We start from the raw sequence: 121,896 nt of genomic DNA, 5'->3' as shown, positions 1-121,896 counted from the left end.
AAACATACTAAAAAGTCTTTAAAATATCTTTAAGAGCGTTCATATCATCTAAAATAATTTAGCTTTTAAAAATATTTTCAACATCTTTTATTGTTCTCAGTCTTTAGGCTAATTTAACTCAACTGGTTCTGATGGTAACTTTTAATGTTAGTTTAGGGGGCAGTTTAAATAATATTCACAGATGACAAAGAATTGTGGCAAGATATTTACTGATAATTTTATGTTGGGTTTTAAAACTTTATAAGTATAAAAAAAACAACCCAACAATGAATTAATAAATAACTAAAGAAGCAAACTCACAGTCCATCGTTTCGGGAAGTCAGATCGCAGGGGTTGCATCTGGGGTCAGCTTTAGGTCACTCTGGGCATCCATTAGTGGCCTTATTTAGAGTCTTATTCCTTTAAGAGGAGTGATTGGCCAGCAAAGACAAAGAATCATTACCTTTGCCCGCCCCCTCCCTGCCAGCAGTCAATAATGAGGGATCATTAAAATGAATAGATGGACATTCCCCTTTTCTCCGGATCCTTATTGCAAAATCAGTGTCAGGGGAAATGAAGATTGAGCTTGGAGAAGGCGTCTAAAAGCCTCACAGTGATTGTCGTGAACTCATCTCCAGTGCCAGGCTCCTTTATCTACTGTAAGAGTCTGCACCTGCCTGAACTCCTGACTAGCAAGGGCTTTTACTGTAGCCCATTAAGAGCATCCCTAATGCGCGCTACAGCGTACTTCAACATAAACATTCTGCATATGTACCGAAACATTTACAGCAAACAACACAAGAATGATTGCTTTGGATGTCTTCAGGCCTTTCTTTTTTTTTCGTCCACGAAGAAAACAGAGCGCTCAGAGTGAACTACAAATGTGATATTAAACGCTTCGACTTTGATGTGGAGGATAAAGTGCTCACGTAATGCGATCGTATAAACAGACACTTAAAGACAATTCTCACTTTTCACATGTCTTAAACTCAAGCATCTGTCCCGCCGCTGAATTTTATAAATCCTTGCACAACACTTCACGCATCACAAGAGTGAGCGCAAATCAAGCTGAATGATTACAGATGGAATATAAAAGAAGGCACAGGATTTTTCCAGGCCCCATCTGGTTGCCTTTCTGGGCAACCTCTTAAAATGTCTTTTAAAAAGGTGATTTGTCTGTGGATCCGCAATAATGTGACCGTGTCAGCGTGTCTTCTGCTGATCCTGTCACATGTTGAAACGATCCCATAAAAACTGGGTTTGTGTACACCTGTGGAGCTGGGCGGCCCCGCCTCATTCACATGTAAACATGTGCCGAAATCCACGCACACACATGGCGCTTATCTTCCTCCTTTATCATCCCAAAGGTAACTGATAAGAAGGTCTGTTTATAGTCATCTGACATATGTTTCAAACGAATAAAAGCGGAAAAAAAAGTCACAGAAAGTGACTCAAGAGACCAACAGAGATCAAATGCTGGACTGGCTTATGGGACAGAGTTATCAAAGATCCCTCAATGTGGTCAAGCAGTTATCTCTTAAAGCATCTCTTAAAGTCACCCCCGTGGCTCTCTCAACATGCCCTTCATAACAGAAGTATACTGAGGATTTACTGCTTGCAGATGGCTCATGAGAGACAAGGGCAGGCGCTCCACCACCATGCCTTTGCACTTGCTTTATAAAAGCCCAAATCAAGGGCTCTCTGGGAATACAATAGGGGAGGAAGTGGGGCCAAAAAGGCACTATAAATCTGTATAGTCAAACTTCGAAGTCTGAGCCCTCTGCCAGGCTGTGTGGACATGTGAACCTTTTGGGGAGGGAGGCACGCGCTGCAATCATTATGATCAGGGATTGACATTTTCCTTGTCTGGACTCTTGACTTCACAGCAGAGATGCTGTGGCCGTCAAATGACAGACTGTGCCGCGCGTCTGCTGCTCACTGGGGCTGTCTGTCAGCACATCAGCCTGTCAGTACCAATAGCAGTTGATGAAATTGTGATCGTTTGGTAAGGCAGTTGGTCGAATGTTAATCTCAGGTGGGTTGTGTCCTGCATACACAAGAGGCAGCCATGATGTTTTTTATACAAATACATACAATACAATACATGTATTTGATATATTTCGTAAATATAGGATGGAAATCTCCTTGCAGCTAGTAAAAATATGCGGTTGCAACGATGTTCTTTTTGCATTTGGTGAACAACTGCAAGCAGTTTTAATGACTAACAGGTTACACCCTTAACCTCTGGATCATCACTTTCTGCTGCAGCGCAATCGCCTGGTAAAAACCAACCGGTCTCCAAACAATTGTAATCTGACTCAGACTGACTCACTCTTGGCAAAGGTTTGGAAATAACTGCAGTCTAGTTAGTAGTTTGTGGCACGTATACAGATTTGCAATAGATGGAGATGGATTTGCCATTTTTGCAGATTATTCACTGTATTATCACAACCTTATTCAATTTCAAATTGATAATCGACTGATAGCAGATTCTGTTTTATTGCCCTTTTATTGTCACTTTGAAAAAGTCACTTTGAAGACGGCAAAGTGACTCTTGTGCTTTAAGACTACTGACTGCGAGTGGTGGCAGACTTTGAAGCAACCATTTCAAATGCAACCAAGTTTGCAATGAATTTGTTCGTGCCACAGCCTCCAACCACTCTTTTCCATAGTGTGACCGTCGCATAAAACTTTGACCTTTGAGGTCATCGAATTGACATGAATGCACATGAATGCTTTATGTGCCTGGCAGGAGAGATAGCAGTTTTCTTGCAAGAAATCAGATCAGAGGAGATCAGATCAAGAGCTAAACCCAAGGAAGCCTTTTAACTACCTACAAAAGTGTCTACCAGCTCTTCTAAGAGTGATGAACAAACACATTGTGAAATAAACTGTGTTCAACACACACACTCTCTTTCCCCACCACATTTATCAGTTACACATGCTGACAAATTAGATTTGTTTGCCCTTGGGATGATTGTGTCTCCTTGCTTTTGGTCTTTTCGCCAAGCTATGCCATGCAAAGCAGAGAAATATAGGCTTATATGTACAGTGTTTATTAAAAACGAAACAACTTTTGAGTAACTGTGTAAGTTAATTAGGTGCTTATTTCAGCTGTAAATTCTTTATGCTGTGAATTGTTGATTTCCACATCATACATTCAAACTTTTCGTGTTTCTGTACTTCTAAACAAAAATATAACCAATAAGAAAAGATTCTAAAGCTGCGTTTGTCCTTGCGCCATTGATATTTCACTCTTATGGACCACTGCTTCGGCATTGGAAACCATAGCCCGGAGTCATCTCGCCACTGTGTCAAAGGGTATGGCGCTGGGAGAGGAAGACTAAGGTAAGAAGGACAGGGTGCCAGGAAAAAGGGGCGTGACTGTATCTGTAAATAGTGGCTCTATTTTGGGCTTACCTCGGTCAAACAGGGGAGCACCGCCTAGGCCTGCCTTCTGTTACTATGGGGATGGGCGCTTCATAACTTTGCTGAACGGAAAAAGTCTGGAGGACTGGCAGGTGGTACACAGGAGCGTGGCACAGATCCCATGACGAGGAGCTGGTTCGCTTCTAACTACCCACCACTAACAATACTCACCGGAAAACACGCATGTCGCTGCTTGTACTTGGCATATCCACAGCTTGTTGCATTTTATCCTGCAGTGTCGTTCTGTGCAGTGTGGCTGGCAAAGAGAAAACTTGCAAGATCTGAATTTAAAAATCAGTGTTAGAATGCACAGTTTTTCCTCTCATTGACGTCCAGTGATTTAATTGCTGGGCTGGTGCTTTGCTAGTATTCCTGACCGCTCTAAGTGATTTAAAATGCATGCTTCAAAATTTATTTATTTATTTTAGTTTTAATTACTTTTTTATTCAATTCAAACAAGTTAAAGGAAATAGGGACACTACTCCTCAGCACAATACTTTTCTTTTTTTTACTTTATTATCAAATATTTGTTAACTTTTTTTTCACCAATCGACTTACTCACTTACAAATATGACACCGGGACATTTGTTACTTATGGTCACCAATATGCCATTTATTAGGTCATTTTTGAGAACACATTAAATGCACTTAAAACACATTTCATTTTTTTTCATAAATATTTAATATTAAAGAGAAATATATTTCACCTTGTGCCTACACAGAAAAGCATTAGAGAGTTGCAACAATTTTGTAGCCAAGAAAGGTAGTAAGGCACAAAATAGAAACCTTATTGATAGAGTTTAGTCATGCTATTATAATTATGTTGAAAAATGTATTAGGAAAGCTATCCTGGAAGCTACTATCAGCTAAATGATCCCCAACATCAGTACAGTGTGCATGCTCCAAAAGACAGACAACATGGAAAAGACTGCGTTTATGTGAAGAGTTGACAGAAGCGCGTTTATGACACTACAGTGGAAATCAGTCTACAATATTTGGTCTGGAGGCAAGAATATCAGCTCTGTGTTTATGGTAAAGTGCATGTCTTTTTTTTTTTTTTTTTTGTATGATGGAACCATCCTATGCTAAAGTCTGTGTCAGAAAAAAAAAGAAACTTTGACAATAATTTCACCAAAGATAAAATCCTTTGGTCTACTCAGATCAATTATTGCCAGCTGTAAGTAACAGTCCTGCCAGCTCCTCAGTGAAATCACCCAGATGATGAGGAAAACTGAGCCTGTGCCTATTTACATGCAAACCTGCAGAGCAACAAGTAACAGACAAATCTATAAAAGTATTCCCCTTAAAATCCAGCAGGTACATTTACCTTTGTTCAACCATCTCTCAGCTGGGAAAGAATAAAACTGATACCTGCCTTTATAAGCTCCTGTAAACCAGGAATTTTGATAGGATATGTACTTTTTTTTTTTTAATCCTCTGATTGTCCTTGCATCATTATGTCATGATCTGGGTGGAAAACTGGAAGACCAGGAAAGGATGATAAGGAAATAGGCACTAAGGTGAAAAAATAAAGGTGAAGGGTAGCAGAAATGCTACAAAATCATATCAGGGAAAGACAGGGGAGGGGGTGGGGGGATAACAAACTGCATGATATGAGCATAAGGCATACATATTTTCAAATACATGTTTATACAAAAGAATATCATACATAAAATTCCGTATAAATGAACAAAGATAATAAGGAAGCAGGCAAAACAAAATTTGAATCAGTTGACATGCTTCCTATAGATGTTCCAGCCTTTTTGTTTCCCTGTAAACAAATAATTGAAATAATACAAAAAAATGTCATAGAAAACTTTCAGTCGGGTTTTTACACTGAACTGTTTGCATTTGCCTGACTGCTGCTGCTGCTTGCTGTCAATAGCACTGCTGTAAGGCACCGAGTTGGTTGATGCGGACTGACTGTGCAGACAAATGAACCAAAGTGATGAAGCTTGACACTTATTGTCCCATTAGCTTGTCCATGCATTAACGTACAGATCACACTCGAAATGAAGATTGTCATTTGTTAACGACAGAAAATAACTCAGTCTCTATGAGTTGTTTGGTCCACTAAACATCAGCTGCGAATTAAGGCAAGTGTAATCGTGTACTTTGCCCCTGATATATCACTTCCCTTTTTTCGTTTCTGTAAATATAACATTCACCTGTTTATTCAAATGGAGCTTGCCAGTGATTGTCAATGTGAGCCTGCAGAGAGTCTTAGACTGAAGAGGAGCGGGTGGCATCGGTGGTTAGGTGGGAGATCCTGGTCAAACTTTAATTCTTTATAATCTGGATCTCTGGCTGTTTTTGTCCTCGTTCGTTGATGCTGCTGTTTGGATGTGTATGTGCTGCTGCTGCAGGAGACTCAAATGGTCTATGCGTGAGTGTGCACCGAGATGCTGGAGAGGTCGTTCCTGATGATCTCATTAACTGTGGAAACAAAAGAGAAAGAGGAGATCTTTATTAACTGCTCCCATTTAATGACACGCTAAAGCATTATTACATTTCATGAAAATACTGGCCCTTGATGGGTCGTTTGTTTGAACACTGACAAAGGTTGGAGTCAGATCCCCAGAACCTCAGGGGACCAGATGCTCCAGTCAGATTTAAAGTGACACTCAAGAGCTGTGTTTACTTGTCATGGTTAATACCGATCATCTTTTTAAATGTCTCATATATCTTTGATGGGGCTTTCTAAGTCTGAAGGTAAAACCCTGAAGAAATCACCTAGGCTCTCTAAATAGGTTCATTTTCTAGGGCATGACTCATTTTATAGACTGAAGATCAGGGGATATTGGCTTTTGCGGCTTTTGAAATCGGTCTCTCACCACTTCCCTAAGTGCAGTAGTTGATCACTTTTGTTTTTATTCATTTTTCCCACAAAAAAGAAAAAAGACCCAACAACAACAACTACTACAAAGCTCAATTACAAGACAAGACAGTGACCCACTGGGTGAGCTTGGTTGTATTATTTAACCTCGACAGATCCTAACTCTGGTTTTGAGATCTTTACTATTTCAATTCTGTGCTTGTATATCAATCATTTCCAAATTATTATGTTAAGTACCATGGTTAGGATCAGGTAATGTCTAAGTGTAGAAAGAAAAAAACATATACATTTCACAGAAAATATGGGAGTTCATACTTTCATATTTTTTAAGGTTAGCCTGGTATATAATCTGCTAACGTCTGATTTCAATATCACCTCATGACTCAGCTGCATCCTGCATACAGTTCCCGCTGTTTGTCCTGCAAGCCACTTTGCAACCCCCTCCGCCCCAGATCTGTGACCTGTCTGTTGCCTTGGATACCTGCTCTGTTATGATGGAAGGACAGAGCCATAGTGTCAAATATAAATTACACGTGTTGGCAAGTCCTCTTTTGGCTGAAGTGTTCCTAGCTACTCTGGACTTTTCTTATTAGCGAACTCTTTAAACATGAGAACATCTCAGACAGCACTACACTGCATACTTGACATCAGGACATCATGGACATCTGAAGCCACAGTCCAAACATATCAATGTCATTAGCAACTCATTTCGGCTCCATGCGAATATCCCTGTTTTTAGTCATCGTCTTGTGTTTCCTGCACCAGTTCCTGTGCCCGCGCTTTTCCCACAGTCGGGCAGACAGAGATCAGTCCCCTGCCTTTATCTTCTCTGTGTTCTTTGGCAAAACAGAGGGAAGTGACTGAGAAGATGGCGAGGACCCTGAGACCTGTTGTTCGACAAAAACAAGAAGCCTCATAGTCACAGAGCTCGCCTTGATAAGACAGGCCGATGCAGTCTGAGTCTGCTGAAACCACCATCGGAGCCGAGACAGGAAGTCCACCCACTTTGAAGTTCAGAGTGGGGCTGCGTTTGTTATCACTGCATACTCTTTGGTGAATTATGAAGCATCAGCATAGATCAAGACAAAAACAACACTAAAGAAAAACTTATTTGGAGCTCCTTTTGTACTATATCATTTAACTGCTGCTTGATTTCAGTTAAGTGTGATGTTGATGGCTGAGGTGCTAATAAAAAAATGTTTTGCTGAACTGATCCATGCAGAATAAATGGCAGAACCACCAAGGAAACAAGGCTGAAGACATAAATAATGTTAGATTTAAAAGACACACAGGCTCTACAATAATAGCTGTCCTTGTTTTCTGTATGCAAACACCCACCTTTTCACACACACAAACAAGCATGCACACACACACACACACACACACACAAGTTGGTTGGGACTCCCCTCCCTGAACAGGAGGAACTCCCATTGGAAAAACTCAACCTGTGCCAACAGTGTTGGCTGTTTTCAACCCTGTTCCGCTCCGGGCTAAACAAGCATTTACATGCTGTGGTTATTTTTAGATCCACCATTGCAGGACATGAAGGAAGTGCAAGCCCATGTATGCAAAATGAAATGATCACAGAGAGGTGAGAAAACATCGCCAGCTAGTTCTTAAGAAGAGGTGGGAAAACCCGACAGTTCAGCAGCAGAAAGCCACAAATATATCATTCATATTTCTGAGATTAAAAGTGGTGGCTTCTTTTTCTTCATTTCAGTCACTGTTCAAAAAAAGAAAAAGAAAAAAGAAAAAAGAAAAAAAATCGTGACGTCTCTTCCTCCCACATATTAACTGCAGTGTTATTTTGATGCCCTTTATCAACTAATATTTTCCATTGGCAAGCACAAAGATGTTCCATTCTGAAGAAATAGTGACAGAGAGAAGAAAGGTAAAACACTGGCCCTTGTGTTTCATTTATGTACTCTGTCAGCAACGTGAGAATTTTAGAAGCAGGATGTGGCCAACTGTTGCACCACAAGACAACACCAAGATGCTATTTATAGCGTCTTAATACTCATGTCACTATTTAGTTGTGACAAGTTCTGGGAAACAAAGACCTTTTAAAGAAAACTCACAGGTAATGTTTTTGAGAGAACCGAAGGTCTCGCATGTCACGCATCTTTTAAAAAAATTAGTTGAAATGATCCAGTTTTAGCTAAAGACTTTTTTTTTTACTTTTCTGTCCTGAGCTTATGTATCTTCTTTTTTGAGAAAAAATGAACCAGAAAGAATTATCTCTCTGTTTTTCCTTTACTACATTTTTGACTCTGTCTCACCGTCCTTGAGGTGACTAGATAACCACAAATATGCAGCAGTGGGGAAGGTTGTCAGGCATTCGGAGGAACATTTAGTTCTAAATAAAATTTGGCTTAAAAAATTCGTCCCGTTGCACAACGTGGACCGGCAAGTGAGGATTATAAGATTTCATCAGCAAACCTTGTAAATCTAAGTGTAACCTTTAAAAAAGAGTGCCAGAGGGCTATATTTCCACTTTCGTGATCGCTATATGCTATTGTTAAAAAAAAAGATTCCATGTAATGTTACAATAACGAAAGCAAAGTGGCCTGGCATCCCTCTCAACAGCACTGGAAACTTTTTTTTTCTTTTTTTCAGTTGCCCAGGTTAATAATGGAAAGCTGGGAGGATACCCTCTCGTGAATAAACAAAAACAGTGGAAAACTGAGCTCCAAATATTCCCCTGCTGAAAAAAAAGAACGAGAGAAACAAAAAACACGTGCCCTGCTAGGCTTAGTTAAACAGAGTGGCATCCTTTATTAAGCTTCCCTGCCAACGCAATCGGCAAACCGCAGCCTGGACCTGTCAGGACCTATACTCCAGACTGGGTGGCTGGGAGATCTATTTCAGGCAGGTGTGAGAGTGACACAAAAATATGACTGCGCTTTACTGTGATGCCAGCCAAGGTGAACAGCTCTATGGACAATTCACCTTTGTGAGGGCCTGCCAGTGTTTCTTGGCAGGGAAAGTGGCTAATTGCTAAATCCCTGCCTCCATTGGGTGTGACTCCGGGCTGAATAAACGTTGACCTCGCTAAAATAACCAGTCTGTATCAACTGTCGTGGAAGATGTTTTTCAACCTGCTAGAAGGCGGTAATGGAGGCAGCTCTAGTATACACCCTGAATATACCGGGGTATGCAAATTTAACACGACTGCTGTCGGTACTTGCAGCTTTTAGAATAACAAATTGGCCACGCCTTAAATCATACAAAGGTTCTCTAACTACGAGTATTATTTCCAAAATTCACATTACATTGTATTAAATTAGACTTATTTGGGTAATTTGTGATTAAGACCGTAAACTCATCAGGAGAGTGTTTGCTAAGATGTTTGCTGGACTTCTTTTTGCAACCAGAGAGGTCATTAGAAAGAATACAAGTTTAGGTCACACTGATTTGCTTTACTTTTCAGACCAGAGGCTACATGTACTATTTTATCTACATATAAAGACACAAAAAAATGAAGAAAAAGTAAAGCTGGTCTGTAGTTATGTCTTACTTTTTTCTTTTGAAGAATCCAATCCAATGGCTTAGGTAGCAAAAACATCATATTCACTGTGCTGCTGACATAATTTGGAGGGTACAGTATATACAAGCACTGATATAGCGACAGCATAGTTGCCATACCTCACTGTTACTTACTTACAAATTGGCTTCTTTTTATCCAGTAATACAAGCACGCCTGATATGACTTCATTTGGCTTTTCTAAGAGTTCAGTGTGAACCTGACCTGCACTGGGGATTTAGTTAGCATTGTTACGGGATAGTGCTGTGCACTGGGGTTCGATAACAGCCGGGCTTCCTTAGAGAACAGAGGATGCCCTGTGGTCTGGAGAGATGCGGAGCCTCGAGGCCTGAGAGCCTCTTGGAGGTTCCTGCTGTCGAAACACGATCCCCTGTAGTCAAATCAGGCCTGACTGGCAAACACCCGACAGCGAGAGAGAGCAAGAGACTTCACCTCACCCCGGCCTCCGTACGTGACCTCCGTACTTAAGGTTGCAACAACAGGTTCCTGGCAGTGACTTCTGCTCTGCCGCTCGAAGTCTCTTGATACTGAAGAAGTGGAGGGCACCTTCCTGAACTCCTCTTACTTTCACGACACGTGCTAGCTGCAGCTGTGTTAGGGTCAAGGACCTTCACACTGTAGCGAAGGTGATTGTTTCCTGTGCTTGCTCGTACCTCCTGTAGTACAACATCGGGTTTTGTGAGAGAGAAGAGGAAGTTTCCTTCTATTGTGGCCCCGAGACTCTCGGCAGCACGTGAGGAAGTTTGCCTGAGTCACACAAGTTCTTTCATGTAAACACACAAAAATCGAATCGCCACCCAATCTCTACACTACCTCGGAGTGAGTAAAAGGAGACTGGCTGCGAGGAGGACTCACAGTTAAACCTCATCTGACCTCGTACTTTCATGTGAAATTGATTTGGTGGGGAAGCCGAACTAAAGCTCAAACTTGCCGGAGAGAGACAATTGAATTTCCTGGTACATATTACTTTTGTTTCCCCACTATATCAAATCTTCTCTCGGCCTCAGCAGAAACACTTAATGGACAATTTGCTGCCTCCCACACACAGCTCGAGCGGCTGGACGGAGAGGCTCTGACACAGCGTCACTTATCTTGTGCTAATCACCAGCAGTGTCAAAAATAGGGAGGAGGGGGGTGAAAGGTCGGAACGCACACGCGCATAAAATGACACAGACAGAGAAGTCAGCATGGAGTAAGTGAAAGAGAGCGAGCGAAACCGAGGGAGACGCGATCCTTATTCCCACAGATAAACACAAATGGAAAGAGACAAAGCGTTCCGCTCATGCTTCATCGTGATAAAGTGCTTCATAAATTCATCTGAGCCTTGCAGGTAGACAGCTTCTAATCCATTGCAGGGATCCCTTTGGGCCTAATGATGTGATGATATGTACAGACAGTATATTTCATCCCCACAGTTAGGCTGATCTGTGAAGCCCCAGGCTTTCCCATGTGGAATCGCTCAGTCTCCTCAGCTGACAGAGGAGTTGGAGAGAAGAAAAAGAAGGGGGGGGGGAGAGAGAGACAGGGCCACAGTGAATAGGTTTAAGACAAAGCCGAGTTTACCCTGAGAACTGAGGCTTTTTTACAGCTGCCCTGCAACAGCTGCAGAGTACCGATGTGTGGTGATCTCCTCACACTGCTGAGGTGAACAGCGATCCCACGAAATTCACTTTATTGATTTTGGACTTGGAGTCATGGCTAGAGATAATCATGAGAGAATAATAGATGAGGAGCGTAATGGTAGGTGACACATGCCTAACACTAAAAGTCTTATTTCTGTCTCTCCCACTTTACTATTTTTAGTTTGATTTAATTTTCTCCCCCTCCCCCCAACAAGATTGCCGGGCTATTCAGCTGCCAAAGAGTGGATTAAAAGTAAGCGAGCTACAGACAGACATTTCTGACCAACAGTTCACCTCTCAGTCTGCGAGTGAGTGCTGCCTGCAGAGACGAGGAGCCTTGATGATGTAAAAATAGTGCAAAAGGTCTGCGTCAATTCTTTTGCTGTTAAAAAGCACTATTATCTTAATACGTTGTCAGTGCGTTCCCATTTAGAGAAAAGCTATTCTATTGTTTAAGGGATCAGGTCTCTGCAGTGCATGTTTTTCTGAGACTACAATACATTTAAATAGCCAGATTTACCAATGTTGTCATAGTGTGTTGTATGCTCAAATCATTTAAATACAAAATATTAAATCTTGTGCTGTTTTTTTGTTTGTTTCAGCTTACCCCACGGCTTCATGTGCACCCACTTCCACGTTGTCCCATCCCTGAATGAACCTACTGAATCACAACTGATGAGAATGAATTAGGAGTAAATTAGCTTTCTATTTTTTATTTTTTTTAGTGGCACGAAAAAAAAGAAATAAAGTATAGAGTGTAAACAGTAAGTGCTCTGATGTCGCTGAACAGATTTCCAATCAATATGTCTGCTGCTGTTTTTAGACAAGGACTCCTGGCTCAGTTGGATGAGAGAGCTAGAGCAGCCTTGAGAAATAATGATGACATACTCTCTGCGCCTCATGTGGAGAGACAAAGTGGAGCTGGGCTCTAATCTCCACCTGAGTCTCCGATGCGCCTCTCCCTTCAGAGCGCATGCTTTATGGCTCTCTGTAGTCAGACGAATCGGAAGAGTTCAGGGTTGCCTGCCTCAGCCCACAACCACCGAAAAGTATCCAAAATTTACTAGAGAGGCTGGAGAACAATGAAACAGCAGCATACCAAATTAGAACCCTAAAGACAACAACTTTTACTGAAAGCCCCACCACTGATATGCTTATTTTGGCCGCGGCCGCGCAGAACCTTTGTCTTTGATCTTGCTTGGTGTGCTCTGCCGCTCCCTATCTCACCTCACTCTGTCTCTCTCTTTGTGAGCCTTCCACTTCCCTCCTCCTCCTCTCATTTCCTCCCAGGCCCAGGAGGCCCCGGGTGTGCTCGCTTGAGGTCGGTCTCTGGGGAGGATGAGGGGGAGGTGTTTACATGGTTGGAGCTACTCTCTGGTGCCCTCATCACTGACTTCTCTGAATTTGGCGTGTGAGGCGTTACGAGTGCGTCACGAGCAATAACAGTCTTTGTCTGGCGTTATAGTTCACGAGCATTCTACACTTTTTAAGAAGGATAAAAAAGGATGCTGCAGTACGAGCCGCACTAGTCGACTGACAGGTGATGTCACCGAGTGCGGCGCAGATGCTCGAATGTTTAGCACAAAAAGCGCTTTCTGTTATTTTGATTGCACGGGTCCCCTTGATTGCGTTAAATTGCCTTTAAAAAAAGTTACAGTGGAAGAATACCACAACAAAACACAACAATCAAAGTGTTTATCAAACAAAAGCAAACATAAAAGCAACACGCTAAAGAGCTTCTGTGTGTACAGACCATGTGAAATCAAAAGCTCCGTTTCACGCAACTAGCAGAGCATGAATGCATAAAGCAAACACCAAAGCCTGAAAAAAAATAGCACCGAACTGAGCAAAACTCGCACATCTCAGCAGCTGAGATATGAAAGGAGACAGATTAAAACTCTTTGCATGGCTCATTACCAATGGGTTTATGGTAAAATAACTCGGCCATCTGATAAACTCGCCGTGATTGATTTGGAATTAGAAACGTATGCTCCTGCGGCGGCCGACGCAGACGGCTCGGGATTTCACCGCTTTCTTTCTTTTTTTTGAATTATGGAATGGAGTCTAAAAATATGAGCATATTGAAACAATCATACTTCAAGTAGGCTGCAGTCGTTTGGGTGAGAATTTGGCAGTGCACCTGCATATAATACAATTTACAACTGCATTTGTAGTGGGCTTCTTTAAATCACCTGTTGCCTGTCAGCTGAAATGTGGGATTTCAGACTTGTTTTCTTCTGTTTATATATAAATTATATTCTCTGTGTCCAAAAAGGCTTACATCACTGTGAGCTTTATTGTTTGCTATTCATCATAGACGGATGGCTGGTTTTGGTGTAGCAGCAAGTCATGGTCTTAAGTTAACCCGTCTCTTTAGACATCCATGAAAACGCATTAGCTTTTGGCATGCCAAAGTTGGACATTTGTTGTCAACCCCAGTGTCTCATTGTTTGTTTTGGCTTGAACGCTTTGATGAAAACAACATTTCCACTGATCTAGGACCTTGCCGAGCTGTATGGCGGGTTTGCATAGAGAGATAAGGCACTGAAAAGTATACTAAGCTAACTAAATCTTAAAAAGCTTCTGCTGATCACGGGAACATGGCCTCTCGCTTTCAGCATCCCCATGGCGCTCTAGTGATCTCTACTGAAGCTGAGAGTTATCTGATTAACACCCTGTCTGCTCACCCCAACAATTGCCCCTGTAGCTTTAAAGCCTATACTCAGGAGGACACAGAGGGGGAGGCCCTCCTTGGGGCACATCATGGATTTATTCGCTGGAAGGTAGAGAGAGCCAGTCGTGGCCAAATATTCTCTTATCTCCTTTCCAACACCCTTGACCTCGCTTTGATTTTCATAGACAAGCGTACATCCATCTGGAGACTGTATAGCTGTCAAGAAACCCAGACTGTCTCAGAGCTGAAGGTGAAGACAGCTACACTTTCGCAGACAGCGGGTGAGACGGAGACATTGTTGGCCACCTGTAAATCACAGACGCACATCTTCACCTGCTTCTGTTTGCGGTGTTTAAAATCTTACAAACTCAACAGTTGGTGGTGCTCCGGGAGAGAACCTTCCACTTGAATAACTTAAAAGAAACGAGAGCCTGCTCTGCTACTCCATCCTACAGTAAATCTAACTGATCTAATTAAAGTGTACGTGATGTTTTCATTCACATAGAGCTTAGACACAGAGCTTTCCAAGTCCAGCTCCCCGCAGATTCGTCATGGCTGATTTACTACATGAGCAGAAAGAATTAGTTTGTCCTCTAGTAGTAGGAACTGTGGGGTCTATCAGAAAAGTATGTTCGCAGTTTTTAGGGCTGAAAAATAATAGCATCGCTCTCTAGCAGGAGACTCTTTGTAAAGTATTGTAGATAATGGCTTTAATAGTGGTTAATAAAAAATTTACCACAGAGTTTTTTTTCTTTCGCACACCCCAAAAGTTAAAGATTAATAGCTTATAACCTACAAGACTTTAGTAAATGACCTATAAAGAATTAATGAAGTCATTAGTTACACACTGTATGAAGGGTAAATTATTAAAAAGTCTTACCAATACATTTCTATGGTAGCGCTTCATTTAAACTTTCTCTCTTCGCCATCACTAATGAGCAGATTATGTTTTCAGAGCCCAAAGTGTAACTGTAGGCAGAATTTTTTTTTCTTTGAATCTTGAAAGAATCTTGAATGTCTTCGAAGTGAAATGAAGAATTTGCATGGCTGACAACCAGTGTTGGGTGTAATGTTTTCCAAGCCATAACTACCTTATGTTTTTCAGTAACGAAGCAATATAATGCACAAAGGACATAAAGGACCTTTCTTCTTTTTTCTTCTGGCACTCTAAAATCAGCTGATTTCAATTCATTTGCAGTAGGAGGAACATGTTGGAGTGGTCTGCAACCTTCCAGGACTGGCAATATGGGCATTATTTTTAATTCCCGAAAAGGTAAAATACAAACTGTATCTAGGACAGAAACAACTGCATTATACTGCTAACACAACTTTGGCTTGTTGCAAGCACCTGCACAGACAGCATGCTAACACAAAGCTAGCTAAGAACCCAGAGGGATGATAAAGCTGAGTGTATGCTGACCCCAGCCCGGCAGCCAGAGCCTGACCTTCAACAGGTAACAAAGGCAGTGATGAGCAGTCAGCCTCGCTGCATTATAGCCTCCATTTCTACCTTTTTCTAAAGTCACTGCTTTGAAGTCTCCTTTGGCTGGTTTTCATCTTTGCTTTGTGTGAAAAAACTGAAATAAGACTGTGAGTGTGTTGTGATTAGGATTGGTCACATTATTTACAGTCTTTTCTAGAGATACCATCATTTTTGTCTGGGCCTGTTACATGCATTTACTTTTTTAAATAATTCCATTGAAGCTTGGTTGAAAAGCAATGTCTGACTTTCATTGGTTAACGTTCCTTTTGTCAGATTAAAGTTATTTCTGTGACCACTGTGTGAGTTTTTCTTTCATTGGCTGAAGGGTACCAACAATTTTGTCCACGTGTTCATCAACTAAAGAACTTAATTTCTGTGTCTTTACAGTAGTAATTGTTTTTTGTTATAATGCTTCACTAAAATCCACAGTAAAGGGTTTTCATATGATTTTGGAAATAAGCAATCAAAGGATTTTCCTTTATGTTAGCATGTTGCTTTGGGCTCAGCTGAGTATACTGTCTGAGTACAATCTGAGAATTGGGGGGCCAGTTGAGGTGTAAAACCTCCATGGGTCATATGTCAATAGCAGGACACTCACAGTTCAGCGGTTACGATCATCCCCTCCAATGAAAGAAACCCATTCACCCACTGCTCTCTGCAAGTGGTCGCTGCTGGGGCAGGAAGAAAATGTGATCTTTCACTTTGGTTGTGTTTTTCTTTCTTTGACTTTCAGTGTCTTGGTTATAATAGCTTTAGCTGTGAAAAGAGCTCATAGTGTCCATCTGTTTGCGTGTGTGTGTGTGTGTGTGTGTGTGTGTGTGTGTGTGTGTGTGTGTGTGTGTGTGTGTGTGTGTGTGTGTGTGTGTGTGTGTGTAAAGAACAGGGGTGATGGAAGCCAGGGAAAATCACCAAGATTACATGCTACTTTCTTCCACCTCAGATTTTCCCCTCTTTCTCCTCCATCTCTGTCTGTGTCTGTGTCTCCTTTATTTCTATGGCTGACCTGCTTCTCCACATGCTCGCTGAATATTCCTGGATGTGAGGGGATGATGAGCATCTCCTGGCCTAAAAAATCTGAAACTCCTGATAAACTCCTCATGAGTACAGGAGCGCAAAGACAAAAAAGAAGAAGAAAGAAGAAAAAAGAAATTCTGTGCGTCTGTTCCTGTCAGTTTGGTGATACGAACATTCTGAAAAGAAGGCTTTCACTTTTTTAAGGTTTCATTATGTTCACTGTTACATTTTACACAGGCTGCCTACATTTACAGTGATTTGTCATTAAACTTGGTAAAAGCAAAGGACATGCTCGTTTGGCTTATATTCTTGTATGTGTTACTACTCTCTCCTTTCAAAGTTTAAATCTTTATCTCCCACTCTCTTATACATTCTTTCTTGATGCTCCTTCTCCTTCCTTGTGTTTTGTCTTATTGACTATCTCCCCCACGTTCTGCTTTCTGAAGCATTTGTGCATAGAGGAGACAGTGTACTCTGCCAACTGTTGCAAAACCCAACGGCTTTCCCCATCCCACCCGCCTGGAACAAACCTCTCTGTTGACATCCGTCGCTAAAGGATACTATTTCACTGACATAACAAATTTCAGATGGGAAGCTGTTATTAAGTGGTCTGGGATGGAGACCTGCTCCTGTTTACTGATGCCGCAGGTATTTATATCCCCTAAATACAACTGCTAGGAGCAAGCATCTCACTGTGGTTACTACTGTACGTTCAAATGAAAGATCCTCGGGCAAGACCCTCTCCAAGCTCCTGGGCTGCTGTCCAGGAGTTGTTCCTGACCCCTGACCTCCCTGTTAAAAGACTAAAACAAAAAAATGCTTGCTTTTAAATCAGTTGTGCTTCTTGGGTGTTTGTGTGGATTGTATGAGTTTTCCATGTGCTCATATTATTTAATGCCAGGAGGAAATATCCAAGATTCAGGGCAAATTTATGGTTTCTGTGACTGCACAGCATTTGTGGTGTTCAGAGTAAGACTCACTATCTCCACAGAGGAACAGTGTTTTAAGGTTGGTGCTGAATTATTGTGGACTGGACAAAATGTTTATGTCATAAAAAAACAAAATACCAGTCGAATCACCGAGATCACTGAGGAGGCTTGAGTTGTGCAACTGGCATGAACCCGCCTTTCCACATGGATGATGTATACTGAAACAGCCTTGAGTGTCATAAAATGTCAGCTAGAAAATGAACAGATAAAGGCTTGGATGCAGCTGAATTCACAGTTTAAATGCAGCCTTCAGAGCTTTATGGAGGAAGGAGACCCGCTCGGTAATCATCCAGTCAGAGCCGTCAACCACACTGACATTTGTCATATTACGATTCAGTAATGAGAGTGTCTGGCATGAGGTGGTAGCTCTATGATCACAGATATACACAGGAAGATCCCAAGCCAAGCCACAGGCCCTGTCTCAGTCCTGACCTGCTGTGATCCGTGTGGCTCGGTGGCTTTTCAGCGCGTGTTTCCTAAACCTCAGAATGTGAGCCACATAAACCGAGCCTCTAAACGGCTGTGTCAGGAGAAACTATAAGAAATACATGACATATGATGAACTGGAATAATATAGCCTTAATGGATAGACTCAGATGAGTCTGGAGAAGGATGCATCTACTGCGCCATGTGGCTTTACTCTGCTATATTTGACTGTATGCTTCGCCGAAGTCCGTGCTCCTATTGATGCCAGGTAATGTGCTTCCACAGAAGGCCACACAGTGCGCGACGAGGAAAAAATAAGACACCGTTCTTTACGGTAGCAGTTCTGCGTCACGCACTTCTGATATTTGGCAAAAGAAACACGAAACCCATTCAAAACCAGAATCAAAGTCTTTCATCTAAATGTGTCCGTGTGTAGATCCCAGACACAAAGAAACCCAATTTGTTTAGATAATTTAGCTGCACATTTTCAGCAGACGCATTCTTTCTCGGTGACTGTGGATATTATGACGGAGCGACTGAAACCAGACCAGATCCTCTGGCTCAGCTGCAAGGGTTTGGGGTGCACACACACACACACACACACAGGCATTAAAGCCAACCTGTTGCGGTAATAAATGGATCGAATTTGTCCAGATTCATCTTGCTGCGTTTATCAGAACTATAATAATATTCCCAATGGTTTTACAAAGAGCTTAAAATCAAAGCACAAATAAGGTAACCCCATTGCCACTGTCATATGTAACCACTTGGATCCAATCATTCGCTAAACTGCGAGCAATCTTGGGCAATAGGGTCTGTAATTGAGTGGGTTTCAAAATGTGTTACAAAAAATATATTATGATCACAACCAGGAATCTACATGCTCTTATGTTCAGCCAGCGGGACAGACATAAAAGAGATGTAAAAGGAAACAGAGCTAAGGTAATCTAGAGGACTTCCACTCAAGTGCAAATGTATTTCTCTTCAGCAAGGACACCACTGAATTCCCTGGGTCCCATTAATGTACCTCCACTTTAACTCCTACACATCAGATTGTAAACTATCAGCATGTTCAACCACACTGTTATGTGCTTTATGAGAATTACTTCATGTATCCAGCTGTGTGTTGCGACAGGATCTGAAGATTGTTATTAGTAGTAGTATTATTACTATTATTTTTATTTTTTATCACCAGCATGCTATCATCTTTTCCAGTGCTATGAAAATAACTACAATTAACAAGCTCATGGGATCAAGCAAAGCATTTACTTACACTTACACAGCTTATACCACAAGTTGATCTTCATATTTACCGAACAGCATATTCTCTAAAGTGCTTAGTAAGGTCTGTAGTATCTGATAATGGGTAATAAGAGCCAAAGCTGCTCAATTCACACAGTAAAAATAATGGTTTTTAATCTTAATGAGAAGAAATTGAAGCTAATCTATTGCTGATCCCAGATGTGTAGTTGTTGATCCATAGCTTTGATGGTCTTAAAGGCCAAGCCAAGAGTGCACCCACCTATTAATTTTTCCCATGACTGTAAAACTTCTGCAGCAAGCCCAAACTTTTACTTATACTTCACCACGTCAAGGGCTGCCAGGAAAACGGGATTCCTAATATGAGAAGGCAGCAATAACAATAACAGTAAAATATCCACATCCTCTTTGTGGCCATAAATAATAAAAAAGCCATCACGCGTTTTCTTGTACCCGTCAATATCACTATGTGTAGAAGGAGACTATGTTCTAGGCATTGCACTTAACCACAAGACAGCCTTTCTTTCTGTATATTATTAGCTGAAGCTTGACCTGCTCCCAAAAGGCCAGCGGGTCAGAGGTGGAGTGGTGTGAAAGCACACGATGTCACTTACAGTGCTTCCACATCTAAGCCGAGTCGACCAACTAATAGCGAAAAAACACGCACGCACGTATACTATACTAATGCTGTCTAAACATACAGGAGTAGCCCTGCTTTAGTGAGTCCCATTAGGCACTTCAACCCCCAAATCTTGCAGTCTTCTGCCCCCCCACCCCAATGAAGCCTTGCGGCACACTCCAATGTTAGCGACTCAGCATGTTTTCAGCGCAGTGAGGACGCACGCTCAATCATCATTAGGGGTTTTGCGGAGTCCTGGGGTCTGGGCACCTTGCCAGGATGTGTAAAAGTTTCCATGAAGAATGCCTTGATTTGCCTTCAGAAGCACTGGCGGTGGACAGAGATCCTCAGGAAGGCTAGAATTCCACTTTTGTTGCTGGGGGTTGGGAGTTGGGCAGCGAAGGAAGGAGGAAAGAAGGATCAACAACAATTCTGTTTTCAGTTAGTAAAAAGCACACTAGCTTTGAATTGAGGAGGAAACAATCACCCCCCCTCCTCCCAACGCTCCCATCTAAAAAAACTACCTTGCAACACAAGGAAATCAGAGCACATATGTCAAATGTCAGAAATCAGCAGAGGCTGGTTTGCACTCTTATTTTAGGGAATAAGGGCCCTCTGTTTCCCAGAGAGGCAGGTGGTAGAAATCTGGCTCTCTGATTAGCAGTAGTTCCTTTGCTGCGTGCTGCATTCAGTTACATTTCATGATATCACCCATCACAGCAGCAGCTAATGAGACAGGACACACGGCAGCAGCCTCATAGGACCCGAATGCCTCACACTGCCAACACATCGCCTCTGCTCTACTCTACTCGCAACCACAGCAAAATACCTATAAACAGCAGGAACAGGTTTCCAAGGCAAGAAAAATAAGTCTCAGAATAGTAGCTTAGGTTTGTCTAACCTGTGTTCTTCATATGTAGAACAACATATATCACAGGAAGCGATGTCACCAGAAGTGTGCCTTCAAATATATGACAAAACATGCTGTCACTTAAGCTTTCTTTTCTTTTTTTTTTCTTTTTTGGCTTAATTAGTTCAGCTAACAAGACAAACGTAATCCTTCAGACCGAGTTATTCATAAAATTCTATTTGTGTACCCACTGATCTCATTTGACTGCCATTTTTCTAGCTCATAAAGTACAGATAGCGGGCTGCGAGTAAGTACGAAATGTCTGAAATCTTTGCTTTTACGAGAGCCCCACTATGAGTTGTTTACCACAGTGAGTCAACAATGCAACAAGGCGTAGTCGCCTAGCAGAAGGGTGTTTCAGCCTCTTCTCGCCTCCATTCCCTAAACCACGCTGATATTTGGCCTTAATTCCAGGTAGGAGAAGTGAGGCTGTAAGCAGGTGAGAGCCAACATGCCACTGAGTGAAAATGGGAGCTCCAACGGTGATCTGACTGCCAACTGGAGTCTTCCCATAAAACCTCATTGCAGAAAAAACAAAAAAGAATCATCATATCATGCCTCACACTGAAGTTAGTAAAGCTTCTATCGCAGCAGAGGGAAGAGTTCAGCACTTTACAATGGAGACTGTGTCTACAGCAGTTAGGGGTGTTTACATCTCAGACCCCCTCCCTGCTAACCCAGCTCCTTACGGTACAGTAGCTCACCGTTGATAAGTTGAGTGATTTCTCAGGGGCTGTGTAAAACCTGGGCCCAGCCAGAGAGACACATTTCCTCTGGCTGATGAGAGTCGAGAGGCCTCAGTGTTAGGGCGTGGGAGGTGCACTGCTCTTGGGGAAGATCAAGTGTGCTCCTGCCGACTCCAAATCACGGGCTCCCCAACTGCTTGGGAGGAACGCTTTTTCTTCATGGCCGGTGTTAAATCACTGCTGCCGCGGTGAGGTCATCTGCTAGTCTTCTTTCTTTAATTGAGCTCGCTAACACACGGCTGTAATGCGTGCGGACGGGGGAGTGAGACGCCGGGTTGAGCTGCCTTCCGATCCTATTTATTTTAGCTCAGGGCTCATTTGAGGGGTTTTGGATAGGGCCGGGCCTTGGAGCAGCAGATGCCTTGGCAGTATGCTGTTACCACCGCACACTTACCAGGACTCCAAGAGTTTACCACAGATGCTTGCACAGACGTTAGGTGATGTAAACGGCAGCATGCTGAGGTTTTCAAGGGGCTGCCTCACTGTCCTTGGTCAATCAATACACATTCCTGTGCGTCCCTAATGCAGCTATAATCGCAGGCTGAATACATTTGGCCAGCGGGTCTTAGGAAGACTGAGCTTGCTAAAGTGACAGAGGATGGAGTAGCGGGGAAGAGAAACAAGGTTACTTGGATGAGCACTGCCACGTCGGTTGGTGTAAAAGGACCCGTTTGGCAACCGTAGTAGAAAACTCAAAATAAAGCTATCGTTTTACTTTATTCAATTAATGCCCACGTGAACGCTTCTGCTGCTGTAATTATTGAAAGCAACAAGAAAGGATTCAGCTTACATTTCCAGACAGTCCAGATTTGTATAAATTCAAAGAGGAAAAAGTCTAAAAGATTTATTTATTTTTGTTGCTTTTTTAGAGGAAAGAGAAAGTTTCAAATCAGTTTATAGAGCTGATAAGGGGCAGACATCCCTCCTGTGTCTGTATTGTCTGTTTATGAGATAACGACTAACGGGACTCATCAAGACTGACAGATATGCTGACAACTGCTTTTCAACTCAATTACAGTTCCACAGCAAAACTCCCCAGGTCCCCTCATGCCTATCACCCCTGTACTCCCAGAGCTGTTGAGTGAATGCGTATGAGCTCATACACACACATGCAACAACATTAGTTTACTGAACAAAAGGTGCACAGGAAGGGTGATATTCCTGAGTTCAATGCGGTGGCGCCTCCCTCCCCTCTCCACCACCTCTCGTAGTTTGCAGGCAGATTTTAACAGGTCAAACTGGCTGGATGCCAGGGATGTGCTCTATGGATGTATATCATAACAGCAAGCGGAGCTTCTGCTAACACAGATAACAGGTTGCTGCCCTCAGAGACACAACGTGCGATGGACACAGGAGGCAATAAACCCAACCATATGGTCTCTTGGGTGTGACTGGTTTCATTGCTAGAGGGAGACTGGTGACCCCACAGTCTCCCCTGATGACGACAGCTGCATGGTGCGGACTCCGTGGGGAAATGACGGGAAAACAAAGCCTCTGCCTCCTGCCTCCCAGCATCCCTCCCAGATATTTGGGGGTGGCGATGAGGAGGGGGTGGGCCGGCTCAGGAAACCCCTACCCATTGTTTTGCTTCCTTCATTAGTCGTTGTGTCAACAGTTTGGATCGCTACGCGTGTGCCACTGTTTTTGTTCGGCTGCACCCCGGCTGACCCCAGTGCTGTGATGTTTTGACAGATTGTTTCAAAATCCCATCAAGGCAATTTACCGTTTGAAAGTCAAGCTGCCATTCGGACAACATAAGCTGGCCGGCACATTAAAACCAAAAGCAAATAAATCTGCTGGGCCTAAAATTAAACAAATCTGACGTAAATGTGCTGCCAGAATTTTTTTCAGGAAATACTCTGAGGTGCAGTAGGGCGCGGCCGTGCGTGAGGGCTTGCAGATAAGAAAAAGGTGTTAAATTAATGTGATGTGTTGCGCAAACAGCCAATTTTGGCACGGACAGTGATCTCATAAAGAGAAACTTATAACTTTATTTAGTTATTATTCTGGATAATGTGCATACACTGCAGGAACTCACCGTCATCTAGGTACATCTGGTCCAGTTCCTGGGGCTCCTGCTTGACGGTGATGGCCATCGAAGGGGGGCTGGCATCCTCGGGTAGCAAGCTTGGTGACCTCCCTCCAGCTTGGGCTGAGCCAGCTGCCGCCTGTGCCTGAGTGGGGCTGTAGGCTTGAACGAATGGGCTCTCCGCAGGCCCACCTGGAGTGGAAGGGTGGGACGCTGGGGAAGATGAGGGGCTGCTGTTGGTATAGATAGGGTGGTAGTTATGGCGTCCTGGGCTGTTGAGATGGTTGGGGCTACCCTGGGAGTGGAGCAACCCTATAGAAGAGTTGTGATCTGGCGAAGGTGGGTGGGCGAGATTAGGGTGACCAGGGTTGTCCTGAATAGGGGGTGCTACCATGGGTCCCGGTGGTGCTGCTGCGTGGGTGGGGCTGTTGGGGAGGCACTTGCTGAATGCCACAGGAGACAGGTCATGAAGGGTGGGGCTTGAACTGGGGGGTGACGATGGCATGGCAGCATGGCGAGGTGGGCACGAAGGGTAGCCCCCAACCAGGCAGGCTTCAGGGTCGGCCACAGGCATGATAGGAGCGAGTCTTGGCTGGCTGTAGTAGGGAGTGGAATGCATGGAGAGCCCCACGGTACCCAGAGAATCATATTCATCGTGGGGTTCTGTCTTTATGATCGGCACTGATGGGGGAAAGTAGAAAGAAAGAAAGAAAGGAGAGGTTATAAAACGTGCAGGGAATCCACGTGGCGCAGTGAGCGTATGACTGAGGCTGAGTAAAGCATCGAGCAGGCAGAACTGCGCCTGTGATACCCTTTATAATCCAAACAAACAACCACCAGTGGATCTGGGCTCAGCGTCAACTTGGCAGAGTCCTCTAACAGAGAAATCCTTACGCCTCCTCTTTTGCCACCCATCTTTACCACACCGTGAAAAAAAGCAAAAGAATAGGGAGGAAAGAAAAATGGATGAGTCATCAGTGTGGAAAGCCACAGCTGGCTCTAATAATGAATAGGACCTATTTTCTTTGGACTCTCCTCCAGCTCTGATATCCAATAAAAGTACTTTAAAGCAGTGGAGTGCTGCTGCTGTTGCTGCTGCTGCTGCTCAGGACCCCCAGGTTTCCTCCACACTCCAGAAGTAATTGTTTCTCTCAGGACCAAAAAGATAGTGGTGGGGGGGGCGGGGAGTGAAAAAAAGGAGATGATTTGATTTTGATTAGGCTGCCTGAGCTGCTTAAGAGGTTGCAGAGCTGTGCCTGTGGTTTCAGGAGCTTCAGACCTCGGCTAATGCAGGAGAGTGCAGTGACCCCATTTGATCATCCTGCCTGCTCTCTTCTAACTTCTAATCCAGTGCAGACTGTCTGCATTGTTTCCTGATTACTTCTGACTGACAGGTATCACATACTTCCTCTTCACTGTCAAGAAAGGTTTTCTATTAATTGAAAATTTCAATCACAATCCGAAGCCTTCATAAACAGCGGCGTGTTTATGGACCAGGTTGAGTGACGGAGAGGGATCCATATTAACAAGCTCACTGCTGAGTTATTATATAAGTACATATGCACAGGCTGTGCCAGCACAAAAGTAATAGGCCCGTGTTAAGATACCCAAATGCACAGCAAAGGCTTCTGAGTCACAATGGACATACTGTTTATTCTTAGCAATTGTTAAAATGTGTTAATGGGTGTGGTGACTGTTTGGTGCCAGCCATTAAAAGTTTTTGGCTAAACTTACTTCGTAGTCACATTTCCTTAAAGCTGTCAATATGAATAAGATGTCTGTGTGTATGATTTTTTGTACATAATAGAACCTTTCACTGACAGAAAAAAGGCAAATTGTCCCTTAATGTGTCAAAAAAAAAAAGACATCTAGGTGTGTGAGAGTTCTGAAAAGGCACCAAACGCATATGTAGCCTCCGGGGTGCCGAGCTACGGAGCGGACACGCGGCAGGGAACACATTTACGTCAGCCTTGTCTGCTTTCAGAGCCCAGAGACCAGGCTTGGTGTCTGGGGCAGCACGGTAAGGCGAGTCCCATGATGCACAGGCCTCCTCTCCGTGGCCTGGGGAATAACAAGTGAGTCACATGCTCACATAACATCCACAGTTACTTCCCTCCAGATTGTCTTTGTCTCCTGTGCCTTTTTCTCTGGTGTGAATGGACAGAAGTGTGCCAAGGAGCCGAGGGTGTGATATCAGAGTGGAAATGTCATAAAATGAGACCATTTTCATATTTTAGCTTGGGGTCAGGATCTGCATTGCTGCCTCTAATTTGAAACACATTTAACCTTCTGCCTTATGAAATCAGTCACAAAAAAAAGTCTCGTTAAATATTTAAAGAACATCGAGCTTAACGGATCCTGAAAACTGATATATTGTTTCAAATGTCTACTTGCAGAAGTTAAATGAAAAAAAATAATTACAATATATGCAAGCTGCATACGTCCAGAATAATTTATTGCATGTACAGAAGCCTTTCACCAAAGATTGCTGTCATTATTTAAGTATCTGAGCACATGTGAAATATACAGCAATTGCAACCTCGCTGTCTTCTATTCTTGGACTATGACATTGACAAGCTGCCAGAAAAAGTGTTTTTACAGCTTTGTCTTTTTATCCTATTAGACATTTTTATGAAATTGTGTCATAATTAGTGTATAAAGTCTGGCGTTATAGCCCAACATGTGTTTTGTACGCTCACCGCGACCTTGACCTTTTAAAACCAAGTTCTAATCAGGTTGTCCTTGAATCCACATTTGGGCCTGGTGCAACGCCCTTCCTCATTTCGCATTCAGCATAATGGGGCAGCTGTTTGACTTATGTAGGAAAAGGTTGTTCTTTAAGAGTAAAGGAAATTCTAAGCATTGTTTTTTACATTAAGCAAAACCTCTATCTGCCTTTTCTCCAAAGTTGCAAACATTTTCTCCAAAATTCATACTCCTCCCTCCTCGATTTATAAACAGACGTGTTTCCAGCTTGGTCCATCTCTGTGTCTCCTTTCCACTTTATATGAGAACTGAGAAAACAGATTCACCAGGCCCATCGCAACTTCAGCTGGCTTCTATTTCCTCCCAACCTGTGGGTTACAGCCCACAGACTGTTGATGCTCCGCACATGGTTTTCTCTCCATTTCTGGCAGTTTTCCCTTCTGTCTGCTTGTACTGAACTGATCAGGAATGATCTAGGTATTTTACTGAGCACTTGTTTCCTCTGAAGGGAATAGGGACAGTGATGTGTGTCTGTATCTGTGTATTTCATTAAAAAGAGCAAGCAGGGCTTATGTGAGCTTTATAAAAAACTTTCTAAAGAAGAGCATCTGTACTTCTGGGCAAATTCAAGGGGTATTTTAGGATGCAATAGGTTCTAACACTCTTTTCCACTGGTAAAATATGATATTATTACACCACTGTGAAAAACGTTTTAAGAAATTCTGGACACACCTCATACTATCGGCACGAATCTCCAGTGACATTTAACATGGAGCAGGTGGTAGTTCATTAACTCAAAGGTACCTCGTGCACTGTGTCCCACTGTGTAGGCAATCTGGACACACAGCATACCGTGGGCTTTGGTATACTGTAGGTTAGTGTAAAAACACCCAAAGCTGCAGACCTGACAGAAACAGTTCAGTCATTGTCCAGATTTTTTTTTTTTTTTTAGAAAAACATGACTGTGCAAATATTTACAACAAAAGATCAATGTGTGGTTCATTAACTTTTCCTGTATGTGTCACAGAACATGTTTCTGGCTCTACCCTCTCCAGCTCCAACCACAGACTGATGCAGCGTTGGTGGGGGAGAGTAGGCAGCCATTTGCGTTAAGAATAGAACTTGATATTACAGAGGAATCTCCAAACGGCCTGTAAAAATAAAGGGGTTCCGAGAAGTTCTTCGCCCGAGCTTTGGTCACTGCCAGCATTTTTTAGCGTTTGTTGTTTAATGTGGTTGGTGAAAACTGTTTCTTATTTGAAGAGCAACACGTCACATCTCTACACACGCAAGAATTATTGGACGGGAGCTCGGAAAAGGGAAGCTCATTCTGGGAACCAGACGACAGTTGTTCTGCATGTACATCTCATCATCACAGACAGGCACTTAGGCTTCAACCGCAAATGCTGCTGATGGTATATTTAAACAATAGCAGTCTTCTTGACTCATCGGCTAATTGCACCTATACCTCATAATCAGTTCATCCCGAGGAAGAAACATTTTTTCCATAACTGGTATAACTCTGTTTTTCTATAGATTCTGAAAATTAACTTTTATTTTTTTCTATAAAGGGTAAAGGTCAAGTTCTTGTATTCAATTGGACACAGGTGGGGATTGCTTTGTGTATATCATAGACTGCATATAAAAGATAACTATAGCCACCCCGCAAACCCTTAACTTTAAAAATACAGCCATCATCTTTTGTTCTCTTCTTTTGAAGTAAAACATGACTATATTTGGACTAGCGGTTCGGCTGCTAAATTATCAATTAATACTATGAAGTTTGGTTATCAAGGCGTCTCCTGAGATACCTTCTAACTACAAACATATAAATAAAATACTGGAATTTTACTCACCAAAACTGGAACGCAGACTTCTTAGATATGTCGTTGATGCAATTGTGTGCACAGAAAGTCATATGAGTGACACCACAAACAGGACAGAGAGGTCCAGTTTAACCTAGCAGACAGCTAACAGTCCAGCTAGCGGTAGCCAAATGTCACTCACAGTTGTCCCAAATAATGCAACTTTAAGCCTTAACATAATTTGATGCATAAAATGTAAATAGTCAGAAATGAGGAATTACACATACAGACCAAAACAATTTTTGCACTATTTCTGCTAAAATTTAAATCTATGGGTATTACAGACCCATGTGGTTGCGGCGGATGAGCCTGGTTCTGCCAGAGGTTTCTTCCTGTTAAAAGAGACTTTTTCTGTCCCACTGTCGCCAAAGTGCATGCTTATAGGGGGTCATATGTTTGCTGGGTTTCTCTCTGTATGTATTATTGTAGGGTCTACCTTACAAAATAAAGCGCCTTGAGGCAACTGTTGTGACTATGACTGTGTTGTGTTGTGATTTGGCGCTGTATAAATATACTGAATTGACCTGAACTGAATTATTATCTTCCTTAACAGCCAGCCCAAAGGAACTGCAGTATTTGGCACTTCCTCTAGCAGTTTCCTGCTTTATATACACAATTCACCTCTTCCTTACTTACATAGAGCACGTTCATTTTTTTGCAATATAGTAGCATGGCAATGTCTCAAAATTCCGCAGCACCCATCTATTGCTATCTTTCCACTGCATCTGACGGGCCTAATATAAACTTTTTAATTAACAATAGAGGCAGTGAACATACAGATCACTGCCTCTATTGTCCCCCCACCACCACCACACACACACACACACACACACACACACCCTCCGGATGTGTTTTGTTCTTCAAATGCAGGTATCAATGTTTAGCCGCAGTATTGCCAACCACATATGCATTAGTGTGAAAGAATAACAAGATGGTCACATGACCTGAATGGAAAATAAAGGTGGTTTTCACTAGCATCTGGGTCCCAGAGAGTGTTTGCTTCATCCTTCCGCTGTTTTAAACAAGTCGGGCTATTTTAAGGTTTTGGTTTGCTTTTTATAGATGAACAGACAGCAGAGTGTGAAAGAAATGTTCTTTCTAAACAACGTCAGAGACCACAACTGTGCTTGAAGTGGGACATAGGGCCGGAAGAGTCTTTTCATACGAGCGAGCAAAAAAAAGAAGAAGTAAAAAAAAGTGTCGACAGCAATGTGTGTCTATGTGTGTGTGTGGGTGTCCTCCTCCGCAGCCCACCCCGAGTACATGGCCGCAGTGTTGGTTGTTTCACTCACTGTTGACACACACACACTGAAACCCTCAAAAGCAAACAGCTTCACTAGGGTTTCCTCATTCTCTGCTGCAGTATTGAAACTGTGAAACTATTGCAGTCATCATCACTGTGCAGCCTGTTTGTGATAATTAGAACAATTTTAATATTGTGGTCAAAAAAATAAAACCAAAACTTTTACCAGGTCGATCACAACTATGTTCTGCTTCACCTGCTATCTCCCAACAGAGTCTCTGTTTTTCATATGATCAGCTGTACTTTTTTTAATGCGTATGCTGTATCTGAAAATAGAACTCAAAAAGCTTGTCGTGGTCGCTTTGGCTGTAACACTTGTAAGTTAATTAAACTTCTTTGAGAAGACATGGGCCCCGCTTGTGTGGTCCACGTTGTACTTGCGGTTTATTTGGCAGCAAAGGAAAGAACACAACAAGCCATCTTTTAATTAGAGCTGCGTGCACGCTCAGAGAACTGACTTTGAGATGCGCCGTGGATGTTGAAAAGGCTTTGCATCTCCTTTTCTCTCTGTCTCCTTCTATATGAAACAGATGAGCAGCTATATATGGCCACAGTTTGTCTTGTCCCACACTTGTCCGGTTACCCACAATGCACTTGTTCATCATATTATCAGCCATCTCCAAATAGGGCTGTGCTCTATTTGTTCTCAGAGCCTCATCCAAAATCCTGATCACTTATCTCCCGAGGCCATAAATGCATCTGCTGATAATCTAAATGTCACATCTTATTAACAGCTCTGGTCTTTAAACACATTGCTTGCCTGCTATCCCAGAAGCATTAGACCCATTAGGCTCTGATCAATGAAAACAAGATACCACTGTTTTGATCTAATGGATTTCGCTGGTTATCACAAGGGGAATGCGTGCCTTGTAAAAGCACGGTTGCTGGTTAGAATTCCAAAACCGGCTCGAGCAAATGAGCTGCAGCATTTGCTAAGTCTGCCTTCAGCAACTACTGTTTAAAGAGGCAGAAGACTTCTCCGGTGTCTTGAAAAGCTCTTAACTGTTTCGGTGCCGCTTCTCAGCAGACCAACAAGGACTTACTATGGCACCATATTTGGAAAGCTGCGGCTTGAAAGAGCAAACCGGCGCAATAAAATAATGGTATTCTCGTGGGATGCTCGATACTGAAGATGATATTTCACCTGTGCCTACTGTGAAGAGCAAATAGCTCGCAATGTAATTTCGAGGCTGAACTCTTTAACTCTTAACAATACATTCTTCAAATTCCAACGTGAAAGCCGTCTATAAACACTGAGGCCAGGGGCTTGTGATAAACACACACACACACACACTGGGTTTTCAGGTTGCTACATGAATGATATGGCAAAGCAATGGCTGGCTGTGTGTGTGTGTGAATGTTTTTTTGTCAATTCATAAGTGTGCTGGAAGAGAATGTGTGGGGCCGGGTGTGAAAGTCAGGTCGCTGGGAGATTGACTCCTCTACATCAACAGTGCTCGGAGGCTCTGTCACTCAGTAGGTGCACCTCATGGCTGGGGAACGTGCTGTCACTGCAGAATAAACACACTTCACACCTCCTGCTCTCGCTCAGAGGCTTCAGCCAAGTGCTGCCACTTACAACGTCAAAAACATTCACAAAAAAAAAAGGGGCTACAAATTTCATGTAGCACTTTAATGGCTGAGGTAAAATAGGGCGAATGGCTGTCAAGGTGTGAAAAGGAACATAGTTGCAATAAAGAACGCAAAGCGTGCAGCTTGTGTAAAGCATAGGAGTGTTGCAGTGTCATTGGTAATAGAAAGGGTATTACCATTTGGAGGAAGGTAGGTGAAGCGCTGGGACTGGCTCCTCTTCCTCTTGCCGTTGCAGACATAGAAGTTAACCTGCACCGGGCTGGATATTCTCTGGTTCCTGTACGGTGGGATCTCCACAACAAGAGCGTTCTAAAACAGAAATATGATATGATAATAAAAACTCAGGTTCCCTCTTAAATAACCAACTTCTTTTTAGTACTTGTCCACCAAGCTTTGTAGTTTAAACCTTTCATTTCTTGCTTTGTCTCAAAGTTAGGCTGAGGCGTTTTTTCATCTTTGGAAAGCTTGGGATCACCACGATATTTTCGAAGGAAGTTCTGCAAATTCAAAAGACTGGAAAGACTGCACAGCATGGGTTTATAATGACTGTACACCCGGGGGAATTAAGAGGTTAATCAACAGCTATGTTTGTTTTGCAGTTGGCCAGTATTCAGGATACTGTTTCCAAGAGGCTGGACTGGGAGCAGGTCTAAATGAGCACGTCTGGACTGTGTAGATGCAGCACGAGAGCTCAAGAGGTTGGTCCGGTGCCTGTGTTTGTCTCTGAGGAAAACCCAGGAGCTTTACCGTCGTCCCTGTACTGCACGAGAGGAGGGAGGCAGCCAGCTTATTTGTTTGTACAGCCGTGCCTTCGCTGGCTTGCCTGCTCGCCTCATCTGCATCGCTACACCACAGCAAGTCTGGATGGATATGAACTTGCAAATATATTGAGAACACTGCAAAAAAATGATCCCAGGGCAGCCGTGACTCTCCTCAGGATCTAAACAGGCTCAGAGTGAGGCATTTTTTTGACAGAGAGCAGGTTTCTGTTGGTCATCGCCGCACTTGAAGGAAGGTGGGAGAGACGGGTTGGTGGGGGGAAGTCGGAGGTGAGCTCAGCACCAGTCTACCCTCCAGATAATGACAAAGAAAAACATGCAGGTGGCAGACTTTAGGGTGTTAAGTGTGTGCGCGCAGCTTTCCCTCGCCTCCCAACCCCGTCAAAGTTAGCACACTCTGGATGGCAATAAAAACACAGTCGAGCAGGCAGTCAGACTGGAGCACTTTACAGTAGTCTAGTCACAGCTGGCATAAGAAGAGGGCCTGTTCTCGCTCGCTGTCTCTAAGTAATTGTTTATTAGATTTACAAACACACTGTAAGATTTGTGTTTTATCAATGCTGACTGCTAATTTTCCAGCATCCGGGACTCTAGCCACCACGCATCAGCCGGCCCTGCGGAGCAATTAGACACCACACTCCATATTTGTCCTACTGATGCAACCGAGTCATTTACCCGAGCGAAACAGCAGCGGCAAGCCAACGACAAACATCCCGACCTGCAGACTTTAGTTGGGGATAGTTAACTACGTGCGAGTGTAAATCACCTCAGTTAGTTTACAGTGAGTTGACACAGCTGATGAAAAGAATCGGCATTTCAAAACATACTGTCATCCTGCACAAGCAAACAGGTTCTGCTCTTGACGCTGTCCACAGTAAAAAGCAGGCCTAATGAACCTTGATGAAATCTTAATTAAGTCCAGAGCTCAGGCAGCTCCCTTTGACACATACAAAAACATTTGCCTCATTCCCTCTGTTGACGATTCCCTTTTCGCTTGCTTTTACATTAAGGGTCCGACTGAGCGTCAGTTAAACAAGTACACTGGTTTATTTTCTCATTGCCGCCCTCATGAAAGGCAGCAGGTAGGGCGTGATTCGCACTTGGCTGCACGGTCTCAACGTAGATGAGGTGTTTGAGCCCAATTCAGCACACCTCACTGTGAACTAAACGTCTGGCTATGCTGGAGGGTTGTGTGTGTGTGTGTGTGTGTGTGTGTGTGTGTGTGTGTGTGTGTGTGTGTGTAACCCATACGTGTGTATCTTCACGGATTAGATGCAAAAACAACATGACAGCCTGCGTCTAATTACTTCCAAGAGGCTAAGGAGATTTTGTGAAAATTCCATTCAGGATTGCATCGGCTAAACATCATTGTCTATGTTGCAATTTGTAATAACTTAGCAAAGGTTACATCATTACAGGGGACAGATGAGGAAGAGACAGAGAGAGGAAAAGGAGAAAAAGTCTCACGGGAAGGTGGGACTGACGACGGCACGAGCATTTCAAATAAATCATGCTGGTAAGGTGCACTCACTGATTTGATGGAGTCCTTGTCAACTTTGGCTTCCGTCTCCCAAAGATGATGCCCATCTGTTTTGCAAAAAGACAAATGCATTATTTAGTGGAGGTCCTTTCAAACTGCATCAACATATAGATGAGATGGACCTCAACTTGAATGTGGCTACAGACTTTTAGATTTTGGGAAAAAAATCATCAAAGTTTCGACAGAAATTCAATAAGAAAGACAGAAATTCTGTTCTCTTGAGGTTCTTGTTGATATGTGCTGTTTTGGATCTATTTTATTTCATCAGTTTCATTTTCACACTGTCAAAGTCACCTCAAACGTTTTTGTTACTATTCTTTCCTATAATAGACCTGCTCCTGTTGTCTCTAGTGTTTTTTCACTCCCCCTTTTAGGCTGTCTGTCACGCACCCTCCTCTTTGACAAGTCTAAAATTAGAAACACCCTGTGTCACAGTGATGCTGAAAAGCTAGGTTATGCATGCATTACTTCTAGGCTGGACTATTCTAATTAATTATTATCAGGCTGTCCTAAAAGCTCCCAGAATAGCCTTCAGTTGATCCAGAACTCTGACTGGGACTAAAAAGAGTTCTGGACCACATATTTCTCCCATGTTGACTCCCCGTTAAGCCCAGAATTGAATTTAAAATTCTACTTATGACATGCAAGTTCTTGAATAATAAGGGAACATAAACAGAGCGCTTGGTTGCTGTGTTGGGGTTTCTTTCTAGTACTGTATAGTCTTTACGTTATAATATAAAGCATCGTGAGACAATTGAAACTCGACCTGATCCAGATTGTTCACGACATCCATTCCAAAATCTCCATCGATCATCTGCTTATTCTACTCTAGCTACACCAGCTTCAATGCACCAGAGGAAGTCTGCCTGTATTTTGACTCTATGAAGTTGCTTCTAGTCGAATTTAATTATGAGCTAAATATTTCCCTCTTCTTTCAAATGAGCTCCTTAGTGAATTGATAATTTATTAACTTTCATTTCTCAAAAACAAATTCAACACTTTTTGCAGCTCCAATGTAAGAATGTGTTGCTTATCTAAGTCTGAAGTGAAGACTTTAAGGTTTTGGACCAAAGCACAAAAAAAGTGAAGCCGCTTTGATTTGGTATAGCCACGAGCCGGGTTGTGTTTGTTCTCTGACGTTCGACAAGGAATGCTTCCTCTCTTTACTTCGTCTGTCTCTGTGAAGTTCTGCACTATTTCTGTCCCGACGTTAAATCCTTGATTAGATTTTTTTTTCTTTTTCTATTTTGCTCCCCCTATTTCTTCTCCTCTCTTCCCCGCCCTTCTTCTCTTCTTGTTGTGGTGAGGTTTCCCCTCGCTGCCTCGCAATAAAAGGCCTGTGTGCTGCTGCAGCTGTTGGGAGCCTGCAGAAGCTCAGTTCACATTCTTTGCGTTCTCTTTGTGATTTCACGCCGCACCTTTGTGAACAGACGCTCTGGGCTCTGTTACGGCAATCAACACCAACCACACTGCGATTTTTCTCCTTTTTTTTTTTTTCAGCAGAAGCAATGAGTCATTACTGCTGTCATGAATGACAGTGACACAGAACAGCTTTTGTTTCAGTGGCACACCAGATGACGCAACTGTATGGATGGGTAGTGTGACACTGCTACTATATGTTAACAGGCGCAAGTAGGAGTTTGCAGATTAAACAGAGAACTCGAGTTGCAGCGTCAGACGCAGGAAGCCATCAGATAAGATAATCAGAGACAGTTTCCACATAAACGACAGCAAAAGCCCAGCAGCTCTGGAAGATGTAAAACCCTTGTTTTTTTTCCCAAAGCATTATGTTTTTCACATCATGCAGAGAGTGAGAGAATAAAGGATTCCAGTCACGGCTGGCTTATTATTGGTGAGATGTGGTAGTGGGGGCGGGTGGTCAGCTTTATTATTCAGAGAGTGAACATCAGTAGATATATCTTTCCAAAATGGCCATATTAAAACATGGGGGGAAGAGAAAAACAGACGGTGCAGAGATCAGATAAGGGTTTTTTTTTTGTATTTGAACAGGGTGGAAATAAGAGTTGCATATGGAGAAATGTACCTCACTGCAATGGAGATGAAGTGCACGACTTGGGGAATAGCAATAGCCAGGGGGCATGGTGTGTGATCCCGTGCATGTGGCAGATGATTGAGGTGCATGAAAGAATGAGGCAAAGGTAATGCAGTGTAGTTGTTCAGAGTATGGAAGGGCAATTAGAGCAAGCACAGGCTCAGGGAAGGTCAGAGAAAAGGGGAGAGACAGAGGCAGACAGAGATGAGCGTTCCTCATGTTACGTCTAGGGGAACCAAGAGGGAATCTCACCCGCCTCCGCTCTGGGAGACACTCCAAGAGGGAAACCTTAGACTCCGACGTCAACCCCAGCCTCCACTAGTAAACATGTTTTTCAAACTTTTCTCTCTGCCTCCCTCTTGATCTTTTTGTTTTTGTCTCACCTTTGGTAGCTCTAAATCAGTTTGTTCTGTCAAACGTTTTTCAAATCACACTGCATCGTATGTAGCAAAGCTAAGAGTTTGATGGAATTGGGATGGGGCCACCTGTGGCATGCCGTACGGGTGATAACCACAGGACTTTCCATTCTCTCCATCTTCCCTGCAACATCTGCAAAACGCTTCTGTTCCTGACAACACCTCCTCTTTCAAGCAAAGTCCACCCACGCGTAATGCATGCACACCGATGCACACATATGCACACATGCAACCACAGCATCCTTTACCTTTGTTCTGGCCTTCAACTTGAATTATAACAGGGGAAGCACAAAAACAATAAGTGGCATATAAGAGCTGTGTCTGGAGAGCTCTTGGTACGGCATAATCCTGCCTTGGTCAAACAAAGAAGTGAATGAACACATGCATGCACGTGGACAAATGGAAGCATGCTTATTTTTAGACTTTGTGCTCAAATGTTAACCAGGCAGCTTTTCTATATATGACTCACTCTTGCAAATCTGGTCCACAAAGACTAGCACCGCACAACCAGGACAACATGTTCATTCATCAGGCAAGTAGACAGCACGTAGGGTGAGGCCTCTTCGAGTCATTTCTTCTTCAGTTCCTGACAACAAACAATATTGTGTACCTGCCTGGTGACAACCTGGCAACAGAGGTGCTGTTATAATAAACCTCATAAAGTCCAACCCCTTCATTTGTTTTATTTCTAGTATTATACACTAAAGTCCTTCTTTGGTTACTACCTACCCAAGTTAAGAACCCTAGATAGCTGAGTAACAGTGTATCTGACCTCCCAATGAACTCACAGGTTTTAGCATTTGAGCGTTTTTTTTTCTTTTTTTAAATGTAACTTTTTTTTATAACGACAGCCAGAGGTGATTTTTTTTCCTTCCAAAAAGCATTGTGTAGTGCAAAACAGCTTCCACTGACCAAGTTCACTTCAGGATTTTTGAGAATGGAAACTATGAATCACACGCTTAAATGCGGAGGTTGTCTTGTGAAACAACCCAGACATATTCTGCAGCTACGTTTCTTTTCCAGAGAAGATTATTTTAGAGTATTTATATCTCTTTCCTGTTTACCTATGTCAAGTTTATTTTCCATTTTATTGCGTCTCCATTGCCACCTTGAATGAAAATGCTTCAGTAATTTTATGCACATTTTTCACGGCATTCGCCTTGTTGCCCAATGAGGCGCAAAGCCAAAAAAGCCCAAAAGGGATTCCACCATGACTGATCCCAGCTGCGTTTCCCGTCTGGAGCGACTGGATTCTGCCAATCTAAGACCTGGTGAAATTGGAGAAATGTGGGTCTGCTTCAGATCGAGGGGCTTCCGTATAAATTATGACTTGACAGTAGATTTATGATGGGTTTATAGCCAGGAAGTGAGTTATTCTCGGTGTATAACAGGGAAAGCGTGAGCCGACGTGACCTGGGGTCGTAGCCTGAGGAGGATGGTGGTCAGCGGAGTGAAATTTTATGCTTCTTTTTAAGAGTCCAGCTGTGTGGCGCTGAGTTTGAAAATGATCTGAAGACTCAGAATGATGGTGGGAGGATCATCTGCACTTGTACATTTGGATAGTATTTGTAGAGTGGATAGCATTAGAAAGACATCAAAGCTTGCTGCTCTTAATGGTGTGTTGCATGTTATTTCACAGCCTAGCGAGAGTCACAGCGAGACCCGCACTTAGAAACTGAGCGAATGGTGAAAAAGAATGCAGGTAGATGATCATTTGATATATCAGAGCAGGGTCGCTCCAACAGCTTGCAGCCAAATCGGTCATAAAGACCCATGTAGTGAGCCACATTTCATTAAGGTATATCACTATTCTAATCAACTGGAGGGATATTAAGATGTATCCCTGACAAAAATGGCCATCTTTCCACAGTTCGAGAGACTGTTCTGGCACTTACATGTTCAAACATGTGTGGAGGCCACAGGACAATGTAAACATTTTTCTGCTATCACACAACTGGTTCCTTTGATGTATAGATGTCCCCAAAGCCACTGCACAAATATAGCTTTAAACTGCGGATAAGAAACAAACTTCCATTTCACAGATTCCTCATGATTCTCTTCTAGCAAGGTGCTTGAGAGCTTAAGTCATTCTAGCAGTGATAAATAATTACTGATTTTGAAATTGAGGGCAGTATACCATCCTAATGAGACAGTAGGATCCCAAATCTCATGCCTGAAGCAGGGGTGGAGGTTGGTCTTATCGTGCCAAAGTGCCAGAACTATGAGCCAGTATGAGCCATGAAGGTTATCCTAGCCTGAAGCCAAAGGACAGTCTAGACATACTGCTACAAGTACAATACATCGACCAGTTTGTCTGGTGTTTAAACTTGCCCAGGGTGGAAGAGTTCAGCCAAGTATAAACAGTGTATGAATGAACTCTTAGCAGTTCAGATCCTAGCCTTTTTCAAACTATGAAGGTATGAATATCCAAACATTTCAGTCCGATGCTGAGGAGCGTTTACACATGAGGAATATTAGCCTGAGCTTACTGTAGTAGATCATGTTGTCCTAAAGTTACAGATTATGCTAGAGCTAAGAAGCCTCTCTCCAGCCTGAGGCAGAGGTAGAGAGGACCAGACTTCTCCCTGCTGCAGACCAGGCTGCATGGTGCTGCTGAGCTCCAGGCAACGCTCCAGTCCTACCAGATGTAAAAACTATCCGGCTCACCAGGGAATTCCCTTACCTCCCCTCTGAGTCAGAGTGTAGGCTTTCCCCAGCTTGCTCTCTCTCCCTCTCTCTCTCTGTTTGTCTGTCTGTGCCTCTATTTTCCCTGCCTTTAGCACTCATTCCATCCATGGAAAGCAGGGCAAGCCAGAACACACATTGCAATAGGTGCGCCAGGTATGTCTTCCTAATCCAATGCCAAAAGAGCGGTTTGGGTATACCAAAAACACAGACACAAAACGCAATACTAATAACAGAAAACTGAAGCAAAGTCAACAATGCAAAAAAGATGGAAAGTTTCACAAATGCCCATATTGTGGTTCTGGGAAAGGCAATACTCTGTGCTGAGCAGAGAGCAAAAATGACATAGATTGTTATTATTATTATTATCAACAAAATTACTCTTGAAAGGAGTTTTTAAACTGCAACAGAAGACGAGCACCTATGTTCCTACAGTCTGAATATCTTGCACTATCTGATGGAGCAAAAGCATACATACAAAAGTCACATGAACAAAGAAAACCTTTTGCTGGGGCGTGTGGAAAGTGATCTGTGGTCTTCGAGTCCACTTTGCACCATAACATCTGATCATACGCCAATATCTCAAGAGTTCTACGGAAGCCCCGCCCATTTCTGCACCTCCTATTCCTCTCCCCCCTCTCAACAGTCTAAGGGGTCTTGTCTTTTCCGATTCACCCCTTCTACAGGGAATCCTTTGTGGATGACTCACTGCAAACACTTCCTACTGAACAACGCAAACAGGCCCGCAGGCTAGCAGCCGCAGCGGGCACACAACAACAAACACACACACACGTACTGTACACACGTGAATGCACCGGTTTGCATCAGTTATCCTGTGGGTGATGAAGTGGAGCAGTGGGGATGGACATGGCATCTAAAAAGTAGAAGTAATTATTTTTCAAGGTGCATTAAGGTTTCCCGCAGTGGCAACAGCTATGAGCTCTGCTCATTTGATACTGCAGATGTCTCACGGGGGGACAGACAGACAATCAAAACAACAGAGAAGGAGAGGAAGGTTAAAGTCGACAAACAGAGCGGTGCTATGATTTAAGAGTACATGTGGGTCCGATTTATGTATTTAAGCTCTTGTACGAAACAATCATTTGCTCTTAGATGCATTACTGTGTATTCACGGCATGATATTTTGCTCCTTGTACAGAAGATAATGCCAGTGGCCACATGTGTCAGTGGTTTTCTAAAGACTACTGGATGTCTGTGTGTCTCTGGTGTCCTCATTTAACCACAAACTGCAAACAGCAAATCTCTCAAATGTTGATGGCATCCACTAACAGAGCTCTGTAATTAATTGATATCTGTCTTTGTTGCGTTGGTGTTTCAGACAATTCAAAAACATCTGCGTGTATGCCAAAAACAGCTACAGCCTGCACAAAAAAACCACAACAAATGGAAACAGTTAGAGAAGTAGATGTATTTATGATTTATAGCTCATTTGTGCTAATAGGCTTTTGTGCTCTGTGCGATCTGCCCCCTCACTCCACTTGGAGGATTTTGACTGTATACAATTATTCACACAAGTTGGATTGGTACTCCTAAAGCAGCCTGTTGCTCCTTAGGATTTGTGGAATTTTCTTGAAGGTGTTTATTGGAGTCAATTTTGGAAAGTGAGCAGCCGTCCTGACCTCTGATGGCAGCAACAGTAATGGCTGTCACCACTGAGGCAAAATCAGTGATTGGTGTTGTGCCACACAAAGGCCTTGGCTGTACATACGCATGACTGTGTAAGCACATGTCTGCGAGTGGTAATTATTGCGGCGCGATGCTCTGTATTTCATGGATGCATTTAGTCATGAACTTTTCCAGAGGAAAATAAAACCAAAGTTATAGAATAATTCTGTAATATAATTATAATTTTATTGGTTTCTTTTTTCCTCATCCCAGTTTGGCCCTTCTAAATCAACAATCGGAGAAATCCTGAAGTCTAAAACTTCACGAAACAGCAGGATTCTCTGATTAAAATGCCAAAGGACAATCTTTTGCAGTATATTTAGGACATAAGTACTTTTCCGTGCTCATAGTTGCTCGTACATAGTTGCCATTAGTGAGTGATGTGTGTGTTCCTGCGTGTGCACGTGTGTTTAGGGTGCGTAAGTCTTTCTGTAATGGGCTTTTTGACTTAGGAGACCCTGGAAATGGTGGGTCATTAAAGTTCACATAAAAGCAGACTAAGTAGTAGACAGACAACCTCGCTTTCGATCTCTCTCTCTCTCTTTCTCCCTCCTGGACACCACAGAGACGGAAAACAAACCACCGAGATGTCAATGGCAGCCACGAGCCCGGAGATCCCGCTAGCGTAGAGCTCCGCAGCTCCTAATGTCTTTAGCGGGTATCGGGGATAGAGGTGAGAAAAAATAAGGGATGAGGGAGAACAGAAAAAAAGAAGGAAGCGGAATATCAAGGTAAAGAGAGTGGGGAAAGAACAGAAATACTACCAAGAAGGCAAAAGGTGTCCATGTATGGGCTTTCCTCTTCAACGGATCCCCCACACCCCTCCATGACTAACTAAAACCAGGAGAAGGGATACCCCAAATTACCAAGCTCATCCACCTCTCCTTAACCCGTTGCTGCTTCCTCCTTAAGCCCTTAGGTCCTTAAGAGTAGACCATTCAAACAAGCTAGGGGCAAGTAGGGAGAGATCCATGCAGTGAAGGTTAACAAAATCTTTCTTCCTTCCAATTTTGAGACTGAATTTTACTTTTATAACCTTTTTGAGGAAAATAAGTAAATAAATGATTCACTTTTTATTTCTGCGTTCACTGACCACTTGCTAATTTTTACAGCAGAAGTGTGAAGTGTTTTGGAAAGTGTGGATTAAGTGCGATAATCTTCAGCAATTTTGAAATTCATGGTTAATGAACTGGATGACACAATTATCTCATTCTCACAACTTTGTTTATGTTGCTCCCTTGTCTTACTTTAAGTGTTGCTCAGCAGCAGCAGCGGCAGCAGTCACGTCGTGCTTCAGCTGACTTCAGAGCTACTACTGCACTTGACCTTTGCTTTGATTTATTGGGTGCAATCAAGGAAATGATCACAATCATTATTCAAACTGAAAACCTGATCACTAGTGTTTCTACTTTCACTCCCACCCACCCACCCACACAGGGGAGAAACATATGGCGAAAAAGTTTAGACCAAAAAAAAGAAAAAGAAAAAGAAAGAAATGGTTTCCGACAGCCGGCCAGGGTGAGCGTCTGGCAGAACAGGGCGGAAGAAAGAGTGACGGAAAGCAAGCGAGTGAAAGGGTTAACCGTCGAAAGCAGGGGGAGTCAGGGAGGTACGGATAGCGAGGGAAAGAGGGAAAGTGAGAGAAAGAGACGTTGCACATGCCCTGGTTGTGATTCATTCCTTAACTTGTGGTGAGCGCCGCTGAACAGGCAATGGAAACTTCAGCAAATGTAAATACGCTTTGGTTAAAAATATAGTGGCCTAATGCACACCACATGTGGCTCGCTGGCAAGTCTTGCTCTATTTTGACGGGAGGAGAGACTAAGAAAATGCGACTGACGAAGAGCGGGGAGAAAGAAAAGAAAGAGGCATTAAAAAGGGAAATTGAAATGCGGTAAACATGGCCCGGTGACTTCAGCTTACCCTGGGCCTTCTCCACGAATACCACCTTGGACTCGGGCAGGAAGTTGAGTCCGTTTAGAAGTATCATTTTGCCTCCTGTGGCAGGGCAACTGTCCATACTTTGCTTCTCGACCAAGGGAAGCTCTTGAGCCGAACGCTGGGCTGTTGAAAGAGACACACAAACACAGGTTTCAAAATGGTGCGCAAGATTCCACTAACACACCGCCTGATCCCCAGCTACCCCGGGAAGCACAAGCCCAGCTCACAGCCAGTAAAACAGCAGTTCTTGGTTAGGAAAACAGGCTTATCAACTTTATTATGATGATTTCATGACCCCCTAGCTAAGAGGTTTGCAGCCAACAGCTGCTCTTTAAATGACATTGAAAAAAAGGCGCACAAATGATCAAAACAATATTTTCATGGTTGTTATGGCCAACCACCTGCCTCTGCTTTGCATGAAGTGATGCCAGCAAGTCACCTCTGACCTGTAGAATTTGGTCACCACATTCACAGCAGTATAGACATACAGTATCACCTTGCATCTGTGGATCTTATTTATAAATCTGAGCTTTAAATAACTTTACACTTCACATTTAAATATGATGCACCAACTCAGATTAACCTCCACTTTGGACCATAAACCATAACGCAAGCTCTGTCTCACAATCTGAGTTTAACTGGCTTCCTTGGGCGCAAATAACATCACACCCCTCATACACAAATGAATGACAAAGAGAACAGAGGTTTCTTTCAATGTGCTCACTCAACCGTGCCAAAAAGTGGGGCTGGCAAACGACCTTTGTGAAACCTGCGCTAATGGGGTAGTGTTACCAAAATAACTTGTGCATTCAGTCGTAAAATGTGAATTTAAGACAGATAGCACGTGTGTTTGGCATCGTGCACAATGCATCTATTGCTTTGGCAAATACCTTTGATCAAATAAAGCTTATTGGGTGCAGATGCACTGAATTTGCTCCAGTAGGCAATAAAATAGTAGCTCATTTTATTGGACTACAACAATAGATGCCACCTGAGTGCAAAGCCAAGAGAAAAGCCATGCCAGGTTTCGTGTTTATTTCTGTGCGTGTGTTTGCCTCTGTGTGTGTGTGTAAGACTTACAGCATTCAATGGGGTTCGAAGCGGCCTGTAGGGACACGGTCCTGCCATTGGGTTGGTTGATGTGCACGCGAAACACCAGCCTCACACGTGTGTTTTTACGTCCGATGTCCGTTTCCCCTTTGCGAAGCTCAATGTCTGAATTACGCAGCTTCAGGATTCCCGCACAATCAATTCTAGAACAGAGGAAAGCACACGCGCAATTGAAGATTATATTCCCGAGACAACATGACACAGGAAAAGGTGACGGAAAGGTGAAGTTCACTGTTTACTTTTTCCAAGCCAGAACCATTTCTATTACAGCATTTCAAGAAAGCACCAATTTCTTTCTCTTCTGCTCCACACCCTGAGTCACACAGGGTAGCTTTCTACGGGATGCAAAAGCACTGAAAAGTGTGACCAAGGGTTGAAACAGGAGCCTATCTGATTTACTCTTGGCTGTGAAATCGAAAATAGCTGCTACGCATCGGGACCAGCAGTGAAGTCCCCACTGGTGTTACAGATCATGCACTGGAAGTTTATCGGAGCATGACCGCGTCATTATTAATCCAGCATGTCATCAAAGGAAAAGTTGGACATTAATGAGTTTGCATCACGGTTTTAAATGGCCAGAGTGGTCCAAGTATTCAGAGAAATGTGGACTGAGTGCACCATGGCTTACCAGTATCACACAAGGTCCCATCGCTAGTTACAGTCACCGTTCTGTAGGAGTACACCGAGCCTGCCTTGTCCGTTCACACCATTCACTTCATGCGTTTTGGGTTTAAAACCGCTGTTAATCATTGCCACATGTGCTAATAGCCCCCTTTTTAAGCTGTCTCTCTTTATTTATTTCATTTCACAATTTGGGAGGTAAAGGTGTAGAGTTTCTTTCCCTTTTCTTAGTGGAAAAAGGGCATTCATTCGCAGGCATGGCCTTTCATAAATTTACATAAAACTAGTGTGGCTGGTAAAAAGTGAGAGAATACAGATGGGATATGGTTTGGCATTTAAATTATTTTACATGGTAGCTTTTTGGGAGCGATTCCTGGAACATGGTAAATGTCAGGTTTTATACCAATCCATTTTTCCCTTGACTTTGGTTTGTACAATTCAAAGAAAAGAAAAATAACAGGCATGCCGACTACCCGCTGCTTATCAGCACTGAAAAACGAGCAACATAAAGGATTGGTGTTTTGGTGTTCTAACTATCTTGCACTTTAACATAACATATGATGAAATTTTGGCACTATCGGAAACTTAGGATGACCATCTCACTGTCTGACGTATGTCTGCTAACCAACCTATGAAAATCTAGATGAAATGATCGACCGACACTGAGGAAAAAGAAGAAAACAAACCCAAACATATTAGATAGAGTTAAAATATGTTAAACCAGATCTTTTGGATTTTAAACAAACCCTTGTGGCAGTAGAAACCTTGTTTCTATGAAAAATCCTGCAGTGGTTGCAGATAGCACGGTAAGAAAGAGCGGAGGGACTGCAGATATTAGTCATAGCCTACAATTCCACAGGGATTATCAACATACAAACTTGATGTTTTCCCAAATTTACTAGACCCACATCTGTAACTTGCAATAAACTCATAACATTGCTATAAACTTTTGCACAGTTTCTGCCAGAATTCAGTATGCCTTGAGGAGCTTAAACCATTCTTCTAAATGACATTTCCCAAATTAGGAAAAATCTTTGGAAAAAAAGAAAATTTCCTGTAGGTGTTCAAATAGGTCAAGATGTAGTGACGGCAAAAAGCTGTAGCATACGACCTAAATCAATTTCAAGCTCATCAAACTATTCAGTGAGCCCTTATCTACCAGGGATCGGGGACGTTAAACGCACCACTTTCATCAGGAGAGAAACATGGCATTATAGAATTAAAGGCAATCATTCAAATGAACCATTCCCTTTTAGCAGACAAGATGACCAATGACCCCCACAGCATGAGAAAACCACCACAGATCCACTCAGCGTACAGGTCAAGGTTTCACAGCTTTCCACTAATATGCCACCAGTCTGTGGTTTTAAACAAGAGCAAGATGATGGGCATAATAAAGTTACTCTAGTCATAACTGTCATCCTCTCATGAATGCTTTCTCACTTATTAGGTTATAGTAGTTAGAATCTGCAGAGGTGGTTGGTGTGCTTGAAGATAAAACATCCTAGAAGCGGAAAGGAAAAAAAAACCAGATTGAAGCTTTCTGAAAGTTTGACTGCAGTTCTTGAGTGTCTGCATCCCACACAAATGATAGCTGGCGTGTGCACAGCGAGATGGATTCTGCATTATCAAGGCAACTTTTTAACAGCTTGGTGGAGAGAGACAGTTAAAGACGTTTCTCCATCTTTCACTGTTTAGATAGTCAGGAAGAAATACAAAACTCCTCTTCTTGTGCGCTGACGATAAAAAGAGAAAAAAAAAACTTCCTCTTGAACGTTTGGTTTGGTATAAAATCATAGCCTAGGGGACACATTAAGCAAAACAGGCCAACAGTACGCTTTAATATGTTACAATATAAAGGATATTGAGGTATTATTGGAAATGATACTGTAATGTAATACAAATGTTAAAATCATCTACGCTTCGCCAAAGAGGGCCACTGTCCGGTCAGGAAGCTCTCATGTCCCATAAATCTTCATGATCCCCAACATTTATACAAACATGAAACTGTGTCGTAGAGATGCATCACCTATATGCTTTTCATTTAAAAACATATATGCACTTAAAGTCTAAATGGTGAAGAATAAACAGTAAGAGGTAATTGCCCTATGTAACCTGTGCTAAGATACAGTGGCTTTACCCATAACACACAGCTCTGGGCCTCAGTCCAATAAATTCACTGCTGCCTAGTCTAAACGGAGCCCCAGGACAGGAGCTACTGCCTGGATACACTGCAGAGCACAGCCGCTGGCTTACTACAAGTCTAGAGGGAGGATGACAGAGCCCGGGCCTGACTTTTCAGCCCTAGAAAACTGATGCTCTGCTCCTTAAGATGGAGCAAGTTTACATTTAAAACTACATCAAAAACAGATTTTTTTTAATGCTATGAATAAATAGGTGATTACTTTTTTGTTTCATCAGCGCTTCTTCTATGCTGAGTTAAGCTGTGAATTTGGTCCACCTGCAGCACGTCCCCAGAATTTTAGACAGTGGTCTCCGTTTTTATGTTAATCAGTACAGATGGTAGAAGTTACCTGCAGTAAACTGTTTAAACTTGCCTTGCTCGTATCAGCCAGCAGCTCGGTGACAAAGACTTAATCTTGGTCTCCACTGTAAGTCCTAATCACTAAAGCCGGTCTTGTTTATTTTGACTTGACTCTAAAACACGTTTTACGCTATTTTGGGTTTGAAACTTTTGATCAGATGTGATGAAAGCATATTTGGAATTCATCATCATCGTGCCACCATGCTAAAGCAAACAACTTTCTATTATTTACCAATGTTAGATGGTCTGTCTTTTCCCCTTCAGTGTCAGGATTAGTTGATCATCCATCTTTTTTCTTTAACAGCCTCCAGACTTTCTCTAGAAATCCTGTGCTGCCCCAGAGCCTCATGTACTTAGTAGGCAAGTACAGCAAAACTTTGTCCTTGAGTCTGAACATTAAGGCCAGACACTTGTGACACTTTTTGTCATTTAAAAAAAGCTATCTGTTCTTTATCTCTTGGCTACACTGTGATATGTGATATGTGACACATCAAATTATGTATATCCAGTTTAATTTCATTAAAAGAAACCATTTTATGAACCTTTTTTAGTGTAAAACGACTAAAATACAAGATGACTGGCCTAATTTAAAGTTTACAGAGGAGCTCTACGAGGTGTATCCAATCTGCCTTGTGTAGTCAGTTTCATTCATTAAAGTGAAAGACTACTGTTGCGCCAGCTGCTTCACGAATGACACTGACATAGTTCTGTTCCAGAAGTTTCTGTTTGGTAATGGTGCAGCAGACGGCCACTGCTGTCCAGCAAATGACGATGTTGATTTTTCAGAAGACTTTCTGACCCATTAGAAAAACACAGGTGTGCATAAAGTGGCTTCCATGATGGTTGGATCCATTTTGTTGGGTTTAATTTTTTTCATTGTGCACGCCAGCCAGCTGGTCAAGGAACAATTGAAAATACAAAACTAACAATACAAAATCAATTTCTAATTTTAAAATTGCTTATTTTAGTAGTCATCAGTTGACGTTGCTAAATTGGTATCAGAATAGGCAGTTATGGACTTTCTTAATACAAACAGGCCAATAAAGTTATTGTTTGCTTTGGGTACCGCAGGCTACATGAATGTGACTAATTGCCCTCCAAGCCCAAATCATTCTTTTCACCAGACTTGTTAGTTCAGTTGGGATGTTCTAATTTGCCTCGTATATTTGTCTCGGTGGAATATGTTGACCAAGCCAAGTGTAATGGGACCACATTATTCTGGTGGATCACGGCACTCCAAGTGCAAGCCTCAAACTGGCCATATCCACACTGGGCCGAATTAAAGCACCCATGAACTCGGCGCTTGCTTTTTTCCTTAACATTTGTGCATCTCTTGGGGTAAAAGCATGGAACTCAAATTTGAAGGCCTGTTTTGAAGTGAAAGCTCAAGAATATTTATCATTAAGCATTCTCATCCTATAGAGATATAACAAAGAGAAAGGTGCAGAAAGAAAAAGATTGTGCACATTTCTGCTTGTGTTTTGAAGTTAATGGAAGAAAGCGTGGATAGCACTCACATAGCTCTCATGTTATTCTCAGGCAGCAGAGGGATCTCCAGAATTTTGGTGTTGGATTGCATGACTTCATGGCTGGCGGTGGAGACGGTTTTGCCCGTGATGCGGTGGACCTGGTAGAAGGCATGTGGTCGCAGGAGGCGGTCGTCTGCGGTCCCTATGAACAGCTGCAGGGTGAGCGGCTCGCTTTCCATGTAGCCATAAAGCTGGCAAGAGAACAAAGAGACCCAGGTAAGAGGCAACATCAGGTTTTAAGACCTCCATCTCAGGCAACCCCTCATTTGGGAAATCGAGACTGGACGCACATTAGCAACTGTTAAAGGAACCTTTATTGATAGCTTTGACAAGGCAGAAGAGCTGTGAACATGAGCTCTTTTTCATTGTTTGTTTTTTCTGGTTGGATTGGAGGCTCTCTCTCAATGGTCTGCTGTTCTTTTCTGAGATCTTTTCTTCATTCCTTTAGGAAGAGAAATCAAAAGATTTTTTAATGTTTCTGGGTGTTTGAGCAGGAAACACAGAGACAAAGACTGATAAAAGTTTCAAGGCTGATACTTAAGGAGATGACTGGGAAAAAGTTTCCAGTATAAAGGTGGGCATCAAATGGATGAGATCAAAACTCAAACTCTTACTTAAACGGTTCAAAATAAATAAATAAACAGTACAAATCAATGGTTTTTCTGTAATGATTATCAACACAGAGTTAGCTATTAAACTTATTAAAACTTTACGCCTGAATGCTCATAGAGCAGGGAGTGCAGACGTGTTCCAGCCCCTTTACCTTTGGGCAGTTATGAACATGCATTATGATTTCCATTAAAGCGCGCAGACTGTGTCCCACTGTGATGAAAGAGACTCCTGTATCAGAACCACCACTTCAAACAACTACCACTTCCTCTAGCAGCCCGCCATTAGCTGCTACTGCTTAACTAATAAAAAGATCAAATCTTCAAAAAAAAAAAAAAAAGGAAAAATAATCCATGCCTGTGCACACTGTTGAATTTGGGTTCAAATGTACTTCAAATATAAACTGTAACTGCCAATTTAAATTCAATGTCCCGGGATAATTTTCTGTCTGTGTCTAAAGTAACATCATTCGATCATTTAACCAAGTGTGTAATGGCTCAAAAACATTCAAATGCAGGCAATGCTTCAAATTCCAAAATGTGGTGAAGGGCAACTGATACTTTGTGAATGATTTCTGACCAGAATAATCCACTAACCAAGTTATTTCTAGCGGAGCCGAGTCTTAACACCATAGACCTCCCAGGATATAGTTTCTCTTTGTAATGCAAATTGTTCCTATGGCTTAGAAATCTCTCCAAACCTAAAAACTATCAAGATGCCTCTGAATCCATCTGGTATACATAAAACCCCAAAAAGCCTAACTTCTGATCGGGCGGACCTCCACAGATCCACCCAGGTGGCTACTTGACCGCATGTGACGTTTACTGTGAGGGATCAGTTACTTAAGACCAAGGCTCAACAAGCCATGACCATCTGAAAAATCCCACAAATTGGTCAATTACTCCAGCGCACCGCTTCAGACCAATTTTGTTTGAGCTCCATCCGAGTGAAAACAGTGGTAACGTCAAATGGAATAAAAGACCCCTGTTGTTTATCTAACAGACTGAGTCATATAATGAAATGAAGACCACATGTAACCTATGACATAATCTGATTAATGGGTTTATAATTACCTTTGAGAGGGCAGGCAGGAATTGGGGGGGCGGGGGGTGGTGTAAAGAAGAGCAAGACTGGTATAAGACTGGAAAGTTATTCTGAACCTGATTGGGTGTCTGTGGAAATTAGTACCACAGTGTCATCGACACCTAAGGCGTTTGGTTTGAGAGCAGATTTGTCTGGATACAGTATCAAAAGTCATTTGGTCTCATAATAAACACAAGGATTAAATGGCCTTGGTCGGCACTCGATGACAGCTCTGCTGGATGCAAGACAAGGTAGAGGATGTGCTCTTTGTGGTCTCCGTTACACAATTTTCATTATTAATTATCTTGAATAGAAATAGAATATGACCAGTCACCGGAGTAGATTATATATCCATATGCTTCAATAACCTAAGCACCGGTGGTTATCTGGCTTGGTCTTTGATTCAGATATCGAGGGAGTGCAGAGGGAGTGGTAAGACTAAGGCTGTCATTCATCTCCAGTTCCAACCATCATATTTTTTCTCTTGAGCTCCCCATAGTGTCTCTAGCAGCTGTCTTGACCTGGAGCTAGTCACACATGCTAGTCATCAGTGAGTTAGGCCGAGGTCAGGAGCTTCTTGAAGTCTTGGCATCTCAAGGGACCACTTCATCTATAGAGTGATCTCACCGGCAGACGCTGTCCTCTTGTTATATTTTACTTATGGTGTCACCAGAAGTAATTATCCATAGCCACACATGCTACCAGTTACGGGCGCATTGAATCAGAGGAGGGCCACGGTGGAGCATGAGGTACAAATCTGAAACATCGGAGCGTTAAATTGCATGACGTTGCCTTGTGATTTAATAAAACGCTGGCAGCCGCACTACAAAACCGTGTCATCTGCGGCGATGGACTTTTTCTGATTTCTCTTTGACCTCCAAAACATTACCTCAGCCGCCACGTGGCGAGGGCCACAAAAGAAGCGGGAGGTAGAGGAGGTTCTCGCTCCTCTCATCCTGCTGTAGCGCACGGCAATGGCGGCGGCATCCTCGCTCAAAAGGAGGAAGTGATTAATGAGGTCAGGTAGTCCTCGTGGTGACGCTGCTCTTCCCAGCAACAAACGAAGGCAGCGTGATCCCCCCTGAGCGACCTCACTCAATTCCTTTACCATATGTGCTCCCCTGACCCTCTCGCTACAGTCTCCCCCCATCCCACTCCTTCACCTCTGCTAAACTCCTGCGATGCTCCCTCAACTGCACGCCACACGCACAGTGAAGAATTCACTTCTTCATTTTATTCTCAAAGTGGGAATTAAGACAGGGGGAGTCAAGACTGTGTAGACAGAACTTAAGCACCTGCAACCTCAGCTTTGCATTTGTGTCTGACGCTGTCTGTGAGAGAGCCACTAATTTTGACCAGATGAGCTTCTTCTTGCTGTAAAATATGGCCTATTGGGCTGAACGCGCACTATATGTTTATTTTGAGATCACTGAAACCTGCCTTACATTGAGGCAGTTGTTCCCGGTGCCAGCTTTTGCCACTGTGTCAGCTTGTTGTATGAACCGATTTCTGAGAGCCGACGCTCGAGTGAAACATCGCGGCCATGGCAGCTGAGGCATTAATTGCATAATAGTGTGCAGCTGTATTGTCTGGGTCAGTTGTGATGATAAATAGGGATGTGCCCTCAGCTCCATCAGCAATACAGAAAGCTTTAGTCCTTGGGAGACAGCCCCAGTTTCCCCCCCCCATTTTCTTATTTGCTTAACTCAATGAAAGTCACGTGTGATCAAATAGCAGCAGAGGGTGTTTTTATTCCAATAAATATAATATATTAAGCGGCGTATTTTTCACAGTGGATTTTATCCTTCAGCTTCTTTAGTAAAAGTGACATTGTTAATGCTGCTGCAACCATTCAAAGAGGGGATTTGAACATTTAAAGTTTAATAATGACTTGGTGGTAAATTAGATTTGTCTGGCCTGGCTAGAAATTGAGTGTGAATACACTTCACAGGCCCCGCAGCGAAGGCTGCCTTCTATCCCTCTGCGGTGATTTCATCACCGCCTGGAGAAATGTCATGACTCGTAGAAGTCCACGTGGCGCAGAGAATCGGGGGGGAGAGGGAGAAGGCAACTGGAAGCAGCAGAGGAGGGGTTGGGGCGAGGGGGGGGCTGGGGGGCGGGGGAGGAGAACTACAACAGCAGATGCAGGCTTTTTCCCATTATCACGCTCTCCTCTCTGTCAAGTGCTGACACACTCACACCAGCCAGCCTTTGCTGTACCCAATTAAACGTACACTCATCCAAGCTGTCTCTCCTTCCAGACTTTACTCCATCGCCCCCCTGACCCTCTAATGTCTCCCGTGTCTCATATTGAATGCATAACGCAACATATGCAATCCTTTAATGTGCACTGTTTCCATGGCTTCACATGCTGCAACTTTTATAAGCAACCAAACAGCTATATCCTTTAAAGTTTTTATTTTTTTTACTAATACTTCGAGTATTAAGGGTGTAGCTTTGAGCACAGGCCCATGTGTAGACTACTAAAGGTCCAAATTTTATATCAAATAACATTGTTTTACATTTTGATTTTATCAGCCATTCATAAGACCCATCATTAAAGCCTACAGAAAATTTGTGTAGGATGATGCACAGATGACTGCTATGCCCCTAAGTAGCCAGATTACCCACTCGTATCTTACCTCATAAATCTGCGGTCTGGTTGTCACCTCAAACCAGTGAAAACGATGTACACATCCCTCAACTTTTTCCACTTGTTATTAACTTGTAATTAGTGGCAGCCCAATACCAGTGTAAGGGAAGCCCCGCAGATGGAGAACCACAATTTGAGAGTGGCATAAATGCCCCTTTGGGCAGCAAATAATAGCCCTGACTAAGCTCTAACAGCACTACAGGGTACACCAATCCTTTTGAATATCAAACATAAGGCGGCGGTAGATTTAATGAGCAATTAGCAGCTACAGTATGGAGTGCTGCAGATCAGTGGGTTCTTCTTTTGAGACATTACGCAGCCAGCAAGGACCGGATCCCAAGGTGAAACCGCACATGCGAAAAACCCGAGCACGTGTTTGCTTAAATCTTTCATGTCATCATGGCGGAAACATACTGCAAATTTGATGTGCATTACATAAAGTTGCAGAGGAAGAGAGATGGGTATTAAGTCACGCACACGTTAATAGGGATGATGGCCACATCCTGAAATTACAACATGTGTGTTACTGCTTTAAACTTAATGAGAGAGTGCATGTATGTGTGTGGGGGGTGAAAGCCCTACAGGCCAGTGATTATCCTATATGAATTAGCCATAAGCAATTCTGCTCTGTGTGCTGCAGGACAGGTTTAATTCTCCACAGGTGTTGTTTGCTGTTACCAATGGCCTGGCGGATGTCTGTTTTTCCTGTCTGTGGTTGAACTTGAATGCTGCTGCAAAATCTTGAGCTGAACTCATGTTAGATCGGTTACTCTATTGTCAATGAAAACTTTACAGTTGCAGTTGTCTTTTTTGAATGGTCTGCTCAGTTAAAAGAAAAAACAAACAACCAAATAAATCAATGTTGTGGTTATATTTTAAGTAAAGGTAGACCAGGTTGTTGGTTTTTCCTGAGCACGGCTTCAGACATTAAACATAGCTGTGGTAAGCAAGGGGGAGAGTCTGGAAGAGTGTGAGAGGAACTGTTAGAGTACCCTAGATCCCCTTAATGGTGTTGTGGTCTGATGTAGTAAGTAAAGTGGAAAAGCAGCAGTGGGGGTCACAGAGTGGACCGGTGATGAGAGAGGGGGTTAAAAGGCTGGAGATGCAGAGGAGAGGAGGTAGGGTTGGAGTCTGACTTCAGAATAGATGGCCTTGATTTGGAATGGAAATTGATGAGATGAGTTGGTGCAAATGGTGAAAGGCTAGGGAGTCATGGTAAGCCAGGATTTTCATTGGCGTATGACTGGAGCAAAGACCTTCCATTCTCCGTGCAACCACCCATCACATAAACACCTCTGTGTGTCAAGGAAAAACAAGACAGCAGTAAATGTGCACACGAGCGTCTTGGTTTCACTGTATATTAGCCGCTCTCTCTACGGAGTACTTTGTCAGTGTGGAACCTGTGTATCCCTGTATGTTTTTCATCATCTTGCTGTTTTTTCTTTTCTTTTTTGGGGGGGGGGGGTTCATCCAGAACTGCTTTCCAACACACATGTCACGATTGCTCATAGCACGTGTGTCTGATCATCCATGACCTAAAAAAAACAATAGAGCTGTGGATGGCTGGGTTTTAACCGAGGTAGGCCTGCTGGTGTGGGTTTGGGAGATGGTTGAAGGATGAACGGTTCACAGGGAGTGACAGCCTCGGGCCCACCAGGGAGGCAGAGAGGCACCGGTGCATGGAAAGAGGAGGTGGCCTCTGATGGGTACTGACTCCCGTGCACCACTGTCATGCTTAGCCAACCTCAGGGCTACTCAGGTCCTAATCAGCAGGATACAGAGCATCTCTTGGGGCAGGCAAGCCAAGCCACAGCTGCCTGGTGACTCCCTCTGCCCCTTCTCTTTCCTTCTCTCCACACACTCCAGTCTCAAGAATCACGAAGAACACACACACACACACACACACACACACACACACTGCCTTAGCTTCTTCCTACACTCGTGCCCTTGTGTCATTATTGACTCATTCTCCTTGACTGCACTTCACCCATCCAGTGCCTGCCACTCATTACCTCAGGGCACTGGGGACTACACCATGCGCCCTATCCTCCAAGATTGTAACAACACAATTTCTTCACATCACCACAACAAAGACAAAGGGAGTGCTTAGGAGTAAAAAAGTCAGGTTTTCAAAAAAAAAAAAAAACCACCACATTTTTCTTCTTCTATCCTTTACCCTCTAGCATGTACACATGATTGCCTAATCCTCATAGATTCATCTTCCTGCCAACTGCCATGCTTGGAGTGGTTTCCACTGTTATGAAACCCTCAAGATATCCCAATTGACTGCACAGGCAATATCGGGGTCATAAATCACTCCTCACCAAGAAAAGAAAATGTGAGGTATGTGAGCAAGCAAGCAGGTGTGATGGAAAAGCATCTGTCATCGTATTTTCATCTAATATTTGGTCAGGGTGCTCAGCGAGGGTTGGGAATATCCTCAGAACGTTGGCACTAAATGGGCGACTTTAAATAACAGAATCAAATCATGAGTGTAAATATTGACAGGGCCACGTGTAAAGACACTCAGGAGTGTTATTTATGAGTTCCTATTCGGCCCCCGAGAGAGAACAAGTCAGAAATTGTCGTGACCTAAAATCAAAACGAGCCTGAGTCTGCTGGGCCTCTTACTGTAGCACAGTGAACTGTGAGGGGTAAAGTGTTGATTCACCTGCATGTTGATATTCAAAGGCTTGTAAAGAAGGGGAATAATTACCTGTATTTACAGAGAAAACCTGCAGGTTGACAGGCGTCTTTATAACACAACATTGGCCAACAGCTGTCAAATGCATTTGACATTGTGCAGACCAGGGTGTGCTGACAACATCTATTTACAAAATAGCTGCGGTGCTAACAACATTTAAAGCTAAGGATGGACCACCAATTAAACTTTATAGGTCCAGGAACTTTTTTTTGTGTGTTTTTTTAGGCTTGCAGAGTCTAGCTGCATGGAAAGCAGGCTATCTGCCATCTAAAACCATTCAATCCCTTCTCTGACAGAGCCAGTAAATATTCATATAGTTAGCAGGATAGATATAGTTTAAATGCAAATAAGCTGCTTCAAAGACAAGTTTACCTCAAGGACATGCACACACGACTAAATCCCCACCTTGTGTAAACTGAGATGTCAGCACAGCGTGATGACAGCGGAGCTGAGAAAGGAGCTCTGTGCTGTGCCGCTGGTGAGACTGACGTGCGCTCCTTAAGTGTTTGCAAAATACAATAGCGAGGGGCGATGGTTCTCCTCCAGTCAGCATGCACTGCTGCTGGTCAGAGTGACTTATTACAGCAGCAGATTCACTGTCAGCTTTAGGGAACATTTAAAAATGCAGCATACAAGAAAATGCTGAGATATATAGCCTGCAATGTGCAAGTGCTGCACAGCTGCTGTCAGAAGTTACAAGAAAGGCCTGCATTTTTTTAAGCTAGCTGACTAGGGAGACAAATTTATTTATTTTTGTCTCTGTGCATGTGGTTTGTGTGTAGAATAGAGCGACTTCATCTGTAATGCCATTCTGGTTGTGTAATGACATATAAAATGATCTGTAAGTGCAGAAGGTCCATCCATCTGCTGTTCAAAGCCTTCTGTTTACGACGGGCAGCGAATGGGAGATAAGAGAGCTCAAAAAGCAGAGGGAAGTTAGCTAAAACAGCTTGATTCATATACTGAGTAAACTGGGGGGGCATACCAGGGTTCACTGCCTGTGAATCTTGCAAATCCATTTTAGTAGTGTCTAGAGCTGAAAGTCATCATAATAGATCCATTTTAGTCTTAACAGATAGAGGCACTGTGCTCAAATCATACTCATTATTCCAATATTTGGAATCTGATTTGCCAAAATAGCATTAAAAGATTACTGTAGCTAATCATCTCTGGATGGTTTGAGCAGCAGTCGCATACAGTAGTTTGTATTTAAACACAGTCTAACCAACCGAATCTGATTTCTTCGAAAAAAAAAAAGAAGCAACGAACATCAACGTTGTGATTAATGAAAGAAATGTCAGGGCTGTGTTGACTTTGCTCTGTGACTACATGCTGTCATAAAATAATCAACAGCCAGACGTTCATGTCACCAGATTGGCGTTGGATAGAAAACTGCTGTTAATCAGCATGCACTTGTTACCTCTCATGCTGTAATGACAGCAAATTATTGCACAGTCTAAAACTACAAAGCTAACTTTGTCTCTGGGTAAATAAAAATGTGCACAGCAGCAGCGTTTGCTGTTTGAACATTAGTGCTGGCAGCATACCTGTACCACAGGGTGTCCTCCAGACAAGGCCTTCACGGCTCCTCGGCTCCCCTCAGTCTCATAATGGGCCCTGTGGTGGGACTTTGGCTGCACTTCTATCTGTAGGTTGTACGGGCCGGAGCAGGATGGAAGCTGCCAGTCAAGTGCTGGCAACGATGGGCTGTAATTACATGACACATTGATTGTTATTAGGTGAGAATAACACTATGTATCATTCCCACCTTTCAACAGGATAGTGAATTCACATTTACACGGTCCAAAGATTTTGCCTTTCTGGGCTAAAACCCCCAGTGTCTGGCTTTTTCTTTCCTGAAAGAACAGTGAGTTGTACGTTTCCACTTTGCTTGGAACAAATAAATGAAGACATATGGCAAATGATTGTCTTTTTATGTACGTTCTGTTTTCTCTATTTTGGTTTTCATCTAATTTGCCAAAGTATGAACTACCATATTTTTTTTCCTCCAAGGATCCAGGGTTCTATCACTGTCAAGAAGCCTGAATCTAAACTAAACTTGCTTTAAATTAGCCTGAAATTGGGACACTTTGTTGTAATCCAACTGGCTTGAGCCCTCTCCATTTCATCATGGTCTCTAATCTAATCAATTGAAGTCATCCCCCGACTGCGTGTAATTCCTTGGGTCTGGGTAATAATTAGTGGCCCCCGCTTTCCCCCTTTGTTTTTTTTTTTCTTTTTGTGAAAAATAAATGAGAGACAAATGTGCCCTGGTTAGAGCGCAGCATGTTTTGCATTATGGTGTGGCAGGTGGAAAAAGACGCAGCGAGTTAAGAAAGTGACAGTGGGAGGAAAGACAGTTCTGGGGCACAAAAACAAATCTCTCACCGCCTGGCAGTCAGGCAGTTTTTTTAACACATATATGTGTGTATATATATATATATATTTATATAATATTCAATTTTAAATTGATAACTGTAAAATTCTAAAATACGAAAAGCTGGTGTTGAAGACAATGGTGTTATGGAACAAGGTCAGCCACACACCCTGCCTTGGAGCATGATATCTCTTTCTCAGAGCTACAGCTGGCCTCCCTCAACATCATTGTTCTCCTGATGGGGAGTCACAGCTTCCCATGTGAACACCGTGGAGATATCTAAACCAAAACAAACATGTGCAAGACAATATTTCTCTTTGCCGGATGCCTGGTAAACGCAAACCCCTGACCTGAAGAGTGGCTCGACTGAAACCAATCTCTGGCATCTTTGTGGAACTTGCGGGCTGTTTGTTGACCCAAAATGAACTGATTTCCCCCCGCAGGACTTTATCTGCCTATTCAGTGCATGACATCACTTTAGCTACACAGAGAAAAGATGGGCCGATGGCGCGACAAACCAGTGGACCGCGCCGGCTGATTAACTCACAGGCTGCTTCCCCTTCAGCCAGCCCTGTCACCATTGCTTCCTGTTGCTCAGTATCTTAATCAAACACTTGATTTCCGACAGGAAAGTGTGTTATTGGCTTAAGGGGGGGGGAAAAATGCCAAAAGGGAACAAAAAGAAAAAAACCCCGCTTTGCTCAATTGACAAAAATCAATACTATTGTTCAGTGCAAGAGTCTATTTGTCTGAGTGTGTGCATGTGTGACTGTATTCGTTGTTATATTTGTGTGAAGGTTGCGATGGCAACGGCGGCACATGCATGCTGGGCAACTCCTCGATGTGAAATACGATTTATGAAATAGTTCTGATCTTCAAAGGGAACTCCTTTGGAAGTGAAGGGCATGTAAATTGGAATCTCTGCCTTTTGAAGATTAAAAACTAAAACCATCTTGTCCTCGCAATAAATAAATAAAAAACATCATAAATGTGGGGGAAAAGAGAACAATGGAGAAATGGAATTGAAGAAATGTGATGAATTGTAATATGTAGAAAATCCTGACCCTCAGACCAAGCGTTACGATCATAAATCTGTCTTAAGCAGAGACACGTAGACAATTTTCTTTTGGCAAAATTGCTGGCTATTTCAATTTCTGAACATTTAGACTGTACTTGATAGAGAATTACTAAATTTATTTGACACAGCAGGAGCTGGTTCAGCCTACCTGAGGTACGGCTTGGGTTTAGACCAGGAGTATGGGTGCTGAGGCACATCCAGGAACCCCCCACAGTAGCTCTCCTTCTTGAGGGCCAGGCGGGAGGGGTAGTCCTCGTGGCAGAGCTCTCCATCAGGACCAAGCTCCTCGCCTCCAGGTTCCACCTTCAGACTCATGGAGGCTGAGTGGTCCAGCATCGTCTTCCGCGTCTTGACTGGGATTCCTTCCCCCATGTCTACCACCCCATCTGTGGTTAGAGCGTTGATTGCAGCCACAATGGCAGAGTTGGTGTACTGGTTGGTGTTGGCAAGCCAGTTATCATCCGTAACGCTGACCCTGGGGGAGCCATGTGGAGAGGGTGTCGGTGACTGGTTGGGTGAGCAGGGCGTTTGATGGTAGGAGGTGCCGTTGAAGCTGTATTTTCTCTTCCCCATGCTGCCACCGCTGCCTCCACCGCCTCCACCGCCTCCACTGTAGGAAGGGGAATTTGGTCTAGAGCCACGAGGTTGTGCCGGCCAGCCTTCCTCAGCCACGGCTCCAATTTGAGGGGAGGTGGATGGTGAATTGTGAGGGGAGCCTGCAGGGCCACTGGCATGTGGGCATGACAGAAGCATGGATGATCCTCGGGGAGAAACACAGGGAGACTGCCAGGGGGAGTTCTGCGGGGAGTTGTCGTAGTTATAGAACCCTGACTCATAGGATGACGCCTCAGAGTTGCAGCTGCGTGAGGAAATGCTGCTGGCAGGGCTGAGGCAGCTGGGATCACGGTACCCCTCTGCATTGGGGAGCGACAATGTGACGATGGAGTTGACCCCCCCCCGTTTGATGATGTGGTCCTCACTGCTGCTCTCTTCAACCTCATCCTCAGGGTACTGGCTGTAGGCAGTGATCTCAATGCGGGGGCTTTCCAGGGCTGGAGCACCATTGGGTCTCAAGCTGTGCGGCAGATAATAACCCGATGCTGCATGATTGTCACTGCTGTATCCCGTCTGGTGGCAAGAGGAAACTGAGATGACTGGACTGGACTGTAAGGTATGGTACTGAGTGGCCAGACAGGGGCTGCCCATACCCAGAGGAAGAGACAGGCTGACGTTTGGTGTGTAGCTGTATGCATCTGAAAAATAAGAAGTATATTTAAGAAACAGAGAACCACAAATATGTCTTACTTTCCAGAGAAAAGTTCAGAATGTAAAAAATGATATTCCCATACAACTAAACTGCATTTTTAAAACGAGCATAGGATTAGTTCTGGCAGGCCTTGAAGTGAAGCTCAGTGGTGTCAAAGCCAAACAGCCCGTATCAGAGGATAGCTAAGTTAATTCCCATCTTATTGGGAAAGCTCAAATCGAGCATGTTAGTTAAACTACCTCATCTTGCATAAAGTCGCAGCTGCCTGTGAAGTCACTTTGCAAAGCCACCTCTGCCTCAGCTCCTCCATTTCAGTCTATACAATCTATTTCTGATGTATTCATGCTCCTTCTCAGTTGTGTCTGTCCCTGCTGCTGTTGTCACTGTTTTTAGGGTTTCCATGTTTGTTTCTCCCAGAGGTTTCTTCCTCTAAAGGGGGAGTTTTTCCTTCCCACTGTCGCCATGTGCTTGCTCAAAGGAGTTTGTCTGATTGTTGGCATTTCTCTTTATTATTGTAGAGTCTTTACTGTATGATATTAAAAGCTTTGAGGTGACTGTTGTTTTGATTTGGTGCTATACAAATGAAACTGAATTGAATTGAATTTGTAATGCTTTGCAATGTTAACCAGTTTTCTGAATTACCACAGGGAGAAATGCAAAACTTCTTGGTAGAAAATAAACTGAGAGAACATGTGGAAGAAAAAAATGTATTTGTGAAAGACACCATGACTAAACGTAATTTTGGAGAAAACTATAATTGTAAATACAGCCTAACTGTGAGGGAATGTAATTTCTAGAACTGCTCTGGTCACATTTAAGAACAATACCCCTACACAAATCTCCCCAGTATGTTTTTCAGATTCTGACTAGCCCACTTCTTTATAAACATCTGGAGAAGCTTAGCAATCATCTCAAAACAGTTACTGTATGAGGTTGCTGTGTAGTCGCAAGTCCAGCAGCCACTCTGTTTGTTTGATCAGTTCATCTAAGGCTTTATTTGGCACACCCTGCTGTCATATGTACTCTACAGGAATTCCTCCAGCAGCACTGATGGATGCTTTATTTGATTGATTGCATCACTCACTGAGTGAATTAGGCCCTCCCCTGTGGAAAACTGACAGCACTCTCGCATCGCTCTGAGCATGTGATTAAGTCAAGGAGAGTTTGCTTTTGCGCTACACACAGATACACCACCGGTACACACATAAACAGAGGACAAGTGCAGGCAGGTACACAAGGAAATCACGTCCAGTGCAACAATATAGAGCCCAGATAGCTTGGAAGGCAGGCATGCATCTTCAGTTAGCCTTGACACGGGTGGTTGCTGTGTCAACAGTTGTAAACCTCACGCCTGCCTTTTATTGATAACGTCAATGAGGGTAAAAATAGCTACAGAAATAAAACCATTCAGTCTGAAACCCAGCAAAGGGCATTCCCCTCTCTGAACCATACGATATTTGTTAACCACAAAACTGCGTATCACATGAAATGACAGATCTGTCACATAACATAAAATATGTGGGTAGGCAAAGCAAAATTAGCTTATGAGAGTCTATTTTCAGAGGTAGTAACACTATGTGCGTAGGGCATGTTTAATATTCCAGGAGATGCGCATGTATTGTGACAAAAACCCAAACTAAATTGAAGTCCTCCTTTTGAAAACCATAAGACACGTTTATTCACTAAACCTACAGACTTGGAAAAGTTACTTTTTATGCGGGGTTAGAAGAGGCTAAATGTCAAACCCCTTTAGAGCCTACTTCACAGATTTACAATGTCAGAATAGCAGATCAGTACGCACCTTTCTCCCCTTCCTTCTGGACACCTTGGCTGTACTCAAAAATGTAGCTGAAATCAAACTCTTGCTCTTCATGCTGAAAACTCATTTCTGCACCACTCATCGTAGTCTTTCAAAGTAAGGGCGAGTGTGCATTCAGCTCAGTCTTCGCTGATGCTCTTTTTCTCCGGTTTGAACAGATGATAATCTCCTGCCCACTCTAACCCTTGTGACACACCTCCTCAGTTCAGGCCTGACTGACTTTGCTTACAGTTGCGGCTGTTTTTTTTTTTCCCCTTCCTTTTGAATGTGTGTGATCAGTGCACTGCGCTGCAGCACACTTCACTTCTTCTAACACCCACTCAAACACACTGGGGCTTTCACTCTTGTTTGCTGCATGATCTTGAAACTTGGCTTTTCCGGGTGACACGCATCACGACTGCCGAATAACAAAATTGGGAAAGCAGATCAGATTTTGTTGGGGTGAAGCGAGTAAAAGAGAAATAAAAATGAGTCACTAACAAGAGGCAGTGCCTCCCCGGTTGTTTGCAATGTGCTGAAAATGCAGTGCAAGCAGATTTAATTTGAAAACACAAATTACAGCGTGCTCTCTTTGCCCTCCCCAATTTTTTTCCAATTATGCTATCATGATCAAAACACATTCTGTCCCTACAACCAAACTAGTCTGACTAAAGAATGGACGGGTTTATCCGCAGGCATTGTGGTCTAGGCTGGGCTCAGAGTGACGGGACCTCATAGAGAGATAGGTGGTCGCCCACAAAAGTCATCTGCAGCCTCTGGAACTAAGAACTCTGGGGCCACTTATCGCACATGGCTGAGTATGGGCTATGGCAGAACACCAGCATGGTCTGTGCGTGTGTGTTTGTGTGTGTCTGTGTGCTCGCGTTTGAGTGTCTGCGTGTCTGAGTTTATGTGTGACAATAAAGCAGCCCTCGCCACACTGCTGGAGCTGTGTGTGGTTAAGCACGTCTCCTTGTCAAGCAAGCTACCCCAGCATCCCTGCATGCACAGATCACAGTGCTCCCTCTTACTCACAAACACATGTATATACACACACATCTGTTACAAATTATAAAGCTTAGTATCGAGGGACTGAACTGAATAATAATACCGCCTGCACCCGTCCCTCTCTAACCTCAAAGACAAAATTAAATTCCTGAAACCCGCCAAAAGCCAGTGATATCACCACTATGAATTAAGGCAAGGCGGACTATCAGTGACTTGTGATCAGATTTTGCCCTCTCACTCTGAATCACAAAGCTATAAATAGAGAGTTTGCTTTTGATTGCCTGGGAAAGCAAATAATATTTAGCAGCTTCTGGGCTATCTAACCCTGAACTTTAACATCTCACTCGGCTCATTTGGAGAAAATTTTCAGTATTTTTTTTTTAAAAAGGAAGTAAAGTAGAGAAATTGACATGAAGATCTTAACAAAGACTGCAGGTGACAGCAACAGCGTAACCCCCATCATATTTCACTGCACATGATGAGAAGCACCTGCAAAGATAGCTGGAGACACCTAATGGTGTGCATGTAAACTGAGCTTATCTGATTCTTGTGTATTACTTGTGTGTTATTTTGTGCGTTGTCTTTTAAATAGAACAAAGGGAGGTAAATCGTGACACCATCAAAAAGGCCAAAAAGTTTCTTTAGAATTTGATATTTTTAGCTTGTTATAATTAAACATATTTACCAAAACAAACGCTTAGACAATAATTTAAGACGTCTATAAATATATTTCAAGTTCTTAAAATCTGAGGGTATAATGCAGTGACAGCTCTCAGTAATATCATCTCACAGAAGGATTAACCCCGAGTTTGCCCTGATGCGCTCTCCATTAGTTTGCATTAACTGCAGCACCTGGTGTCAATCCATCTTTAAATAAAAAAACAGCTAAAGCGAGGTAATATATATATGTATAGATATATGTATATACAGTGCTGGTGATGCGCAGTCATGTAGGGTTCTTTACCTTCTTCTGCAGACTTCATATCGGCGGCGAGAGAAGTAAGTAACTGGAGTCCCCGCTCCTTGCCGGTTGCTGCTCCAAAGCTGAACTTGGAAGTGACGCTCAGGCAAAAGGTATCCTGCATTCAACAAGCGATGCGCAACTTTCACCGGCTGCGAGGCTGTAATGTGCAACGAGAGTATTCAAAACACCATTGATTCTCTAGACAAACCACTAAACAGGAGCATATTTCGCTAAAAGACTCGTTGGAAATCGAGTGTACAACTTTGAACCACACGGCGATGGACTGCGCACCAAAGGAAACGGGAACAGGGGGTTAGGAGAGCCGCGCAGGTACGGCTGCTAAAGGGACGCTGGTTGAGGTGAGTTTTGCTCTCTTCGACCCAATGAAGGTTTTAAAGAATGTCCACAGGTCTGTGACGCAGAGCGGTTTGTCGGAGGGGCCGGCTCCGGTGCTTTTAAAGTTGGAAAACACCCTCCGTCCTCCCGTCAGTGCGCCGCCCATTGAGGGTTGACGCTGCCGGCTTCTGCAACCTCCTGGACCGCCTGATGATGTCTTTCATCCTGGGATCCCAGCGGAGGAGGTGGGAGGTGTGGTGTGTATGTGTGTGTGTGTGAGAGAGAGAGAGAGAGAGAGAGAGTGAAAGAGAATGAAAGCCCACACACAAGGTTAACGTTGTGTCAACAAGAGATCCGTTATTCACATTTTTATGATAAAATTAGCCAACAAAACAATCGCAGCGAGTATTCATTTCCTGCAGCTGCTGAAGGCTCAGATTGTTTTCGAGGGATTTCAGAAGTTTTCTTCTTCTTCTTCTTACTTAAATCCCACTGTAGCCTCTCTTATCAGCAAACCACCTTGGGTAGTTCTCCACTGTTATCTGTTATGACGAAACAGTCTTTGTCCCATGTTTTTCTATGGATAAACCTGGTTTGCATGTGAGATGTTACCTAAGTTTGGGTAGTGGAGTTGATGGGGGGTATTCTACAGCAACAACAGATCATATTGTACATATATTGATATGGCTATAATGGCCTCTCCCATTTACATTGACAGTCAAGTTATTTTGATCATTAAAACATTTACTCAATATGCATTTTCTTCTTTAAAAAAAACAAAAAAACAATATCACATCATTTTCCAAAATATTTCCCCAAATCTTGTTTAATCTCAGTTTAATCTGTTGCATATTGCTTATATTACTTAAATGTATGTTGTAATTTTGTTATTTTTTGTCATTCTTTAAAAATCCTTACCAGTTCCTACAGGTATTTACGTGAGACTACAGTGGAACAATGATGTAACAACCAGTGACAGGTTTATTTTCTTACAACAAAGGAGAAATAAATAACTTTTTGTTACCTAAATATTTAAAATTACTTCTTGTGTCAAATTAAATCCAAGTGGTAATAGCAGTGTTCAGGTTTGATGCAGGTGCCCTATGAAAATCTACACATTTCTCAGTAACTTGGTCACTGATTTGTAGTCATTGTTTAAAAATATATATATATTTAAATTTTGGTATTTTTTTATTGTAATTTTCCACCTAGATAAATAGAATAGTGCACCATTGATCCATACTATTTCCTATACTACTTTAAATTACATTCTTCCGAAAATATTACTCATTTTATGGGTACTGTATTTCATAGATGCTATGCTGAGAAGAACCATGTGGTAAATGTTGGGACATTTTATATAAAACTACCAGAACTTAGCAAAGCAATTTACAGAGAGTTTACTGGGTAAATCACCTCTCATTAAAAAGAAGTGAAAGTTTTGTATTTCAATCACCATCTGTCATTGTTGTTGCTGAATTCTGTCACAGACTTTAGGTCAGTTATCTCTGACTTCCATGTCTTCTTAATCTCTAGTAATCAGGGGTTGCATTTAAATGAAATGACAGCAGAATTTCACTCTGGACACTACACGGGTATTTGTTCCAAATCTCCTCCAAATGACTTTGTAAGCACAACCCAGGTGTCCAGTTCAATGTCTCTAATCATCTAAGATGAAAGATGATGATGCCTTAGAGAAAGCTGGCAGATACAACCACCTGTTTCTCAAAGCAGTCACAAACTTAATTATGTATAACTTTAAAGCTGAACCCTTAGACATTTCAATGTAAGCATCTAATCAATTGTAAAGACAAAGAGTGCATATAGGATAGTTATATCCCTGTGTGTTTGTGCCACGGGCACGCTTAACAATGCCTCGGATGAACTCTCCTCTAAGGTTTCTTTACTGACACTGATGGAGCAGGAAAAGTATGTTTTCCACAGTGTTTGTTGCATGTTTGGCTTGATGTTGGTTTGTCTTCTTGTCCGTCAGCAACATTGTGCAAAAGCAACCGAGCAGAATTCCATGAAAGCTGATGAAGGGGTGGCACGTGGCAAAGGAAGAACCCATTAAATTTTAGTGAGACTCCAGATCAATTTCTATAAAACAGACAGGGCATTGGTCTTGGCATGAGGATGCACTCTACAAGAGTCTCTCTAGCTCCTTTTGAATTAGGTCCAGATTTATTTTTTTTAAGAGACTCTGAATCTGAAATGTGGCTGGCAAGCTTGAGGATGATCACACATAATCAGAAGCAGACTGTCTTTTGGGGGCAGGCAGGCATGGTGTGTGGAAGCGGGGGGGGGCATGTGTAAGCAGTCTGCACGAGGGGAAAGTAATAGTACGCTGTGTTTTCTTTGCCTGCAGTAGCTCTCTGGCGTCAGCTGCGGCTTGGCTGATGTGCATGTGTGAGCTCAAAGATGAAAAAGAAGAATCACATAGTTCGGGAGACGAATTATGATACAAACCAGCGGTAGGAACAAAAAAAAAGGAGCTGCATAACTGATTGGCACTGTCAGCGGCATGGAGCTACACAAGTTGTTGAACAGCTTTAAAGCGACTGTGGTGGGGCACAGTTCAGTGGCAGTCAACAGGCTTATCTTGATGGATTCCGTGATACTGAGTGAAGTGTCATTAACTGCAGTCTGTCAACAATAGTCAGAGTTAGTCAGAACATCAATAGTGACAGACAATATAGCCCTCGGGTTATTAGGCAGTCTATAAATCATGCTAAAAATCTCATGAATCTCATCATTTATAGTAACTATACCTAACTATAAGTAACTTTCACTTTTTGGTAAATATCGTTTCATGACTTTGACTGTGTCTCTCTCAGCAGTGTAACCGATGCCCAGATTTAAGAACCCACTAGAGTTTAAGCATGAATGAGGTCAGATCTTTATATAATAAAGATCTATACTCGTTCTCTGTTCACTTGCCAAAATAAACCCTGTACTTCTGCTTTTTTTCAACAGAAGCTCAAATCCATATTTGTCACTGGGCTAAATATGTTTGCAGAGTGTTTAAACTTTGTCTATTAATGCTACCATGTCAAAAAAGGAGTACTCAATCTAGAAAACATTAGAAGAAATTGCCTTCACTTTGCATTTTCTTTGGAAAAGTACGATTATATATTATAGTGTTGCTACATCTGGCCCTGCGACACTGCACGCACTGAGCAGCCGCAACAGGTCTGCAGAGAGCATTAGAGAAAAAGCACATCTTGGGCTCAGATTTATGAGTGGCCTGCGCCTCGCTCGTGTATTTCATAGAAAATGACAATTTCTTGTGTCCTTGTAAACACACAGATGCTGCTTTTTACATTTGCACAAACTGACTTGTTGCCAGTGTATTTTGTTTTGCTTTTTCCTCCATTAAAAAAAGAAATAAATCAAAGGTATCAAGATCAGGAGCGTTCAGTGCAGAGTGCAAATTCCACTCCTGTTTCCTCCTGGTTTCTTGTCTTTGCTCAAGCTTCGGTGTGGCACAGAACTGTAAAGAGCGGGTGCTGCTATTTGCCGGTGCTGCTGATGATATAATAAATGACATGAGTGGCTTTTGTAGCTGAGTTCTCTACGTAATGCCAGCTGCTATAATGTTTACTACTAGTGGTTTGGCCCAGGAGTCAGGCTACATCTTGGCATGTTGAGAATACATTTTTTTTCTTAGAACTCGCCATAAAAGATTTACACTTAAAAGACAGACCAAAAGTTAACAGGTATAAATAAACTCATCCGAGGCTTTCCAAGCGCTGGGCTTAGCCTTGTCATATTTGTTTGTCTAGACATCAGGGATGCTACCACTGGGGGAAAAAGGGGGAGCCTGAAGCAGATGTTAATATGGACGTAGACACTAATAAGATGCGTAAACTCAGAAAAGTGTTGCTTAACTCTGGGTGAATCTTTGTAATACACAAAACTCAAGGCTGCAAACCCAAGCACTTCCCTCGTAGCTGCACAGTTAATCCTCTCTTTTTACAACGTATAATTCATGTTTGACATATCCGGAGAAATGTGCACACTGGCATTTTGAGTTCCCTACACTATTATTAAGTATTTTCTACGTTTTTCTATGAGCCATAACTTGAATCGGGCTGCTTTTAATAGCCGTAAATGCTCATTTGTGTCCGCTGTGTTGATACAAATGTATTACTCAGCCGTAATAAACTGCAGCATGAGTGGCAGTTACCACAGTGGCAGACATGGTTACCAGTCATCTCTTGATTTTTTTTCTTTCTTTGTCTAACATGAATGAGTATGCTTAAATGAAGAAGTCTGTGGTTAATGAAGCCCAAGTTGTGAATGGCTGCGGTCAGTTCCATACTTTGTTATGAGCACACATACACAAATCGTACGCACTTCCCCACTTCTCCTTTTCCTTTGATAGTACATACACCCATGGAAATGCATACTTGTGCACGCATAAAGGAGAACTGCTTGGAGCTATCTTAGGCATGTCTGGACACCGCTGTATGTTTAGCTGCTTTTTTCCCCCCCAGAGATTCCCCTTATGAACAGGAAGTAGCATAAATGTCTGGCTTGTAAACCAAAGAAGCAAGGCTGTCATTGTCACAAGGCCATTGACTAAGTTTGAGTGTTTGTAGAAAATCAGGAAGAAGCAGTGTGAGGCCGGCACTTTATCACTGTTGTTTACTCGCTATTCTGGACAAAGATCTTTCTAGCCACATGTCTCTGGTACCATTGTTGCTGTGCTATCATAAGTGGGATTAATACACCACTTAAAATTATTGCTACCTACTTAGTGCTCCATGTCTTGCGAGTCAATTTATGAGACTATATTGCTTTTAAGAAAAGACAACAGAAACTCCAATGGGGAGGGGGGGATTTTTAAACTATGATAATGTTCTTCTTCTTTGTTATTGTCTAGATTGAATGCGGCTCTATGGGGCTGAAATATGTGAACTGTGTTTTGCTAGCTAATGATCTATTACTGCGCTCCGTCAGTGCTGTTTTCTCTGCGACTGCTTTTGCTGACGGTGAAAGTTGTGATAAGAGCCCCGCCACGGGTACTGTATCTTACCCACATGTGTAGCTAATTCAAAACCTGTGGCCAATAACAGTTTCTATAGGCCAAAGGCGCACGGCCTATGAGACAATTTTCCTACACAGATAATAACACAGGCAAGACATCTGACGAGAGCCATATTGTCAGTTTCAAACAAAACAGTATGATGCAAGCGCTGCTTTTTTTTTATTTTACTTTTTCTATCCTCAACCAAAATGTGTATCCATTCAGTTTTGTTGCAATCCCAGTAATGGTTATGGGATTATGAGGGCGGATGGTTTCATTTTTCTAGCCTATGACTGTCACATCGAGGACCATTACCGTGATTTAAACACAAGCGTATATGCCAAGGCCATTTTTACTGCAGGGCTCTCCAACTTGGCTGCTCTACATTAAAACACATTTATACAGTCCAGCACAGCCAGGGTTCTGGTTGTACGAAAGGGTCACTCACAAATCTGAGTTTGATCTCGGTGCGTCTTGAATCATCCTGTCGACTAAATGCTGAGAGATGATTTGTCACAGGCAGTCACTGTTTCCATTGTTATTCTATTTAACTAGAAGATGACAGGAGAAGATTTTTTTATGTGACACACTGATCATTCTAATTGCATGCACGTTTGGAATCAACAAAGAAAAATGAGTACTCTGCAAATGTGGGTAGTATTGAATAAATGCAAGTGATAAAAAAAAAAAATCATTGCACTCCTTTTCTTTTTTCCGCCCCTTTTCATATGCTGATTGCCACTATTTGATGGATAATTCATTAAACCTGAGACTGTATGATGCTGCATTTGTAAGTCAGGATCAGTCATTGTTCCCACTGCCAGAGATGCTTTGTTACCGTCCCTACAAAATTTGGGATGACAATTCTGGAACACTGATAGGACAGAAATTAGATCATAAGACGCAACTCATCCGAAAAGGTTTTTTGGAAAAATGCACGAGAAGACATCGCCCTCATCTTTCCATTAATTATGAAGTGCATGAAGCCAGGTGAGCCAGATTTATTTTGGCTCTATCTAACTATGCCTCTGTTTAAATAACAATACTGGAGGTCACTTTATCAAGCTAAGAATTAGTGTGACACATCAGCCTTTGTAAGAATGCAAATTGTTTTTGTTGTTTTTTAATTTTTATGTTAACAGACTGGCTTCCTTTATTTCCAGGTTTGATGCTAGGCTAATCCACTGGACAGCTATAGTAAATGTGAAGGAGTGCATAGATTTTTAATTTTTAACTGTATTTTCATACATTTTACAGCTTTTCCTGTTGATGAAGCCTGCCCAGCTTCATTGCCTTTCATATTGCATTAAAGTAATTAACTAACAGATAAACAACTAAAGGATAGAAAAGCTACTGTTTTTCCAAATATTAATCAACTGACTGTAAAAAAATACCCCCCCAAAAAATCTAATTAAAAAAAAAATCTTTATAGTAAATTAACAAAACATCTATATTTTATAATTACAGAGCCGTCTGTACTATAATTTCACAAATGTATCATATTGTTTCCCTGGTTCGGTCCATTTAAGATCACTTATCATCAACCTTGTCTGTATGTGGCCCACTATGTAAAATGACCTTGACATCCCTGGTCTATACAGTATCTTTCTCTCGTGCATTTCACTGCTATTATTTCCAACACAACACCCAGGTGCACGTGGTCATTATTCGTTTCTCTAATCATTTCCGCCTAGGAACTCGGGACAGTGTTGGGAGAATAAGAGGTCAGACTGCTGTCAGAAGTTGCCCTTTCTCACATACACTGCAGGACATAGTCAGTATGAGACTCACCAATGGCTGTAGGCTACTTTGTTTGGCTTGTGTGATGGTGATCACCAGTTAGGGCATGCAAGGGGCAGGACACTCACTCACTGTAAATTCTCCAGACCTGGTCAAGTCTCATGAGTCATTACACAGCCTCTTGTTTTTGTGATCTTCCAAAAAATCACTGGTATTAATAACGTGATTGACATGAAATCCTAAGAAACTCTCAGACTTTGGCATCAACAGGCCCATGTCAAGCCAGTTTACTCCTCCCCCAACACACACACACACACACACACACACACACACACACACATAAACGCAGGTTTTCATTTTAGTTACTTTTTCCAAGTAACTAAAATGAGAATCATATCATTTATTGAGTCTAACAGTGTACATGCTAATTATCAGGAGAACAATACAGTTGACTTTTAATGGATATTCAGAGGTATGAATGAAAGAGGCTTTCGTGCACAGACCCAGAGAAAGCGTGACATGGATCACCTCCACTGCTGTTTCTGTGATTCTGTGACCTGTCCTTGACGTTGGTATTGACATGTCATAAAAAGATTAAAAATAGCTAGATCCTGGCTTACAGTGCTGCAGCAAGTCACAACCTTGTTCCAAGATCGGACGACTGCCATTCTAACTCCGAGAGTCAAGAAAAATAACTCCTGCTGGGCATTTACAGTGAGGGGGTGAACTGAAATACCAACCTTGTCTTCTTCCTATATTTTTTTTCTCTCCCTTTCCTGTCTCTAGTCAGTGCCCTTCCTTTTTGATGGGATCCCCTCTTCTGTTTCCTGCTGTTTTTGTTAGTTGCTTAGAGACCACAGCAGCTGTCCAGTTTGAGAGGACATTTTTTCTTTTTACTGGTGTGACTTGAGAGGTTAGAAGGTTACAAGGTCAGCAGATAGATGTTGAAGATAGATGCTGAGGGAATCTGAATAACATTATTCATTTCGGAGTATGGTTGATGTATTCCTACATGCCCTGATTTCCTCTACACCTGTGTCTCACTGCTTTAAAACTGCATAAGTTAGTGTATCTGCATTAAAAATGGGTGAAATGACCTTGAAAGTGACTCGAAAAGGAGTTAATCTTGTAATGAAACCAATGTGAACTTATAACCTAACTCTGTAGAGCCCCTCATTCCTCACCCTGTTTCAGCTCATTGTTTTGCGACCTGCTACACTGCCATTTTGGGTCACTCTTACTACTCTCATCAACTTTATTTACAGCCACCACAAACACCTGTTGTCACCTGCAACCTGCAAACACCTGCAAATCTGATAAGCCCACCATAGGCAGCCTGTCCTGCACAAAACACAAAGCACAGACATCATCTCTGAAAATTTTTCATGCCTCCAAAACAATCCACAAGACCTAGTTAGCTTCTTTATGATACTGTAACAAAAATGACCATAACCATTATAACTGACAGTTTTAGTAATAATCCTTTTGCCTTCAGTAATCTTTTTGCTCAGTAATCTTTGCTTGTATCAGGATGTACCATCTTCTGATGCAGGTCATTTTACTTAGTCAGAAGGTTGGTGGTTCAGATGTTTTCATCCCCCAAGTCTTTTTATGCAGTTGTTTATGTGGCTCAAAGAAGGTTGGTGGTTCGATGTTCTTGCGTGGGCAAGATACTGAACTCTGAGTTGCTCCTGATGCACTCATCGGAATGTGAAAGTTAGATAGGAAACACTTGGAAGTAGAAAAAAAGTGTTTGTTTGAATGAATCAAAGCATGTTGATTCCTCAAGCAGAGTAGAAAAGCGCTATACAAGCTATTTACCATTCATTTGAATTAATTAAGAAGTTTTGGCTTCTTACAAAGTCCCCTCTCTCCTTGTTGCTTATTTTTCCTTTGATACAATTTGTATTACACTGTAACTTGTTGATAAACTGTTGTAAACTGCCGCTTGTTGATGAAAAAAATTCACATTAGAAATTTTGCAAAAACCTCTTTCAACCATTAATAATTGTACACAGAGTCTCAGCTAAGTTCTGTTAACAATGCGGTGTGATTCACACTTTACTGTTAGTCAGCCATCTCTTTGATTCACCCCCATCTGGCTGTGATATGAGTGGGCCTCGTGTGTCACATGAGGAATAGGCTACATAGTGTGATGTTTAAGTGCTGGAGGAGTTCAGCGAGGCTTGACCTTCACGAGCCCCACATGATGGCACTGGTAGATGTCAGGTTTAGAAATCAGGTCTTTGTTCTGCTTTTAACTCTCCTTACAAGGTTTAACAGCAACCACAGACACATTTAAAGTACGTGTACAATGTGCATGACACAAGCCAGATTAGAATGTGTGCATCCGGATGAAAAACTCATCAGGTCAGAATGACTCATGGGTGGCTGAATAACCACGAACATATTCACAGACACATCAACTGCAAAGGGGGGGAAAAAAACTTTTTCTTCCCTGTCAGTCGATTGTTTTTTCACCATTAAAAGTACTTTGATTAAACCAGACCTAAGAAAAAGTGCCTAACCTCAGGGAGAAAACGTGTTGTGGGTCGGTCTGAAGTCATTCCCTTTCCAACCTGCAGCCTCAAGTGTCTCCCAGGTTTCAGGAAACTTGATCTGGTAGTTTGTCTTTCACTTGAATCCTGCAGTGGTATTCCTGACCTCAGACAGTGATCCCAATCAGAAGGAATACCCTGATGCTGCAGTTTGGGCCTTTTTTTGCTGAAACCAAATAGCATAATCGTGTAATGAGGGATCCCTCTCCAGGAAACATAGTCAAGTAGGAAAACTGGCTGCTGTTCCTGCTGATAACTTGCATGGGTTACTATAAAAGCACAATTTCAGTAAGTAATAGTTTCACTTTACAAATTACCGAAGGATCTGGGATTAATTTTTTGGTTTTTAGTTGTGGGTGCCAAGGTTACAGTCATATTTGCTTTACCCACAGTACAAATCAGCATTCTCAGTTAGAACAATGTCAGACTCTTTTTCTTTTTCTTTTATGTTTCCAAGTTACTCGAAATAGGATGATTCATGAACTCCAATCCTTTTCCAACAAGTACACACTGACCAGTGTCTGAAAAATCAAAAAAATGGATGTGGTTGTGTGGTTGTTGTCTAATATGCTTTCATCTTAAATTCAAGAGTTTTAACAAAAAGCATTGCATTAGCTGCTTAGGAATCACAGCCATTTTAAACATACTCCCCCAGTTTCAGAGACTCAAAGTTGATTGGATAAACTAAAGTAATTTTAAATATAAGGATTGTTTTTAATGTTTGGATAAAAATCCCTTGCAGTCAATAATTACCTGAAGTCTAGAACCTGTGGACAGCACTAAATGCTATGGCTTTTCTCATGGGATGTGCTGCTAGGCCTTTATGCAGCCAACTTCAGTTGCTGCTCGTTTGTGCGTCTCTCTACATTCAGTTTTGCATTTAGTAAAAGCTCCTGTCTTGGGCTGTGATCAGGTGGCAATTGAAAAATATTCTAATCCTTTGCTTTGAGAAACTCTTGAGTTGCCTTTGCAGTATGCATTGGCTCATTATTGATTTTGCGTTTCAAGCACTAGTTGATCAGTTAGTTCTTCAGAGTGTTTCACCATGTTTTTTTTTACCATGTTTATGCTTGTTCATGAGTTGTTTCTTTGCTCAATTTTTCAAGGTTTTCTGAACTGTGCAGGCTCTTTTAGATTAGTGCAGTCCTTTCTTCCTGTTCTCGAGGTTATCCAGAGGTTAACTTTTTCTATTTCCATTCACGGAGGTGTGTGTTGATTGTAGACCTTGATAATAATACATGCTTAAGAGTCTTAACCTGGTTGATGCTACAATGAAGTTCTTTTTAGTTTAGTTTAGTTTGACCAAGGAAAGACATCTGTCATCATCTACTTCAGTTGTCTGTTTTGGTGTTGCTGAGTGCAGTGCCAGTGCGTTCATTCTTTATGAGAACCTACCAGATTGGTGATTTAGTCAACAAAGGTTTTGCTGTCTTTGTGAGGTCTGTGGTTTTTCCATCTAATAATGGCCTCCCTCTTTTGGACATCTTTTTGGACCTCATATTGAGAGTTTTGATGAACAGCTACCAAATGCAAGTTCAGCACCAGACCTTTTATCTGCTTAATTTGTCATGGAATTACAAAGGTAAATACCTCCGCTGGCCATGAAACCTCTTGTCAGTTAATTCTCCATATGCTTTTGAGCATCTGAAAATCAGACACTATGACAGTAACCCCTGAACAGATAATGCAGTATTTTTGCAAAACCCCTTGAATTGCAGCTACAAGCCTATACTCCAGTCAGATCATTGTCCAAATACATATTGGCTTAACTTTACAAAACCATTAAAGAAAACTTAAGTGAATGAATGCACATTTCCATGCTTTTTCAAGAGGTTACTCCTCCGCTGTGCAAGTAAAAGTAAATCCAGGACTAGCCTTGAATGGACTGACTGTCAACACACAGAGCAGGATTCCATGGTCACCTTCCTTGTGTTGGGCGTTTCTTTATTGACACTGACATCCAGAAATTTTGTGATCTTATTAAGGTAACTCAGTGCATACTAAGGTGTTTTCTAAGAGGGCATGGCTACACCTGTCATTTATGTTTACTTTGAGATCACCAATTATAAAGCTCGAAGCTTTTTAAATTATCCAAAGTATTAGTGAGTCTATGAAGTTCAGTTAGAGAAAGCATATTTTTTTCTGCACATGTGGATAAAAGTCTTGCATGCAGTATAATTTTCACCAGATCATATGCTGAAATGCCTTACGGTATAGATGCATAATGGGTTTTTGTTATTATGACACATTCCCACCAGTAAAAGAATTGAGATTGTGAAATCCCGCATGCTTTCAGTACTGGCAACAGGAGGCAGTGTTACTCAGCCGCTCCCATGTGTCACAACTGGTATGGTTTCTGAGAAACCGTCTGGATCCATAATCATCCTCCAGTAAAAGGAGATCTGCAAAGGAAAAATCCACAATCATGCTGAGAAATGGACATAAACACAAGCAAATGCTACCAACATACGAACTGATGTAAGCCACACATGCACGCACATGTACACGCACTCACACCTGTGCACACACGTCAAGGAAAGTTTGTTGCCAAATATAATGGGTCTTTCTTCTTTTGCAGTAATGGCTGCATGTGTAAACACATCTGGACAATATAATTTCACACATCATCACCACCACCACCCCCTCCCTCTCCTTCTGCTCCATAAGAAAATAAAGCCCAGGTCTTGTCAGAGGGAATCCCTGGTAGCCCGTCTGAGAATACACATTCCGTTTTGGCCCCCTCTGACATAATTCTCTTCCAACAGTCTGAAACTGCCTTGACCCACCGTCTAGAGTGACTCAGTTCCTCGGATTCCCGCACTTCCCAGAAGCCTTTGCCAGGCCACAAGTGAGGAGACCTCCAGACAAATGAGGTTTCCCACTTTTTCAATCGGTCGGGCTCTAGACTGGTCTCACATCGGAACACATTAGTATTATGTCTGCGTGTGTGTGGGTTCACTTGTGGGCTTTAAAGAACTCCAAGATCCTTACGGTGGAAAATGAGCTCTGAAAGTATTTACATATCGTCCCATGAACCAGATCTGTGTCCTAACTTCACATTAGGTACAGAGCGCAGACTGGCTGCTACAGTGGCAGACAGGCAAAGTTGTGGAGTATAGAGGTTGCTATACCTACCATATGGTTACATAAATTGCTTTGACTGGTCAGTAAGACTAGAAAAGCTCTTCATAATGCGAGTACACATTACACGATGCAGCTACTGAAGTTCCATATAGAACAGGGAGTTTCTCTTCGGATGATCACTGTAGGCAAATGAAACATGGCTGATACAAGCCTGTTACAACTATACCACAATTTATCACTTATTCATAGCAATGAGTTACCATACCTTCTTATCTAAAGATGAAGCTTGTCTTTCGTTCCTTTTGTAGGTTTTGCTTGAAGGTTTCAGTGCGATTACTAATGAGGCATTGTACCAGTTTTGGGAAGCTCTTTATCAGTTTGATTAAAAGACAAAACTCAAGGCTCAGCATTTTCAAAATGAATCCTATAGGTATTAATTTTCTTCTTTTCCAATGGCACAAATTTTGATCGGAATCTTTAAAAATAGCACACGCACAATTACGGAAAAAGTAACTGATTAAATCAAACAGTTGTGGATTGTGATGTCTGCTGAACTTCTGAAGTCGCTCACATTTCCAATCAGCAGGGAAAATCTTGTCAAACCAAACCACGTAATTTTTTATTCGTGCGAATCTTTCGGATTTTCTGTTCAGCTCACAGTTATAGTACAGCAAGTTAAACCAGCTGTAGACTGGTTGACTTCCCCCCAGTGTTGGTCACAACTGACTTATATTGCACACTTCAGTTGATTGAACACAGGGCGGGTATGAGAAAAATAATTAACTGCCCAAAGCACAGAAAAGGTAAAAATATTCAAATTCTGAAGCTGTTAATTATACACATGGATTGTTACCAGTGTACAGTAGATTTACACGATTTTAATATTGTGATTTATATCTCAAAGTTTTAAAGCTCAATAAATAACAACATAAAGACGCTAAGTACAGACTGTTCACTGATAACAGAAACAACAGGTAGAACACACTTAATATATTTTAGAATCTGAAGCCTAGACAGTTGGTTTATGTCATTAGCAGCTCAAAATCTCAAAATACATGAGCCTAACCAACCTTCTGTAAATCACTTGGTGTCTAGTGCAGTAAATATACATTTGTGCTTAAAGACAGTTATATGAAGAAAGGCGTTAATACAGTACACAAGAAGTTCTTCTCTGCAGTTTGAGACAGGTGATGGTGAATTGTTCCACTGATGGAACCTGACCTTGTGTGAATCTTACAAAATGTGTGATTAGTCTATATTACACTAAGAAGTACACTAAGAAGAAGAAGAAGAACGACAAGAAGCAGCGCCAACTTACTATTAATATTATTGTTGTTGTTGTTATTGATTTGTTTTTTTTATTATTGAACTGAATGGAATTGAAATAAATTGAATTGAATTGTGGTTATAGTGACACTGGTTTGTGTGTTGTTGCTGCCATCTGCTGGGTTACTGATATATTAGACCATTATTTTAACCCCCCCTAAATGTATTTGTTTAAAAAAACAAACACACACACACATGCACACTCACGTACACACACACACACACACACACACACACACACAAAAAACTACTGAAAAAACATTATAAAAATAACATCATAGAACACAGTCCCATTTCTTATTCCTTTAAGTACCTGCAGGAATATTAAAAAATATCACAAGAGGAAGTATTTGAGCATTGTGAGTCTTTGTGTGTATGTGCTGTTTTTAAAAGTTTACCATAAACCAGAACCAAATTTTGTTAGTCATGGGAGTGCATGTTGCATAAAAAGAAGAAGTGAAAAAAGGGGCACAGTGTCTTGCGCCATCTGGTGGAGAAAGTGTTCCTTATTATCTGTCACTTTAATACCAAGTGAATTTAGTCTGAATTAGCATTAAAGTTAGCATTTCCTAACCAAAGAAAACATTCCTTCTAGGTTAAGCGCTTCTCATTTCAAATCTGTTTATTATGGCTGCAGAAGCTCTCGGGGTGAATCAAGCTAAAATGTCACTATTGCTACACTTGGAATCCTCTTATATAAAAAGCACCTGCCTCCTCACACACAGTGAACTGAATTTCTTGGCTGCAAAAACTCTCCAGTCCTCTTCTTTCTGCTCTGCTCCCAGGTGTTGTTCTCAGGGACCGGTCCCATTGGATATGCAGCAGTAGGGCACATTCCACAGACGCAGCGTGTGTGAAATAAGGGAAACGTGATAGCGATTGAAATTCAAATATTTTGCTCATATTTCCTGCACTGCCATTTATGTGTTTTAATTAAAAGCAGACATAGTGATGTCATGCATGGAAAGGGAGAGGAGGAGCAGGTCTGCCTTTCAGGCTTGTGTAATGTCACATTACACAAATGCTAAAATATCACTATAGAAAATAAAAGGATGTGTGGTACTTATACAGATGTAAGGTGAGCTAACCAACTGAGAAAATACCTAGAAAGGTAACAGAAAGGACAGGCGCTTTACAACTATCACATTGCTATTGTTAGCAGCTATCATGCTGAATGCAGACTGAACTAATCGAATCGAATCATTAGCGCTTGCTTTCAGTGAAAGCTGCCTTTTCATCAGTTAAATATTGTGTGTCTATTCAAGTTCAACTCATGCCGCTGTCAGGTCTGTTTGCTTCTGAATGACGACCCTCACAGGGCACCAGATTGGTCTCTTGTGAAGCAACACTAACTGATAATGAGCATCCATGTCCATCAGCTACTGGTCTGATACATGACTAATAAACATGCAGCAGGCTGTGTGGGGCTATTTAAAGGCCTAGAAACGGAGGCGTTGAAGAGAAGAGGGTCTTTTTCTTGTCCTGGTGTCAGACTGTGTCAGCCACGTCGGCAGCATTCATTAGCATGGGTCAGATCAGCCCCGTCAAACATGTGATGGCATACACATGTACGAGCACATCAGAGCACACGCGCGCGCGCACACAGGGACACACAGAATGTATGCGAATGCAAATTCACACATGACTGCTGCTTTGCTGCCATCATGTGGAAATGGCATGACACATCTTCCTCGTAGGTACCAATGAGACGCTGATGGATCCAAATAAAACACTGCATTTACAGACTTGCGATTACTGTGGTCTATGTAAGTGTCTTAGCTTTAAAATTAAGCTTTTTGTATTTTTTAATGGCTTTGTAAAAAAAAGGTATGCAAAATAAAAATTAGAATTTGGTCACATATTGTGAATTATGACCCCACTGTATTAGAACAACAACAAAGTTTATTTTGTTGCATTTGATTTTTTGTACATTTGTGTAAATTACAATCAATTCTGTGCTCTGTACTGTATAAAGGAAAAGCCCTACTATAAATATCCTTGCAGTTGCAGCATAACCAGAACATCCTAAGATGATCATATAGCAAATTTGCTAAATGTAGAAAAATGTAGTGGGATGAATGCAGCTAACAAGCACCCACGATTCTTGAAATGTATAGTTACATATGATGAAAAGTAAACAAGCACAGTGCGAGTAAGTCTGTGAAATTTCAGCCAAGGCCCGAAAACTCTCTGACTGAAGAAAGGTCAAGAAGAAATTATTCTTGAATATAATCAGCACGTTTAACATTTTAATTGTAAATTGTAGTCTTGAGGGTATCATTTATCACCATGGTGTATTTGTATTATTTCTTTATTTTAATAGAAAACACATTTATATGTAAATTATGTCTAAATAACATTTTCAAATTAATTATTTTGCATGATGATAGTTTGCCGGGTTTGGGGTGTAATCCTTAATTTTAAAACAAGAAAAACACAAACATCAACCTTATTCATTTATTTATTTACTTATCTTAAGGAAATGACTAAATGTCAGGTTCGCTCTGATTTGGGTGGTTTATTAATGCTACAAACATAACAGAGAGCAAAGAATTGTATTATTTTTTTCCCAGCATGCTTTGAGGAGATATGAATATATGAGCCCACAGGGTGTCATTAGTGCTGGCCTGTAAATATAGTCACATGTAAACAAAGACTATCTATTCAGGGTTTTTTTTTTTTATTAATAGGAAGAAAAGAACAAATATGAAGTTAAAGGTGGTGAAATGTGTTTTATTTTGAGGCCATTCAAATACTAATCCTACGCCATTTTTCATTCTCTCTTTACAGTTTGTCAAAAGCCAATAAAATCAACACCGCGGGCACAGCATGCATCAACACACAGTAATTTACCACAATGATTAACAATGACAAACCACAAAGGGATATTACTTTGAACTGTTCATCATTTGTGCCGTTGTCATAATTATGACATATAGTCTGTACTCACTCCAGGGAAAGTAGTCTAATCAACCTAATGTATAATAGTGTAATTAAATCAACCTGCCCTGGGCTCATATTGATTCGCTAATATGGCCGATACAATATGACTGTTATGACCTGCTGCTCTCAGACAGCCATCCATATATGTTAGTCCAGCAATAATTGGCACGGTTGAATTAGACTGTAATGTACAGAGCAGCCCGATAATGATGTAGAGAGTCATATGCGCACATATGGACATGTTGTCATACATACAGTAATTAAATGGATCAAACGGGGACCACTGCCAATGCATCACCTGTATTTAACATCACAAAAGAAAACAATAATTACTGCACTCCTGCACAGTGTGTAATTTCATCCTGAGATCTCAATGTACAGTGATGCTAAAAACTCATAATCCTTTTAGCAGCTTATTAAATGCACGCTTACTGGAAGTGCGCTGGGAAAAGCCTGCAGGGGCGTGACAGCGTTGTTTGCCTCATGGGAAAAATATCACAGATTTATGTGATTAATTTTTTTTATGTTTTCAGAGTGTGTTTAATTCACTTAAATATGTGGGAAAAAATTCAGTTTTGTTGCAAACACTGATGCAAAAACAAAACAAAACACAGCGCAGATAGAAAAGAGATGTTACACATGTACTTTACCCCACTGGTGACTTTGCTATAGCCAGTTATTAAGGCTAAGAAACACTGAAGCTCTTATTTTACACACAAACACATTGTGTACTGTTACAGATATTCACGGAACAAAACAATAGTCCTTATTTTGTGTGTCTCTGACTGGATTTGGAGTGAGGGGATGATTGTGCCGGGGAATTCAACAGCTGCTCTGTGGCCTCCTGTTGCAATAATAACAGATACAGAGATGGAACGACTTGGTTATTTATCAGAAAAGAAGACACTCCCTTCATCAGCTGGGATATTTGATGACCATATTTTAGTTTCATAGCAAGTAAGCTAAACATAAATAAGTCATTGAATGAATATACATGCAGTGAGGGATATTTTTTAATACAAATTCAATTTTTCTATATCCTATATTCATATATTTAGTTGAGACTGAAGTAAGGTTGTTCAATTTTTAGGTTGCGGATTTTCTCACTGCTGCCTCTTTGTATTCTCTGACCATAAGCATGTGTTTTGAATTTAGCACAGTCGCAATATTTACACTGATTACAGTAAAAGCTGATTGAGTGAGGATTTGGTTTATGTTTAATTTTGCATGTCTAAATTTGAAGCTATTACGTAAAAATCCCTCCCTTTCTTTCTCTAAACCAGGCAGTCTAGTCTGTTGTGTCATTTAATTAAATCAATTCTTTATACAGTAAATTAAAACTATAATCTAATCTAATCAGGATGTATCGTGTTTATCTTGACCTACAGTTGATTTGAAACCAAACGACAGAGAATGTATCTCCATGTGTTTAAGAAACGCATACACAGGCACACAGACACAGACAAGGGGATGATGGTCCTCAGCTGGGATGATACTTCTGAGCAGCGTAGCCTCGCTCTTGTTTTACACAATAGCCTCTCACAACTGTACAAGAGCCCCTCTGTGTGGTGAACGCAGCACTCTCCCTCATCACTGAGAGAATGAGCAGGAGTGCTTGTGTGTGTGCGTGTTGTGTAGAATGAGAGGGAAAAAAATCTAAGACAGACGGAGAGCAAAAGTGACAAGAGGTAGACCTCTAGCTTCTCCTCTCCTCTTTCTCTCTCCTGTGTCTCCTCAATACGAGGTCACCAGCATGGATTCTGACATCCAGCACAGTAGAGTGCTTATTCATGTATTCCAACCTAATCCCTAAATGATTCAATCTGTAACATGATTAACCGTGGAGCAATTTAGAAATAATCTGTTAGCATTCAGAACTAACACAGCAGCCTTAATCATTATGGGAAGTAAAGGAAGGGGCTGTGCCGCATTCATGACGTCACTTTTCCTTCTCTTTCTGTTTTTTTGAGCAGCACTAAATCTTTATGGGACCGGACCCCAGAGAGGTCACAGCTGGGGTCAAATGTCAAACTGCAATTGATGTCACAATGCTCACATGGCTATGGCTGATGCATGATTAGTTAGATATGTACATTTAGATAATGTGCTTGTCTCCTAATCTATTAGGAGCAGCTCTGCTCTTCACCCTAGGACCCTAATGCACTCCAATGTATTTATGGTCAATAATTAAAAGGGAAAAGCATGCATTAAAACCAGTCTCTACTTAACAGATCTTAACTAATGAGATTAGGATAATGAATAGGCCACTTTACCAGCTTGGCCCGGTACAGTGGTCATTTCGCTGATAGCTGCTGAATATGACAAGGTTAGCATCATAAGCCTTTTCTTGCCGCGGGGGTTTAAGGCATGGATTATTGCTCCAGGAACAGCGAAAAAGAGGCCAGTCTATTTGTATAAATGCATTAATCCAGGAAAAAACACTCATTTGTTTTTGGGATTTCATAATTCTATGAAAAATGAGTGGCATTTTGTTTTGCAAGTGGAATCATCTGGAAATGACCTTGCATTTTACAAGCTGCACCAGAAAAACTTGGTTTATGGACAAAACTTTTCAAACGTGATGTATGACGGAGACAAAATGTGAGAACAGGACAGCCGCAGAACTCAAAGTCAGTGCACATTCCACTCGCTCAGCGCTCCATCTTAGTCCCGATTTTCTTGCAGCAGGTCTTGAAGAGACAAATGAGAGAAACAGCACAGAGTCATAAATACGATCCGACTTCATCGCTACCTGTTTCCGGCAGCTTTTTCTGCTGCAGCTAGAGCGCCCGCAGTGCGCGCACAACATCAGCTGTGAATCATTCAGTAACACGAAAGGTTAATTTTCAATTTGCACAGTGAAGGGTTGCCATTACATTTTGACCTGCAAATTGTATCTGCCCTTTAATACCCTATCATTTCATTTTGGGGTCCCTTTGTAGTTTGAACTGGAACTGGCTATATTTGGTATTGGCCATCTGTTTATTATTTAGCTGGTTCTTGGATGTGCAGCCTGACTGCATTAGGGAGAGAGAGAGACGGGTAGCAGGAGAACTACCTGGCCCTGGTAGGGTCTTTTACCGGTCTCCCTGGACCCATTAAAATCCTGTTAACTTTGATAATCCCTGGCAACAACTTGGCCTCTGTGGGCCACTGAACAGGACAGGAATACTTTAAAGTGCCACTGTTTAAGAGGTCATAACATCTTGTAAAGCTGTGTGTAGTGGCTGAGGGTCTCTGAGAGAACACACAAAGGGCAAGTTGTCAAGTACCAAATATGATTTAACATAATCTTTGCAGCTGGCAAAGTCTTTTTCCAAGTGATTGTAAGACAGTGTTTTGAGTTGTCACATTGCTTTCATTAGGTTCATTTAAGTTCTGTTGCTTAAAGCATGATGCTGTCCCAGTTCAAAACTTTACTCTGTAATTATTTGATGATGTGTACAGTAGTCTTATTTTTCCCAAAAATGTTCTGTTTGAGAATTGTTGGGTCTCTCAAAACTGAGGGATCCGCTGAAACATGAGCACACAGTAGGGGGAATGATTATAAAGTGTCTTATTTATCTTTCTCACCGGAGAGTCACATTGAAAAGTAGTTAGTCAGCTATGAAAGCAACTTGTTAAATTACTTTACCTTTGGAACTTACCCCAGCTTTGACAAGGGCAGTTCAACTACTCCAAATCCTACAAACAAACAAAAGACAGCGAAGAAGCTGTTAGATGTTGAACTGCCAAGGGAATACATGAATTAGCACACTAAATGTGGGGTAATTACCAAAGCAATCTATTACTTTACTCACAACCACATTAGTACGTATTATTAAGAAATGTGTCTCTGCCCCAAAGTGGGCACAGCATAGGTAGTGCTACTACTTCTGGTGTCCAACGTCAGAGGCAGAATCACCTGGCTTCCAGGCTCATGCCCGATCTGTGTGTTTAGAGGAAGACAGAGCTGAACACTGACAGCTCACAACTCTGCAGCTGACACAGACAGAAACTGAGCAAAGACACTTATACCAGTTTGATCCATTTAATTTTTTGACCTTTGATGGCTTCATATTAGTAAAAACTTGTCTACTAAACTAGACACAATGACAAAAGACAGTTTAGCAGGATTCAAGCAAGACTGCAACACTGGTTCATTGTTTGAATGTTACAAACGACTGTAAGCTATCTTACAGACAACCACCCTCTTGTGTAGTGAAAATAATAATAACTTTTAATTATTAACCAGTCCTGTTGTTTTCTAGTGAGGGTAGTTGTGTGTCATTCTCAGTGTCATATTTTTCCTGAAAACAATCTAGTCAGAAAATAATGTGTTTATGTTGTTTCCTCCAGTCTGTCAAAATCGTAACCAACTTTATGCATCTGAGCACACTTTTGGAGAAGAGGATGAAAAGGATAACCTTGTGGTAGTTGTGTTGCCTGTCTTGTAGTTTTTATATTTGACACTCTTCACGTTGCTAACTACAAGTCTTTGGAGTGTAGGAGAAACCTGGATGTTCTTTCAGTGAGGCAATTCCACCGCACCAGTCTGTCCAAAATGGGATTTTGTGTGACTTTTTGCATCTGAGCACACTTTGTGGAAGAAGAGAAAATAAACTTTTCATTGCAATTGATATTCAACATTTTTCAGAACTTGCTATGTATTCAAAAAACAGACTGAAAAAAAGAAGTCGACATCAAGCCATGATGATCTGTTCCTGATGTTTCTAAACAAGAAAAAGTAAGAATTGAAGATTCTGGGTTCATCCAAGTCTCACGAGTTTAACAAAGCTGGGACCACATCTGAGGGGTAAGAGAAATGTCTGAGGTAAAGTACTATTATTTTGCTATTCCTATTATTGTATATTCAGCACCGCATTTTGAGTTAAAGCTTAAACTTGTTGCCAAATGCAGTAGTCTGATTGGTCAGATCTGTTTATTCAGATCAGAAAAATCGAGCTTGGTTCAAAAAAATGCTGCAAACTCGTCCAGTGAAATTAAACATGAAATTAAACACAAGGATAGAGTCTGACTTAAGAATAGGTGAGTCAGAAAAATAGTTTTTACAAAATATTCACACAGAATTTTGGACGTCTGGTGTGTAAAGGCCTTTAGAGGTGCGACCTGAGAGATTTTTGCAACTGACCATGTTCTCGAGGTGCAAAATATGGGGAAGAGAAAATTTAAATCAAGCACACAAACGGATTTACTAACACTTGCCAATCACAATTTACTGCTAAAAAAAAAAAAGCATGTACTATTTTTTTGCGCATGATATTGAAAAGATATTGACTGCACCTAATTTTGGAAATAACCAGTAAAACTAACTACGCCTATGAACGCTAGGGATTGTGCTCACACCTATTGTACCATATTTAGTAAATCTGCCTAGCTAAATCTAGCTAGCATTGGCTAGCTGTGGTTAGCAATCAGCAAAGGCCATGAAGTAAAACTTGAGTCTTCAGATTGGTACCCCCTAACCAATGTGACATACTCTCAGCTCTCAGTAGACAAATAAACCATGTCACGCCCCCCCAAGAAAAATAAACCCCATAATCTTTATTTAACTAAAAAGAGCTAACAGAAAATAAACTGTCATGTCGCAGAAGAAAAAGGACTCATGACAGGTTTCACTGTCTTCCAAATAAGATTAAATATAAATGGCAGCTAGTGGTATGGCTTCACTTGGGATGTTTTCTAATGACTCAAGTCTTCAGTGAGAATAAGTCAGTTTGGTTAAGCAGAGTAACCAGAGCAAATGTCTGTGCTGATGCTGAAGCTGGCCCTAACAGGTGTTCTGAGGGCTCCAGGATTAACACCAACACCTGGCCTGGAGCCCCAGAGACCACATGCTGCACAACACGATTAGTTAGCTATGTGGATCACAGATAGACAGAGCTAAAACTGGCTGCTGCCACTTCACAGAGAGTGAGAGACCTATAAAAGAATAGCACTCTCCCCCCCCCCCCCCTTTTCATTCTCCTGATAACATTTTATCACTTGCTTTCAAAGGCTTTAGGGATATTTTAAAGCGATCCAGACATTCTGAGACAGGAACAACTTTGTGAGAGTAATTTCTCCTCTTTGTGTATGAAAATTTAAATTCCTCCCTTCTCAATGGGAAGCAGAGGTTGAAACGAGCCAGAAACCACCAGCATGTGCAGAGAAATTCCCTTCTGGTGGTGATTACCAAGCGGGGGTAACTGGAAGTGAGGGGAGGGGGGGTTTAATGAGTGCCATAGTGGCACTGCCCTCTATCTAGAGAGAGCCTCAATGGCCTGCGGTCAAAACTATCAGCATCCTTTCATGATCATCTACTGTATTGCAGCACTGATATTGCAAGGAGCAAAACAAGGATGCTTCAACTTTTTTAAGTGACTGTGAGTATGCTTTATCCACAGAGAGCCATTCAGCATTCCTCGGTAAAATGTCATCCTAAAAAAAAAAAAAAAAAAAATAGTGCAGCACGCTGCTTTGATGCCTAAAGTGAGCTTAGACTCTGATTTGTATCAAAACATCTAAAGCCATTAAACATAAAACATAGAATCTGGTTTCTAATCTTTCCACTGTGTAACTTGTATGTCAAAAACAAGAAAGGACTCAGTTTAGTCAGTATTAAATCAAATGTATGGGTTAATTAAAGAGGGCTTTAGGGTCAGGACAATAATGACTTATGCCATTGACGACAATTCGCTTGTTTCAAATACATCGACAAAAAGACATGATTAGTTGAACCTGACTAAGCAGTTGTCTCAAGGCTTTATTGGCAGGACTGGGCTTGGGATATTTCATTTTGGAACCACAGCAAATGATGGGTTTTCACCCTGTCACTGCTTAGAGTTTTGTTTTGTTTTTTTGACACATGCAGTTTCAATTTCAGGGCTTTTTAAGCAATCCTATTTTTACTTCTGTTTCTTTTCCATTCTGTTCTTCATGGCTACGTATTGCATAAAGCAAGCCCTCTCAGTCTCCAAAGTGAAAAATGATCCATTGATTAGACTGCTTGGTCATTAAAGGGCATATCCAAGCACTGGGCAATGACCATATGTGGTCAAAGGTCACCAAAGGGCCCTGCTCATAGCAAGGGCTTCCTCCAAGAGGGCACAGAAACTCCCTTTATGATCCTTCATTACGTTAAAGGTTAACCTCAGTCCTTTTTTTCTTACCACTGGGGTGAAGAGACCTAACAAGCACCTTTGTTCAGCATGAAGAAACAGTCGTTAACAAAGCAACAGGAAGAAGGTGTGAAAGAGAGCTCGTCTTGGAGAGAGAGGAATGGGATGAGACAAGAAATGAGGGAAGGATGAGGAAAGGGAGAGGATGAAAGAATGAAGCCTATATGTGGAGGAAGATTTCCTGAGTGTCACTGCAGCCCCGATTCCTCCCCACTCCTTCTCCCAGAAAATTAAATATTGATCAATCTCGCAGGCCTACTAACAATGAAGGAGATAAAGAAGAGTATTAAAGGAAATAAATAAATATACACTTGTATCACCTGTCCAAGCTGTGCAGAGGGGGGAGGTTGAGGAAGTGTAGCAGGGATAGGGGGGATGGGTTTCTGTTTAGGGAGGGGTTGGGGGGTGATTTCCAAGCCTGGGAAATGCAGGCCCATCCATCAGCCACACCCTGCACATGGGAAAGGTTTGGCGGGGAAGGTCTATTCTCTGGCAGACACAAGGATAGGGTCTTCTTTATCGTGCCTCTTCCTTGACAGTGAGCAAACAGGCCCTCATCTCTGATCGGCTTTATCGGTAAAGCTTCTGAGGCTGCGCAGCCTTTTAAATAATTAACAAGGAGTACATTTCTATAGCTCTCCCGATGAGGGATCTGCATGCAGAGGTGTCCTTTGAAACCAGGCCTTTTAGAAGAGGTAACTGATGCAGCCGCGTAGTTTCAGCAGCAGAATAAAATACACAACTTGGACATCAGCAAAATTCCAGTCTGTTTTATTAAAACATCTGTCAATAGTGTTACAAATGTTTTAAAGTACTTTAAAAGAAAACCAAAAAAAGTGGTGTAAGATTATAATCCTACATTTAAAGCTGCAATAGAGTCAGAATCACAACCTCACATTAGAGCACTAACATCTCAAAATAAAACATTATCTTTGCACTGCATAGGTTCAGATCCATGTTTCATACAGTCATTCAGGCCTGGGACATGTTACATACAGTTATTGTGGGGTCTCTGGACTCTTTAATATCAAGCATAATACTTGAGTGTATCAGAAAAGAGCTGGCCTTGCACAAATGTTACTATACTTGCAATGAAAGTCACCCATCAAGTGTTAATTCTTCTGTTTTGACAGTTCGGCTTAGTTTTATTTAAGCTATACTGATTTTTTTTTAATGCATTTATATCCTCAGCATCCTCACTGTGTCCCAGGGGCATGATTTACAAATGAAGCTCAGGCTTTTCCTCTCCTGCTTCACAAAGCACATGTTTGAGCGCCTCCATGTTGGAAAAGTAAGTATGAGGAAGCAGGCAGATGCACAGGGAAAGTTGCTGGCTGCATGAGGTGGGGCCTGATTAGCATATTCATGAATTCATGCACGCTAAGTAGGCAGAGGTGTAGAGTAAGATGTAAAGTAATTGTATCATGGAATAAAAACACACTTTTTCAAGTGTTAGGGATTCAATGTGTAACATATTTCATGGCATGCTGCTGTTTGTTGAAAACCAGCTGTCTTCAAAATGTTAACTTTTCATGACTTCGAAATAAAATGCACAGCAACATGTAGATATTTTATCCTTTGAGTATATATTGTGTATAACATGTTAGTTTCTGGATTTTTTTAATAGCTTGTTTTGCTAAATCTGTTGCAGTCAGGTTAGGTTCAAACTTTTAAAAAATCTCCTCAGCTTAAATCTTTTTTTTTTTTTTTAACTGACAAACAGTTATGCTTTACTTTTATTTTTATTTGCTAGTGATCTGAACAGACTGAAAGAAAGATCCAGCATAAAAATCATATTGACAAACACATAATGCTTTCGATCTAAATTCGAACCCCCTTTTTAACCTCTGAGTGCAATTTCTATTCAATTTACCACTTGTAATTTTTATCCCAAAGTACACGAGTCAAACACTGGACTAAACCAAGTTTATGGGCTTCAATCTCTGTTATTGATTGTCAGTGTATTTAATAAGATAAACATCACCAATCATCACAAACATGGCGCTCCCAGTAAGGATTTTTAAAACCAGTTTATATGGCAATGTCAGGGGAAGCTCTTATGGCTGTGAGTGATCTAAGCCAAAGCCCATTTTGCTTCGCTGAATAATGAACTGTTTGCATTTAACCCCCTCCCACGCGGCATCAACAGTCCTCCAAGCGGCTACGCGATGCGGGTCCTTAAACAAATTATGACAGGAGATCTTCCTCTCCGATCAACCTTTGCTGACCTCTTATATTGCTGATATTTATTACTGTCTTTTCTCCTGATAACACTGTGCCTACACTGCCAATTGTGCTTGTGTGTATGTGTAAGGTGGTTAGTAAATTCTGGAGAGGAGGCAGTCAGGCAGCTGGTCATAAACGCCAGCGCTATAGGATTTCCACATAAAGAAAAGAATTGCAACAGCCTCTCTATACCCCCCCCCCAATGCCCCTGTTCCACCCCTCTTCTTCCTCTACTGTGAGACCCCCACCAAACCTCCCGCTACCGTTCCACTGATGATCCGGAGAGATGTTATCGCTCCATTTAAGAAAGGAACAAACAAGATTATACTGTAAGTTATCCTCGATTATGGCTACAAATCTGGTGCTGGAGCGAGGGCGCTGGGGGAGGGTGGGCAAGTGAAAGATGATAAAGTAAACTGAGTTGCTTTTCTGTTCCTCTCAGTCCATCTCCTTTTATCCGCCACACAAACAGATTTATGGGATAAAGAAGAAGAGGCTTTTGTGGACAGTATATCTTTCAAAACCAGTCAGGCCTTCTAGGAGGAGAAGAAGAAAGAAACGTGACAATGATACATGTCTTCAGCAGCTCGCGCCTGTCTCTGTCTTCTTGTGAGCGCGTATATGTGTGTCTATGACATAATCCCTCACACAGAGTCAACACCATGGTGAGTATTTCCTAAATAAACGTAACCTGACTGACAGGTGGGAGGAAAAAAAATGGAATAAAATTGTCAGGCCTTCAGACTGTGATTTGAAAGACCTCTGTAAAGGCGCCCTGTCTGTCGAGCCGGAGCGCGTTCCCACATCTTCGGGCGACACGCGCTTTACATCTGCGCCGCCTGGCATTCTGACTGCGGCTCATCACGAGAACGACAGAGCAGAAAAAAACCACACACGCGACACCTAGAAGTCTATTCATGTCATACAGTAGACCGAGGGGGCTTTCCCCCCCGTCTCCTCTGCTGCTACAACCATCAATTTAGCTCTGTGGTGGCCAGTCAGCCCCTCTCTGTCCCAGCTGTGTTTGACACTATTTATCTGCTCTAGTGAAGCAGATCATTTTTGATTATTAACCCCCCCCCCCCAAAAAAAGAAAAGCTCCTGAAAAAGGTTAAGACGCAAAATGACAACCTCACACGACTGCCACCCGGGCAATCAAACACTTGACTGTTACAGCTGCCGAGCCACTCCATCAAATGTTTCTCTTAAAGCAAACACACACAGACCCACACAAGCGCACATACTCCAAGTCTTTCTTTCTCGCACTATCCCTCAATATGTTTTCACCCCAGCCTTTTCAACTCACCCCCTTTCCATTTGACTCCCTTTCCATCTCCATTGCTTTCTTGCTATCTTTTCATCTGTCTTTCAATCTTATCTTTGTCTTTTCTCTCCCCACTCTCTCTCTCTGTCTTACACGCCCCCCACCCCCTACGCCACCCTCCCTCTTCATCTCTCTCAGTCCATGTGTGCACCCTGCCCATTAAATTACAGTCCTCTCTAATAAAAGGTTGAACTTTCTTTACCCACTCATGTGGATGAAGAATCTGCCAGTTTCCTGCTGTTCAAATTCCTGCCTCAGAATATTGAACACACACTCACACACACACACACACACGAAGAACAGCAAGAATAGAGAATATCCTGCTTGTGCCTCATCCTTAACATTCATCCTTCTCACTTAAGGTGTCACAGATGCTAACGTAAAAATACAAAGACGAGCACGCACGCATGCGAACTGATCGCACATTTGTCACACACCCCCCCACCGCTGTTTCAAACCTGTCTCTCTGACATCTTCATTCTATACACACCGGTGCCATTATGCCTGCCCATCCAATAAATTAAACCCATTTACTCTTCTGAATTATGTTATGTTTATTGATGCTCGTATAATTTAATTTCACACAAATTCCATTAAAGATTATGCTCTCTGTCACAGAGCGCCGCTTCCAGGAGAGGGGAATCTAATCGGGTTATAATGGATCTGAGACATGCATTACAGTTGGGACACACACACACACACACACACACAGAGCACACTTCCACGCGCACAATTGTCATCTTAATAATGCAGAGTCAAGCAAACAGATCAATGGTCACTGTGAAGATGCTGTCAAACCGCACTAAGTGACAGGAAGCTTTCAGAGCTCACTATCAAAAGGAAGTCATCTCAGGGGGATTATACTGTCTTCTAGCCCTGTGGGGAATAAAATATGTCACCTCAGGCGTAAAGCTGTATCAATATTTGTTCATACACAATACTAGATTAAAGGATGTGGACATCAAACACCCTGTTTAAACTTCCAGTAAAACAGGTTCATAATAAACCTGACTAATACTTACATGAAATTCCATTAAAGCCTCCACATTTTTATTTCTGCATAATGGAGTCACAGTCATACTGGTTATAAGGCATACTATTAATGAAAAGGATTATTTCTAAACACTTTCCAAATATGTCTCATGCCACAATTCCCAGCTTTTCTCATAGAAATGCCTCTTTCTTATCAAATGTACGATTATGTGGTATATGATGTATTATAGTAAGTGGACTTGGACCGCTGTGGATTTGTGAAACAGATTTGCCTTCTGATTTCAGACGTGCATATGTGGACAAACATGCGTGACCAGGTGTGTGTCTTATTTTATGAGTTGTTGAGACAAAGTCAGAAGACAGCACCAGATGTGGTCATCAGTGTGCTGAAAATACTTCAACACTGTATGCGTCACTGGCAAAAACAACTAAGTTGTGCACAAACAAAGGGATGAAATCTTTTCGTTTAAAGCTCCTCAGGTTAGTGGTAGGTAAGGAAATGTGTTATACCTTTGAATTTATTAGTATATTTTTAGGCATTTCATCCCTATTGGAAACATGACAGTAAAGAATTAGAGTGGGAATACTGTGTAATAGAGGGTGGGGCATGACATGAAGCACAAGTCCTCATAGTGCATATACTGGGACTGTTTAACTCTGACGCACTCTTTGTTTTGTCTGATTACTCATAGATGGGAAAAGAAGAGTAAAGATATTTGTGTTCAGAAATGTAGCCTGAACCTGACAAGTACTGACAACAGGCAGAGTGCAGGACATTTGTTGGTGTAAATCTTCAGGTGTCAGCTGGATTCAGATTTTGGGTAATTAAAGTGTTGCATGTGACAGTGTGACAGTCACATTTGCAGCCACACAGTTATAAAGTGTATAATCCCATGCACCAGCATTTATCAACAGCACTTAATTCTTTTTTTTGTACACACATTGCAAATGCATGCAAACACATAAATGGCAATGCACAGTCTTTTATTTCACAGAACGTGTTAATGTTTGGCATTTGTTTAAGATGCATTAGCTCTATTTGCAGTGTGCACATTGAATCACTCTTTGTATATTCAATACTGCTAAATTACTTTATAATTGCATTCATTTCCCAAGATGGGTCTTGGAATTCAGCACTCCTAAATACAGGAAGTCCAAATCGGAATGTACCAAATGTTGCCAAATCATGGAAGAAGGACTTGTTTTAAATGCACTGTATAATCATTTGACATTTGGTAAGATATTTAGTTAGAATGGATTTTGTAGTTTTGGTAACTTAATCTAATTATTGTTATTTTTTCCTTTTTGTTAGTTAATTTGATAGTGTTTGTTTGACCTGTATGTGTATGTTGATCTGATCAGTCAGTATTCAAATTCCCCTTTAAGCTCTGTCGTTAGGTCAGTTTAGTTTATGCTGTTAGTTTGCTGTGTTACTTTTGGTGTTAATTTATGATCAAGCCTCATGCGATTTACCTCTTTTATGAACACAGAACTTATTGTTTACTTTTTAGTAAATTGCAAATACAAACATTGTTTACCTGTAATCCCCGTGCCTTGTTGGTCAGTGGGAAACTGGAGAGTCTGAGTGTAATCACTGCAGTGCATTAGCCTGGCATTTTAATGGACAGAAATGGAAGAAATAAACTCAGCTTTTTATCAGGGGACGCTCTTAAATCCTGAGTGCATACTGAAAGTATTGCTTGCGAGAGTTGATAAACCCTAACTAACCATGTAGAGACTGCAATGCTAATCTGACGAACTGTACAGCACAAATCTTTTCATCAGAGACACAGTCAAACTGCTGTACTGCTATAACCTGATATTTGGAAAAAGGTTACATACCAGTTTGGGCCTGCTGGTTGAATTAATTTCTTCTTATTATTATGATTTTTTTTTTTTTTTTACACTTTTGAGAGCTGAAGCTATTTTCTTTTTTAAAAGTAATATTTAACAATGCCAAGTTTTCACTGAAGTCATTTCTTGGTTGCTGTGACCTAAAATGTAGGTCCCTCATCCTTTATTAGAGAACAAACCACTGATCCCCATCATGCGACAATTAAAACTGAATAATAACTGCAATTAGGAGCCGGTTGACAATTCTGGCCTCCTGGAGCGTCGCATCAGCAGCTCATGAGTCATTGCCCCAAACCATAATCTTCCACAACACTTCATGATTTGCCTTTCTTTGTATTGCCAGTGAGTAAGACCTTAGTCAGAAAGATGAACAAAAAGGGTTTATCATGGTATTAGTCAGTATCATTTAGTGGGAAATAATTAGACATTTTTGGCAGATCCTTGCGTTAACTTTCTATGCAGAAAAAATGTGTAATCTCCCATTTAGGTTGTTGTTTTTTTTGATAAACGAGTTTTGTTTTTGTTTTTCTTTTACTTAGTTTAGGAAGTTACAGTAAAGCACTGCCATCAATCAGTTTGTGTAGAAAGTATTTGTGTGCCTAGGTCCATTTTTCTGATGCTTACACTTCCCTTGTAAAGTGACAGGCTTATTAAGAATAAGTTTATCCTACATCTCCCAATAAGCCATTTGTAAGGCTTGAGGTGGATTTTATCAAGGGCCTGTAATAAGAGGCATGTAGCCTAGGTCCACTGTGGCTTTGTCTTCATTTACCTGCCTGTACATGTGTTGTATTCAGGATTAATTTGCTGCTTTGATGTATTAAAAAGAGCCAGAGGATTTCCAGTGGCACGCTCCCCAAGGTGGACGCCTTTAAAAGGAGCTTTTTCTTCATTCCAGCACTTAGGTTTATTACAGATCCCCGGACTGTCCAATTTTAAAGAAATATGCCTCCAAAATAGCAGGATAATTGTTTTTACTTTTTCCTGCAAAGCAAAATCAAACGAGGCAACCCAGTTATTTTATGAAACCTGAACAGTGGTGGTGCATGACGGAGAGGTTAGAGTTTTGTGGGGGTTTTTGCTTTTTTGTTGACCGATGGAAGCTGTTTTTAGAAGAGATTTAAGCATTTAAGAGAACATAATCACACTTTACTGCTCCATCTCCACAAACATCATTGTCTAACATTGCATGCAAGCCTCTCAAATATTGTGGTTTGCGAAGCCCTATCATGAAAATTATATTCGCAATTATTGTCTGTCATTGCAATAACAGATGCTAGGATGACTAAACAAGCAGCAATCCAAACATTCACTTATCTGTGTACATCTCTCGCAAAAAAGTTTACACAATTTCAAAACAAAAACAAGAGCAGTAACATCCATAAACCCAAATGTGATGACACATCAAACCATACACCAAACAGAACTATTCTGTCATACACTTCCTGTTGTTTTATTTGTCCAGTTTCTGTGTTTATAAGAAGCAGACACAAAGACGAGAGGAGCTGTAGAGTTTCAGACAATATGTGGACACATCGGAACTGAAAGTAAGCATCCATGAGTTTGTCTGTTCTTTGTACCTCTTTCCCCCCTCCAGAACTGTGTGATATTAAGCGACAAATCCATTAACAAGAAATCCATGCTTTCAAAGCACCATCCGTCTTCATATTAGTCTTGCACCTTATATCCTCACCCTTCCCAATAAAGGTGAAACAGTCCAATTTGCTAATGCAGTTCTTTTTCCTTCCTCCAGGAGCTGAAAATTGTGCATGACTTCTTTTAATCCTTCTGTGTGAACATACTGTATGTTCACTTAAACACATATTGTATACACTTTGATATGCAGCTGCTACCAATACTACTGGCCTGTCACATGTCTGTCTTAGCCTTAAAAGGAAAACAAATCTCCCTGAGCAGGTTACATCTTGTAATATGTTATAATTTACTTTGATGATAGCATGTTTCTTCACCGTGCTGTGCTAACAAGTTGCATTGAGCTGTGGGTTTCACATGTGGGTGCAGTGAGCAATAGTGCTGATGATAGTGGAACAACAGTTTTTGGTTTTTTCCCCCATCTTGTGTTCTGACACTAAATGCGCATCACTAAGTACAGGGCGTTCCAGTTAACTGTAGTTAAAGGACAATTTCTGTGTAGTTGATTGATCTGTAATAAACTCTTTGCTTTAATTCCAGGAGTGTGAGATAAGATGGCTAAGATGTCTATATGCTCAAAAAAAAAATAGGATAGTACTTTTAAAAATTAAAATCTACACCAACACACAAAAAAGTTTAAAGACCTTCTATTTTCTATTAAGAAGACCAAAGGCACTACCACTTGTAATATTATAATTTTAGTTTTACTTTAGCGTGTTTATTTTGAAGTATCTTAAAGTTCCCATTACCATGTTTGGATATTGGGCAATCGGTGGTAAGTAGCGTACTCCGTGTCAGGCTGTAGCAATGAAATGCCAAAGAATCGAAGGAGTCAAAAGAAACATATAAGCCTACACAAAAATGTAGCGATAGCTGCTAACAGATGCTCTCAGACATGTGAAGGTAAGTTAATTTAAAATAATAACCAGAGCTCAAGAAGTAAGAGAAAGTAACTTGATTCATGTTGTGTTTATAGTGTAAACATAGTGTAGTTTATGATTCTTACATTTTTCTGTGAACATGAAACTGCAAACTAGCAAATGTTAGCTTGCGGGCTTCGCTTACTTACTCCATAGCTGAATTAGCCAGAGCTGTTAGCATTGTGACTTACTTAACTCATTGTCCAGAGTAGAAAAAGCACTGTGTACTGTTAGCATTGAAGCATTCTGTGTGAATATTGTGCTGCTTGCCTTTTGTTTAAAATTTAGTAACTGCATCTCTGGTTTGCTTTACTTTGCTGATAGTGTTCATTGTTTTTGCTAAATTCTATAAAAGTGGCTCCACTTGTGATTTTTGTATCTTAATAATATGATTTCAAGTCTGTGGATAGCTGTGCGTGTGTCCTTTTCATCTTAGTACAGTTATGCTGAAGAACGTAGAAATATTTTAACATTTAGTAACCAGATATTTGCAACAGACATAAACATGTCACACTGTCCTTTTAGTTATAAAAGTTTCACCTAGATGTGGTTCACCTAGAACACACTGATAATGTTCAGCCATATACAGTCTTTCATCTGTTTTTATCACATTATCACAATCTGTCTTCCTTTTTCCTTTTTAAAAAATCTAATGATTACTCGAAAGAACAGTTTGACAGACATCCTTGTTACTTTTATCTGAGTGGATTTTTACGTGAGTATAATTTCACCTTGTACCTTTACCTCAGAGGTAAGGTGTAAAGGTAAGTTAAATAGTAAGTCTTATAAGCATAGAGTGCTATTTTTTCCCCTGAATCTTGGGACTCTACACTTCTATTATAAACCACTGATGCTGTTAATAATAATCCCCACAAGTGAAATGGAAACTTTGATCAGAAACCAAAATATAAGTTTGTATAAACTTTCCCCCTGGTCACCTATAACTTTTATAGATTTTGTTTTAACAACCGTTTAGTTCATCTGCCGGAGCAGTCAGTGTCAATCCTCCCGGCATGATCTCACCGAACAGATGTTATGCGTTGTCATACGTGTCCACGTGCCTTGCGTCATGCTTTACGCACAACTGAATGCACACGCGCATCGCTATGGTAACTTCATTCATCTGCAAATCTCACTGGAAACGTATTTGCCTCCACCCTTCACCCACCACCACCACCAATACCATCCCAATCAAACCTAATTATACCATATTGCTTTTCTTGTTCAACAATAAGGAAGGTTGCTGGGGGTGTGTGAGAGGGAGAGATTTAATGTAATTATTGAGACACTTCTTTCTGTGCTCGCCGTGGCAAGAGTGAGATGCGCCGTGATGGACGCTGCTTGTCAAAATGCCTATTGATGAAGCGCAAAAACCCAATTTGCAGTCATAAGGCAACTACCTTCCAATTATGTTAGTGCCAGAGCATTCCTCAAGCCCAGCAACTCCAATCCTTCTCTCTTTTCTGAGTGGCTAGACCATTGCCCTTGGCAGACAGGTACCAAATGGGCTGCTCTCTGCATGCTGCCTTTAATGTTTTATTGATTTGCTTAGCATACGCCCCGATTCAACTCACATACTCCAACACTATTGCCCTTTGTACTCACAGCCTGACCTGCCCCACATGAAAATTACGTTATTGAAATATGTTAAATGTGTCACCCCCCTCTTGGTGAGAAAATATCTCACCTATTGATGGATCTTTCAGGGGCTAGCAGATTGGTAATATTAGATCCCCACCTCCTTAATGACTTCTATTACTACGATTCCATCACCCTCTCAACCAATCAATCATATGAACTAGGTAGCATATCAAAGCCATGAATAAAATCAAAAGGGGATTAGAAGATATATTTTCCAATTTTTATGTCAGATACAGCAAGAAGTATGGATAGCACTGGAGATGGCGTGCTCAGTAGTTAATCTGCTGAAAGAAAGAATAAAATGGAACAAACATTTGAAGTGGGAATTGTGAAATCGCTTACCAAAAAAAACACGCTACCACGATAAGTATTCAATCGTTCCATCCCACTTAATAAGAGAGCTTAAAATCATCATTCATATGACCACTGGGCATCCAGTTACCTTGATCTAAAGATTTTATCAGTGAGCATCACAGATGTTTCTTTCGAGATCCCATTATAAGTAAGAAAAAATATTAAATCTAACTTTTCTTTTGACCTGTGAGTCAAAAGGCATACAATAAGGCTACGACTTTACACCCAGAAGATGCTTGCATGCATGGGAAAGTGTGCATGTGTGTGTGCCTGTATGCATCCAGGCTCACTCAGTAATGATGAATATGTGTCTGCCATGTCCTCAGACTCCCCAAGCAGAGGAAGGGACCCTCAGATAGAATACACAACAGGGACAGAGACAGCTTATTCCCAGACAATGTCAATAGCTCAAGGGTAAAATCATTTGTCACTGCAGCGAAATCCCTCTAAATGTATACATTTATTATTGTCGTGCTTTAATTGATCGCAGGGCGCCAAGAGAAATACCAAGGGTCTGTAATACTCGCCTATCTCATTTACAAATCACACTTTGCAAGGCTTCAAGGACATGTGTGGCTCCTCTAAGACAAAGAGGGAAGAAGTATGTGGTTCTAACCCCAGCTATAGTGAGGCTACACGGTAATTTGGCTGTACCTTACAAAGCGGAGCATACTTGTGCAAATTTTTGTCCATTTGAAAACAGTTAGATTAAAATTAACCCAGTGTTCTTCCGGTTACTTTCCCATTTGACTTCATACCAAAAATGCAAAGCTGCTGAGTAGAGAAAATTCACATTTAAATGGTGAAATTGGTTCTGGGTTAAGTAGTTTTAAGAATTACTTGAATTAATCTGTTAGTTAGAAGTTAAAATGAATTAAAAAAAAAAACTTAAGTAACAAAAAAAAAGTGTTTTTACCGAAATGTGTTGAGAAACAACAGACAACAGAAGTGCCTGTAGCTCAGGAGGTAGGTGGTTTGAAAAGCTGGTGGTTTGATTTCTAACTGCTCCAGTCTACGTATCCTTGGACAAGATACTGAAACCCCAACTATACCTATATAAGACCCAGTCCAATAGGCTGATGAAAAGAGAATTTCTTTCTTTCAATATGTGTAAGACGTCTATATTGCTATATGTATTTTTATTGGGGCGCGGGGGGGATTTGTGATTGCCCAATCACTAATCAGCTGGTGTGTTGTTACTTCTCATCCCAGGTTCCCACAGTTATTAGGGCGACTTCCTGGCGAGCATAAGGCCCCATTGTAAGACACTTCCATCAATCCTTCCAGCGCTGCAGGGGTTAACAGCGCTAATTTTATATGGTCAATTATCACCACTCTGCTGTTTCTATATTTGTCCATGTAGTCAGATGCATATGGATTTATATACACATGTGCACATATCATGTACTCTGTTTCCCCCCTGGGACCACCCAGGTACAAGAAATAATTACTTCAACAACTCTGGGTTACATCAACATCCTCAACCTGTGTGTTTCATACTGTAACCCCCAGCAAATATTATGTCATCCACTTTTCTGCATGTCCTGATTTATGACTGGGGACTCTATCCTCGCAACAGCAGCTCAGCAGCGAACGTGCCCGTGTATTTGGAGTCATTTCAGCTCACAGCTTTTCAGCTTCTTTCGCTCCTCTTGCGGTCGAAGAAATTATTGTCATATCTAAACATGGGTGCAATTATCTCTCCCATTTGGCTGCGTTGGTAATGTCAGCATAAAGCAATAATGTGTCTGACACTCAATGCGTATAACAACATCTGTTCATGAGCCATGTAGCATCCCCTCTGATATTCCTATTGTGATCATTTTCAATTGATTCTTTATGAGTCATTTCAGAGCTAATGACTTGTAAGCAGCATGTTGAAGAGAGGACCTTTGGGAGAAGGTACGCAGACTGACACGAGATAAGTCTCATCCATAGCGAGACCAAGGGGGCAAAGGCAGAACAAAGTGATCAACAATCTGCTGAAATTTGTGTATAAAAGACCGCAATCACACAGCTCTCGTCCGTGATTATATTCTAAAGTGCCAATTATGTCGCATCAGAAAACTACAGCGAGAGGTTGACACTCTACAATAAAGCAAATAATTTCCAGTTGAAGGAACAGAAAAAACGTTAATATGAGGGGTGGAAGATAGGGTGAGGAGGATCTCAGTTAAAGGAAGTAGCTAATAAGGTTTAATGGTGCGTGTCAGGAAGCCACAGTATGCAAGGGAAACACAGCTGGCTTCATTTTGTAAACTATTTGATATACACATCTATCCCGCTCACAATTATCAGCTGCTCTCAGGCCACTAGGGACAGTTTAGCAACTCCAATCAGGAACATTTTCTCACTGCTGTTCAACTGTAAAGAAAAGGGCATCGCTGCTGTACCAGTGGTCTGTTTGAGCTGTCCTATAGCTATAATGTCCAAAACCAGTAAGAAAATATAGTCAAACATTACTAGATGAGCGTAATTATGGATGTGCAAAAAATGAGACAAATGTGAAGAACAGGATTAGGGGAAGGACTGTTTTTAGGCAGATGAGGTTAGATGGAATTTCACAGTCCAGATGTTTGACATCACCACAAATGAAGCCGTACAACAAGCAGCTAATGCTGAGTGCTATTTTAATAACCATTAGAAAAACAAATCAGTGGCCTTTACGTGAGTACGAGTATTAACACTCTGTGGCAAATAAAAATGCTGCAGTGAATATGTTACCTAATTAAAAGTATGAGATTAATACAACGTTTTGGCAGTCATATTCTAACATTTAAGAAGTTACAGTCGTGATGCTGTCAGTTAAAAATAGTGCAGTGAAAAGCATAATATTTGACCATGAAATGTAAAGTGGCATGGAAATACAGTACAGCACTGATGTTAACATACATAGTTACAGTCCACCACTGCCAATAAGTAACTGATTGTCAGTGCTCACTTTAGCCAGTCAGGCAGACAGACTCCTAACAAAATTTGTTTAACAACAGATAAATGCAGTCTAGGCTCCTTGACAAACAGAGAAAAGTATTGGTGTTTGTTGGCTGTACTGCTAGAATGAGCGGCAAAGCTCATCAAAGAGATTTCAAATGCAAGCCAAGCGTGACCACAAGAAATCCCCTCCCTGAGCTTCAAATCTTACACTGGGTTGGAAAAAAATGATTACAAAAAACCCCCCAAACAGTTACAACGTAAAGTGCAACTTTAATAAACTCCTGTTTTTAACTTTCAGGAAAAAAAAGCATAAACATTATTGTTGATATTCTTCAGAAAACTGACATTTTTATTTTCCATATACACACATTCTGTAAATAAACACAACAGAAATTAACCACTTAGCTTTAAATTCAACTGAATCAAATGTTAACGTCATTACAGCTAAATTACACAATTACAGCTAAATGGAAAATGTGAAGAAAAGTGAAGATGATTAAAACATACATTTCATTATAGTTCAAAAGTAGAACGTGACACTCCTGTCTTGCAAAATTACAAAATAGCAATGTGGTGTAAAACAATAACAGACGTGAGTGAACGCCTAAAACGTCTTTAAACACTTGTTTTGGTTGTTGTTTTTCTTTATGACTGTTTGGACATGTTCTTCAAACTCGTAATTGCTTTGTCTCCAAACTCCAGAACCTTTGAGTTTTAGTTGTTGAGTGCTTAACTTCCTCACAAGGGTCAAAATAATTGTCAATGTCACTATCAGATTTAGTAACTGAATCACTGGAGGATAAACCACTAGAGGGGACACAGCTATATTCTCTGGCTGGGAGGATTTACACTGTACTGCAAGCAAGGATAAGCCCATCATTAAATCATTATGATTGCAACCCTTGACTGCTAGGGTTCTTTTTTTCCCCCTGTTTTTATGTAACTCACCACAGCATGTGAAAAGAGTATACTGAACTTTAAAAATTGGATGTTGTCTAACAAGCCTCTTTCATTTGATGGGTTTAATTTAAACTATTATCTTGTGGTTTCCTGATCCTATTATAAATATTTGAAGGGAAGTATTTATCATTGAGATACTGTATATCAGCACAAATGGATTTCCTGTGCAAGCAAAGGTCAGTGATTTAGATGCATAAACATGCAAATGGGAAACCCTCAGTGCCTTGACCTGTGAATCAAAGCAGTAATAACAAACTGGTGATGTGGCAATATTAGTGGTAAAAAAAAAAAAAACCTTGTTAGATATACTTGCCCGTATGTTGTACAAATACGCTCTCAGCTGTACTCTTAACAGCACCTGAGAGTATACAGGTATACACTCAGGTGCTGTTCTTGGAGATTTGTGAAAAGGCACATCATACTTCAGTCAAGCCCTCGCATGTTGCCTTGCCTTTTTTTTTTCCTTTCCTTTTCTGCCAGCTCTCTACCCCACCAGCTCTGGGGAGGCCTAAACAGGCGTTGTGGTTCTGGAGCTGTTCAATGGTAACACCAAGTGTTTATCGCCCCGTGCAATGTGCAGGTGACAGTAATTATCAGCAGATGACAGTGGCAGTCCCCAATGTGGACCAGATGGTGATACAAGGGTCACGCAAGTATAGCCACAGGGGTGAGGGCGGGCAAGAAAAAAGGATAGAAAAGGCCAAGATAAAGGTGGAAGAATGCAAAAGCAAAGGCACATTAGGCAACATGCTCCCTGCGTGTCGGGATAATACCACGAAACGGAAGCCTGATTTTGAAGCTGTTGAAAGCAAAAGAACCTACAGGTGACTCTTGGATCAGTGTGACGCACTGAGAGAGGTTGCATTATAAAATAGCCAGCTTCCTGTTGAGGACATTTGCCCTGCATGCCACGTTAGCTTTCAAAGCCTGTGCATGCAGTGTGTAAACTTTATTCTTTGGGTAAACGCTTGCATATACAAACATATATCAAAGCCCAGTGCAGCCATAATCATAGACACTTAGGCAGATGTGTGATCAAAACTACAAAAAGCAGTGGTTGCTGTTTGAAGTCGGTGAAGGGGTGCATGTAAAATGGAAGGAACATTAACAGATGCTGATAATATACTACCGCAGGTAGCTGAATGCGGACTGACTCTGCTTTTTGTGTGGAGATTGTCTGTTTGCTCTTGGCTGCGGGTTGACTCTTAATCTTCATAAATATAAACTTTAATGTTTGGTACATATTTGTTGGCATGGTGAACAACACTGTATTTTACTGAGCTAAAAGGTGCTGAAGCACGTTAAAGAATATTTGTACCCATACAGAGAAATAAAAGAAATATTTTTTTTTAGTGGAGATGCATCGATTGACTGGCCAAGGATTGGATTTTCCAGCATTCTTGACCCTGAGCGGTGACCGGTGACTTATGTACATGAGTGTTACTGTCCTATTACATGTCCGATTACATTACAGTTCTTCAATGTCCAGTTACAAGCCAGTTCACTTTATGCATGTACACTAACATACAGGCAAACAGACACGCTACGTTGTTGCTAGCAATGGAATGCTTCACTATAAGTAAAGACACAAAGTTCGTCAAAGTAAAACCATAGGCGGGACTACCTCAAAGAAATGTGCATAACGACAAACCCAGTCAGACACTTGAGTCACACTTCCATCCAGCTGGATGCTTTAAAGAAGCTAACAAATACAAAGTGGCTAAAGCTAGCCATAGCCACAAGCTAGCCACCTAAATATGAGCAAAGGATCAAAGCAGGTACGAAGAAAGTTACAGAGATTGCTGAAAAAGAGAAAATGTTTGATGTTAACTGTTTAATTTATAAGCATAATAGAAAATGATGTAAGCACCTCACATTTGTTTCTTCTATAAATCTGCAAATGCATGTGTTTGGTAAGCTAACATACATTAGGTAAAGGTTGGTTTGTAGCAACTCATTTTTAGTTATATATTTGTATTTCATTCCAGTAGTAGAGCACTTTATTTTAAGTCGTATCATTGAGGGAAAATGTACTGCACTTTGTGAGAAAAATTTGATGTATCAGAATTTATTTTATTATGTATATAAAATTTTACATTTTGCAAGGTTAGGCATATGATATAAGATGATGAGATATCATATATCACAACACCAGTAACATAGTTGTGCTTGTTGGTGTCCTTCCCCAACATAAGTTAGTTAAACACCTAGCAACCATATAAATTAGAGCACCTGTAGATAGAGTGGAAGTCGTCACGCGTCTTAAGTGAAAAATGGTTATTTAACCAAGGCACTCAGGGCATTTTCCAAGCCCTAACTGAATGCCTAAAGCCAACCAAACAGTGAAGCAAAGTGAAAGCCTTGTAGGATCACTTGATAAAATAATAAAAATAGCAATTTTGTTAGAGGGCTTCTTCACGTATCATGTTCTACTTTTCAAGAGTGTCAGTTTACCAAGGATAGGAGGCATAACAACACTCTGACCAAGTCTCACTTCGAACTAACCACACCACTGCTCACACCTTAACTTTGTGTCACACAGTGAAACTGATCAGATGGCACAACCTAGGCACTAATGACCAAGATATAATCTAGTGCCCATTCTATACCATGAGTCGAACCCAGGACGCAATAGAGCTATTGTTATAACACTGGAGTGTTAATATTATTATATTGCCTAAAATTTTACCATCACAAATGTTCAACACCTGCATGTCTGCCATCACTGTGCATGAGAACTGTACACCAAATAAAAAATGTGATACTGTCCCTGTTCTTTCCAAGAGATTAGGTGTCTCGTTAAATGCCACTCGAAAACCCCCATTAGTTCATTTCCCTCTTGGTTAATTAACATCTACTCCTGACCTTTCCAATGGATAGGTGCAACTTTATCTTGAAAGTCAAGGTTACAAAACTATGTATCAAAGCAGATTGATTACTGATCACCAGTCTGAAGGAGAGAGACTTTGGCTAACTGCTTAGGCTCCAGTGACCCAGTTGAGGGTCAGATGTATATGACATAACTAATCAGGAAGATACAAAACAGAAATAACTATACTTGGCAAATATTTATGTCCATTTGAAAATGGAGTTTTTAAAAACCAAAAGACAAAATGTTCAAAATCAAACTGCGTGGATAAAAATTTCTGTGTTAGTCTCAATCTGGATTATATGCAGTTTTATTCACAGTATACAGAGGTACAAAATGGGCACATCATGAGGGAACACTGGTTGCACCCTGGGGTACTCTTGGTCCTGTAGAATGGACTTCTACTTTTGTGCCATTATACAACTATTACAATGTAGAAGGGCACTCATCAGACTTAATGAACACCAGCACATTACATTACATATCCATTTCCATGCTGAACGCTGACCAACATTTGGTTGCTCAAAGACGCACTCTACTGATTTTAGACACAGAGATCAGATTACTTGTTACGACAAGTGCCAGTGACATAATGCCTTCTGTAGCACTCCAAGAGCCTTTTTTCTCAAGTCTGCGAGGTTACCTCAGATCAGACGTGAAGCTTCATAGTTTTTGATAAAATCGGTGATATAGAAAGGTGTTTTAAGACAACATTAGTTATCCACACCCCACATTAATTTTCTGATCACAGATTTGGAGCAACTCCTTTAAATTTAAACAGTAAGAGAGGCCTCGCAGACATTTTATTAACATTTTGACAATATTTCAAGTAGTTCTTTTCACAAAGTGGAAAAAAAGTCAGAGCATGGATGACTCTCATGCTTGTAATTATAGTGTCATTCATTTAATGGGAATATGGTCAGCTAAAACATCCAATCAAACTGGAATAATAGAAAGTGTAGCATGGGAGAGCCATGGCCCATTCTGGGGATTAAGTTACAATATCTTTGCTTTTACTGGACAAGTTTTTGTTTACTTATTTCCAGCCATCATTTCTAGGAATTTCTAGAGTAACCCATTATTGTTGTTTCAGAAACTTACTTACTTTAAAAAGACTAAACTGTCTTTTTAAAGACTCACTTATATTGATTTAAACATATATATATATATATATATAATTTACCTCAGTAACAGGTTTTCTACCAGATGCCATGGTTCTCAGCAGTGTCGGAAATTTGCCCGTTCTATTTATTGTTTTGCCATGTTTCCCCCCCCTTTAAAATTATGTTCATTTTATTTCATTTCACTACTATAGCAGTCAGCAAAACAGCTTCCTACATCTTTCTCTGTCCTGGACTAGCCCTCCCCACCGCACCCTCGACATGAGAATAACCAGTGATGTATGAAGCATGCCGTGTCTCCATCATCCACACAAGTCGTCCTTAAACCAAGACTCTGATCCCTATTCATTACGTCAAAGTGTGGAAGAGACATTTCTATTACCACACCAGATGTCCAAATCAACCATGTTGTTTCAGCGCTTACTGTGCTCAGCCTCCCTCGTCCCACCGTTTATTTACGTAGGGGAGCTCTGGCCGCCGGGGGGGAGTCCTGGCTAATTGTGAGCAGCTGTAATATCACAGGGCCATCATTAAGAGGGCAACGGCTTTGCACATGCATTCATAATCCACACTGAAATGGAATAGCAGCAGCGTCCGCCGACCGCTACTGAATTACCAGATTGTTCGTGTGGTCCAATTTTTACGCTGTGTTTATGAAGACTAAACCACTCGACATGATTAGCACCCACAACCGTGTGATATTTCTCTGGAGACGCAGTCGTGGGCAGGTTAGAGGCCCGATCTGCAACATACGAGGGATGCGCGAGCCATTTGTGTGCGGAGTGAAGAAGGGTTTGCAGCACTCAATCTGTGTAGAGACTGAATGTAATCGCTCGGTAGTGTTGATGGAGGTTTCAACAGGTGGATCTAAAAACAAACTTAATTACTATTTAATCTTCTTCCAAAATCCTGAAATCTTGCTCAATCCTAAAATGTCCATGTAGTAAAAAAGTAGAAATGTGATTCTGCTGCTGTGGGTGGTGTACTGTGCAGGATCACGAAGAGACTAGAATAACCCGAAATCCCCCACCTAGACTCACTCCCTGGAATTCCAGCTGTTTATAGAGCAAACCTGAAAATAGAATGATGAAATATAGACAGAAAGTGTCACAATAACCTTCAATTAATTTACTAATGCTGTTTACACGAACATTGGCAGAGTGCTTTTGGGTGCCCTTTTTTGTCATATCTCCTTGTTGATGTTTGAATTTGTCAGTGCATGTCAGGACTCCAAAATGTTTTCATAATCTGGTTTTATTATAAGCAACACTGGCCAATGTTGAAAAATGAAGTCAAAAAGACAACAACGCGGCCACCGTGGCCATCCGCTCGGCAGATCGGACCGAAGTGGACCACACACAGTGCTTCAGTAAAGCTTTGCATAAAAGAGTTATTAGAATGCAAGCAAACTGCAAACAAGCCCCGTCCCACCACTCGGTGCACTCTCTGTGCACGTTTTGATTTTTCTAAACAACGGCGTCATTGCAATAGCATGATTGCAAATGCTTCTTCTGATTTTTTTTTGTAACTTTTTGGTATTGCATGTAGACAAAAACAAACTTTGGCTATTAGAACATCAGAAGATTCACATCCTGTATTTCAGAGTGTGTTTTGTCAGTGCTGTCTGTTTGCTGCATCTATGTGTATGCGTGAGAGACAGAGGGAAAGAGAGAGTGAAGCAGGGACATAAAAGGGTTCAAATTCATATGATAAATATTTACAGACATCTATTTAAATTTGTTTGATACCTGGTAAATATTATATCAGTACAGTTAATTCACTCTATTTTACTTTTAAATACATGCGAAAATCTGGGATGTTTTTTCGTATCCATATTTCCAGCAATGCCAAATCACCCTTGAGTCGGTGCGATACTGAAGAATCAACTCACCAGTGACATTTAAGATATCTGGCTGTTTCTGTTTAAGCGACCAGACATACAGGGTTATTTCAAGTGGGCCCTTCTCCATTTTCACGAGAGAGCGTATGCAGATTATCGTCTCTATCAGCATCCTGATCTCAAATCAGCCCTTTCATTACCCGAGCTTAGCTAAGAAGAGACAGCATCAATATTAGATGTCAATGATGGGAAGAGGTGGCAGGCAACTCATAAGGTTATAGGCATGTTGTTCACAACAGGGCCAAGATCCCCGCAACATGAGAACATATGAGTCGTGATGGATGACCTGTCATAGCAATACAGGGACGGATGTGTGTTCATTTCCCTTTATAATACGTTCAACCATGTCTCCTAACAACATAATGAGACAACATTTATATTGAAGGTATTTGATAATATTCACTGGCACACAAAACATTCATAATGAAGTTCTTGGCAAAATATCTCCAAGACAGTGGTCTTGAGGGAACACAACAGTAACAGCTTGTACCTATCATTCATTTACACTTAGTTAAATGAATGATAGGTACAAGCTGTTTTTTAAAACTTTCTTCAGTAAGAAATCATTGAGTTTTTCCTCATATTTGCAATCATTTACCTTCTTTTATTTCCACTGAGCATCAGAATGTTTTTTGTTCCTCCTATAGCCATCCACAGAATACATACAGGCATGTTTATGACTTTGACATCAATTTGTCCCCCTTCTTACTCTCATTTCATGAGAGTTGTTACGCTTCTGTCCGTGTGCTCGGAATGCAACTGCAAAGTGTTCCAGCTGGGCTCTCCAGAGGCAAAGCAAGGTCACGACAGGAGTTGCAGGGGCAGTGGGACAGTGCTATGTGTGTGTTTGTGTGTGCGCGAGTCGGGGCTGGGGGAGGTAGACGGTGAGAGGGATGCCTCAGGACCCTGACGGCTCCGGTTGCCTGAGCCATGACCGCCGGGGTGGGGGAGGCCAGCCGCAGATCGATCGTCGCGGAGCTGGATCCCTGCAATAGGGGGGCGATTGGATGCAGCGCGCTGGGACTGAATGACATAAACCCAGACGTCTAAGTGTCCCATTAGCAAGACAGCCGCCCATGTCATGGTCCCTCCCGCCCTCATGCTGCTGGCATCACATGGAAAACAGCTCAGGTGTTCCCCTCAATTGCTTGAGGACAACTGCAACACAGAGGACAGCGGTTGACACGGCTCTCTGCATGTGGCACTTCTCATCCTCCATATGTAACCAAAGCAATTATATCTTTATGGCTTAAAAAGAAAAAGAAAAAATCAGCGGAGGAAGCGGCAAACCACAGTGCATGTGTGTGTGTGTGTGTTTACATACATGTGTATCTTTGTATTTGCGTGTTTGCATATGTTCAAATCTAAATGGAGCAGGAGGAACCTGGGTCACAAGTGTACTTTCTCCACATTCAGCTCACAAGATGACACACTGTGGTCAGATTGTTGTGGACAATTCCTAAACACATAAGAAATGATGACAAAACAAGGAGGCCACACACAGAGATGCTGCTGCGACACACCGCCTGCCGGGCCCAAACACAGAGGCACAGCCAAGCTTAACGAGGCTCTGGTGAAGGAACAGCCCGCATGTTTTATTACTCTTTCACCCTCGACAAATGAGCATATTTAGATGTCCTCAAAATGAGCTTCAGCTCCGGGATCGCCTACCCACAGTGTCCATCAAACTCTTTGGCAGACACTGATTATAACATAGTCAACAATACTGTGTCAAGTAAGGGATTTGTAAGTAGTAATATTCTCTGTCATAAACATAAAAAGCTGTGTAGCTTCATGAAAATAGAAGGATTTTAGCTGAGGAGCCCATGAAAACATAAGTTGCATGAAATGACCCTGAGCAGACCATGTAAGTGCTAAAATATAATCTTTTTTTGTGTGTAAATTTCCACAGAATTGTTAGAAAATTATAAATTAACAGCCTTTGACTTTTTTTGCTACTTTGATCACTTTTACAATTAATTTCATCTAGTTTTAAAATGCTTTACTTACAAGTACACATTATGAGTTCATCCCCCACACACAAACAGACACACACGTACACCCTCAAATAGGAGACCACACATTCAAAGTGTGGTCTAAAGTTCAACTTGTGCTGAATATTGAAAAATACTTCCAAACACAGTGAGATTTATAAATGGGTGCTATCTGATTTCACTGTAAACTAAGATAAGCTAAATGACTCAAATCTACATTTTGACGCAGGGCTCTTTTACAAGACGGAGCCCCAGCGTGATTTAGGTGATACTGTTGTTATGGGTATGTGTCACTGCTGCTCTTGGTGTGCTGGTTTACAGGTCCATGATGATGCAAAGGTCTGCCTTAAGTTTTTTTTTCATAAGAGGGTGAATGTGAGGTTTTCTGCAGACCATTCACATGCTTTATAATTTTCTGTTTCCCTTGACTACAATAATATTAACTTTGCATGAGTCCTTAAGGTGGACTCCAAGTGGTTATGACAAAAGTGGTACAACTACTTATCCATGGTGCACATAGATGCCCACATCCACCTCCTCAAATAAGTACAATCCCAACAAAATTGTTACATTATATAGTGCATTTTATATTCTATAAGTGTATATAATAAGTGGTCCCTAAATGACATTAACCACCAAGCTCTCATCCTAATGATTGTGTCTTGAAATTCGCTCAAAATATGCTCTTCAGTTAAGAAGAAGCAATTGTTCAAATATGCTATACACTGATTATGTAACTAAGATGTCAGTCGTGTGTATTGCCGTTTGTATTTTAACTTGCCTGGGTCCAGGCCTTTCATTCTGTTCACTTGTTTGTCTGGCCTCTTTATAATGAAACAGCCATTTATTGATTAAAAAAATAATCGGTCCAATGAGCACAGTAGTAGGATTAGCGATTAGCCAGCGCTTATGGTTGGGAATAATTCCACAGACAAAAATGCTGACAAGCCCTACATTATGCTAGAGATACAGTGCATCTGGAAAATATTCACAGCGCTTCACTTGTTCCACTTTTAACCTCACATTTTCCACCATAATACCCCCAAAATGACAAAGTTAAAAAAGTTTGCTTAAAATGTTTTGCAAATTTATGAAAAATTTAAATACAAGAATACAACATTGTGAAGATTTGTGGGCTGCAGCTCGTGTGGGGCTGAGTGTGGATCCAAATGCAGATGACACGGAAAGACAGGAACAAGTTAACATAAAATGATTTAGGCTGAACATGAGAGTACAAAAAGAAATACCAAAATGGAACAATTAACTTAAACTGGGAAACATGGAACTAGCGAGAGATGAGGACAGATGAGAAGAGACTCTGACAAGGGACAAGGAGAGACTGTGACAATATATACACTAAGGAGTGATTAGGGAATTGGAAACACATGGGAAGACAGCAGGAACAGACGTAACGAGACAAAAACTAAACACAATGCACACGAGACAAGGCCTAACAAAATAAAACAGGAAGTAGCATGGACACACCACACAGAGGGAGAGAGACAAACGGGCGAACGTTAAGGAACGAAACACAGAAGACTACGACTGGCGGGACATGACAACGAGACTGACTTAATAAGAAAGATAATAAAACAAAGAAAGGGCTGAGGGACAAGAGGAAAACACAAGAGTAAACTAAACAACCTGAAGTAATCAGAATTACCCAAGAGGCAATTAAGAGAAAATTCCTAAACACAAGGAAACTAAACGATACCAACAGAGACTAGGAACCTAAATCACTTCGCAAAATCACAACAATGATAAGTAAACAAGGATTCAAAAGTCCAAAAACACAAAACACTGGGTGAAAGACAAAGAATCATGACAAACATGTACAAACACACAGCCTTTGCTCAATAGTTTGTTGAAGCACCTCTAGCAGCAATTACAGCCTCAAGTCTGTGCTATTCAAGGATATTCACAGAGTGGTCCTGAAGCCCCTCTCTTGGCTGTGTGTTTAGGATTGTTGCTTTGTTGGATGACGAACCTCCAGTTTGAAATCCAGAGCACTCAGGAGCAAGTTATCATCAAGAATGTCTCTGGGCATTCATCTTCATTCATTCATTCATCTTTCCCTCTACTCTGACTAGTCTTCCAGTTACTGCGCCCTAAAACATCCCCCAGCATGATGATACCACCACCATGCTTTACTGTAGTGATGGTATTGGGTATGTGATGAGCCCTGCCTGATTTCTGACCATAGAGTTGAAACTTTGTTCCATCAGATTTTATTTCTCATGCTCTGAAAGTCCTTCACGTGACTTTTGGTAAACTCCAGGTGCCTTTTAATGAGAAGTGGCTTTCCTCTGGCAACTCTACCATAGAGACCTAATTAGTGGAGTGCTGCAGAAATGGTTGTCTTTCTGGAAGGTTGTTCTCTCTCTACAGAGCAACGCTGGAGCTCTGTCACACTGACCATCAAGTTCTCAGGCAGGTCACCTCCTTGACTGACGCCCTTCTACGCCAATCACTTAGTGACTTGGTGGCCAGCTCTAGGAAGAGTCCTGGTGGTTCCAAACTCTTCCATGTATGGGAGCTCACTGAGGGACATTCAGTGCTCTAAAATGTTTTGCTGTATCCTTTCCCAGATCTGTACTTTAATACAATCCTGTCTTTGAGGTCTTTGACTTAATGCCTTGCTTTGAAATCTGACATGAATTATCAAATATGGAACCTTATATACATACAGCTGTGTGCCTTTCTAAATCATGTCCAATCAAATTAATTTACCACAAGTGGATTTTAATCAAGTTGTAGGAACAACTGACAAATGATCAGTGGAAACAGGATATACCTGAGCTCAGTTGTGAGTCTCATTGCAAAGGCTGTGAATACTTATGTGCATGTTATATATTAGTTGTTGTTGTTGTTGTTTTTATTTAATATATTGGGAAGAATTTCAGACTTTTTTCACTTTATCATTATGGAATATTGTGAGTATTTTGATGAGAAAAGTTAATCCATGTAATCTATTTTGGAATACGGCTGTAAAACGCTGAACAAGTGAACCACTCTGTGAATACTTTCCAGATGCACTATATTTCAAATTTCTATCGATTGCTTGTTTTAAACAATTTCAAGACACAGCTACTGAACGATAAATAGAGGAATGTGGTGAACTCTTTAAACTTCACTCGACTCCACTTTAAAATCCCTGGGAAAACCAGTGTGTTACCATGGCTACACATTGGTGTTGACTTTAAGCTCTCTAGTGATCAAATTCTCTCCCCCACAGAGGCAGTGTCAGCCTTCAGATGGAAACAAATTGTAACAGGTTGACAATACCGTCTAATATCAGGATACTTGGGGACAGGACCAGGTTTAGTTTTCAGAAAGTGTTCCGTGCTGCTTGGTACTCGTGATTAATACAGTAACTGGTGTGACTACATTAATGTGTGAACATGAGAATGCCGGTAAAAAATAATGGAAGCATGCAGCCACAGGCGTATTTGATTTCTTTTGTTAACAGAGATGTGACTTACACAAATGATGGAGTGGAGAATGAATCAGTACAGGAAATGCTCTCTTGCTAAGCCCTGCGTGTGGCCAAGAGAGACGACCATAAACAAAGCTCCTCTTTGTTTCTCCCCTCCACTCGCTCACTCTCTACTGCTCTCTCTCTCTCAAACACACGGACACATACATGCACATCTGACATCTGTCTGCTCTTAGAAGTTCCCTCACGTATCCTAACCATTTTACACCACTAAAATGTATAATAAATTGCATTAAAATAACTTGGGCAAAAAGTACCCAAAAAGCCAATGGCATCAAGCAGTCACATTGAAGGGAACCACGTGCCTGCATAGATATGTGGGACATTTGAGAAAGCAAAGTGAAAATAAATACTGTCTGTATCTGAATTATGTAAATAATAAATACACCAAGGAGCATGAACTCCAAAATCTCTGAGCAACTGCAAACACCAAAATAGTCTGAGAGAGCTCTGATCTTGGGAGCAGATGTTCAGGAAGTTACTCTTTTAGCCTTTTGGAAATTACCTATTACTATACAGACAAATAGTTTTTGCAAAGCTGCATACAGTAGGCCCGACTGTATGAAGGCACATGAAAATCAAATGCTTTTGAAAGTAAAATAAGAGACGTGTGCGTCCAAATAAAAGCAGCAATTCTGAAAGTAAAGCTGCAATAATTTGCTTGAAGAAAAATACATTTAATAAAAGTGAATGTATCCATAAAAGTATATAGTGAGGTTATGCGGTTATCCCGCTATGAAACTGGGTTATAGGTAAAGTCATGTTTGAGCATTAGTTTAATTTCAACCTTGTAAAGGCTGGTGTCAGATAAATGCATCAGAATAGATATTAGTTAGTTAGGCAGTTAGGATATACAGCTCTACAGTATTTTTTAGAAAACTTTAATAGACTGATATTTTGCAGTTATTTCTTTATTTTGTTTGGCCCTACCATTTGCTTTCTTTCTAGTTTAATTTTGCATCTCAAGGAACTGCAGTGATCTTATCATGTTTTCTGCCCTGAATTTATCGATAAAAGGCTATGGAGCGTTGATTTAATGCAGGTATTCCTAAAAATCAAGGGCACGAGGAGAGAAAAAAGCAGTAAGTTGAGAGACAAATAGATAATATTGTCTTGATCTTCTTCCTCTAACACTGGCATAATGCATTCTCCCCCTCACTCACTGTAATTGCAATGCAGTGATGTCAGCATGACAGGTGAGACTGAACGCGAGACAGCGTTGAATAAGCTGCCACCACAGTATCAAGAGCACAAAACGTATCTGAGACACTCTATGGGGTGTCAATTTAATCATGCTTAAACCAGGTATCACCTTCCTCCATGAATCTGCCATTGACAAAGAATCCAGCATACTGCGTTGCACTGAGCAGAACTAGGGCCTCAAGCTTGATAAGGTATCTGTGACTGACACTCACACGAACACACAACACTTCCCAGCAAGCAATTGACAGATGGTGACATGGTGGATGCAGCCAAGCTCTACGTCAGCAAAATCATCCCATGAAAATACAAGAATAATTCATCCCAAAAAGTTGATTGTGTTACATCCAGATCAAGAGAATCAAGTTTTTGGATTTTCCTTACTTGGATGGTTGAGCATGCATAATTACAAGAATAATTAATGTTAAAAATCCTCTAAATTGTTAATCAGATGCAACTAAACAAATAAATTAATTAATAAAAACAACCAATACAGCTTTTAAATAATTCAGTGATGAGTGTAAAGTCACCAATGTGACTCATAAAAGTAATCTTAGCTATGCTTTGCGCTCCGCTGGCTCTATAATACCTGTAAAGTCACCTGAGTCATAGTCATAGCACCACCAATACACAAGTTACCTTCGACCCATCCCCAGCCCCCATAGACAGTAGACCAGGCAAACAAGAAATAATTCATACAGCTTCCCACACAGGAGTGGGTGTCCTGTATCTGCCTGTTCGCTCCACTGCCTGTCTGTTATCACCTGCAATTGAAGTAATCCACAGGACTATTATACTCCAGTTTATTGTACAGGGGAATATAGCTGCTGCACTACCTCCAGTGTCACCACCTCCCAAGTCACAGCTGAATCATACCTGTGGAAAGCTGACACCTACAAGACCAATACACTGCTGGCATGCATTGGCTCCGGGCTATTGCACATGTATTGTGTGCTTTATGCATATACAAATATATTTATAAGTATTAAAGAACCCATCACATAGCAGTGTGATTATTATTATTATTTCAGAGTCAGTCCTCCATTATTTCACATGTGCAAATAGGCACATGAAAAAGGAAAATACTATCAATAATTATAATTGTGATTAATTATGACATAAATATTATATTTATCCATCCATCCATCCATCTTCATCCGCTTTATCCGAGGCCGGGTCACGGGGGCAGCAGCCTAAGCAGAGAAGCCCAGACCTCCCTCTCCCCAGCCACCTCCTCCAGCTTATCCGGGGAACACCAAATGCTCCCAGGCCAGCCGAGAGATATAATCTCTCCAGCGTGTCCTGGGCCTGCCCTGGGCCTCCTCCCGGTGGGACATGCCCGAACACCTCACCCAGGAGGCGCCCAGGAGGCATCCTTGTCAGATGCCCGAACCACCTCAACTGGCTCCTTTCGATGTGGAGGAGCAGCGGCTCTACTCTGAGCCCCTCCCGGATGGCCGAACTTCTCACCCTATCTCTAAGGGAGAGGCCAGCCACCCTTCGGAGGAAGCTTTCGCCTGCCGCTTGTATCCGCGATCTCGTTCTTTTCGGTCACTACCCACAGCTCGTGGCCATAGGTGAGGTAGGGACATAGATCGACCGGTAAATTGAGAGCTTCGCGCTTACACTCAGCTCCCTCTTCACCACGACGGACCGCAGCAGCGTCTGCATCACTGCAGCCGCAGCACCAATCCGCCTGTCGATTATATATTATTATTATTATTATTATTATTATTATTATTATTATTATTATTATATTTATAATTATTGTCAAACCTGGAAGTATTTTGGTATAAGGTGTCAAAAAACAACAACATATAGAACTTTTTTCCTTGCAAAACTTTGGTGTTGTAGAGACCCGTAAAAATGACAAATTAAAGTCAAAGAAGTTATGCTTTAACATTTTAACATTTGAGATTCAATACAGCACAAATTTACACAGTTTTTATTGCACTAGTACTTTTGACCATCCTGCAGTATTATTTTGTCTGTGATTTTAGTCCATCCTTAGGTGGTTGCTAGGCAACGCGATGTTAGATTATATCATGCATGACAAAAGTTTGGTGAATATAATTTACATGTTATTGCTGGGACATTAAAATGTTTTTTTTTATAAGGTGTTACAGGTGAATAAACACAACAAATGGGTCATTTGCTAGACAACGTGATAACATCACAATATCTGATATAGATAAGAAACTTCAGGTGCCTAAGATGTATCAGAATAAAAACAAACGTTTATAAGATATTATATATCCCATAAACTACAGACCTGACTGTGAAAAATATATTATTATCACATGATCTCGTTAAGTTTTGTAGCTTTATGTAAAGTGTTAGAAATCATAAGGTTGTCATTTGAAATATAACCAGTACAGACAACAAGGTCCTAGATTATGTAGCACAGCATGTGACTCTGAGAGACTATGTAAAGTATGAAGATGTAATGTACAGATGTTATGTGTTATGTGTAAACAGCAGTCTAGTAAGGATGCATTTCTCTGTTACAATATGGAGTTAGATGAGTTAGATAACTATTTTTCTAATAGTTTCCTGTACATTCAGTCTTTAAAAATCCCTTTAGCCTGGACACACAAAAAAATGACATGTTCTCACTCTCCAATAAAACAGCATTTGAGGAGTTTAATTATTCAACACACTAAGTTGCAAACTCACACATATCCATGCTCACACAGCCTCTCATGTTGCCACAGGGCCAGAAATGCATTGTACTGGGAATTGTCAACATTCCCATGATGAGCCTGTAGGCCCTGTGGTCCGGGGAGGTGTAGAGATGAGGTGGGGCCAGAATTGATTGTAAATGCTGAATTATTCAACCGAGCCCTTCGCCATTTGAGGGAGTTTCTTCGGTTACGTTCAGAAGAGCTTTCATAGCAAAACAGGAGAATATTATCTTCCCCAGGCCTCCATGGAGGCCCTGAACGCCTCTCATTAATGAGACAAAGCATCTAGAGTCCAGACACTGACACAAATTTACAAACGCACACAGGGAGAAATTCTGACACACGCATGCTAACATGCATGCCGAAAGTGCTGCTGACACTGATACCTCACGGCTGTACTTCTATATTGGCCAACTTCCAAAGTATGCAAACCGACTGCATAGGATTATAAAGGAGAGGGGAAAATAAATGAGCGTGAAACTGCTAAATTATCCAATTTTTTGAGCTGTTTATGAGCATTACAAGTCTCTCTACACTAATCCCTTGAAATACATAAAAAGCTCATCAAAGTGTCGCTACTTTGATATGCTCCATTCATTCAAGTGTAACTGAGAAGCCTCTTGCTCACTTGAACAGCAGATAAATTTTCAAAGAACAAAAAAAAAGAAGAAAAAAAAGGAAAAGCAGAGATGCCAGCTAATCCTTGGCCTTAAGCTGTTAAAATATCCTCAAAAACGTTGCTGTAATGTCTGTATTTACATATTTACAAGACTCCTGGAGCACTCTCGCCATCTCTTTTAATACAAAGATGTGAAAAAGAGATATCACAAACCCAATCTGTCAGTTCAAGGACAGCGTTTGTGGCTTTTATTTGAATACCATTATAATGTGCACTCAGTGACAGGAGTGTTTTATTACAAGTAAAATGAAGAGGGGCTCAATAAAAGTAATTAAATGTAAATGTTTCTGCTTTACAGTGTTGTAGGACCTGACTCCAGTTACAGAAAATCCCGTTGACCTCATGGCCCATAATAAATCTATCTGATCACATTAAATAGTGAAGCTTGCGAAGCATTCACGGGCGCTGTAATGTACTCGGCAAACAAAATGAGAGGGCTTTGGGTGCCAGAGATATGACTGCAGAACAGGAAACTCTAGCTTGGCTTTGCTTGCCTTTGGCCTGGGCTGTCATTAAATGACTCGCTGAAATTTTAATTCTCTGATCACATTAAGTGCTTGGGGAAGACAACAAACTCTGCGACACAGATCTTAGCGGTGTCATCTGTTCGCGAAGTGGAATATAAAGGTCCTTTGGTATATGGGCAGTCATTCTGGGGTTTTTTTTCTTTTCTTTTTTTAGTGCTGGTGTCTTATGAAGGTTTTGGTTACACCTTTGCATAAGATGATGGGTGCGTCTGACAGCTTATTTCACCACCCAGACATCCTCACTGTCCTTGCCATCTTTCAGCAGGATGAAATCAAACAGACGACAGGTTACACACACACACACACACACACACACACACACACACACACACACACACACACACACACCCTTTTAGACACACATTATTCTACTTCTGAATCTGATTTTAAACCCAACCCAACATTAAATGTTATTGTGACCTGAAGGCAGATTCCTACAGTCTTGTACAGCAGCGGTCACCAACCCCCGGGCCACGGACCAGTACCAGTCTGTGAGTTGTTTGCTCAGGTGTGGAATTCACGGACATAAACCGGTCCGTGATGGAAAAAAGGTTGGGGACAGCTCTTGTACAGTCTTTATGGTAGCAGACTGCTGCCCCTCTCTGAGCCTTCCTGAAAAAAGAGGGTTCATTGTTCCCACAGTTGCCAAGTACTGCTCATAGAGGATCGTGCGACGGTGCATACAATTTAATAAATGTAAGTAATCTGTAGACTAATTCAAAGACATCATCATGTTTTATTGTAATTATAGGCTCTATTGTGCCACTTCATAAAACTTTGATGCTAACTCAGCTCTCAAGATGCAGCACTTTGTGATTGTAATAAACATATAAGCACAAAAAATATGAAGATCAGAAGAAAATTCCCAAATATAAGATTTATGAAGTACTTTAGTGATTTCTTTTTTGTTTGTTTGTTTTTGCTAAGTGTTTTAGTTTTACAACCCTCATCTTTTCAGTCTCACCTCTCCCATCAAATCAGCTTGCAGCTGCTTCAGGCACCAACAAGTGCATTTAAACCCACTTCAGTGAACTAGAAAAAACTGGATCCACACTCACCAGGTGGCTAGAAACCAGAAGCTGCTAGTGTGTGGTAGTGTTGTTGTAACTGGCATTTATTTGCTTACATATTTGGCATACAACTTTAGGAAATTATGTTAAGAGGTGTTGTTTCTTTTTTTAATAGCTTGTCCGAGTGATCCCCAAAAAGTCAAACACATTAGTTCACATTGTTGTTATTCTTTGCGATACACTGAATTACTGGTCAGGGCACACTTTCCTTTTGCCATCCGCACTGACCCCATCAGTAATTACAGGTCAAGCATTATTGAAACTGGTTTTGTGTGTGTTCGAAAAGGTCAATTTATCTGTCAATATTTTGTACGTTTTATCATTCAAGGTCTTTCAGTAGCTCTCCATCCTCATTCCAGCAAACTAGTTTAATAAAAAGGGAAGATAACTCGTCATTGTCCCCATATTCTCCTCACAACAAATGATGCTTGGCAACTGCTGCCAATTCAAACATAAACAAAGTAGAGACCTCTTTACCCTCTGGCAACCTGATGAAAGCGAGACCCACTGAGGTCTCAAGTTTTTTGGATACATCGCTTGTAGGGGGAGTTTTTTTTTGCTTTTAGTTTTATCCTGTTTCAACCCACTGGGAAGCCAAAGGTGATGTTTCCATAAGAAGATCATGTAAATAAAGCCTACACAAGGAGAGGACCCCTACCAGCAGAGCATCATGGGAAGGGGCTACAAGCAGAGCCCACACAAGATGCTGATCGTGCCACTAAAAGGTTAAATATGGACATTATGCTTCTGCTTGACTTCCCCCTGACCATCTTACTGTTTGTTAATTATGGAAAGCATGGTGCGCTAATGTCTTCTGACAAGCAATCAAATGAATTTGATATTACAGTATAAATGATCTATATACATTATTTTTGAATTTTCTTTGGTTACTCGTTACATACTCTTTTGTATAGTGAGGTAAAAGATGATTACATATTTTCAGAGCAGATGGAGAAAGAAGGCAGTCAGATGCAGGAATGGCATCGAGAATCCAATCAGTTTCCAATAAAAGACCTATTTCTGAAATACTCCAAGTGTGATCTGAAGCTGTGTAATGGACAAAACAAAACTGCATCAGAGACACACATGCAGTAGTCCTGGGGTTAGACAACACAACAGTGATTTAGGCTATAGGTTGTGTTCACCAAATTGAGTTTGCCAGTAGGTAACGTATTACAAATTAATAGGTAAATAAATAAAAACAGGATGATGGGAGTGTGAAATCGGTGAAATACGAATGTCATCCATCCATCCTTCCCAGCTGTCGTAATTCCTTCGAGAGGGCAACATCACGAGCAAACTAACTGAGAAAAACAGCCTTTCTGTCCAATCATCCATGCTTGTATTTAGAAAAAAGATAATAATAAGAAAAAGCATCTTCCAAGATTATAACACTCTATAAATGTGTGACAATGCACAATTTAAAACAAACTTTCTATTTTCAAAGTTGGAAAAGAAAATTTCAAAGTACACTTATGACTCTTTTGGTTGTTTTTCGTAAAAGGTGACAGAAATCTGAAGCTAAAGCTTGCAGTGCTTTTGACCTCTCAGTGGTATTATCTGATTACATTGCTGGCAGCCGAACAATACTACACCACAGAGGAGCCAGGACAGAAGCTAGACATACTGTACACACATTCACTAAGTTCAGCTGGTGAATGCCTCTCAGCTCAGTGGAAAACAGTATGGGCGGTAGAATACAAACTGGAAAACCCTGTGTGCAGAAACTGGTATACAAGTACTGTATAAAGAAACGATATGTGCTCTTAATTTATAATTACTTTCGAGGAGTGCAGTACATGACGCTCTAAATACATTTGCATGTTTACTTTGCTTGTTATTTCG

General features: G+C 41.4%; 1 protein-coding gene across 2 annotated transcripts; it reads right to left on the bottom strand.

Annotated features, from left to right (window-relative positions):
* Nucleotides 1-4,000: 4,000 nt before the first annotated feature.
* On the bottom strand, nucleotides 4,001-64,019 carry LOC116326767 (nuclear factor of activated T-cells, cytoplasmic 1-like). 2 transcript variants are annotated; one of them, XM_039618991.1, is made up of 11 exons: nucleotides 63,765-64,019; nucleotides 63,474-63,630; nucleotides 58,585-59,689; nucleotides 56,529-56,688; nucleotides 47,921-48,123; nucleotides 43,208-43,380; nucleotides 42,110-42,250; nucleotides 33,338-33,393; nucleotides 31,204-31,336; nucleotides 23,570-24,241; nucleotides 4,001-5,844 (listed from the first exon to the last, which is right to left on the bottom strand). In XM_039618991.1, the coding sequence occupies exons 2-11, from the start codon at nucleotides 63,592-63,594 to the stop codon at nucleotides 5,789-5,791; spliced, it is 2,820 nt and encodes a 939-aa protein (XP_039474925.1). In that variant the 5' UTR covers nucleotides 63,595-63,630; nucleotides 63,765-64,019; the 3' UTR covers nucleotides 4,001-5,788. The 2 variants fall into 2 exon arrangements, with proteins under 2 accessions (XP_039474925.1, XP_031604047.2); XM_031748187.2 differs by having other exon boundaries at nucleotides 63,474-64,019.
* Nucleotides 64,020-121,896: the final 57,877 nt, after the last annotated feature.

This window comes from Oreochromis aureus, linkage group 11 (genome assembly GCF_013358895.1).
Source record: "Oreochromis aureus strain Israel breed Guangdong linkage group 11, ZZ_aureus, whole genome shotgun sequence".
Classification (NCBI taxonomy): Eukaryota; Metazoa; Chordata; class Actinopteri; order Cichliformes; family Cichlidae; genus Oreochromis; species Oreochromis aureus.
This window is presented reverse-complemented; position numbering and strand designations above follow the sequence as displayed.

Excerpts from the sequence above, each read along its gene's own strand:
- LOC116326767 (XM_031748187.2), bottom strand. The coding sequence starts at position 63,594 with ATGCAGGATACCTTTTGCCTGAGCGTCACTTCCAAGTTCAGCTTTGGA. Across the intron at positions 42,251-43,207 it reads TTCGAACCCCATTGAATGCT|CCCAGCGTTCGGCTCAAGAG; the intron begins GTAAGTCTTACA and ends CTCTTTCAACAG. Across the intron at positions 31,337-33,337 it reads ACAAGGACTCCATCAAATCA|AACGCTCTTGTTGTGGAGAT; the intron begins GTGAGTGCACCT and ends TTTCTGTTTTAG.